Consider the following 144,179-nt stretch of genomic DNA (forward strand, 5'->3'; position numbering starts at 1 on the left):
ATTTCAAGGTCACCTTGATTTTTTTGAACGAAGTGACCTATTTTTTGTACCATAAATCAATAAGTCCTAAACCTAATAAGAAGATATTTACAAAATAATCGCTGTATGCACGTATTAAACATTATTAGTCAACATATTTTTACTCAGAATTTAATACTCTATCGATCTATGGTACAAAAAATAAGTCATTCCGTTCAAAAAAATCAAGGTGACCTTGAATCTTCGAAATGACTCCACCCACAAAAAGAACACGTACCTTATAAGATGTGCCCCTTGATGCTATTTAAGTTCCATGCCTCAAAATTTTTATAAAATGTGCTGTTAAGTTATTATTCGAGGTGATCAAGTTAGCGGAGACACCCTGTATATACTACTAATCAGTAATTGAAACCCCAACGCAAACATTCATTTAAATATACATGCATTAGTACTCACATTTTATAGATGCGAAATATTTATTTATCGTTGCAACAAGATTCCATAATTATACGCGATATAACCGTACGTTAATATATTCCACGATTCATGCATTATTAAAATCCTCAACGAATCTCTGATATCGCGACGATGCAATAACAATCAGTCGATTGCATGCACGGTAATCATAAAAAGGGTAATAAATATCGTCGCAGCGTTTCCAAAACCCATCGAGTAGATCGAAATATTCCCGCAAAATATCAGAATGGATACTTTAATCAAGGAATTTCAGTATATTAAAACCAATCACAATTAATAATCTGTGAATTTAAAAAATACCTATTTTATATTGATTATAATGAACCCTTGATTGGTGAAATAAATTCTCCTTATTAATTCTGAGTTTTATGGAATACCGTTTATAAATTTGAATTTAAATAAACACCTGCCAACCCAAATAATCATAGGCAACAACAATCGAAGAACGAAATCGACCATTGATGTCGAACAAGCTAACTGATAAATTATGAAGTAGTTAAATGTGAAATAGGTCGGGCAATCGGGTTACGAGATTTCTCCAGCGATGAATGCTGCACGAAGGTCAGACAACATCATCGAACATAATTAAGCTCGTAAGTAGACAGAGATTACCTCTTCGCTATGAAATCAGCTCGAAAAATAAGCGTTATTGCGAAATCGAGCGAGAGCGATGCTCCGCATACACATCCTACGGACAAGTACAAAAGCGAGAGAGCTTTTAGTAATTTGGAACTCGCTTATTTAACTGCAATTAACTCCATTCTCGAATGTAAAGAGGCTTTCTGAAAGGAATATACAATAAAATGAAACATTCAAGCCATTGTTCGAATTCACTCTCCTCCTAATTATTCACATCTAATAAGTATAATTATTAATTCTTTGATTTTCTCTTTATTATTCAATCTGCACTTGCATATTGTACTGATATTAAATTCAAATGTTTATAATTAGTAATTGTATGGGATTATCAACTCTTTAGGCAAAAGGCTCAAGCCTTCCCTGTATTTTACCCCGAAAACGACATTCGCAAAACTCTCTAACAGGAAACGTTATTCCAAGCTTCTTATGGAGCTCCTCGGAGCTAATACTCTTTGAATAATAGCAATCTTAAAACAATCTTAAACGAGTTTCCCAAAGGAATTTACTCTGTCGAAGGACCTCCCTTTAACGTAAGCATGATAACTTCCGTTCCCTCTCTCTTCTGTCGCTAATTATTCTCTGAATTTAATGGTCTTGAATTTCTTATGTTTTCAATGGTGCCCGAAACTTAGGTAACGAAGTAAGACCCGCCTTAACTCTACTTAATTGACGTCCGCGTGGAAGCGTAAGTTACTTTTCTTGCTCTTCGACCTCTCGTCGACGTATAAAAACAACTGTGAATTGCAGTGAACTGAAAAAAACTGATTTACGAAATCCCCGAAAATATATACCATAAAACATCTCGCTCGATGGTCCATTAATTTCTCTTTAAGCGTCGAACAGGTGGGGTATCAAGATCGGAAAAATTGATCGGCCTGTTACCGTGTTCCCTTTAATGAGCTCGAAGGATCGGAAAGTACCGTCCATTGTTGGAATGATCGATTCGAGGGCGGCAGAACTCAAAGACGAGCGGTTATCTTGCGGTTACGAGGGGTTATTCATAAAAACACTTATAAAGGATCCGACAGAACCAAGAACATTGTGCTTCAGGGAAAACAAAAGGCTTATTATTCATAAGTTCGCGAAACTTCGAACATAAACGTTCTTTTGTTGCTGTATTGAACTTTAATCGAATTTCATCGTTCGGCGTAAGTTTCGTCGGAAGGAAACTTTATAATTTGTATGAACAAGGTTTCACAATACTTCGATTAATTGTTGCTTAATATTGTACGATTTCTCCACCCTGTACAATAAATAACCCTTGCGTGGGCAGCCAAAATAATCACGGTTATTGAACAATCGAAACCCTCATATTCTAACAGATTAGATAAACATACATAATTTTACTCTCATACTTTCCCGAAACTCGTAGTTTTTCCTTCCCATAAATTTTTCAAATTCAAATCTATACATTCTAGAAAGTTATAAATATTTAAAAGTCTAATTTTCAAATGAAAAATATTTCTTAATATCATTGTCATTTAAAATTCGACTTGAATAGTTACAAAATCTCTTAAGTGTTCATTCATCGGTGCGTTTACCCTATTCTAAATACCAGGTGATTCATAAATAAACTGCGTATTTAATGAATTTATATCCTACAATGGTCTGTAAAATACAATAAAGAGCAGAACTTCCATCAAACCCAATGAGTGTTCTAGTTTACTCCAAACCCAATATGACCCTTAACAAATGAAAGAAATTCCTATATTTCCTCTTCTCTGTATCAATTCCTTCAAAAGCCTCATTCTGCATAAAAACCCGCAGTCCATTCATAAATATTTAAACGCGTCACACATTACGATACAAATCGCACACGAGCAGCCTCCAAATTCTTCGCGAAAGCAAACAGCAAAACAACTAAAATTTCATTACCATCGCCCAGCTTAGGGTTCCGCACAGAACCGTCTAAAGTTGACTTTCCAATTTACATTTCCAATAATTCGGTTCCCCGGCACAGTTATGCAGGTAGCTTGTGCAGCCGCAACGTATGTCACGTACACAACCGAACATGTGTTACGTGAACTGTTATATACTGTATAAAGGGTGTAGAGGACGTAGGAGGCAGGCGAAGAAGGGGAAACGGATTTGAGAAACGGCAGGAGAAACTGGAAACCCGCCAGCTTTCCATGTTCGATGATTTCGCATTAAACTTTCAATGTACGGCCGCGAATGTCGCCGGGGAAACGACAAACGAAGGTTCCGCCCGTGGCGTGGCGATAAACGGGCGTTTTATTAAAGTCTCTTCTTTCCGCGGGAACGCTTCGCGTTATAAGCGAAACAGTAGACCGGAAGTCGTGGTCCCTGTAAACGGGTTCGTGACCGCCGCGAGAATTCGCTATGAACAATCGCGACGACCAAAGGGGAAAAACGACGACGTGTGCACGGTGGGACCGGTATGCGCATCGATTCCCAATGAAACGTGAATATTTTACAAGCTAACACTCGAAAACTTGAATGTTAAACGTCCGTGGAAATTGTAAAGAAAAGTTCTTCACGGGACTGTATTTTCGGGACATTTACTTCGCCACGATATATAAGGTCGATGTACTGTACAAATGATTAACTTTCAGAAAACAACAAATTCACACTACAGTTATATTAATGGATTAGTGTATGAATATGTTAAGAAAGTCTTTGATAATGCTTAGCAATGTATACTGCAATATTTAAGACATACTTTCCGATTCATAGCTTCGTGGAACACTCAATAAAAACGTCCTAACAATGCTCTGTCTATTATCAACGATATCCCTCCACCTACACACATTGGCATTCAAAAGTCAGGGGTTACGAACTATTAAACGTAAAAATATTATACATCTATGCCTTGTAAAAAAAAATATTATGCTTGAAAATACAAGCCTGACAAATCGTACAATGGAGTTGTTACTAGAACTGGTGATCATATCAACAATTCATTACTCTGAAAATTAATAAGAAACATAACTACTTAAATAAATACTATTTTTGTATGATTTTCGATTCACTTGGTAAATATAAGAAATTCTAAGTGTACTCTTCAATATACCAACATAAATGTAATACTCAGTAAATATGAATATTTACCAGCCTGGGTTAAGCCCGTATTAGACTGAATTAATGAATTTTATGTTCATAGATTGATATATGTAAAATTGCATGCTAATTGGATATATTATATAAGTCATCAATATTGTTAATTATATACATATGAACACCGGTAATTCGTCATAAACTCTAATTAATGACGTTTACAACAATATTATACATATTGAACAAGTCAGTGTTACCACGTCTATAAATGAATTCACATAAACCTAATTAATACTACAATATGTACGGGATCACCAGCCTGGTAACACCACATGGACCTACTATTCATAGACTGTTCCACAACTCCTCTGCACGATAACAAGCATTTTACAAACAAGTCAATGACCCCAAACTTTCCAAAACATTGTACACAATTATCGAAACTATTAGAATAATAACATCATAATACTCACATTAGGACGTGGTCGGGGTAACGGTGTGTAGCACGCGTAATCCTCGTCAAACCTCGTGAAAAAACAGCACACACACGGAGCACTGATCGAGCACACCTGAACCAGTTTCACTTGGCCGACGAATCATACATAATCGCACGAAACATCCAGAACTACTCTAGAAGAACCCATCCAAGGTGGGTAGGCGAACAGAGTCACTCGGTCTCCATCGCGACGTTCCTTCTGATCCCCGACGAAATACTTTAATCCCTCCTATCCGCGAACAGGGAACACACAGTCCATCGTGCATAACACACAGTCCCCGCAGCGATCCATCCAACTTGATTAAAAATCATCGAGAAACACCCGCAAACCGTTCATCCCTGTTACGGTCCGGAGTCCACGGGTACGGTTCAATCATCCACGGATAGTATTCATCGTTTCCCGCGTTCCAGATCGAACGTCACACTCGAGAGAATCGTTCGGTGGGCTGGACCGTTGGCAACCCGATCCTCGATCGCGTCGTCCATCTCACGATTCGACGACGGGGCTCAGCTCGTGATGAATCGTCGAAAAAGAATCCCGTCCATGATCCTAGCTGGGTGTCCAGTCACGCCAAACGAACGCCCATTGAAATATGTTAATACTGATTGCCCCCCTTCTTCGAGACACGGATCAGCTGGAACAGATAACTATCCACGAATACAGAAACGACCCTGGATACGGTCACGGGGGATAGAACGTTGTCAGCCAGCGGGAAGGACGGCACTTATGGTAACCCAGTTTCGAGCGACGTCGTTTATCCCCAAGGTTCACAGATATCAGCAAGATTACGTCGATCGTACGTCGACCTTCGAATATAACGGGGTTAAATCGATCACTGGACGATCCCTGGGTCAATCTAGAACGGTGCCACTCGGATACGACCAGCTGACAGGTTTGAGGTTCGGACGAGGAAAACAGCCCTCGCCTTGCTCCATTTACACGTCGGTTTGTTCACGGTTGCATCCTTACCTAGTTACCGTCTCCACGCACTGTCCACTGTAGTCCACCGATCCGAATAATAACACGACACGCATCGCGAACCGATCCACCGCGGGTCCAGGATCGAAAACAGCGAACGTGCGAACAGAACGGTGCACGCATCGAGTAACCTCGCGCAGCCAAAATGGTGGACGACACTCCCGTGTTCCGTCACGACTCGATCGCCTAGTCCCCGTTTTCACCACCGCCACACCGCTTAAATCCCGTGACGTGCGACACAATCGGTGGACACGCACCTTTCGCCACCTTTCCCGTACAATAATAATCACAATCGTCGAACGATGAAACGATCGGATAACGGTCGAGCGGAGCGCACTGGAACCGCCTTCTGGTGCACAACACACAACACACCACCTCCGTACGTGTAAAGTGGACCACCCGCCTGGCGCATCCGTTCTAGCATCCGTTTCCGGGTCCCGCGATACGTCGTCGGCACAGACGATTTTACGTATCGGCCGTGAGTCAGTTCCGTTCACAGGGGGATAACACACACGGAGCCGGGTCACCTGATCGTTGGCGTGGGGAAAAAAGATCCAACGAAAGAAGACAGCGTCGACAGGCTACTTCGTTCAGGGCATTCCAGCGCAGGCAGGGTGGACCGAGACGAACGCCGCGCCATCTGACGAGCAAACCGCTGACCCGACGACTGGCATGGCCGCGCGACCAACCCTCTACGCGTCAATAACAATCGAATCGCGCAGCGAACGTGCCTCGTTCCACCGATCCTCGCATCCCGCCACACAAGGCATCTCACGCTTCTACATGATTCCGACCTGAAAATTCGTCTCGAACGCAAAGATATTTCCCGTCGATGGAAACGCGCTCGAGCTCGCGACACCTCGTTTGTATTTTCGATCAACCGCGCAACGAGCTACCCGAGGCGGCTGCGCGATTCGAACTGAGCGCAGCCTCGCATGGGAACCGTGCGGCCGTTGCCGGAAACACACGAGCTTGCACGAACGACACTTAGCCGTACGGCCAGACCCGATTCTAGCGACATCTGGACGGTCGAGGGGGAAGTTTGTAAGGGTTGCTTACGTTCGAGGGGTGAATGGTATCCTATGGTCAGACAGCGACCTGTCTAAGACGGTATCCTGGAAGATTATATTAAATTTTAATTTTTTCTTTAATTTAAACTTATTTTGCAAAAGTTTTATTCTAGACTTATTCGTCATGAAGAATCTTACTCCGCCAGATTGTTCCATGAATTTATTCTTATTCTGTATTTCATTGTATCGTAAGTATTTACAATAATTAATTCAAAATACTTCAGAAATCCTTCAAAGTGGACCTGAATTCTGTTGCCTCATCTTAATTAAGAATTGCAATTCAACAATACAACATTGAATTTCATGAAACGTATAATGTATATTATCATCTGTATTACATTTTAAATAATTTTCTACTAAGATGAATTTTCACTGACTATTTTCTTTTTATGATACCTGTGTCGAATAATGGAGTTTACTGGAAACAAACTAATTATAGACAAATTATTGAAATATGGAAAATATACCTTCATGTACGCTTTTTAATTTCATGTGATTCAAAAGTCATTAATTACCTTGAAGTATGAGATTATAAACAGTTAGTGCAAATAGTGAAAATAGTGAGAAATTGTTTTATTAAAAATGTTACGTTGTGTTCTGCCCAGATTCGTAGTGTTTAAAATTCCAGTCTCGTGCTAGTTCTTCTTCTTCTTCTACTTCCCCTGTGTCTACCGAGACCCGTTCTTCTTCCTGTACCTGAAACATTATTTTAAACTATCCTTCCCTTACCAATAAGTATGAAACTTTCTGTCTGTACAGATTATTCGTGACAATGAAGAAAAACAAAGAAACATTTAACCAGATCTACGGCGAACATAAAAAATAACATAAAATTCAATATTCCTTTTTGATTTACAGTAACGATAAAATAGAAATCAAATAATTTAAGATGATTCAGTCCTATTAATAAAAACTATGTGATTTGTAAATTTACTAATAGTACGTACTGGTTCTCGAACTAAAGATCGATAATAATCAAGTTCTCGATTCGCATCTGCCTGCCATTGAGCCTTTTCCTGACATTTTCTATAATTTAATAACCAAAATCCAAGATAATTAATTGGATCACAAGGTTTCCTTGTCACTATTTCCTTGATCGCCATTGTCAGGGGCAATTTAAAATAATTTCTCAACCATTCACTATCCAACGATAATTCAAGATCGTCCATCAAGCAATTTAAACATTTTACCTCCTCCTCTTCATCCCCTACTACTTTTTCTTCGTCATTCTTTTTTGAAACGTTATCCGCCTCTTATAAAACACAAAAGAATCGTTAAAAAAGTGCGGCTAGCCTTCATCATAGATCCTATTTCTTTTCTTTCATTATTATATTCTTAGACAATGTAGTATATATTGATTTAACATTTTTTTTACTTAATCTTTCCCTTTTTAATGCTTAACAATAAAACCAGTTACTTACTAAAATTATTTTGTGATATTTGATCGAGTTTATTGTTATCATTAGAATCTCCAGATTCTTCTGTCTTTTCATCATCCGGAGCATTACATTTACCTAAATTTGCAGCAGTGAGCAAGAAATCTATTTGACACCGCGGTGGCGACAGTTGTGACATTAATAACTCCTTCACGCTCTGTTTACTGGCGGCAACGTTTTATGATATAGTATTACAATTATTTATGATATGAAATAATAAAGTACACTTTGCAGTCTTTGTAAATGGAATTTTGTATAAAATGAATCTTAACGAATAAAGACACAGAAAGCACTTATAATACAACTCCAATCATTTGTGCACATGAATTCTAGACGTTAATGTAATCGACTCACCTACCGCCTCCATGAAGACGAATTCTATCCGCAAAGATACTCAAAGGATGTGGAACACGTATGTCATTCGGTGGTGGCCGTTCTTTTTTCATTTTTAACAATTTGTGTTCTGAAATAAATGAAATTATTTAAACTGATTAATCGTGAAAAATTTACTTGAATGGCAGATTTGACAAATATATATGGTGTATCATATAAAAACGTTTAAATTTCTGTACAAATGTTTAAATACAAGAGTAAAAACTACAGTTATCTTCAAGAGTTCCACGAAATGGAAACCTATACTGTCTACGAGTCAATGAAAATAATTATGTATAAGTCAACAAAAATACTTTTATTTGCCGGTAATCTTGAAAAAATTCCAAGAAAGCATTTTATTTTCAACCGCACAATTAATTTACAACGCTCTCCATCATCGTGTCAATCTCTCGTACACCTCTAATAAATATCTCAACGAAACAATTACACATGACTCTGTCGTTCACCATTTCTGGCGTGATTGCTGCGATAACGGTGAAAAACATATGATTCACGTACGATGTTTTCGCTGTCACGTGTGTTTTTTAATAATTTACGCCCGACTCTATACCTATTGCCAAGGATAAGAAAAGTACGCCCGTAAGAATCCCAAAGATAACGGGTATTTTTGTTCGTGCGATTGTCAACGACAAATCACGCGTGGCACGACGAACTAATCAAACCCATTCACATGGAGAGCATAAATACATCAGAGATCTTATCAGAATGCAAATTTTCCTATGCTGAACGGTATATTTCTGGTATAAGTCTCACGGCCCACATGAGTCAGTGAAGGCAACTACAGCCAGGTAGCTAGGAGGTGCATCACTTCGTGCACATCCTGTGTACCCTATAAAAATACGAGACAGGGATGGCCAGCGTGGATCCGGAAAAAGATGAACCCAAGAAGATCACGATCTGGCCACAGTGGCTCGCTGCGTTTTCACGTGAGTAAATATCACTTCAAATTTAAACATCGTCCAGTATTCTTCACTCGATTGCATTCCTGAGGCAAATTATTCAATGGAATCTTAAAGCTCCTTTTCCCTTTAGAAGCCTGAAAAAGAAGGTGATATTTAAGAATTTTTTTAAAGAATGCCAGGATGATATGATAAAAAAAATTTCCTGGCCTTTATATATTATACATTCAAGTGAATAGAAAAATTTTGTGTTTAAATATTTGTGCAGCGTGGAAAATTATAGGTGACACTAATCGTGGTGATCCAAAATTGCACTGTACAAACGGTGCTCACGATATATGTAGAGTAGTTCGAAATTAGAATTTTAAAAAAATTATTGACTTTTACTTCAATGTCTATCGTATGACTTACCATCAAGTCGAAAAAATAAAATGGACACAGTTGATATGAGTTTTAACAGAGACACACAAAAAAGGAGGAAATTTTACGTATATTATTGTGAATAATAAAGGAATTTATGATTCAACATTTTCAATAGTATGTCATCCTATAGCTGACTGATTTACAAAAAGAATGCCACAAGAATTTTTACAATCGACTTTTTACGTTATGATGGGCACCATTTATACAGTGCAATTTTGGATCACCAGAATTAACTGAATGTATAGCAAATAACAACCAGGAAATTTTTTACCATATCTCCCTTGCTCTCTTTTAAACAAATTTCTAAGTGCCACCTTCTGTTGGGCCGCTGAAGGGAAAAGACGTCTTAAGCATAACATTCTTAAATTCTTAAAAGTGAAGTTCTTAAAATCATTACGTTGGATTGTTCCTTATAAAAATGATCCATAAACTGTAAAACCGTTTTTTCTCTTGTAATATTAACTGAGAATAATGATCATTAACCATAAAAACTAGAACACCAATTTCTCTCTATACTCAATACCAGAGAATTTAGATTGATGAAGTTATAAGTTTACTCGTTTAATCTTACTTAATCACGTTATAGAGTTTACTGAACCAATAAGTAAAGTTTTATTACATAATTCACGGTTATCGGATTTGAGTATTCGAAGATTAGAACAGTTTATAGTATAATAACGCGTTCGCTGGTGCATCAAGATGCTTCATTCGCTCGGGGATGCTTGTAGACCTATCTCTATGAATGAGCTAATGAAATTACTCTCGCATCTGTTAACACAACTGTTTCATGGCCGTTTGTGACAGTCAGCTTAGCTGTTATCGGAAGTGGTCTCGCGAATGGCTGGGCATCGCCGTACTTGGCTCAACTGACATCAACGGAAGCGAACGTGCCTTTGAGACTGACAGATACCGAAGTGTCCTGGGTGGCGTCCCTTTTAAATCTTGGCCGGCTCGCCGGCGCTTTGCTCAGTGCACTGTGTCAAGGTAAGGTCGATTCTTCGCTGTCAAGAAGAAAATTCGTCTAGCCAGGCACCCCACTCCCCATTAACTCACCCTTCCTGGACACGTCCCGGTGAATCGCATGAACTTGAAAAACTACCCCGACGTGTCTGTCCAAATATAAAACCTATGTTCCAATCAAGAAGGAAATAACCCGATTGAAAATTTATTTTTGCACATTTACACACCTATCATTTAATCTCAAGATAGAACATGACTCTGACTCACCTAACATATAATAATAGATAAATATAATCCTCCCTCTGAAATACTTCCGACGCATACGCAGTTGATGTCGATCGATCCTTTCTTGCAGCACACGATCAGACGGCCAAGCAAGGCAAACAATGGTGAACAACATTGTTAGCCGTGAATTCGATAAGAACAAGGCAGCCACGACTCAGCACTCGGTAGCAAAACGTGATATGAAATTGTGGTACGTAGAATATAGAAACGGCGACTTCGATTATCCTAGAAAGCGATTGATTCCCATTAGACATTCCATCCGTAATTTAATTCAGTATTAGTCGTTGCGATTAGGGAACAGTACCACTGTCGAGAAGATCGAAATCTTCCCTTCCTAAACGTGAATGAATACCTACCAACCATTAGAATCGATTGAAAAAACTCAATGATCCAATAAGTGATCATCAGTACTGAGTTGTGGTGATCTTGTTCTCAGGGAAATGTAACATTAACATGTCAAACCATCATCTTCAGACTACATTGGAAGGAAGAGAGTGCTTCTGCTCAGTGGTCTACCATTGGCCACGAGCTGGATACTAAGTATTTGCGCCACATCGGTCGTATGGCTCTACGCCTCGAGGTTCAGCTCAGGAATCGGAACTGGAATGGTATGGAGTGGACTCTCTATGTACCTGGGCGAGATTGCTGATCCCAAAATTCGTGGATCGCTGGTAAATTTTTCCCAATTCAGTGTTACTATACTCTTATCAAAACTGTAGCTCGTCCGACATTGAAATTTGTTAAAAGATATCTTTACTCAGAGGTAAGACTATTAGATTCCTCCTTTGTATTAAGAGTCCTTCAAATCAACCTTTTGACGTTACGTTAGAGGTAAATAGATATATAAGATACATTGGCTATACTTGTTCCGTGACGTGATGTCGTAGAATTTCATTCACTTTTTCTTTTTATCGACGCGAATGTACTCCAATCAGATTCTTCGTTCGATAAAGTCATACCGGTGGTCACGTCTTCAGATATCCATGAACGTGAATGCATCTTCCGTTGGTATGTTCCTGGGCAATGCGATGGGCCCTTATCTGTCCATGGAGATGTTCGGGTACGTGAGCCTCGTCCCGAATTTCCTCTTCGTGATCCTCTTCAGTTTGATACCCGAATCGCCCTACCATTACCTTCTGCACGGGGATATCGACAAGGCTGAGGCGTCCCTGAAGTGGTTTAGGCGAGAAACCGACGTCAAAGCGGAGATGCGAGATCTCCAAGAATTCGTCGGCGGGACTGGAACGAACATTTTTCGAAACTTGAAGGAATTCCTTGTGCCAAGTACACATGATCTCTTTACTTAAATTCTCGACAAACGAATCTCTCTATACCACCTTCTTGGATCAGTTATTAGAAAAGGATATAATACGCCGACGATAGGCTGTTCACTGAAAATTGGAAAGTCAAATGTTTAAAACAACTACGATATTACTATTCTTTCTGTTCATTTCCAATCAGTACTTCCAACTCTAGTCGAACTGAAGGTTTTACTGTACCATGATGTATAATAAATAGACTACGGATGTTAATACCAGTTCCCATTTTCATAAACGGTTCCACGAAAACTAGTTCATGAACTTTAGTTGAATTAGTTCATTTCGTAAGATCTTAAATACATAAAACTCACAGTCTGCTAGAAAGACAGACAAAACTTTCCATTCAGCTCAAGAAAACGAAATTATACGTAATACACTCGACATTCAATTTATTGCTGTTTCCGATTTCAGACAACCTGAAGAAAGGTCTAATGGTTCTGGGTCTCTACGCTTTCACCTACTTCAGCGGATACAACGCTCTGTTCTCGTATGCAGAAATAATCATGACGAAAAGTGAGATTAGTGTACCACCTAGTCTTGTGGTGACGATACTTGGATTATCGAATATCGTGGCTGGTTCAATGGCCACGCTGTTGGTTGACAGACTTGGTAGAAAGGCCCTTCTGATCATGGCTGCCCTAGGATCATCGATATCGTTGGGATTGTTGGGTCTCCATTTCCACCTTCTCTCTCTGGGATACGATGGCGGCAGCTTGACGTGGTTGCCAATAATCGCCATGTTGATGTTCAACGTCTCCGTGTCTTCCGGTTTGCAACCGATACCAAGCACCATCTTGGGCGAAGTCTTCCCAGCGAAATTGAAAAACATGGCGTGCCTGTTCGTCAGTTCCAGCAACGCTATATTGTCGTTCGCTAGCGCGAAAACTTATCAGCCATTGTTGGACTTGATCGGTGACAAATTCGTGTACTGGACGTACGGCTTCTTCATGTTGTTCTTGACGCCGTACGCTTACTACCTGCTCCCCGAGACGACGGGTAAAAGCCTTTTGGAAATACAACGATCGATTAAAAAGTAGAAGAATGCACGATCGTTTTGATTATCCATCGTGAACGAGAAATAACTCATTGAACTCACCATCTTAATGACCATAAGAGAAAAAACTGACTTATATGCAGTATTAACGTCACTAAACGCGACTTGAAGCGATGTAACTTATTCCGATTGAAGATACGTTTGTTAATAAATATTTATTAATTACTGACGTTCGGTATAATTTTTGTGTCTCGACACGTCAAAGTTACTCTCTCTCAGCGAAACAGTCCAACGCCAAACTCATAGGAGCACGACAAAAATCAAAATGATGATTCTTTCAGCTTGTCCTTCCATGTAGACTTTCACGATGCCCAGTACAGTAAACCAGTTAAAGTTTCAGCATTGTTACATGGGAATCTCTAATCTATAAAACTATAAGCCTACAAATTATTACTGGTAGCTACTTACAGTACCATGTACTCTTCAGACTGGGAATCAAAAGAAATAGGAAAAGCGGTGAACCATGTGGAGTAACGACGTTAATATTGCAAACGTTCCCAAAGAGTAAGACGGATAAACCTGTTATTTCGTGTATATCCTGTGGTACTCTGTGCGATTGTTATAAAGAATTCTCTGCTAGGGGAGACTTTGTTGCGATACGTCTAGAAAAGAAGGTTTGACCATCAGACACGCATCGTTCGCGTGGAGGGAGAACATGAAAGAACTTTCTAAGTCGTCGATCGATCATTACATTCTACCGAATAAAATTTTCTGCGGGATGGCCGGGATGTGGCCTATCGACGAGAACAGTCCGACGTACAGCAAAGTGTTTGCATACTTTCGCCTGTTATTCGCGTTAACAGCAATTAGTAGTGTTTTCGTGCCGGAAGTTATGGCGATTGCTGCGAACTGGGGCGATTTAAAGGTCCTGGCAGGTAATCGATCAAACTGGTATTATCTCGTGCTAACTTTAAAGAATTTATTCTCCAATCTGAGCCTCATTAAACGCATCTTCAGTTCCATATGACTGATTACTACACTGCGAATGTTTATGCAGATTTACAATTTTGGGTACTGATAAATAAAAAACCAAATTGAACAGAATTCTTTTTCCTGTACTAGGGGTCTTAATATGTTTATAAGAATACTTACGGGTCTTAATATGTTTATAATTGCAAGTCAAGGAACGTTATAAATGCATAAACATCCGGAGTCTACTGATTACTATTAGGTCTACCGGGAAGTTCAATCCACTGTCTGACGTACAGGAATTTCTGAAACATAGTTTTAGAACTGTTAAAACCAGGTAGCAAGTGTCTATGAATTAGTCCATTTTTGTCTACCTAGCAGGCACTGCATGTATAAAATGTGTCGTGTTTTCGGTGAGGGTATTTATCAAAAAATACATGCTGGAATCAGAAATTTCGGAGATTGAAGTCTCGAAGATAAATCTCGCTCAGGAAGACCTTCGCAAGTGGACAGTGACAGGCACTGGAGAATACTCGAACGTGAGCCATTCCTAATTAGGTGGTGCACAATAATCAATTTCAGACCACATTCATCGTCTATGATTTTTATACGTTACTTGAAATTCGACAAAACTTTCCACTAGATCTAATAGTATATCAACTTGAATACATTTTACTACTTATAGTACTCTTTTTGACTTCGTATTAGGGGTAGGGTGTGTCTTAACCACGGTTGGACAGTTATTATTTAAAATGATCTACCTGTTGGCTAGAAGAAAAAAAGCATACAGGCTTTACTACGAGTTAAGAGATCTATGGATCACCTCTAATGATCCTGAAGAAAGACAATCCTGTGAAGAACTAGCTCATTGGGCAAGACTTTTAACACTAATATTTTACATCTCATGCATGTGCAACGTGGTCACGTTCAGCGTTGCAGCGGGGTTCGATTACTTTAAGATTAAGTATAATGTCAGTAACGCAGCTGAGGAAATTCGTCACTTGCCTTTCGATGTTTGGTAAAGATCGATACGATTTATAGAAAGTAAAATGATGGGTAGTAAATTCAAGTTATAAATACAATAACTAGATTTATACGATATCAGGTACGGAACGGACATCACGGGTTCTCCCGAATTCGAGATAGCCTTTGCTTGCCAATTCGTCGCATCTATGATCTGCGCCGCCGGTATTTCCGGCTTGGATGCCACGTTCATGACCATTATTTTGCACGTATGCGGTCAATTTAAATTAATTAAAATATGGATAACCAAAATCGGGACTGAAATAAGCTGCGATTCCATCAACGGTAATTCTTCACGAAAGCTCGAGGTGAATTTGTTAAGATGCATCCGCCATCATCAGCGTATGCTAAAGTAAATCATTTTTTCTTCTCGTGCTTCACGCCTTTTTGGTTTTTATGTTGTTTTATGTATAACGTAATATTACCTTCATCCAGTGTAGTAAACGAGGTGAATAATCTGCTAACTCCCGTGATTTTCGTACAACTTCTTACGAGCGGAGTGGAGATTTGTTTGAGCGGTTTCGCGGTCCTCGATAACACTACTGGTACCGATCTCCTGAAATTTATATCTTACTTAGTATCAATGGGGGTACAGCTCCTGTTATGGTGTTGGCCCGGTGAAATTCTCGTTGAAGAAAGCCAGCAAATAGGTCACGTGATTTACCTTAACGTACCCTGGTACGTTTTACCGCCAATTTATCGAAGGGAACTTTGCCTTATAATTGTTAGGGCACAGCAACAATGCAGTATCTCGGCATTAACTTTTCAAACGATCTCTATCCGTACATTAACTAGCGTAAGTATCTTTCACTTGAAACCTTCTTCGCTAGCAGTCATCGAAGAATAGAAATTCTAGAACCGCTAACTTTTTTCTAGGTATTCAACACAGCTGCCTCGTATTTGACTCTATTGCGACAAATGCAACAAAAGTAGGGCATAAATGATAAATGCGTTCGTAATACAGTCGTATTGGGGACAATTTTTATCGCGATAGTCGAAAATGCATCTCCGGAGGCTTAGTGTATTATTACATTTTTTTCATACCTGACTTCCTTTTTGAAAGCTACAACGAAACCAACGGGAAATCAATGGTTCGTAATAATATGTAATACTTAACATTTAAAACTATATACGTATACTAAGCAAAATCCCCTTATTAATGTTTTGTTTTGTGATAACATCCAACCTAATGGTGACGATTCTTGGATTCCTGACAGCCATGACAGAATCAACAGCTACTTTACCGATGAAAAATTCCATAAAGTGTCATCTAATCATCTCAGCGATACCATTGATCCCGCAGCGCCGAACTATTCCAAATATCTATTGGGTGAACGTTTTCTAGCAAACTTGTCTAACAGCATCGTTTCTACCTTTCACAAGTACAAAGACTCTTAGAAATTTAACGAGAAATAAATAACTGGTGTTCAAGCATTTAAAATTGTTCATAAATTTGCATCATTAGCACATATATGCGCGGAAATTTCCTGGTCATTATCACCAAAGCGCATATATGCGCGCAATTTTTTTAACTTTATTGAATTAAATAAAATTATAAATTCTTCGTTTACGTCATTTTGTTTATAATTTTTTATACGTTTTGAAACATTTTTATATAATAAAACAAATTTTTGACGATAAAGACCAATTTTCCACTTTTCTGTATAATGCAAATGGGTTAACTTATGGTATCATTCTTCAAGTCAATGTACAATGGTTGTACATGCATCTCTAATCTCAGCTCAGAAATTATAATTGGTACCTATTTACGATACTATGTATGTATTGTTCAAACCGCGAATCAAAGAGAGGACGAACAACTGCCGACAAAAAAGAAAGAATAAGATGAATAAACCTATTATTTAGCGACAACCGTATAATACTCTGTCATTGCTATGTATCAAGAATTCCCTGCGAGGGGAGACTTTGTTGCGATACATCTGGAAAACAAGGTTCGATCAACAGACACGCATCGTTTCGCGTAAAGGGAGGAACATAAAGGAACTTTCTAAGTCGTCAATCTAAGGTTGTAAATTTGAATTTCTATCGTTAGTATATAGCAAATCAAATATATTTTCTGAAGATTTAACTATGTTTCAAGTACTGAACAAAAAAGCTTTTTATTTTACCCTAATATGATGGATCTAACAAAAACAGAACACATAGAAATACTAAACGCTATCTATGATACTGCTCGTATTGGAAACAAGTTTTATCGACATAGTCAAAAATACATCTTTAATACCGTAGCATTCACGCACAATACCAAAAAAAGTGATCTCTATAGAATTCGTGAAACTTAATTTTTTTCATACCTGACATCGTCACGGAATTGTCAATAGGATGTTGCTCGTAAAGTATTGTCTAAAACGCCTCGACGATCGTGGAATACTGAAAAATCGTATGCATTAACCAATCTTATATGACTGAGATGCATTCCTACGTAAAAATACAATTGTTTATCTTACTTTTTAACAAAATACGAGAATGCAGAACGGAGTCCTCTGGAATGGTTGCAGCTTTCAAATACAGTGACCGACCGTTACGGAATTAACGATAAAGATTATCTGGTCATCTTGTTATTTGATTTGTAGTGGTAGCACTGTTTTTTGACAACTGTCTCTTGCGGAAAACTTCATTGTAGTTGAAATTTAAATCTATCATTCCCCGCGATCCGCTCTAACCTGATTCCACATTATTATAAATTTTATCCTTGTTTTCATTGTTTCTTTTCTAGAGAACGTTATTCGACAAACGTTTATCAACTTCGTAACATATCGATTTGTATCTTGTGCTTCATCGATGAAGAGAACGCGAGCTAGTTCGCAGGTAACGTCTACCAAAGAAGAAATCAGAGACGATTCCTCTAAAAATGAAACCCAAAAGAAGTCAGAGGTTCGTTAATCACACATAATTTTAATTTAATTCTTTGGATTTATTATTCTTAATGAATAATCTAATAACTCATGAAATTCCATTTTCTTTTTGTTACTTTAAATTGCATTACTATTTATGTTATGATGGCTGATGATCTTGGCAGATATTTGGCTTGAAATTAATTAATTATAATTTTATATAGCCAATTCGTTGGTATTACAACTAATCATAATCACTAGCTCCAATTAAGAAACATAGATTTTCTTAGCAGCAAGTTTCATTTTTGAATACATTTACTTTATTATTCAGTGATTCAGTATGTAATCAAATTAATGGTAAGAGGCTTTTTTAATCATTAATAAGACATATATATTTTTATTAGGACAATGAGTATGATTTAATGGTAGATACTAAAAACCTACAAAATCAGATATTAAATAATGTATCAGAAAGTGCAAGTAAATCTGTTGGTATTATGAAGTCGTCTAATGAAGTACTTTTAGAAGATGTTACAAGCTCTGAACCCAAACAGAAAAGTAAACTTAATTTGAGAAGCCTAAGAGACAGTAAGCTATTTTATAGTTGAAAAATGAAGTATTATGACTGACACATTTACACAATTAATTTATATAGGAAACAAAAAAAATAGCGAGGAATTGAAATCAAATCCAATTCTCCCAAAAAATAAGTCTAGAGCTGTAGTAGATCTTAAAATGATGACGGAAGAATTAAAACAGCTAGAAGATCCTCCATCAACTGATTGGGAAAAGGAAATAAGTTCTAACAGGCTACCGTTTTCATTTTTTGATTGTCCCTGTGAAGAATTAGCTCAAAGTTTATTAGGTAGCTTTATTATCCTATTGTACTTTACCATATATCTCTGGAACAGCATTGGTATACTGTTTTTATATTTAGGCAAAATACTAGTTCGTTGTCTAGAAAATGGAACTATTCTGAAAGGTAGGATTGTTGAAACAGAAGGTTATTTGGGTGTGATTGACAAAGCCTCACACACATATAAAAATAAAATTACTCCCCGAAATATACCAATGTATATGCTACCAGGTACTATCTACGTATACATGACATACGGCATGTACCATTGTCTCAATGTTTCTAGTCAAGGTGAGTGTGAAACAAATAAGAATTATAAAATGTGTAAACTGTATTGAGTGCCAAAAAAAAGTAACTGATCAAAATCATTTCCGTGACTACAATCGTCTTTAAGGAATATGGAGGAACAAATGCTTATTAGAGAGACAAAAAACAGAGCAGTTAAATATTTAAATGGAATGGTAGGATTTATTTGTCTACAGTTTTGATCAGCCAACTTTTTCGGCATCCGGTATAGTCACAGCAGTCTCAGTTCTAAATAGTTAATACATAAACTGTAACAAAGCACATCTAGTATCACAGTAAAAATATTTAGAGTCGGGAGCATGTGTGCAAATTAAAGCTGTGGAGCCTATACTTGGCCTCAACTACATGGAATTGCTTAGGAATATGCAATATGAAAAGAACGGAAAAGAAAAAAGAATTATGAAAGATATTGAACATATAAAACAATATGAGCTTTGTAACAGTCCATCCAAGATTTGTGCTGCTTTCGATATCGACGAAGATAGTTTCAATGAAAAAAAGATTTACAAGTGCAATGATTTATGGATAGAATTTGATCCTTACATAAAGTTTACTACTATTGTAGCAGCACAGCATAATAATGATACAGAACACAGTCCACAGAAACTGTGGCGGTACTATGTATTAGGAAGTTCTAGTGTTACTCAGAGAGATATTGAGTCTGAAGAGCATGCTTATAATATCTAACGATTTGTATTTTTCGTACATTACGTTCTTCCACTTAGAAATCTTCTCGTAAGATTTTAGGTAAGGGGTGTGCTGTTTTGATAAGAGCCATTGAACCCTTTGAAGGCATTGAATGCATGGCTAGTCAACGAACATCAAAGGGAACATCGAGTGCACCTAAAAAGTCTTTGAGAAATTTAAAAACACATGAATTATGCAATGGTCCATCAAAGCTGTGTATGGCTTTTCAACTTCATAAAAAACATAGTAAATACTCGATGTGTGCTTGGAGAGGTCTGTGGATTGAAAGTGATAACATGAATGAGGAAATCAAAATAGTAACATGCCCTAGAATAGGTATAGATGGCTACGGAGAAGAATGGTCAAACAAACCATTACGATATTACATACACGGTAACAAAGCCGTGAGTAAACGAAATAAGGGAGCTGAATTATCATTAGGCCTAAACTAAATTACTGATTGATGCAGAGTGTCAGAATTTATTAAAGTAAAATATTTCTTAATTTAAAACATAGTATATTTATACAACTATACGCGTGTGCAAAAATGATGAAATCTACATTTTACAAGATATTTAAGTTACTTCGATTTATTATTGTTGCATTCACAAATAATAATACGCCAAAAATAAATAGTTTCCACATTCAATACAGTATGGTACATGTTCTATTTGTTACAAATGTTACAAATAATTTTTATAAATAAGTATAGCGTACAAAATTAATGATTATTTGTTGAAATATTTTACAAATGCCGTCTTATTTATGCCCATTCCTTCATTACTCTCTCGTGATCTTCCTCCTCGATAAACGGCTTGTCTATAGACCTAATATATTATAACGGATAATAACACGGTTATTTATTTTACGCAAAAAAATGTAGTAAATAATATGATAACTCACTCTATCATAAGGTCTCCACAATATAAACATTCAGAGGCTATTAATTCATCGATATCAGCTTTGATTTGATCCTTTCTTGATAAAGACACAGAACCAACTGATGTTGTATCTTCTGGTCTATTTGAAAGTGCAGTGAGTTGCCGTTGAAGATCCGCTAATTTTGTCCTCTGATCCATCGAAAGCATAGGTGTCAATGCAGCCACAAGGCAATCTCTGTGAAATCTATGCCCGCACGGAAATACATAAAAAGGTCGTAACAACAACTGAACATCACAAGTGTTGCATGTGTCCTTTACATGTATAAATGTGCACCTAAAAATATGATAGTTGTATCACCGTATTAAATATTGTAGTATAGTTTAACCGTCTACCTTGTTCTAAACTCTTGTATATCCTTCGTAAGAATTTCAGCTGCTTTTGTTGATTCTTGCATTTCTTCCTTGAGATCTTGGATATGTTGATTATATTCCTGTTAATTACAATAAATATAATATTAATTGTGTATACGTTTAAGAAAATGAATATCATGTTTATAAAAAATTATTTCACCTGTAATGAATTGCAAATAGCGTCTCGGAAATGATCTATGGTAACAAAGTCTGAAAAGAATGGTAGTATATCTTCTATTTTGACTATGTCACAATGATGCAAAAATTCCATTGCTTGTTGTATATCATCTTTCTCTCGAACTACATGTTCGGCTGAAATTTAAACAAATTAGAGATCGAATCAACCTATACAGCTTTACATCTTATGCTTTTGTCAGTTACCGATTTTTAACCATAACTTCTTCCTCAATTCATCATCGTGATCAGTAGGCATAGCTGCTATTTGTTTAGCAAGATCAACATTGATCGTTAAGGCTAAATCTACTGCTGTTGTCCAGAGTCCAAGCAAAGCAGACAATTGCACACATGCCTTAGTTAAACCAACTTCTTGACACAAACGTAGAGCATAGTGAACATCATAATGTACCATGTTTATATCTTGTCCTACAAACGATTTAAAGATTTCGATAAAAGGTGACCTCTTTGGAATATTTCACTTTTCAAGTTACCTTGAGAGCTAATGTAACGCATTACTTCGTCTTTTTTATAACGAGCATATAATGATAATAAAAAATTGTGAATTGCCTGTTCCTGACAACCTTGTTTGTACACGCAATACTCTAGATATCTGATGACTTCTTTCGCCTATAATACCAAAAACTTGAGAAATATTTAAGCCTTGAAAAATGCAAATAATCAAAAATATATAAATTGTGCATATCTTACATGTTTTTCATCGCTATTACAAGAGACTAAAGCCGGAAGTAGCTTAGATGGTTTTAACGAGGAACCTTGCGATATCAAAGCAGTTACGGCAGGACGTGGTAATTCTTGTAAAAGAATACCAGCGAACTGATAAAAAAGATCTTTGTTATTTTGACTTTTTAAGACTTCAAGCGCTTCTAGATAATTATTTTTGTATAAATGTTGACGTATCACTTCATCATAATTGCAATGCATTATAGTTAAACGGATAAGATTTCCTTTGTCACCATGACTCGCCATTAAATCATATATAGTATTACGATTTCTTTTTATACATTCCTAAAATACAAATAATACGCATAGAAGAATAATTGAATAATAATTCTCTTAATAAATCAATATATGTATGTAGTATTTTTTTCTACCTCAACTTTTGGTATGGCAAGAAAACTATCAAATTGCTTCTGAAGTTCTAAGTATTTTGTGTCATAGCAATATGAAGTATTATTCCTCCGCAATACACCTATTTGATTTATATATAACTCAATTACCCATACAACGATCATGGTTATTTGTGTTTTATCTTGTGCTCTCAATCCTTCGAGTTTCTACACATAAAAACATTATGTTATTACAGATACATAAAATACACAACTTTAAGTTCTAAATGCAGCACCTTCTTAAGAAATGTTTTTAGAGCTTCAATTTGCCATTCTTGGAGAAACTTTAATGAAATTTCTTCAAATGACGAATGAGTATCTGCATAAATCAGAGCACTTTGTTCATATCTGTAAACCAGTATTTAAATCAGTTTGTGATCACATCCTAATTACAGGAATATAAAATTTAACATACTCCTTGTTTTTAAAAAGCATTTCTGCTTGTTTAACCAATACTTGATCTATGTGTGCTGGATTATTTTTACAATATTGTTTGGCAAGTTCAAATTCACCCGTGTCAACATAAACCTGAATAAGAATAAGAGGTGTAATTAATAATCTAAATAATAAAATTATTCATTAAGAGTATTTATTTACCTGCCAAACATTTCTATCTTCTTTATTAACTTTATATTTAAATACTGCTCGTTCACTATAAGCCCATATAGAGTGAGTTACATAATCTTTAGTAATATTAAGTAATTTTCCAACGACCTATGAAAATTAAAACATTTCAGCTATACAATTTTAATGGTAGAGTTATATCTATGCTGTTGTATTTCTTATTTACTGTACATACATCATTATAAATATCTTCAAATATCAATTCCTGATTCAAAATGGATATGCCTTTGACATGATCTGTATAAAGTAACAGTGCATGAAATTCTGTTAGAACAAAGGACAGAGGTGCAGTTGTTACTTGTGAGGTATTGTTTCCTATAAGGCTTGCTTCTGGACATGTTAACATTTGTTGAGTTATCAATGTATTTTTTGGATCTATTTTTGGATCAACCTGAAGAAAATTCAGGTCACTTCAATATTTTCACAATCTTTAACATTATATTTTAAATAATAATATCATTATTACCTGTGCATACAATATACCAGTTTCAGTTAACCAACCAAACGACTTGGGTAAAGCTCCAATTGTAGGGTAATAAAATTGCATTTTAGAATATGGCAATGAACTCAATACTTCAGTAAAACTTTCTGTAAACATATTACTTATATAATTGTTTGAAGTATTAATACAGATTTAAATTTATGTAACTACAATTTACCTTGGACATTTAGATACTTATTGAAAACTTGTTGCAATAAAGGTTTCTCTTCTGGATTTTGTACTGCTCCGATATATTGGTATATACGCATGAGGGTAGTAACAATAATCATATATTTGTCGGTGTTTGGTACTTTATGGAACTCTAAACCAGTAATGGGTGGTTTACTATCTCTCCCTATATCGAATACCTAAAGCATACAACAAACCGAAATTGATTGCTCTATATTCAATACCATTATCGTTATATTATACTTTCATCAAATGAAATGTAATATTGATAAGCCAACTAAATGAAAGGTGAATCACCGAAATGTATAACAAAAAAATACTGCAGGTACTGGAACAGGTTTACGCTCATGCAGAAAGTGTGTAATATCTAACTCACCAATCCTTCTACCTCCTTAGCACCATAAAGAGGTAAGTAGTTAGGAAGCTTTGGAAATAATGAATAATGATATAAGGAAGGTACTTCATTATCATGAACTGCCAATGTATAATGATAATGACATTATTAAAAGTTAATTTTATACATTTGTTTGTACCTGACGCCAATATTGCTCCAAACTCGTGTTAAATATTTTATCACCGTCTAAACCAATTTCCGTTTCGAAGATAAGACCTTTCGAAGTTCCTAAGAGAATCGAACCCGTAGTCGTTTCGGAAGAATTTAGAAAATTCCATCCGACGGCTGTGATTTCATGTCCTTTAAATTTACTTGCCTGAACAGGTAAATTTTGAAAACTTTATCTTTCTTTTGAAACAGTATATACTTATATAGAATAGTGCAATGCTTCATTATATTTAACATATTATGTTGATAATACTAATTCATTTCATTTCATACTTGTTTTAATTTTGTTGTTTTTCTATGTAAATAGAACAACTCAGGTGGATTGTCTTGATCCTTTGGAACCAAAACTATTAACAAATGGTTACCCAATGGATCAAGAAACATTCCCGAGATTTTCTTGCTCACTGCATACTTAGATATATCAATTTCTGGAATGGATATTACATATTGTAAGTATATTTGTTAGTCAATACTGTACTACTAAGATCTGTACCTTCCGGTGCGTCTGGATTCTTCATATCAATACGCAGGAGAATGTTATTAGCCATAGCAATAACAATTTTATTATTATTAACAACAAGGTGGACAATGTTGTCAGATGGCAGAAAATTAACTCTCTGTTTTATGAAAATCGGTCCATCATCTTGTAGCTTCATTTGTATAAATCCTGCTGTACTCTGAAAATTTATCAAAATGTTTATGCCTTAACAGTAACAAGACAAAAGTCACAATAACAATACAAGAACACAAATAGTTTTGCATATTCTTTATTAATATCTAATTATGATTAATTAAGAAATATAATCCTATAATATCAATACATAATTTAATAAAATTTAAAATATATTTCAACAAAGAAAGATACTAACACATAAAGAGGCTCCAAATTATAAATTAAGATGAAAGAAAGCTGAACGTGCATAAATAGACTTACAATATCAGGACGAATTGGTGGTACATATATTTGTTTTGATCGCTGAGATGCTTGTTCATACTGATCAAACATCGATGTCATTTTGATAATTTATTTCAAACTGTTCACCCTTCTATAACAAGTAACATTCAAATATACTTTACAATTGCTTTCTAAAATTACCATATCAGTACATTTATACTCACATTAGAAATTTTAAATACGAAAATTTTAATTGCTTTTATAGCCTTTGGTTCAAATTAAATACATAGTACATATGTCACTAATCACTGTCTTAAATTACAATTAGTCACACACAAAAAATAATGTTACTCCGAAAGGTTAACCTTAATGTTTGCATGATAATGTACTTTCAGATCCTTCCTAAATCAAATGTATCTGTTCAGTCAATGGATTCACTTATAAAACCTTATATATTAACAATACACCCTGATAAATACAATTAACTGACAGCGATAACGTCTTATACTCAATTGTATTGGTAGCAGTGATTAAGCTCACATGTGTTTAAGACAAATAATAATAACTATTGAAATCGAATTAATCATCTAGAATCTAGCACCATACATTATTATTATATAACTAACATTAATACAATAGGGTTTGATATTAACTAAGTAGTAATACAAAACAGTGCTCATGTAAGTTTCATTTTGGTCAATTTGATATTATCCGTATTATCTAGTTGATATAGATATTATCTATTAACGGGTTATCTGTATTATCTCGCTCAGAAACGTGGTATAAAAATCAGTGTTTGCGTCGAAGCATACTTGGGTAGGTCCAGGTGATAAGTAGAAAGTAAATATTGTTTAAATGTCTAACACTAATGCGATGGAAAATGAAAATGATCCAGTGGTCAAAGAGGTTTGTAGACCAATTGTCATTTTCTTTCGGACTTTCCAATATTGTTTCATAAAACGTGGTAATTTTAGGTTATGCATTTAAACTGTTTTAACAATTTTTGCCATATTTAATATGCTTTTGTAGTATCATAATGAATAGGAGTATTTCCTTATTTTCATAACACATGAATTAATTTTCACTTCATAACTGCATGCCGCTTACAATAAAAATTAACAAGCATTTTAAGCCTTCGTCGTAAATAAACCTGGTGAAAAAATGTATTTATAATTGCATGTATAGACTTTTCTAATCAATAGCTATACCATGGAAAAAAAGAAAGAAAAACATGTGAAAATTTTATTTATACGGGAGGATGGAAAGAAATGAAAGTCTTGGATTTGTTTTAGATCCCAGTGTTCCTTTCGAAAACACTTGCAGAGAAATTGTTTATTTTTCAATATCCTGTCCGACCTGCTAAAGAAGGCTATGACAATGCAACCGTTCTGAAATCCTCCATAAAACCACAAAATCAAGAGGTTCTTATGGAAGTAGCAATAGACACACACAGTGTAAATTATGACCAAAGCAAAGGTGAACAAATTGCAATCAATGCAGATGGTGATGCAAGAAGTGAACAAGATGATGACGACAGAGCTTTTGACAGGTATTAAACAAAATACAATTGGAATGATTTATAATTCTTCTATTTATATTGTATATTATGTTTATGTTGTAGTCATTTTATGGACAAAACAGTTTTACAATCTTCTCGGGTATTACCAAACTGTTCTAATTATGCAGTAGGTGTTTTTCAAGACGGAGAATTGCATTTAACACCTGTGACAGGAGTTGTTCAAATGCGTCCACAGTTCAATTACCTTGATAAAAGTGATAAACGTGTCAGAGAGGAAGCCAAAAATATGGGGGAAGGTAGCATCTATTTATAGTGTGTAATATCAATGAAAATCAGATTAAGTACTAAAAATTTTCATATGTAGAATTAGATGAAGAAGAAGAAGGCCCAAAACAAGTCAATGTAACTTTTGCCAGACAGAAACCAGAGTTTATGAAAAAGATGCAGGAGCAATCTTTTCAGCACCATACCCAGAAAAGTTTAGAGGAGAGATGGATTCATACAAACTATATTCCAACAAACAGCACTCAAGCAGAGGTTGGTATTATCTTCTGGTTGTTTCATCACTGAACTATGTGTAAATCCAGCCATTTCTTGTCACATGAATATATTTCTTTTCAGCTTACACGTTTGGAAATGTATTGCTCTGCAACTGATGAAACTGTAAATACGCTGAATTTATCAATGTCGCAATATTTAGAATTATTAGCACCAAGAATGAAAGAAGAACAATATGTAAAAACAGATATTTCTAATACTACAACATCCCTTAATTATATTAGAACCTTACCTCTTCTGGATCAAATTAGAACTCTTCTGAAAGATGGTTAGCAATTTTGAAACACACATGTATTAATTTTAAAATAATCTATACTAATTGAATTAAATTTTTTACAGCCAAAGTTATATCATTTGTACAGTTACGATCAATTTTATCACCAGATCAAGAAACAGCAGCTATTTTAAAGTATTTACAACAAGTAGCTGTTTTAGTACAGGGAAATTGGGTTGTAAGTAGCGAACTTGTATATCCAAAGGAAAGTATATCTTCATATAATGGCATTCCCGCAGAACTTATGTGTAGAGCTAGGGATTACATTGTAAGTATTGATAATTTAATGAGTAATTCGTTCAAATCAGTAAGATTACTAAAAGTGTATAATTTCAGTTATTATCTTTTACGGAACATGAATACTTAGATAGAAAGACAATTTCATCGGTAGTTAAATTACCCCCCGAAGAAATTAAAGAAATATTTACAAACTTAGCAATACACGAACCTAAAAAGGGTTGGCGTTTAATAATTCCGCCTGTTAAGGATTTTATTGAAAGGTAATTCAGTAATACTTTATTGTAAAAATAATATAGGAAAGCATATTGTAAAATGTGTTCTACATTGTTAAAATTTTCAATAGATATCCTGAAATAGCACAAAGGCAGGAAATGTTTTGGGAAGCAAAACGAAAACATCTCCGCGAAGCAATGGAAGTCCAGAATCAAGTTCCGCAACGTCAAAGGCGGAAGTCAAACAGAGAATCTGTGGGATCTGAAAATGAGGAGAAAAACGTCGGACGTGGTAGAAAAACATTAAGGGATTCTTCGATGTCCGACAATGATAGCGCAACGGAACCAGTGAAACATAAAAAAACTATTCGATCTCGAAAAGTGTCTGAGACCACGTGACCAAAGTTGATGCGTGACTGAAATTTATAATATTTTAACATATTGTTAATCTGTTTCGAGCTGTGGAATCATCACTCCGCTAGATCATATTATCACAATGTGTCTGCTCTGATATACTGCCGAAATCGTCTAATATAGATACTTTCTTAAATTACTTAAGTGAAATATTTTCTAGTCTCAAATAAGATGTCGAGCAAAGGTCACTGTCGAGATTTTTGTTATCCTAACTACTCGTAAGTAAAATCCTAATCGTTTTGCTTGGTTTTTTTTTAACATCGTCTATCGTGAGAAATATATTTATTAGAGAAATTCAGTTGCATAATATTATTTATTAAAGTATGTACAGACTGAAAGTTTTGGACCCATTACACGATCATTAGGAACTATTTATTAGCTTGCATGGCACTGTCGATAGTGAATAGACAAGATGTACCTATAATGAAACTGTATAAAGCACTCACTTATTATTTCCAGCGATTACTTTCGGCACATCGTGGATCGATGATGCACCGAAAGCGTGGACTGAAAAACGACTGATGTTTTTTATTATAGTAAAATGTATTTTTACGAATTAAGGGAGAATTATGTGAAATCGTGATGAACTGTAGGTAGAAATACATGTATAAACAATCGAACGAATATTGTATTTATTATTGTGATGTTTAAAATGTACATATTTATAGTACCAAGAAGTACTTCTATGGATTTCCTATATCCTTTTGCTTCTTCATTTACATTTCTTGTTTCTATAGTTACTACATAAAACATTTTAAGGTATTCTTTATTTAATTATTTATTATTTACAATTAAATTGAAAAAAAAATAGAACTAGTTTTGATTATTTTTAAAATTTCAAGTCTGCATGTCACGTTATGTTTTACTTTCTTAAGTAAATCTATAACTTTCGTAATATTTATCATGTTTAGACTAAGATGCTGTTCGTAATAGTCTTACATAAATCGATTTTTTATTAGCCTAATCAAAGCTGACTTACGTGAATCTTGTTATAAAAATATGATCATTTTTAATATTTACTCAATGATACGAATATACATATACCTATTAACAACTACAGTTCCATATAAGTATGTACATGTCTTTAAATGATTCTAAATATAAATATACTAATATAATTAGATATTAATTAATAATTTAATAATATGTGTTTTTTGATTACATTTCGGGAGTTGTCTTTAGTTATATGGAATGTAATACCTGTTCAAAAGCAGGAAGTACAAATGAAGAAACAGTATCTGTACGTGTGCATATTAATACATACTGGTTTTCGGAGCAACTTGTGTAGAACTATTTCATTTGATCTTTAGGTATGTATGCATTATGCAACAATCTATCGCCTTTTGTAAACACGTTCGAGTATTTACAAGTGAAAACGCAGTTTGTAGCGAAAAAGTTCAGCGAGAGATTAATGTTAATTACAATACAAGTTTACGTTTAGAATCAGGCTAATTCGACATTATTCAGAAGAAAGTATGCACGTACAGCCAGATTCATTCGATGAAAAAAAATAATATCCTATTGTCTGCATATCCCAATTAATTAATTATACGAAAAACAAACAAGAAACTAAAGACACCATGTAACACAAGCTATTTCAACGAACTTTCGATTTCCATCGTTGAATGTTCCGATAAAAACAACACTTTAAAAATAATTGAGACTTTTCCAGTCAAACTAATACATAGATTAATTTCATGTGTGTACTTTACATTCCAGCATGTTGCCCGAGAAAGTAATAGCTACGATTGTCCTTGAAGCCATTAGAAGGATTATTACACGTCTCGCAGCATGTCGTTGTACATATTAGACCCACGGGACAGGAGAGGAGAATGTCTTTATTCATGCAAAACCAATTCGATGTTGCATAATTTTTTGCAAAAGGAAAAACGATTAACTCTCTTGGAGAAAGGTGGTGACTTTCTTCGATGAAAAAATCGCTGAACTAATTGTGAAAAAGAAAAACCACCCACAGAATGACACAACAAATACTAAAAAACTACCAAATAAAAAAAAAACGTTATAATTCACCAACTTTATAACTTCTGATTCGTTTATCTTCCTGTTTTTCGAGTAACAGAAGTGTACAATTTATATATAAATAATTCAAATTAGAAATAATTTGGATTTGAAGCAGTTTAATTTTATCAATGGAAAGAGAGCAGCAAAGGTCTTCGTTCGGGTGAAGGTCGTTCAACTTGAAATAATAAATCTAACGAATACGTAAGATGCCTAAAAAAAGAACCTGATATAACAAGGTAGGATGAAGTAATCGACTTTATTAATTGGACGAGGAACTCATCTTTCATTTAATTGCACCTTTCATCTCCTGTTTCTTCTTGTTTTCATTTCCAACAGTTCATTTGCATACCACAGGGGCGTAGCGGAGGGCGAGCACACTTTCTCCCGTTGGATTTGACCGATCTGACCGTCGGTGAAAGTATTTCTTATATGCGTCTACACGCCCGGAACACCCGAATATCTGTCATTTTATCGGAACCATTGCTCTGAACCGATAACATTGACTATTTCAACGATCGAAGACCAGAGAATCCCAAGAATTGGTATTTCCCAATTTTAATGACTAAAAACTATCATATCCTTACATACCTACATACAACAATACAAATTCGTGTTCACATCAACGTATAAAACGTAATAATTAAAATTTTAATCCTTAAACACTTAACAAATCATTAACACAACTTACAGCTCCTGAAATATAAAATTGTCTATCGTTAATTTTGAAAAAATTGAATCTTCCAATTTTTTATTTGAAAGAAACAAACCAGAGAATCGAGGGGAGTATTTATTAAGAAGGTAAGGAATTAAAATGTACAATTGTCTTTATGTTTTATGCTGCGTTGCTTTACACGTATTTCATGCTTCTAAATTCATTTGCAGTTGCATGAAACCGGTTCGCCGCCAGAAAGAATTTAATTCTCTTCAACGAGCTCGGTTTTCCGTGGAACGTACGCGCCACGGGGGTTTAAAGTACACGATGGTATCTAGTAAAGCGTAAAGATTCCGTCCATGAAGGTTCGATCCCTTAAACAAAGGACCGAACGAGACGCGTGGGTGGAACTTGTTCTGGGCGAAGGACGATTTCGAAAAATTTGCGACACGGATCGGTCGTGCGATGGTGCAAGATAGAATTCTTAGAGATATCCGATCCGCAATGGACCTATCGAACAAAAAATTCAGTCGAGAAAGGCTATTTTTCAATAATTTTATGCTTCAATCCGCATCATTGCAATATCGACTAACATTTCGTTTCGAGAAAATTAAAGATTTGACCTCCACGTTACGGAACATGGATTCTTAATAGAATAAAAGGTCGCAGATAACGCATGCATTATCTGAACAAGTACTTATATAACACGATAAGAAATGGTACGAACGCGGAGAAATTACACATGTAATGGTAAATCTTAATAAGAAATTAAGAGAATAATTCTCGCTTCTTGTTACATTATTTACTGCACTATATATTTCTCTGATTCCATTAATGTCGATCTAACAATAGCCTTTTGTATTAACAGACTGCCAACGAACAAATTATAGATTATATACTAACTTACCTAAAAATTGCTATTTGAATAAGTTTTTTTGTCCGAAGCCCAAACCTCGGCAACAAAATATGCGCTTGACAGTGTGTTGTGTGGATAACGTGTGGACAATAATCGTGTAGAACAAGCTAGACGATAATCGAGAGGAGTCTGTATGTAGACAATCCGACCCGCCGTATTTTTTAAACCGGCGTAAAAATGGCAGTGTGTAGTTTCAACGTATGTATGTATCTTTCACTTCAGCAGGGAAGTTGTTTCGTAAATCATTCTGTCTGTAATTTGTCTGGGAAATATGGTAATGTTCATTTATCACAAAAGATTCTAATGCAGGGTTCCAAGGAAGAATGAAACTGGAAGAAAGCGTGTGCAGGATATTCGATCTTGTCGATCGCATCAATCGAAAGGGATCTCGGTTTCCGTAAGGTGAAAACAATGACCTTCGAACAGGCGTCTCCGCGAGAAAGAAAGTCCGAGCGATCTGTTTCCATACGATTTCAATAAATTACACGGTAAGCAGTGCGTTGAATTCGCCGAGGGGAAGCGACGAGTCAAGAAATCGACGGAAAAGATATCGAAAGTTTCAACGTCTAGTGTGAATTTCAACTTTTATTCTGTCTTCGTCTCGTCTTGATTCGCCCCGAGATTCGATCGATCGCTTGTATAATTGTATTTTGTAAAATTTATTTCGTCGGATCTAGTTACTTGTGTACCATAATTTTAATCACTTAAATGACTTGGAAATTACTCGTTTAATTCCTTATAATGGTAAATAGCAAAAAATTTAACAGGTCTTTTTTTACAGATGTAATTACGTTATTCATCCAGCGTGAAAGGTGATTAAATTAAGCGTACATACACCAACCTACTTTCGATGTTCCAATGGCACAGTAAGACGCGATTTCAGTGAAAAGCAATTAAAACATTTATGTGCTATTCGGGGAGGCGTGAAGATGAACGGAAATAAGGTCAAGTTTGACACACATGGAAAACAACATTAACTCGCTGTCTGAATGCAATCTCTTACTGATATGTGATATACCAATAAGTAATTCACTACGCATAATTCCAACATGGTAGCAATACATTTTACATTCAGGACATTTTTTCATTCTTCTGTTTAATCAAAATGGCAGAGGATGATGGAAACAATTATTTCGAAATGAATGCAGAGTTTCACAAAAAATAGTGGTCTACTTAAATGATACACCTAATAGTAAACGTTATTTCAGGTTTCATTAAATTCCCAATGGCGAAGAGTTCACTGAAAACGAATCTTGTATCTTCTCTGAAGAAAATAATGTTCAAAGTAGAATATAAAGTAACGTTGGGACATATAGCAACGTTTAACGAAGGATCAAGGAAGAATACAAGGAATCGAAACTCTACGTAAGCGTTTTTCGGTAAGGTGTCGACGAAATCGAAGAGGTGTCCGGCTTCGCGATCGAAATCCGAAATAAAAGGTTCATCGAATGCACATCCGAATTAAAGTCACGTTCGTTGAATGGAAATAAAGTCTTAACGGCGACGTAAAAATTTGACGTCGAAATACGACGACCTACTACCGAAAGGAAATTTTCGTGTGGTAGAAAGCCGCTCCAACCCGATTTCGTTCGGATCCTATTTGTATGAAAGATACTTTAGCGGAAATGATCGGGCGTGAGCTCCCGTGTGTATATGGAAATAAAAAGTATCGAAAGGCCGTGGCTATCGATGATGTAAGAATCGCATTCGAGCGTGCAACGAATTTGTTATTTTTTTCCTTACGAAGCTCCGTTAATGGTTTCATTTAGTCACCTACGGATGGGTTTATAGGAAATTATATTTTATTGAAATCAATGTACATAAATGGGAAACTGTATGATGCATAAATTTCGCAATGTAGATTGTATTACTAATTTTTTATTTCTACATGTTTCAGGGTTAAAGTAAAAGTGAAATTGATTTTCAAAGATTTCAGGTTAACAGATGCTAATTTATTCTCTATATTCAGGAAATAATCGTCTATGCTTTTGATATGCATACTCTACCCTGATGCGGCTGTGATAATTTACCATTTCACTTTCCTCGATCACAAGTTAGTATCATGTTCTATTCCGTATCGATTCGATTTTACAGCGCAATATTCCTTTGCGCATATTCGAATTTCCGCTGTTCCGACTGGTTTAAATTTTATATTCTTCCCAATCGATAAGTGAATTAATAACATTTTTATCCCAGGCAATTAATAACAATACTATTGCAAGGTATGGTGTTGTTCACAAAGAATTTCACTTGATTTTCTATCTCGGTTACGAAAGTTTCTAAAAATTTTAGAAGCATAATTAGACTCTTCAAAACATTCTAAATACTTTCAAACACTTATAGCTAGACTGCAGATGTTTGTGCATTTATAGGGTGCCTGATTTGCAAAGGTAACAAAATAAAGATTCCAGTAAAATTTAATATTATTCTTGCATTATTAATAATATATGAAAACCCATAGTGTAGAAAAGAAATTTCTCTACAATTTTGTTTATTCTACATTAGTGTCTAAAATTGTAAATTTGCATCAAAATCCGTAGTCTACTTATGATTTTACAAAGCGTGGCAACGAAAACACTCGAGGGGGGATGAAAATAAACATAAGGAAACAACGAAAAATAATGAAGCAATTACGCTTCTAAAAACAAATGAAAGTAAAATGGCCTCACCGTTTACACCGTTCGAGTCTATTTAACGTTCGTCAAAATCTTTGCCAAGAAAGTGCAAACTCCTTAGAGCGACCACCAGCTACGACACGCGGCGTTTCACCCTGCATTCCATAATACCTTCAGAGAATCATCCATTATTAAATTTTTGGTACCCGTGCAGGTAAATAGTTGTTATAACAACAATCTTCATTGCATGTGACACTTATTGTTCGAAAATGTAGATAAAGTCTCTAACAACAATTCGCAGTATCTTTACAATTATTACGTTTAATAAACGCACACAGTAAATTTTATTACAGTATCTAATAATCCACCTTAAAATATAAATGTTGCATTTCAGCCCCTCATTCTGATTAATTCACATTGTTCGTTATAAGCATCCAAGTGGTCGGAAACTTTTCGTCGACAGTGTATGTACCTACGTCCTTCACCCTGTTTGTGTTTTTTCCTTCGGAAATAAAACACAGTGAAACTTATTTCACCTCTGTACTACGTGAAAGAACACCACATACAATCAGCTCCATTCACAAAAATATTACACAACTCCTTGCCTCCTCTGTAGCCATCATTTATTATCGGGACCACCATACTCGCATCTCGCTTCATCTCGAAGTTAAATTACAAGCATCCCATCGAACACGTTCTACCACACCTTGCACACATAATTGTACCGGTCGAAGCTACGTGGTCGATGAACGACAGTCACGATTACAATTTTTTGCCTGTCACATTTAGGACACCGATGGAACCACGTGTCCATTGTTCGACGGCTCCGTGGGCCAGAGTTTTCGGCGAGCAGCTTGTATGTACCCGCGTTACGTATCCACCAATGGTCTCCCACTGCCCCCATAGCGTATCCAGATATTACCTGGAGGAGGTAACTTTCAGCGAGGGACGCTATATAAGAGAATGAAGGAACCGGCCGGCCAAGATAAAGCTCGCGCGTTGTCAATCGGTTCGTCGTGCTGTTGCTCCTCTACCTTGGTCCGTTTGACAGGTAAGTGGGGAGGGGGTGAGAAGTACGTTTTTCGAGAAAAAAGAAAAAAAAGAATCTGAACGTGAGATGAGTGATCGACGACGAGTACAGTGACAGTGCTGCGTCCCGGAGCCGCGAGATTCATTATTCTTTATTTCTTGATCTTTTCTCCTGTGTTATCCGTCGAGTGTTCCTTGATCGTGCGAATGGTAAGGTGACGGTTTCGAGGAAATTTCAGTGCGATTAAACGAGTAGAAAAATAAAACGATTCGAGTAGTACCTGTATCTACTCGAGGCGCGGAATAGATCGACGGGCAAAAATTCGCGGGATTAACGTCGTTATGCATGGTGGAGCAGGGATTGCGGCACGTGCCATAGAAGCGGGAAAAGAAACCGGTTGTGCGAGGGCGATCAGGAACTGTGTCGAGGAATTTGTTGAATTTTTAGTTGCACCACCTAGATCGATTAGTGGTATTTAAGACGATGGCCCGAATAGGAAATTCATATGAAATCTATGGATTCAGTCATTTAAAATCGGGTAGTTTTTGAAGATTGCAAAAATTATTTTGTCATGTAGGGATCTGCATGTCTGCAGCGGACGAAAATTTAATTGAATCAAGGTTAACAGATTAACTCACTGATCCTTTATTTCGAAAAGGAATAAGAACACTACGGTGTTACTCTTTAGATAGAAAATAGAAGACCATGAAAGTGCAATATTCATGTAATAGTAAACCGGAAGGTCGTCCAAGGCGAAAGGCAAGAACTATATACAATAAATAAAATAAATAAAATAGAAGACCATAATTTAGAAGATGTGATATACTCAAACAGGAACAAATTTAAAGTATATTAAAAGTTTGAAATAGTCGGAAGATGGAGTCGATTGTATATACAGACTCGTCTCGATTATCGTCCCGAACTCGGGTCCGCGCCGTGACAATAATCTTGTAGGGAGAAATGCTTCAGACCCTCGTAAATTTGTTTCTTGGGCGCTAAAGCAGCGGAGCAACGAAGTATGCGCTTGACAGATTCCACGCCCCCTCCCCCTCAGTGATGGGGATGACGCTTGGACAATAATCGCGTAGAACAAGCTAGACGATAATCGAGACGAGTCTGTAATAAGTTGGAATTAAATTGCAAAAAAATGAATAGAATAGCGAGTTAACCCATCTGGTTAACAGATCGATCCATTATTCTTAACTGTAGTTACAATCGTGATAAAAATAAGCATCTTAAATTCAAGCAACAAATAGAACAAAAATTGAAGTATGCAATTTGCTCGAGGACAGGGATATTACATAACCTAGATACTTGATCCTGAAGGACGAAAGTCTGCGGATATATCGGATACTTAAAATTCTGGACCACCTAGTTTGTCACGGCTCGATACACGAGAGTAAAAGGTTAATACGTCGGATATTATACCGCAGGCTTTGGTCTACCCTGGGGAAAAATGTCTCGGCGATAAAACGTTACTCCAGATTTCCTTATGAGCACGGGGGAACCGGCCGACCAGTTACGTGTGCCCTCCACTGATTATATTATACGGCCGTGTTTCCCCTCGTTTGTAGTTACCGGGCAACTATCTCTTTTTTCATTATGCAATTGCTTTCTTTGGGCGCCGCCTCGAGAAACCCCTCTGGATCAGCTGCCAGCGACCGCCATCTGTAATTTTATCGAAAGAAAGGACACGCCTCGACATGGAAACACAAAACTTCCGTTGTGAAACTTATTCCGATCGCTCAAACTTAGCCCTCATCGTCGCGTTTGTTTTCCACCGCTCTCTATTTTAGATAAAAATAAATACCGTAAATCCTTGATGAGTGATTGAAAACTCCTCGGCACTGAACATTAAATATTTCATAATCTAATCGCCATATGTGGCTGAAACAGGTACCATTCGTTTCAGAATTCCAAGCTCTATCCCTGTGCTAAACCTCATTAAAAAGCAATTATCAGTAAGTATTACCAAAAGCATTAATCAGCATTACACTTGGGGACCTCTCTTTGTCAGTGTCGAGAAGCCTTCGAACACTCATCGAGGATATCCTGTACACATACGCTCATTGTCGGTATTTCTAGTCTAAAAGTAGAACAAAAATTTTGGAATGCCAATAGCTCAGTGACTTATTTTTTAACAGATCGATCCTCTTCGCCCTCATCATTTTATTCATGAAAATACCAAACTTCGAGGTATAAATTAAAAATCAAGATTCTGGAAATGAACATTTTGTCGTAAAAAAAACTAGCTAACTATTCTCCTGGCGATGTCTGTAACGTATAAAGAACATCTCCGTGGTTTTCTCGATCATTGGAACACGAGAAACTCGTGTAACACAGAAACGGAACGCGAAGAGGTGACCCCCCCTCGATCGAGTTTCCGATGGATCCTCGTGACGAACACCCTCCTTGTCCTTTCAACGGACGAGCCTTGAACGATATTGTTTCGCGATCTGCATGCGCTTACACCATAATTCAATTCGCAACACCCGATACAGATACGTTCCCATTTTTCTCGCTTGGTGCCATTTTTACACGCAAGGGACCCCTCTCACTTTCACTCGGGCTACCGATCGAGTCCCCGTCGCCCCGCTTCGTAACGATCCGGGGCCGGTTACCGGCCGGTTTACGCCTAAGTAAAGGCAGGCTCCTCATTAAGAGCGACAACCACATTTTTCCGTGTCTTGCCCCGGTGCCAATGGTTAACCACTTTGTTCTTTAAATGGACAGGTTAATCGAGAAAATCGCGACTAAAACGGCGCGATGGCTCCCCAGTGATCCCAGAAACGGGTACTGTTGCGTAAACTGCCTCGTTAAGCGTGGAAAAACCTGGATTACCTTCGACCTTTGCCACCTGTTTCAGGAAATCTTTAGATCTTTAAATCTGTAGATCTCATTTTTAACCCTGTAATGGTGGGATATTGTTATGTATATCTGCGTGCGTAATTAAAATCAATCGATGACGAGTATACTCGTCGAAAACATAAAGTGAATGCACCTACTGCGAATCAACTTCTAACAAAATGGCAAATATTACAAATTAGAACAATAATTTTATTCTTCCGAAATTCATTAATGTAACAAGTGTTGTTAATAGAAACTTAATTCAATTTTTACTCAAATTTCCATTTGTATAGCTAAAGGTATTTTATTTTTTCACATGACGAGTATACTCGTCATTACCCAAAAAAATGCCGATTTTCACACGACGTCTTGAAAACGCCCATTTTACGGCTATTTTCGATCTAAGGCGCCTTTAAGCCGACTTCAAGGCGACACTGGACGTCAAGTGCTATCTGGACGAGTATACTCGTCAACCAGCGTTAAAGGGTTAAATCTCTGCGCTGGTTCACTTTCGTGTCGAGATAGAAAATGACGGGGACATCGATCCGTAGGCGAGTAAAAAAGGGTTTCGATCCGGATTACGTTGCGCATCGAGAAGTTATTTCGTTTTTACGTTGCTAGATCCCAAACGGTGCCCGTTTTTTTTTCCACCGTCTGTCGCTTTTGTCACGCTCAACAGAAGCGTTTCTTTCGATCAACGAGAGATCTAACGACACCCGGGAGGTCCACTCTCGCGGCTCGCGAGCCTTTCAAATTTATCGAAAGCTACGGATCTCCCCGCGATACATCATCACCGTCACGAACGAGATGTCTTCAGTGGATCGTGAAACCGCTGTCCGTGTTTTACGCACTTAGAAAGTGTGGTGCTTTCCACGGCAATCGTCGATAGAAGTGTGAACCCCCGTTGTCTTTCTTTCGAGGCAAACAATGAGTCGCCGCCAGAGACCAAATATTGAGATGCTGTATAAATTCTGCGCTGGCGATGTTTCATTGGACGAAACTGTCCTTGCGAACATCACGTAGAAAGTATAAAGACAAACTGCTTTTATAAAATGCAGTTTCTATTTTAATGTATGTCCCCCTAAGGATCGCAAATGGAGGCCTGTTTTTGTAATTGGTTCGATTTTAGTGTCCTTGACATAGTTAATATAATATGTTCACAAAGCTACTTCATTATATATATATGGAATGTTTATAACTAGACTGCGGAAGTTTATGCAAATAATTTAGGTATACAAATTAATTCGTGGCTCCACAATTAATTATTGGCTCAAAACTGCCATTATCTTTCGAGAAGGGATTCTTCCACTGCTCGATAAATGGCGTAAATGTGTAAAAAGTGGCGGGGAATATTTTAGTAATAATATAGTAAATAAACAACAAATCTATGAAGAGAAGGCAACGAATTAATTTGTATACCTAATAGATTTTTATGAAATAATTTATGGACACTGAAGTCGAATAGATCCATATTTATCTTATTAGGGATTCTATCAGGTTACAAATAATATGAAAACTTCATTGGAATTTAACAAACTTTTTAAGCCACCGAGTTGTAAATAATCGTATATGCGATGAATGTATAAAATCCGCGATTCAAAAGAAAACAACAGGCTTTAAATAGCACCAACTTATATAATTAATAATCTAATTTCCCCCATTGCAATTATCCAATGACATTATTCCCTGCGTTAACAATTCAGTCAATTTTACATAAATACGCGAAAACAAAATTGCTTTTCCACTAACCCAATAGATCGCTGACGTTAATGTATGCATACCGTAAGTGATCAACTAAGCAATTACAATCATTTTTGACACAATAAAACCCAATAATTTTCTCCACTTTTTCTGCAACCCAGGGCAAAGTGCTTATCCCCTAAGGAGATCAATTTTCGAATAGACGATCGTTACTTTCCCCAGATTACATTCAAACAAGTTATTCGGTCTGTAAAAACGGGATTTCACTTAATTTTATTGCCTCGTAAATTAGCAACTTCTTTTTCCCTCAATTAGTTTATCCGCGTGTAGATAGATCGTTGCAAATTGATTCCATTTTTCAGTCGGGAGTCGACTGTACCAACTGGATTATCCGCGACGTTAAAAATTCGAGAAGAGATCGTGCACATTCACAGGTTTCGGAATACGATTACGACATTTCACCGCATTTCTCCGTGGCCCTGTTTCCCTCGAATATTCTGGGTCATCGGCATTACACGCCGTGTAGGTACTCTCCGGCACACTTGCACGGAGAACAGCTGCGACTGCGATTCGCTAATCACCGCGAGGTATATCACTTTTTCCAAGACGTGACTCGCGCGTCCTTCCCTTTCCAACCGATTCTCTTTTCTACGGGCGTTTTTATTTTCAACGGTGAAACCGCGACGTCGCTTTTAATCGTTCAACTACCATAATGGATCTCGTAAATCTTGCAGACAGGTCGAGGATAATTTGCAATCATTAGGATGAAATTATGAGCACGTGCGCTTGGATTGTACATTTGTAATCCCTGGTGTGTTTAGAAGGATAATACGGCACAGATGGGACAAGGAAACGTATATTTCGAATTTTATTTAAAATCTTATTATGTACCGTGACTTTGGGGAACTTTGACTTACAATTAGTCAGTGTGAGTTTGTCCCAAGTCAGAAAATGGACATTTTCGATTTCGCAGCTCTGCAAATTTGTTAAATTGATTTTTCTGTGAAAAGTTAATATTTTTATATTTCACGTAAAAATACTAACAAAAGAGTTGAAAAATCGAAAATCCAGATCATTTTCTGATATTGGAACAAAGTTACCCCTAATTGAGTCAAAGTTACCCCAACTTACAGTATCTGTATTTCATATTGTTCACTTTAATTAGTGGGTGACAAAATAACAGCGCTCTAAGAAAGATGAATCAATATTTTCCTAAACCCTTGAAAAGTGACGCTTAAAAAAATGATATGGTTCGAACTATTAACTACTTTAGCATAAGCTCCCGACTTTGAAATACACTCTTACACATACGTAGCATTACTTCCTAATCTGTAAAAGTAATATTTCCATTACATGAAGAAACGTACATAAAAGCATAAGATGAAAGCGTCAGCTGCCAAGGCTCTCTAAGTAAGAAATAACCGTGTATGTTCCGTTTACGGGCTAATAAAGCCAATTAATCGATATCAAGACGATCGCCAGGTTTCACTTATCGCAAGGTGAATCCCCGTTTAGCATTGATCCCCAACGATATATCATTACTTTCCACTTCGATTCCATCGCCATTATGGATGATACCAATAGTCAAGGTCACTTTCCCTCAAGCGTACGTCCACCTGTAATCCGTTGTTTCACCTCTCATGCTCGAGAAAGTGCATCGAGCGTGTAGTTCTAGATAATAAAAATTTATTCACGGACCAGTCACTGGAACTCACACAGAATTTTCCTTTTTCCAGGATGTTGTGGCTGTGTCTAGCTGCGTTGGCTGCCACCGCGGCGGCGCAGAACTCCTACGATTTGGATGGAAGAGTACCATATCCTGGCAAACCCTCCAGCCTGGGACCACTTTATGCTACCGCTGCTCAAGGATTCCGTGATAACAGTTACGAGGATAATATCGTGACGCCCACACCTACGCCAGCGTACAGGAACCCTGGTAGCCAGCAATCTGTAAGTGACGAGATCGAAATTATCTACTGAGGCCCTTTTTGACTTTGTGCATTTCGTAGACGCGTTTCATGGTTTTTTATTCAAATTTAACTTATTCGAATTTACATAATAACAAAAAATAACAGGCACGCATATATTTGCGTAGCCCTTTGGCAGGTATTTTTATGTAAAATACCTTTTCACATAAGAATCACCTGTGTTCAACAATTTTCAGAGCTGCAAAATCGAAAATGATCATTTTCTGACATTGGGGGGACGAAGGTATTCTGACTGAGTAAAAGTTGCTCCAATTTACGATACCTTTTTTTTTCCTTTCGCTTCGAACATTCTCGCTTTCCGATCCTGCTCCGATTTCGAATATTGTTCAGTCCGATGAAAGAAGTCGGATCACATAATATTACGTTACACGTTATGTAAAGGCTTACGTAAAAATAACCGGTTGCCCCAAAGAGCACCGTCTCTCACGTGAGTTTATTCCCTGGGCGCAGCTGCGTAACAAGTGCGTGAACTTTCATGAATGGTTCCACGTACGAAAGAGATCGATTTCGCGATTAATGAGCCATAAATGTATATTTTGTTCGCAGTTGTATCGTAAACCATCGTTGGACCAAGGACAGATCAGGGTGAACGGACCGCCAAGGGGTGGTCTTCGTGGTCAACCACAAAATCCACAGGTAATCATCTGTCTGTAATTGAAAATCACGTAATAACCAATAATAAATCGTAAGAGATCGAATTATTCGATTTGTCTCGCGGTAAGTGAAAGCAGTCGAAGAAACATCCATTGTTCGCGGTTTTGTACAAATATACGTGTTGCGTAATGGCCGAGAATATTACGATCGAACGAAAGAAATCGTATCGCGAACGACGAGTAACCGTTTCGCTTCGTTTTCTCGCGAACGACGGTTTTCGAATAATTACGATCCCCGACACGACCATAGAAATTAAGTAATCATCGTTTTGCGGTCGAACCAATTTTCGCTGGCGAAGTTATTAGAAATGTATCATTTAACTCTGGATGTACTTTACGGTTGAAGGCCGACGCTGAGGAATTGGAAGAAAAGGAGGAGCCCGATCGCCTGACCCTTCTGCTGCCGCAGAGTAAATTCGATTGCGTGAACAAACAGACCGGATATTACGCCGACGAGGATCTGAACTGCGAGGTATTCCATTACTGTCAGGACAACGCCAAGCATTCCTGGATCTGTCCCGAGGGATTCACGTTCCATCAGGTAAACGATCGATCGAAAATTCTCAACACGCTCGACGTCCTTTGAGTTAACACCGTTGAATGCCTCATCGAACTAGTCGAGTCAGTAACTAGAAGCAAAGGAAGGTGATGACTAAACTGCGGATGTTTATGCAAATTTACAATTTTACTTATCAGTAGTACAGCTACTGCGTCCAAAAACAAATGAATCAGTAAAAATCATGTCGTACTCGCACTTATCAGTTAGGGTCTTCAGTGAATCAGGAGGTTGGTCATCCAACATCAATATCCTGTCCTCAACTTCTCCCCAGTAGGCCTCGATTTGACTCCCCATACGTCATTACTGATTAATCCTTCGAGATAAATTAATTTCGTTTAAGGAACTGACTAGACAAATAAATAAGTAGTAAATTACCTGGCTAAAGCACCTGATCTGATCTACGGTCGCACCAGCGCTAACCTTTTTCTTAAACGGTCCCCCGGTCTGGTGAAAGCGCCCGCGAAAATAAACTTCACGTTACACCGGTACAATTAGCCAACCTCAAATGCCATTGATAAGTAAATTTCACCTCTCGCGTATATACATACCTACGTTCACGGTTTCACCCGGCCACTTCCGGTCTGCCGTGTAGCCGAACGGGGCAGCCGAGGCCAATCATAAATCGCCCGATCGGTTTCCTGATAGCGGGCTATCGTTATACGTTTCCGGGATAATCAGTCCACGCCCGTTTTCTCGGATGAAAAGATGAAAATAACGGGACCACGGAACTCCTTTCTCCTCGAGGACCCTGGGACCTCGAACTTCGAACGTTTGTCACGAAACATGAGTATTTGGAAAATCTGTTTTATCGTCTGGTTCAGATTTAGCTCTTTAGATTGATAAAGCGTCTGCGTAGATTTGTGAATTTCATTTGAGTTACGATAAAGTTCGTGTATACAGGATTCCTGTATTCAGAGGCTTACTATCGTTTCTTGTTACAGGTTCACCTGATCTGCATGCCACCGAGCGGCGACATTAATTGCAAGAAGAGCTCGCAGTATCACTTTGTCAACGAGTATCTGTACAAACCATTGAACTTGGCGGAAGCCGAGACAAAACCGAATGTAACATTGAGATACAGTGAAAGATACTTCCCCGCTGATATTCATGCTGACGATCACGAGGTTGGTGACTATCAGATCACACCAACCGCCCCGCCAATCCGTCGTCCATCGCCACCGGTGAGACTCTATTGATAAATGCATTTTTTTTTAATCTTTCCATTCGTCCATCATTTGTCTCACCCAAATTTACATTTAAATTATACCTATACTAACGTATTACTTATACCTAAACTTTAATTACCACCTACTTTTAGCCACCATTTGTATTTTATTCATTTCACTCCTGCCTGACACCTTGTCTCTGGTTTCCTTAACCATTGTATTACTCTGTTCCTTCCACTATCTCTTCTAATCGTATGTTTTTATTATCCATCGCCCTGCAATCTTCTACTCAATGCTTTAAATTCCTTAACCCTTCCTTGCATAGTGTACATGTCCATTGATCTTCCTCCCTCCAATACTTATTGGATTCCTCCACACTACCACACATCGCTGAGGTAATTATTTTCTGGCTACTTACAAGATACGAGTATGGTTTTACCTTTGCAACTATCGAAATTCGTACAACGATCCTCCTGACGATGAAAAAATATATAAAATGATTATAAAAATAATTCTACGCAGGTCTATGCCAACCCACAAACCGCACTGAACAGTATTCCAGCCGCGGCTCGTCCACAGCCAACGGGTCTTCCACAGTTTCGTTTACCGTTGAACCAGGTGTTCCGTAGCCCGGAGGAAGTGAACATTCCTCTTCAAAACAGACGCCCGCAGCCGCAGCATCAACCCGTGAGAAGGTATCCTCAGGTTCGACCTGACGAGGAGGAGTACGAGTAATAATACCTGATTGGCAGCATCAATTGAAATAATTATCATTCATCGTCCATACTCATCGTTGCATATATATCAAATCGTTAACTATATTTGCTGGAATCCCATCGTAATTCTCGCGTCGAAATTGAAAAACAAAAACGAATGAGGAAATTACTTGCTGTATTTATTTGAACATAGCTGTGTAGGTATAGAAATTAATCGTAGAATATAAATTATTCCATGTTCTCATTCATCATTAATCCGTGAAACGCCGTTGAATCCCTTGGATCGAAATGAGATCGAACATTTCCCAATTAGTGATCAGCACCACGAAGAAGTATTTATATTTGTCCGAGTTTATGTAAAATTTTGCCCGATAATTATATACCAATGTATCCGGCGCAAATGATCCGCGATAATTGTAATGATGTTTGTAAGCGAGTAATGCTAACATGTAATGCGTAATCGATATTAGCGTAACAGTGATGACCAATAAATTGTTATTGCGTTATTTTTAACAGCGCGTTAGGCTTTCATGGATATTACGAAATAATCGAAGATTATGGTATTGATTCGTACAAGCAATTACAATCAAGCCTGCGAACTTATATGAACTTGTTTGTCAATAATTAAAATTTGAACAGGTGGCGCGCGTAAGCGGAGAAACAGTCAAATCACCATTTAAACGTTTATACGCGTATTGCAAATACAGAGGTTAGAACTTAAACGTAATTAAACAATGTAGTTCTAAATTCTCATCGAGAAATAATATCGAATCTAGATACATGTACTTATCTATTAATAAAAAAAGGAATGGATATTATGCTTTATACAACGTAGTAAGTGCAGTTGCAAAGAACATCGCAATGTGAATCACATTGGGTTCTTATTTCTATTTTATCCTTCCTAAGTATCCACCCGTGCGTAAATTAAAAACAAAAACAGTAGAGAGAAATATATAACAAGTCGCAATTTTGTTTAGTATTCGTTCTTCATTTAATCGAACAAATGCAAATCTAGAATGTTCACAGTTCCTATTTACGACGTTTCGGTGTGTAAGGCGCCGCCATATTGTTTGCTACACTACCGCTTTCAGAAGTAAAAAACTTCTGGGGTTAGAACGTAGTGTCGTCAGTTCGTCGGTCTCTCAATGTTCGTTTGGATTTGTTCCGTGTTTGAATCGATTTACGTGGTTTCGTCGCTTATTGCCCGTTCTGTGTGAACAACGAGAACTGAATAATAGATTTTCCACGGTGTATGCCTAATAGTCGTTACTGGCACTGTTGTATACCCTTGATAAACGACATTCGGTCAGGAAAAATTTCGGAACATGGCTGCTGCCGCTGCTGCTGCTCTACTCGACGAGCTTATGGGAAGAAACCGAAACGTTCTTCCCAATGAAAAACCTAAAGAACTGAATTGGGAAGATCCGGAGGTACGTCACCGATAAACATTAATTGTTCGACGGCGTGATCGTTAACCCTGAACGGACAGCCTGGAACCTTCGTTCGCGTCGAGAACTAATGCTCGTGGTGTCCACTTAAGTTTATCATATTTTCTGTTGACGAACACCATCTTAAAATGTTTATTTTCTATTTCAGTTTTGCAAATTGTATTTAGTGAAATTTTGCCCCCACGATCTGTTTGTTAATACAAGAGCTGACTTGGGTGCGTGTTCCCGGGTACACGACGATGAGGCCAGAGAATTGTTTGAGAAAGCACCATACTCGTACAGAAAGCAACAATACGAGGACGAATTTATTAGATTTTGTCAGAGCATGCTGAACGAGGTTGAGAGAAAAATCATAAAGGGAAAGCAACGGTTGGCTCTTATTGGAAGAACAGAAGCGGTGAGAACAATTTTGAAATAATTTCTTGGACTTAGAAGATTTTAATGGTTTTCTTGTAATATTTTGCAACTGCAAATGTAACGAAAAGATTAAGAAAGTTTGATGTTCATTTAGCCTACTTTGACACCAGCGCAAACTCAAAGAAATGAAGAACAGATTGCTCTGTTAACTGAGAAAATTAATAAACTGGTAGAAGAGGCAGAACAAAGTGGTATACAAGGCAATGTGGAACAAGCACAAGGCCTAATGAGATTATGTGACCAATTAAAGGAGGAACGAGAAACACTCCGTAAATCTAATGACAATAGTCACTATAATCAAGTAAGTATTATAATTCATGGTGCAATCGATCATTACAAGAATATATAAAAACGAAGGTAATTTCGTTGTAGACTGCTGAATTGGCTGCTGCGCAAGAAAAACAAATGGAGGTATGCGATGTATGTGGTGCATTTCTTATTGTTGGTGATGCTCAGCAACGAATTGATGATCATTTAATGGGTAAACAACACGTTGGATATGCCAGGTTAAAAAGTGCCCTTCAGGAAATTATGGTAATTTGATATTTATAATATCAAAGTTGTATACAGTTAATTAAGCAATTTCAAATATTAATATTAAAAATATATCTTTTGCAGAGTAAACGCGAGAAAGCAAGAGATGAAAAAGAACAAAGAAGAGAGGAAGATAGAAAACAAAGAGCACGTGCTAATGAAGATCTTGATAGACGAAGACGAGACGGAGACAGAGACAGGGAGTTTGTTAAATACAAGCATAAAATGCAATAATTATTTATTGGTAACTGCATTTAGAAATTCTGGACATAGAAGTAGAAGCAGATCAAGAGATAAACACGATAGACATCGAGATGATGATAATCACCGACGTCATCGAGATAAAGGTAAATATCAAATACAATGATAGTTAATAAGTTCGTATCACTAAAAACTACATTAACCTCTCAGGAAACCGTGATCATCGAAGTTCGAGTCATCACAATCGTCGCCGCCATCGATCTAGAAGTCGAAGTCACAAGTAACTACTCTTGTTTGGTTAGTGAGTGAGAAGTAAGCCAGGTATGCACTAAACAATATACCATATTCGTCTCAATTACTGTACAGGTTCTTTACCAGGTGAGTTTCATTAGATGCACATAATTTATACATGATAATTATCTGTAATTTTGAAGAATGGCATAGTCACAGCGAGCCAGTCTCTGGTCCTGCCAATTAATCGGAGAAACACTCTTACTAAATTTCATATGGACCTGATTGTACAGCGTTTAATTTTCAAAGTGACGAGCTTGCTCTATGTAACATTGCACTGAAAAAAAGGTGCATCGAGGTAATGTCGAGCAAGGAGTAGTAAAAGTCGTTCCCATACGAAAGGTATTTTTATCATGTAGTATTATAGATATTGTCTACAGAGCAAGATAGGAGAAGGTATACCTATGCTTGCTTTGATCGGTCTAATGTCTTCATAGGGTAAATCAATTATATAATTTCAACGACTGAATAGCTTTTTTTATCGAAAAGAAATTAGTGGTTTAGTGGAGGAAACAGTGCCTACTTCCGTAGACCTGCCACAGCAGTGCCCTGTGTGACTGTGACTATACAATCCTAGCTTCTACTACGCATTTCTGAGGTATTTATATCGGAATGATAATACCAAACATGTCCTTTTATTAGGAAGTTTAGACATTTTGATAAACTGTGATCTTTATTTTGGAGCGATACTCGAGCGCTTAAAATTACGATAACAAACTCCTGCTCTTACTTTCCTTATTCCCTAAATTGCAATTTATTGAAGCATATTCAGTTTAAAAGACGAGCAATCTATCTACTAATTAGTGAGGGAAGTTACGTTATGTAGGTCCAATCGAACAATTTTAATAATTCAATTTGGAACAATGAATCCACGTGTATAGTCCAGATGATATAATACCGCATTCAAAATAACAGCCGTCCGGCTATGATTGATGAAACAACGAATAAATTGGGCTTATAAGTTGGCATATAGTCGCAAATCAGTAACTGTGTATTCTTCGGAACTTTATTCATAAAAGTTCATGAAATATTTTATCATGTATCATGCAGAACATTGTTCTTCCCTTTGCATGCATTTTTCTCCGTTATTTTTCGTTCTGAGAGACAGGACATGGACGAAGTTCAGTGTAATTTTCTAATTAGAAAATCATAATCTTTTAGCGTCATTGTACATCGATTTGATGGTTGAGATGACAGGTCACATAGAATCATGTATTATGTATGATGCTCCGAGGAGATCCCTTTTAAATCGCATCTTATATCATTCGTTTTCGCCGTGTCCTTCATTTCGGCTTGATAGAAGATTCATACTTTATGCCCGTACTACATTTGTGCGATTCGTGTTTGCTCATAATAAATCGTTCACACATTAAACAATCTGCTTTTTGGAACAACTAGATATACAAAACAGAATACAAAAATAATAGCTTTCAACAAAAACTCGTCTTATATTGTTACATTGGGATGAAAGAAATCTTACTCCTGAAAGACAATCATTGGTGCTTGTAATACTTCAATTGGAAGAATATTTTTTCATTATTTCGTTACATTTATTCCATTATACATACTATTCCCAATATAAAACATAATTTTGTCATAAAAACTACTTTAAAAAATTTCTACATCACTTTCAACTTGTCATTTCTTACAACAATTTCTACATTAATCATTAAGTGTCAAATTATTATTGATAAGAATATTACTGAAGTTAAATTATTTGAATCTTTTACTGACTGTGACAGTTATTCTTTCTGTTTCCAATGTTACAATCGAAGATGATCGTTTATAATTTATTGTCTGCTTTTCCACACATGTAGCCGACAGAAGTATGATATTTTTTTTTTTTTTTTAATTATTTCGTATATTAAGGCAAAGTTAACAAATAATATACAGATACACATTATCTAGGTGTTTGGTAATAATCAAAATTAATATAAGAAAAAGAGTACTGGAAACACAATTTCTAAAAGATGTGTTGTCTATTTTCAGACGAAAGAAGACATACCATGGGGATGTAACCAATACAACAGGCTCACTTGCACACTGCTTAATGTAATATTAAGGTAAAGATTTTGCATAATCTACAAATTCAAACCGAATCGTGATTTTTATACAATTGCGCCTGAGTTACTTTCCATCACATCGCGCTGTTTTTAAATTAATTACGGAAAATAAATTCCATGAAGTTCGTTTCTTAATTACCGTTGTAAACGACGTGTTACACACATCGGAAGTATGTTTAAAGCAGATTTATTAGCAGTTTATTCATATTTGATGCAAATGTTACTTTTAGGCTATCTGTATATACATATTAAAACAAAGACATCAAGGTAAATTGTCTATAATTTGCATTGTAATACTCGTGAGATTGTTAATTGAAATTAATAAAACAGTACTGCAATGAAAGCATTAGGTTATTTTTTTTTTTAAATACGTACAAATACTTCTAAAATAATTAAAACCCAATGATTATAAATGAATCGGTAAGATTGTATGACATTGTACAATATTCAAGAAACTGTATAATTTATTAAATAAGTATGTACATCAGTAATACATTATCAAGCGATAGGATATACTCTATCCAAATACTGTACATAGTAATATTTGCTATAATACAATTGTCTGCTATAATCAAATCTTTATACAAACTAAAATACTGTACATCAAGTGTAAATATTTGGTTGAATAACCTTTTAATTTGATGTGTATGGTGTTTACTTCTATCCAATTCCATGTAGACAAATACCAAGCAATCGGTCTATCATTGAATAGAATCAATTTTACTTAAGCCCCATACTTTTTGTAACCTACAAATAATACATTGTTTAATTAGTGTGATCTGTTTTAGAATTGTCTTAACAATAAAAACGAAACATTCGAGAAACATTGTTCTACCTCTTCGTATACAGTCCAAGCCATGGCAGTCACTAATGTCCTTCTTAACATTCGTGGAACGATACCTTTGAAATATCCTAACGCACCGTATTTTTTATAAACCCTAAATATTGCACTGCGAACGTCTTTGAACTCGTCTGGATATAATTGCATTTTTGTTTTAATCACATCGGCAGGTTGTGTCACAATGGAAGCAAATATTCCTGCTAGTATTCCACAACTGAAATGAATTGGGGCCGATGATTTGGCGCACGGTAAATCTGGAAATAAATATTATTTGCTGTAAACCTTATGTAGAAATTTACTTAGCATTTTAATACAAATTACCTGCTTCCACGACGATACTTTTAAATCGGGTATAAAACATAAGATAAAGACCACTAAACGGAGCGTCTCTTAATAACGTTGGTATTAATCCGCTCGAAAGACCTCTCACACCCTCTTGCTTGTAAATTAATTTCAATGCTTCCCTTATACTATTATATCTATAAACCTCGCTCTATAACATGAAATAATTGATAAATATTTCATTTTCATGCAATCTTTATTTAATAAATTATGGTGTTCGTTCAGTTCATTATCAAAAATAGAAAGAAGGTAATGATGTAATTATGCTTACTTCAAAACGTGTTTTCACTACTGTTATTGGAATTAATAAACCTCCGGACATAGACCTTGCTGTAATGCCTAATAACATGGCTTCTGTAGGTGTGAGTGGATCTTTTAAATGGAATGTGTGTTTCAACCAATGTAACGATGAAAAATATAATCCAACACCAGGAATAACTCTGGTTATGGACTAGAAAAAAAAAATAATTTTCAATAAGTTCTATTCTCCAATGTGCTTGAATGTAGTAACTACTAAATTCTTACCGGTGTTATACCCCTCCAAAGTCCAAACACATTTTCTTTTTTGATTATTTGGATTACAGTTCCGATTGTTCCACTTTTTGGAGTACTAATTGAAAAGAATGTTGTAACATCAATTTAGTATAAAATGATTGAAAACTTGAAAATCCATTATTTTTTACTTACTCAAGATGAAGGTTCACTCTACTTTGAAGTCTTGTTTTAATAAGATCTAATGGTTGAAACAAAATAGTTGAAAATGTTCCAGACACTGATCCAGCGAGAAAAGACTTCAAAATAGGGTACTGAAAGAGTAGAAAACATTTGCTTATTGGATTCTACTTCGTCTATACAGTATTTCAATAGATAAATTTTCTAGGTAATGATTACATTGTAATAAAATATGTAGATATGAATATATCAGTGACTGTCATTGCAATGATACATCTCATTGCATACTATCTTGCACGAGTTTGCTCACGTGAGTTATAAATTTCCTTCAAGAGGTCAATATAGTTATTATCTCGAGAATAAAGTTCCATGGGTTATCATTAATTATGAGAACAATTTTCGTCTTTTTAAGAGCATGATATACTAATTGCATGTGCTAGTTCTGAAGTGTTATCAATAACATGTAATGCATCATAAGCCATACCTATGTTATATGGAAAAATTTTGTTATATTTAATTATATAATTATTCATTATAGCATTGTATCATGACAACTATAACTAAAAACTTAACTATGCTTAAATATAAAAGTTGCTCAATTTTCAAATTCAGACATGGTCAAATTGTAAATGCTTTTAATTTTTTAATAATGTCATGTATATAATAATCGTAGAATAGATAATTTTTTATTTTCTTTTTCAGCTTGTACATGTAAGTGTGGAGCATCATATTCGCAAACTCATAATGCCAAAAACACACAAGACACTAAATAGTGAATACAGTTCAACATTTATCATCTCCCACCCTGCATACCTCTTATAATTAGAGGGTTTTTTTATGGAAATATTTAAATTATTTTGATTTTTAATGTTCTATCATGAAAAATAAATTGTATTTAATGCAATTAACATTCCAATTCTAGTACATCTGTATCACCCAAACAATTAAGGAAAGCAAAATACTACACATGATTTTATTACAATATAATAATTTCTGATACAATTATTATTAAATAAAATATAGTATTTATATCATTTATCTTAAAAAAACTTATTGCAAAAATATATATACATTATTATATACATAAGATCCAAGTAAATTATATATATACAATTCAAGAAATTTATACTTGAAAATACATATAAAGGCTGAGGTACTTACAGTTCCCACAGCCTCCATGACAGTACAAAATGTACTGGAAGCTTGGAAAATAAATATATTTGCAAGTGCAATAAACTAAACTATTTCTTAGTAAATCACGAGACTTAACTAAACTTTCCTTAATGCTTCCTTTGGTGTCACTAAGATACTGAATACATTGAAAACGTGACAGCTACTTACATCTTCTCTTATCTGCGTTTCACCACTTTCGGGGTCAACAGAATAACCCTGCATATCAAAACATGCTCGAGTAAAAAGTTCAAGACTATCAAACTGAAACGTGAATTAAACGTGACTTAATATCAAACGTGACTTACTCCATTACATGTTCTATCTAACGATAGTGGAATCTAAAAGGATATTTTTCTGCACTAATATACAACTATTTAAATAGTTTATTGTGTAATAAAATGATTAAAATACAAATGACTGTGTACAAATATAGCTAAAAATGTCTTACAATAATAAAATACCTACTTATGATTAATTTAAAAAATTAATACCAATATATATAAATATAATAGATATGTCGTGGTAGGTTAGAAAGAAAAATCTAAAATTGAAAAAATTATAGGTACTTCGTTTCTCACGTAATCACTTTTATTTTTTACAACTATAACGTCTATTTATTGTTCTTAAACAATAAATATGAATATATCATTGCACAAACACACGTTCATACGTATCAATAACACAAAAATATCATCAACACTATTGAATGACGCAGAAGTGTCAATAATCATACGACTGATAAAGTTTTCCGTTATCAAATACTAAAGAGTCATTGTGTTTCAGATTAATTTGCCTTTGATGTTTGTCGATGATATGCGTATAATCGCATGTATTCAATGACGTATTGTTTACCCCAAATCTGCAGTTGTACTTCACAACTAAAAAACTAAGAAATCGGTCACAGCAAAACTCAGAAAATCACAGTAGATCCATTTTCTTTATGACCATGTAAAAATACATGGTTGAATACACAGATGGTATCCATATTGTGTTATCAAGGGAATAGATAATGCCTGAAATAGAAGTACTTAAAGTGCTATTCAAAATAGTGAACTTTAAAATAGATACAAATATCATGTTATTTCAAGCAATTTATATATCTGATATATAAAACTATATATTTGCTAGCAGATAATTGGATGCTACAGTTCCAGAATTGAACTATACAAATTCGAATATACTCTCAAGGAAAATCTACAACGGAAACGAGTGCTTCTTTTTAAATCTGTTATATTAAGTTTAATTAGGTCTATCAATAAGCAGAGACTGCAATACGTAATGTATTATTTGTTTCAATAAACCGATAATACAATTTTATAATTAGAAGACCGTACTCTTATTTTTTTGCTTTTTAAATATGGCAGTTCAATTTACTTAAAAAGAAACAAAATTCGATAAAAAGAAATAGTAGATTCCTTGATGTTGCATTTAGCTTTATATTTATTTTAGTGTTTTCATTATCTATAATAATATGTATTTACATTACGCACTGTCAGATATCATGTTTACCTGTTTTTCATGTTTACCCTCATGTTTTTGAAAACACATGTGGTTTTATTAAAACTATAAAATAAAACTTTTTATGAACATTTTTAAAAAAGAGACATTAGAACTGCAATACATAATACTTTCAAAATATGTAACGTGCATCTTGAAATGGTTTGAATTTCCGGTTTCGGCGCTGCATTCGTTCACGCCTAGTTTCCGCAGGAGGGATTTGGCTGAATCGGCCATTTCTTTTCCATTCGGAACGGTGTGCAGTCGCATACTCGTCCGGTTGAGTAAGTAAAATATTTAATTTAATTGCTCTATAATATTGAACTTATATCAATTAAAGTATTAAAAATTGCAATTAACTCGAAGAAGATTTAAATTAGAACAATACTTTTCTGTTTTTCATTGTAATTTTACTAGTATAAATGAAACACTTCGTCTACACCACGTGTTAAGAAAAGGTTACTTTTTATTCAATTTCAATAAACTCACTATATTATAATAATTTCAATTAGCGGAAGTATGTTGAATAATAAATGAGCTTAATAAAATGAAATATTTTTGTCACATCGCTATTGCCGAATTGGGTATTGCAATATGTTCAATAATTTTGTCTCGCCTATCCTAGTTTTATTAGACGGTTATATCTTCTGTAGGTAACGGCTGTACAAAATGGTAAACGGACGAATTCCGTCAGTCTTCTCGAAGACTTATGTTACACCCAGAAGACCTTATGAAAAGGCTCGTTTAGACCAAGAATTACGAATTATCGGTGAATATGGTCTTCGTAACAAACGTGAAGTATGGAGAGTTAAGTACACTTTGGCAAATATCAGAAAAGCCGCTCGTGAGCTACTTACTCTGGAAGAGAAGGACCCCAAACGTCTATTCGAAGGTATTTCTTGAGTAACTTATAACAACCTTATAATCTACAATAACACGTCAGCTTAATTGAACTCATATTCAGTTCAAATTTTTTATAACTTTTTCGGTACGATCGTCAACTTTAGATTAAATAGATGATGAGTAGCATATCTGACACCTCTTGTCCTAAAATTTTGAGGACATATTGTTTACACTGAGTAATGATAGAAAATTAGTATTTATATTTTGTACTTCTTCTTTTCTTTTACTGAAGTTTCCAATTATTAGGTAATGCCCTGTTGCGTCGTTTGGTGAGAATTGGTGTATTGGACGAGAGCCGCATGAAGCTTGATTATGTGCTTGGTTTGAAGATTGAAGATTTCTTAGAGAGGCGTCTTCAAACCCAAGTATTCAAATTGGGTCTTGCTAAGTCTATTCATCATGCACGTGTACTCATTCGTCAACGTCACATTCGGTAGGTTTTGTTAGATGCAGAGGTTTTGTATGCCTTAATAAATGGGCAAGAAATATCTGATTCCATGCAGATTGTTTCTAATCTTTAAGGCAATATTAAAATCCTGGATAATCACCAGATTAGAATTAATTGATACTATTTTGGTTTCATGACCAGGAGACATGTTTCAAAATTAACATTTATTCTTAGTATCACTGTGTCCTGATTATTCGTACACTTTGAAAATAATAGTCTTTTGACTACTGCAGGTATCCAAACAATTTTCCCGTTTGAAAGACCAAAATGTTTACGAAACTGCGACTTTAAATATGGATGGACAATTATGGTGTTAATGTTGAGAGCTGTTTTTGTTTCAGGCAGGCCACTTAAGTGTTAGGAAACTGGCACTTAACGTCTGTCATTGTACTAAAGGATTCATATATCTTAATAATAATTGGTATATTCTTTGAGCATTAAAACAACTTCACAGTGATGTACTAGCAACTGAAAAGTATTTCCGTTAATAAGTATAGGAATGGAATTAGAAATAATATATCTTGTTACAGAGTGCGAAAACAGGTGGTGAACATTCCATCCTTCATCGTCCGTTTAGATTCACAAAAGCACATTGATTTCTCACTGAAATCTCCATTTGGTGGTGGCAGACCTGGCCGCGTAAAGAGGAAGAACCTACGTAAGGGAAGTGGTGGAGCTGCTCCAGAGGAAGAAGAAGATTAAACAAACATATAATACTTTAATAAGTATGTTTTAAATAAAAAAAAAAAAAAGAATTGTAATTCTAACTTTATCCCACTTTCACCTGCAAAACACATCTGTACATACAGTTATTCAAGCGATAATAATATTACTATTTAAACAATTCGTATTCCTTGACCACAGCAGCAGCTTAACTTTTAATCAATTCTAAGCTTACTCCGGTGCTACTTCTGTCCTTCGGTCTCGACTTTAGCCGTACCATAAAACTGCCGCATAGTCTATTATACAATATGTCTTATGTTTTTATGCTGCAATAAACTAGCTTCTACTCATAGACATGCTATGAGTTCGCTCCCCAGTTAGTGTAGAGTAGAAATTGTATGAACTGCTATTTCGGAATCAAGTCACAAATGATTTGATCACTGATTTCTCATAATCAATTCTGATTAGTGGAGAACATAACAATCCTTGCATGCATCATATAACTTGTATTTCATATCAACGACATCAAAACAAAAATGCGACTCGCAACGTATAAAGTGAAGGAATAATGAGGAACAATGAAAAATAATGAATAGATTAATGATTATAAATTGTAATCCATATGTATAAAATGTTGTATAATTATAACAAATCATTCTTTTATAATTTCTTCCTTTCTACTCACTTTTAAAACCGCAATAGTAATCTAGAATTCATTTACAAATCATATTGAGTATGTTTTTTTTAAGGATCAAGAATTTGTCATTAGTTAGCAATAATAGTAATGCCGCAAATTCGTATGTTGGTGTTACCTACAGGAATTTTATAATTAATCATGTACAAACTTGCACAAATGAAATTATTGATAATGATTAATGCAATAAGTGTTAACGATAACATCGAGTGGTATCGTTTATGATCGTTTATTACAAACCAAATTGAACCATAAACGTAACTTTGACCACTTCCACCTATCATAGGTTGTGCATCAAATGCAAGTGGATAACTCGTTGCCACTTTCGCTTCGTGCGCTCAGAGGTTTCCAACATGGCGAAGAAAACGTTGGCGGATAAAACGCCTCAAAACGAAGATTCCGTGAAAAATAATGAAGATATATTGAACGACGATGAAGAGCCAAATTTTAGTGATTCCGAAGGATTTGTCGACGATATCACCGACGAAGGTAAATCAAATTTTTCGTGTATGACACTGGATACAAGTTGCGGTACAATGACTGAAGGCATGGCTACGTATACTCTCGCAAATGTGGCACGCGACATAACCTTTACACTCACGAGTTCTTTATTAGTATTTTAGAAGAATTCATTGAAATTTGACATATATGCCATACAGAAACTACTCGTGATAGATTATCGACAATAAAAAATAAGTATTCGTATTTTGTATGATTATAGAACTTCTAGGCGACATATTAAAGCAAAAACCCTCAGAGACAGATGGAGTGGAATCGGTGATTGTTATTGACGGAGTTCCTCAGGTTGAACCAGAAAGATTGGAAAAACTTCAGTCTGTAATTAGCAGAGTCTTAGGAAAATTTGGCACAGTAGTAAACCAACATTATCCCAAACATGAGAATGGATATACAAAAGGGTGTGTTTTCTCTCTGAAGCCTGATTTCATAATATTTTTCTGTGGATTATGTTGTCATTAGATTAGACGGTTTTATATAGAAATATATCAAGAAACATAAGTAATTGATTTTATTTAAAGTACATTGAAGATATATAGTTCTATTTCAACTTGTAACTAAAAGAATAAAAATACGTGACAAGATTAGTTCCATTCGAACAGTTATAGTAGGATAAACAAGGATAATGTTTATCTGTATACAAATGGAAGATTAATCTTGGCAACAATATAATTCATTGAAAATCATTTTATGTTTCTGTAACTAGATAAGATATTGTACGTTTTATTTTTTTATAGGTATATATTTCTAGAATATAATAATCCTCTGAATGCCTTAACAGCTGCTCAAACTGTAAATAATTACAAAATTGACAAACAACACACATTTAAAGTAAATTTGTTTACTGACTTCAAGAAATTTAAAGAGATCTCAGAGGAATGGGAACCACCAAAACCACAACCATTCAAAGCTGCCACAGATTTACATTATTATCTCTTAGAACCAGACGCTTATGATCAGTTTTGTGTTCTTTGCGGAAATGGCCCCTCTGTCACTGTTCAGGTTTGGCAGAATTCTGCCCCTGAATCGACATTACTCGAAGAACGTTCCGTAAGTAGGTAATGCGAATTTTTTTATTTACATCATATTTAATCATTACTTACTTCCAACAGCGTTGGACAGAGACTTATGTTAAATGGTCTCCTCTGGGAACATATTTGGCAACATTTCACAAACCAGGTGTTGCATTATGGGGTGGCCCTCAGTTTTTGCAACAAGCAAAATTCGGTCAGAAAGGTGTCGAATGCATTGATTTCTCGCCTGGCGAACGTTACCTAGTAACTTATACTCCTCGAACTGATCTCGGCTCTGATCAGAAGCGACTTGTAATCTGGGATATTCTAACCGTTCAAGAAAAACGTTCGTTTCACGCGGACGGTTCTTCTGTGTGGCCGATTTTCCGTTGGTCGCATGATGATAAATATCTTGCTCGTATGGGAGAAGATATTTTAAGTGTTTATGAAACACCGGTATGGTTCTTTTTTTTTCAAATGCTGTACACAACATAATACAGTTATTAAAAATTTTCTAAACGTAAACTCGTTATAAATGTTCAGTCGTTTGGATTACTGGATAAGAAGAGTATAAAGATCCCTGGAATCAGAGATTTTAGTTGGTCTCCAACAGACAACATTCTTGCCTACTGGGTACCAGAAGATAAAGATGTTCCGGCTCGAGTTACTCTTCTTGAAATTCCAAAGTAATAAATTTAACAGATCTACTGTGCATTCGATTTATTACACAAATATTAATTATTACGTTATTTCAGTCGTAATGAAATACGTAACAAAAATTTGTTTAACGTAGCCGACTGCAAGATTTATTGGCAAAAGTCAGGAGATTATCTTTGCGTGAAAGTAGATCGTTTTGCCAAACGTAAGGAAAAGACGGAACAGAAGTACACGGTATTTATTCGACAAATGTTTAAAAAGTATGTAATAAAAAGTATGTACATTGTGTGTGTAATCGTTTCTGTATTCTTATTAACAGGGTATGTCGTACAACTTTGAAATCTTCCACATGCGAGAAAAACAAATTCCGGTAGACAGTGTAGAAATAAAGGAACCAATTCACGCGTTTGCCTGGGAACCTATTGGAAGCAAATTTGCTATTATTCATGGAGAGATTCCAAGCGTTAATGTCAGTTTCTATGAAGTGCGGTTTGGTCATCAACCTGCTCTTTTAAGTAAGTCTCGATAAATATATAATGTAATAAACTATACAATATAAGTAATATTTCTTTTTTCTAACAGAGAAATTTGAGAAAAAAGCTTGCAACCACTTGTTCTGGTCACCGTCCGGACAATTTATTGTCCTCGCGGGATTGACAACCATGGCAGGAGCTTTGGAGTTTATTGACACTAACGATTTTACTATTATGAACTCAACTGACCATTATCAGACTTCAGACGTGGAATGGGACCCTACCGGACGGTGAGAATACACATATTTTTATATTCGTTTTTCCACGATATTGCTTCAGACTTCTATTAAATGATAGTAAGAATGGGCGTAATATTTAAATAAATTACATAATAAAAATTACTTAAACATCTACTCTGTTACAGGTACGTTGTAACAGCCGTTTCTAGCTGGAAGACTGGGGTTGATAATGGATATTGGATATGGACGTTTCAAGGACGCATCTTAAAGAGAGTGAATCTTAACCAGTTTAATCAGTTATTATGGCGACCGAGACCGCCGACGTTGTTGACGCTCGAACAAATTAAAGAAATCAAAAAGAACTTGAAGAAATATTCTGCTCAATTCGAGAGCAAAGATCGTATGCGATTAACACGTGCCTCGAAGGTACTTCTATTAATTTAAAATGGTATACATTCAAAATGAATGCAATGCAGATGCTAATAAATAAAATCGTTTTGTAGGAATTAATTGAGAAACGATGCGCAGCCATGAAGTCATTTGAAGAATATCGTTCGAAACGTATCGAAGAGTATAATAACCAGAAGAAGCGACGTTTAGAATTACGTAAAAGTATGTATATAAGTAATTTTTTTTTGTTTTAAGTTTGAACTATTTAGAACTGTAATATTGAAACGGTTTCTTTTTTTTTCAGATATTGATACAGATGAATTAGATTCTGATTCGAAGAACGTAGAGGAGGAAGTAATCGAATTTTTCGTCAAGGAAGAGACATTCGTTATCGACGACAAATAAAACTTTGTGGAAGAAATTTTCCTGTCTGCCATTTTTGGAAATCTCTAGTGCAAAACCGATTCAATCATTTGTGTAAAGTGTCATCGAAACAATAATCTTCCGGAGTCACAATAACTGTGACTCTCAATAGTGGACAATGACTATTCTAAGTGGTTATGAACAGTTTCTTTTATATTACTTTTGCACCCTAATTGGAATCGTTTCCGTCGCAAAGACATTTGGTATAAAACGTCGCAATCATAGTACCATAAAGTTTTATCACGTTCCATACAGGATAGTATGTCAATCAGAAAATAATTATTACCAGTATAACCACAGAATAACGTACTTTTTATTTATCGAACCCATATTTGTTTGATACATTCAATCGATTTTATTTATAATTGAAAGGGAGACTAGATTTTCTTATTTATATTTTCTTACTAATTTTAAACATACTGTACATTACATAAATAACGAAACTATGTACATTAAAACACGATCAATTTGTTCTTATTTACATGTTTATTTTGTAGAATGAACACATTACTGTGTCCATCGAAAAGAATTTGTATAAATTAATTTCATTTTTGTACAAGTTATATATGACCTAAATTATGTACGGTAGACATTCCACGGGTTCAAAGTATTACTTTAGAAATAATATCGAAATAGAACGACCGCGACACATACCCAAGTCGGCGGAACTCTATCGTGCTCGGTAAACGTTTTTTTTGTTACTGGCTTCGCACATGAAAACAACCGTTCGTGTTCTTTTTGCAATTCAGTCTGCAGCTTTTCATTTTTTGTCACCACAGCAATCTGAGTCTCTAAATCTTTGCTGACTGATCTGTAACCTGAAATTAGTATTTGTTTATAATTATTTTGTAACTTTACGTTTATGAAACTCGAAGATTTACCGAAATTCGGAGATCCAATAAGCGTAAGGCTAGGTTTCTCTTGACCCGGTAAAGAATACCATAATCCTTTCGCATGGTATGTCCATCCTGGTCTAATAAATTCCCACAAAGTCACCCTTTTTTGTTGTCTCATATTATTGCAACGTTTGATAAATGATTCCTCTATTTTTGTATAGGCTGCTGGAATTCCTCCAGCAACTCCTTTTGCAGCTAAACACGATATTTATTTTAAATTTGTCAATTGATCAAGAAAATTTTATTCTGTCTGTATAATTTCAACTTACAGAAAAAGCCATTAGCAGTTGGATGTGCTGTTAAAAGATGACATGTTCCTTGGCAGTTTTTAAGTAACGCATCACTGTATTCAGAAGTTAAATTAAAATAACCTGTTGCTAGTCTAAGCGTTGTACCTGGTGGTGTCGTTTGTAAGAGTTTTAATGTTATTTGACTATCATGATAAATGTTTAACTGACCCATTTGTATCAAAGGGAAGATCCACGTATCTGCGTTTGAATCTTTTCCTATCGAGACAACTCTAATTAAAATTTTTCTTTCAAATCATTTATACATATATAACTAAAATAAATATGTATTTATATACCTAGTTTTTCAACGTTGGAACATTTTTCTAATTCCCTTTGGAAAAGAGATTTCACACTATCTGCAGCGTTTTCAATGAATTTTAATGATTTATCTTTAAGGGGATGAACATTTGTGGTGGAATTTAATACTGTGGTTCCATCTGGTTGAAGCAGAAAACTGAATTCTCCTACTTTTTCAACTAACTCATTATAAAAATCACAAAGTTCTTTGCAATCCTCAATTACAAAATAACGATCTTGTCTATTTGTGAAATAATCGTTGCTAAGATTAGCACTAGAAAGAATTAATATTGTTTGTCAATTTGTATATATTTAAATACTCTTATGTAAAATGAAAAATTTGAATACTCACCCACTAATTATTAAATCATTGTCTACCAAATATAATTTCATATGTTGTAAACCTACTAATTCATTGAAGCGATCTGGCATTATCATCTTTAACAAGCCTCGTAGCTTAGGGGTGTGGTACAGAAATATCTGACAGCAATGACCATATTTACTGTTAAGCAATGGCTCTAACATTTTACACGAATTTAATTTACCTCTAGAACCTCTCATGAAATCTAACAGAAGTTTAACTTCAACATTACCATTACTTAGAGTTAAAGCCTGACCTATAGCTTGTACCTATACATTAAAGGAATTAATTTTTTTTCATTACGATCTTTGTTACTATGACGCATTATCATCTATTAAGAATTCTTACTAAATCTGATTCTAGTCTCCCAGTACCTAAGTACAATGATGCAAATGTTATTCTTCTTGTTGCATTTTTACATTTTTCTAGAAGAGTTGAATAAAATATGCTCGGCTCGTGAATTATCTTAATCTGAAACAAACAATCATTGAAATATCTGTAATTTCAATATATTATATTGATGTTTCTACCTTAGACCCATTTACAGGGAAACAAGGAGCAGCCTTATACAACCAAGACAATGTATGTAATTCTGGCTGTACCATGTCAACTGCAAAAACTTTCTCCTCATCTAACATAGCAATCTGTGTGATGTTTCTTATTACAGATGACCCTATGTAAGTGCACTTCAATTCTGTTTGGCTAGTCATCAACAGCTTCCTTGAATGAAACCTACGATATTATTTTAAGATCAAATAATAGTATTTATGCTTCGATCATACAACTAAGATTACATCAGTTTCATTCATGAAATGTCAAATATTATTTATTTAAAACAAACTTATCAATGGCCTTACTAATCAGATCGCAAATAAAATTTTCGTGTTAACAAATGATTACTATCAAATACATCATTTAGCGTGTCGAATGTCATTCAAATACTCTTTGACATTTCATAAAATCAATTAGTAGGAAAACGTGTTGTACAGTTTCTTTTACGTCAAACGTACGTATTAAGGTTAATGCACATTTATTTAATTTTAATTATAAAATTTAATACGACATGCGTAATGTTCAATTCCTCCGTATTCTACTCACTGTTTTAAACCTTTCCAGATCAGACCGTGCATGGGTAATTTCTCAAATAACAAAGCATCAAGAAATAAACGTTTTAAATCACAAAACCGAACTCTTCCCTCTATTTAGAATACGCAATTCAACGCGCGCAATCTTCTGGACTTTTCATGCAACATACAAAATCGTATATTTCTTCTTTCTATTGTACATTAAAATAATCTTTTGAAAGGCCGTTTTATTAAATATGAGGAATTCAATGACATTTATTTTATAAAATTTGTATTTTTAGAGATTTCAATGTTAGCATTTTTCATTATAATAGCATCATATATTTTTACTTCATGCACTTTATTACGGATTTCAAGGTATGATCGGAAAGGTACATGAAGTGTATTTTTGATAAACAATTTATCAAATATTCTTATAAATAGAAATGTACATGATACACGATGCCAAAACTGATTGGAGTTCGGAGTATACTTGTATACTCATGCATGATCGATCCTTTATCAATTTAAAATTTTAAAGATTTTAGCTGGCCATCTAGTACAGACTTATATTTATATGTACATTACATACATACATATTTAAACTTCCATACGGTATATAAGAACATCACATTATTCAGAATAAATATCTTATACAATAGTAAATTTATAATGTACCTGAATATTAATTACCGCTAAAATAATTTATGTATGTTATTTGTTATTTAGTGCGTGTCTATACTAGAAGGACCCATGAAAGATAGAAAACGATCACATACGATTTTTACAATACATTATTCGGTAATGCACGTAATTTTTCAATAAATTACAAATGTGTTATGATTTATGATTAGATACGTCGTATTATTGCAATTGCAACCCAAAATAATTATTCTTATAAATAACTTAAAATATTAATTTAGTATACTTCGCAGTACTCTAATTTATAACATACTAGAAATACTAAACTATTATTATTTTCACTGTCGCTAACAGCTCGTTTATATAATTTCTCGGAAGCAATAATGAAAGAAAATGACTTAATACTTATGAAGTAAGTAAATACATGATCCAAATAGTATCGCGTTTGGTCTCATTTTAATAAAAAAATTTCATCACTATTTAAATAAGATTTTGATAAAATAATCCAAAATAGTTTGAATAATTCCATTAATGTTTTCTTACTAATGAAGGCTGTTAATTCTTTCAGAGTTTAAGCCTACAATTAATCGAGATTTCAATACAGTTCAAAAATAACTCGACTCCGTCTTTCACGGGTCTGTCTTTCGAGAATTAATCTTTTTTTGGCTTCCAACTTAGTTTTGCGCTCGCAAAAGGGAAGCCCCTTGCGTGTTGTATACAGTACTATCTTCTTGCTGCAGTATTGGAAAGGTATGCCCCTGCTTTGTCGTTTAAGAGCTGCCAGCGACCCCTGCTGAGCAATCTATCTGTGTAAGAGGGACCAAACAAGAACCAACAAAGCAGGCAGTATGCCTTTCCAGTACTGCAGTGAGAGGATGGCACTGTATATACATTACTCACTTGACTGGTTCTACGGAAGAACCCCCCAGTAGTAGGATTAAACCCTAAATCTTAAACATTTAAGATTTAGGGTACAAATCTTTCCGAACAGTAAGGGTGTATTTTGGGATCTCGTTTGTGTTATCTAAGAAAAATTGTCTTAAACCTTCGATCATTAGCTGTATATAACGTGGTGCTTTTTCACCATAGAACATTAAACGTTCAAATATATATTTTAATTCTTCCTTGTCATTATCTTGGTATCTTGGTTCAATTATTTCCTTCTGTTCTTCAAAGTCGTTTACATCCATATTGTCGTCATTACTTTCTTTATCTTCGTCACCTTCTTCATCCTTATTGTCATCATTTTCTTTATCTTCGTCACCTTCTTCATCCTTATTGTCATCACTATTTTCTTTATCTTCGTCACCTTCTTCAACCTTATTGTCATCATTATTTTCTTTATCTTCATCACCTTCTTCATCCATATTGTCATCAGTATATTCTTTATTTTCGTCATCTTCTTCCTGAACCTCTTCTTTCTGGATGAAATAGTTACTTTCTGCTTCCTCGCATGCTGACAAAAATTCTGTAATGTGTTCTTCCGTGGATATATTTCCAGTAATGCTGCTGATCATGTCTTGCAGATCACGTTCAAGTGGATCTCTTTCTTCAATTTCTTCAGAATTTCGTAGTTTAATAATTTCACTCCAAGCATTTCTTACATTTTCAGATGTTATTTCGTTCCATGAATTATGCAATAAATTTATACAATCATTAAGAGAATAGTCTTCATAAAATCCTCTGATCCCTCCCTCGTGTTTTAAAATACTCTGTAACATTTTGTGGCGGAAAAGTATCTTAGTTTTCTCTATTATCCCTTGGTGTACAGGTTGTATAAGTGAGGCTGTGTTGGGTGGAAGATATATAATTTTGAAATGATTGTCGTCTTGATATTTTAATGGAATTCTATGTTCTTCACAATCCTCTAACAATAAAATAACTTTCCCACTAATTTGCATATTTTGTTGGTAATCCCGTACAATTGGCTTGAAGTAATTTTCATACCAGTCTATGAGTAATGATTTATCCATGCAAACATCTTCCTGTGATTTCAAAATGACAGGCAGCTTGTCTTTACAATGTTTTAAAGCCTTTGGATTTCGAAATTTATAAATGACTAAGGGTGCAATTTTATTTGTCCCTGATGCATTCACACATAATCCCATTGCAAATCGCTCGTTGTCAATTTTGTAGTCACTGATGTAATCGTCTTTGAGTTCTGCAAGTATTTTTGTGGGGACAGCTTTCCATAGAAGACTGCTTTCTCCCATGTTATAAATGTTATCCACATTTATATTCTCTTTTTCTATAAGTTTATTAAATGCATCCACAAATCTCTTAGCCGCATCCACATCAACAACAGATTGTTCAGTGTGCACTAAACGTATCTGATGGCGTGTTTTAAATTTTGTAAGCCAAGCTTTGGTTGCTTTAAATTCTGAAGATGATGCGATACTCTCTTTTAATTCAACAGCTTTCTTTAAAAGTATATTATCTGTTATAGAATCACCAGCTGTCTTTTTTTCTGTAAACCATGTAAATAAACGGTTTTCTAACTCTTCATGCGATCGTTTTCTTAATCTTGGTCGTTTTTTCTCTAACGTATTCTTATTCGAAAATTCGTGAATATTTGCCATTCTTCTTTGCATTCGAAGAATTGTCATGAGGTTCACATGGTACTTTTCGGCAATCGTAGAAATAGGTTGTAATGCCTCTATGTCTCGTATAATGTCCAACTCTTGTTGCATAGACAAAGTAGGTTTCTTTTTACCCGACATATTAGACACTTTTAAAAGAACTACGTACCATTAAACGACATAATTAAATATAAAATTGTATAATTAATAAAAACTAATTCACTACTTTATTAAATGCATTCACAGTTATACTAAAGTATACATATGCACTTTAAATGTAGACTTCTGTAGATACATGCGATACATGTAAGAGGAAACACGTTCAGTGGTTCTCTCTCCAAATGTTCGGATAAGAATGGATACGAACGATCGCGTGCAAAATGCCATTTTCAAACGAATTTGACACTGTTTGGCACCTCACTTTGGTAAGAAGCGTCGGTATTGGTCACTCGCTGTACGTCATAGGATCGACGTCGTGGTTTCTATCAGTTTCTATAATGACGGATTCAGGGTGGGGACAGTCCCTCAATTTTGAAGGTTCAAACGGCTACGGATTCTTTTCCTGTTATTCTTACCAATTACAGTAGAAGTTCGATAATTCTCGAGAAATATCCAGGAATCGGTCAATTAACGGGCTCCAATCACATGCGTGCTCTTCCCGCCGATCGCCTGTTCATTTGTTCGATGTAGCTCTATATAGGGTGGGTTGGATGTATGCACTTTTTGAGCATCTTACTCCGTTCATTTTAGAGACATCAAACAAGTTTAATCATAGAAGTTATTGAGTATTGGAACATTTGATTAAAACAGTATTACATACTATATACTCTGCACTTTCTGTTATGAAAAATATCCGAATTAAACGCGACACCGTATACATTCCGTTCCTTCCATGCTGGGCGACAAAGTGGGGTGAGCGCACGTGTGTGAGATATACGTGGAAACAAGGGACGTTCTACTGCATTATTGTTACTGTCAAGAACTCGGGTCCACGTCGGGAGCTGTAATATAGTCCAGGGCAAATGTTTCAGATCCTCATAAATTTCTTTTTGATTCTAAACATCTGTTTGCTCTGCTCGGCTGCGCAAGCCCGCCTGCAACGCTTTCGCCGGCTAATGATTATATTGTAGACGCTGCGGACTTGCTCTCGGTCTTGATGTGTCCCGTTTTTGTTGCAAAGTTCAAAGAAAGTCTCGAAATTTCGTGGCGACATTTACATGGGTCACTCTGTGTAATATGATATATATATGTGTATCTTTTGGTCGTTATAAATATGGTGTAATAAAACAGGAAAAGTACAGAAAAACAATTGATAGTATGAAACACACAAAGTACTGGATTAAAAATGTTGGTAAAATTTTCATTGAATATCTACTATTTTAAAAAATATAAGTAGTATAGAGCTCAATGGTAATCGTCGTACATATGTATGTATATACATATGTATTGGAAAGTGATCAACCAGATCTGTGGCGTTATCTACAATAAAACACTCAAGCCACTAGCCAATTGGGTACTAAATTTTGTCGCTAGATGGTACTACCATATCCTTTAAGTGCTAGTGTTATTAAAAAATTAAATATTAATTAAGAATCGTAATAAATAGCAATTTTTTGGATAATTTCGATACAGGACACTGAAACAAATAATGTAGCAACAACAGAGCGTATTTGTGTTTACCACTACAGCTTATAATTTTGTCGTATTTTTTGTAACGCTATGAAGTTTGTTAAACAGCAATTAACCGTGCGGCAATTATTGTTTTGTTGATAAGTGTCTTATACTATAAGACAAGGCATTGTAACTTAGAACATTTAATTCGTACGACTTATTTCAAATGAATTTGCAAAGAAATGCGCAAATTGTTACGAAGCGCCTCATGACGGAAGCAGTTGGAGTTAGTGGTCGATAGAAAATAAAAAGTGTCAGAGATTGATCATAGAAGATTCATACCGAAAAAGGCGTAAAAATGGATTTCAACGTGAAGAAATTTGTAAAAGATGCTGGTGCTGTTCTTAGTAGAGTTGTACAGGTGAGAAACATTTGGCGTGATAATTCATCAAATTTTCGTTGACAAATACGGATTCCGTTTTAGGCCAGTTGTAATTGAACGCTGTCATTTCTGACATTTTGTACTCATTCTCGACGAGGAAAAAATATAAAAAGCACCAACCGTGTCTAGACAGTTCTTCTTTCAGTTTGCTTTTACAAAATAGCGTACCCTACAACCTGTCGTACTCGCTACACCCAACATATGAACTTTTCTTTTTTACTTTCTGTGCATAATTCAAACTTAATTATCGAATGCTGAGGTTAACGAATATATTCAATTTCTGTGATTATCTCTCTTCTATAATGTGCCATTTATCATTTGACTTCTTTCTGGTGCTATCACTTGACATTAAGCATTGTCTTTTTGTAGATAGACTTCCTCAGACACTAGAGAGCTAAATCATTAATCATTTGATGACTCAGAACTCAGAACATATCAAATAAGTTGGAATGTCTAAGGCTAATGTTCCTTTTTATTTGCAAGTCGATGCTTTAACATTGTAAAATGTCCCAAAGATGTTATATGAAATGCCCTAAAATAAAATTATTTACAGAAATAAATTTATGACTGAATGTTCTCACCTAATGAAACATGCAAGTCTTAGGTATAGCCTATAGTAGTTGACATTCTTTTACAGATAACTGAGGAAACATTAGGAACATCAGAAAAAACAGAATTGGATGCACATTTAGAGCACCTTGCAGAAAGGGTACATGCAACTAAAACATGGACTGAAAAAATTACAAAAAATATGGAGTCAGTACTTACTCCAAACCCAGGTATTATAATGTTTTTTTACATACATTTTAAAACAATGTAATCAGATTGAAATGTCTTTATGTATGTCTGTTGTATATCCTATTATAGGCAATAGAATCGAAGATTTCTTCTATGAGAAGATTGACAAGAAGAAACCTAACAGGTTGAGTAATCTGGAGTATGTGGGTATGGACATGATAGAGGCTGGAAATGACTTTGGCCCAGGAATTGCTTATGGTATATATGTGCTTTCTGACCTACTTGAAAGTTAAAATACTAAGTTGATACATATGAAATATTGTTTTTGAGGGTTTGTTGGGATTTTGGTTTCCTTTTTCAACAACTATCCCATATCATTTAAATAAAAAATTAAAAACAATGACTATATTACAGTTTTTTTAAAATGTTTTCATTTTAGGTAGTGCACTGATAAAAGTTGGCCAGTGTGAACAGAAATTAGGACAAATTGAAAGAGATTTCATTGGTACTGCAGCTAATTGTTACATACAGCCCCTAAGGAAGTTTTTAGAAGGAGAAATGAAAACTGTTAGCAAAGAAATGGCAATATTGGAAACTAAGCGGTATATACTTTGTTTTCCATTTAAATGTAAGTGTTCAGTTTCAATGAAACAGAAAATAAATTGACTACTTTTGATCTAGATTGGATCTAGATGCATGTAAGCGTAGGGTGAGAAAAGCAAGAAGCATGCTGGGCCAGCAAAGTGTAAGTTCTATTATTTATTGTTACTCGATCGTGTGCTATATATGTTTACTATGTGTTCTGTCCCGTACATTGCTGCATCTGATAGGAGCCTGGCATATCACCTGAAGTGTTACTTGATCAGGTATTGACAAAGCTGATACTTTTTTCAGCTCAGAAATGTAGCTAATTATATTCTGTTCCTTAAATTTTATATAGTATCTACATCAAATTCTTCAACGATACAATCCATACACTGAATGAAATAATTCATTAATTTTGTTTCATTCACTGTATTATATTTCAGTATTCTTATGTATCTCATATTTAACATGTTTGTTGTTTGTCTTTATCGTAAGGTTTCCTCCTGGTCAATTTATCATTTATTTACAAACGTGCATGCAAATCCAGATTGTTTGATACACATTTAAATATTTTATGGATGCATGAACATTTACAGCTTACATAATCATTTATATTTACCGTTTGTCACTTTCATATCGTAAAGGATATTTGAACGGTGATTTCTCGTTAAAAAGAAGGAATAAAACTTTATATTGCTTTACTTAGGCAGAGAGGGAGTTAAGGGTAGCACAGTCGGACTTTGATCATCAAGCAGAAATAGTAAAACTACTGCTGGAAGGAGTTTCAAGTTCTCAGGCTGGACACCTGCGTTGCTTACATGAATTTGTGGAAGCACAAGCACGTCATTATGCTCAGTGCCATGCGACGATGCAAGACTTGCAGCGCGAATTAGCTGGGTAAGATAACATATCTGATTTCTTACAATTAATTCACTTTAAAATTCTTTTAATTATCCTGCACTATCCTTGTACAGCTATCCCACTCTGTGGTGATCCGAGTGAGTAATGTTTAACGATTATTGGTTGCTATGTCATGTATTGACATATAAATGTATTTAGAAGAAGCTTATAGAACCATTACTCATTCGCAAAGATCATCATGATCTGTAGATAGTTACAAGTATTACTTTCTAGACCTCTGCTTATTTCCGCAAAGTGGTGTATGTAGCATATATGTTGTTTCTTTTGTTTCTTAACAATTATCTTGTTCTGTTTTAAATATCAAAATTATAAGCTCCGTGGTAAAATGGTACTTTTTATTATCTTTCTTTCTGCCATTGTACGGGGCTTGTTATTCTTATTTATACTGCTGATGTACACCTTCTATCTCTATCTTTGCTTGCACGATTGGGATTGCAGGGCGCGTCAGCCGAGTCCTTTGCTGCGAGTCAACAGCGAAGACGTGATCGAGCTAACCCCCTCACCCACACAATCCCCAAATTCATCTGTACATCCACCACTTGCTGGCTCTACCTATGTTACTGCTACCTTTGATACCGAAATGTCAAAAATTTAGTTGTAGAATGTAATAATCACAAATCAATGGCAATAATTAGTATCTATGAAAGAAGTAACAAAAAAAAAAAGCATAGGGCACAGAAACTTTTCTCTCTGTTGTATACATACTCGTTAACTATGACAACGATTCTATAGACACGTTGAACAGTATTTAGTCTACTATATCGCTATCAAACTTGTAATTATCAGAAAGCAGTCAATAAATTATATTTACGAAATGTTTAATAACTGTCATTTTGTAAGAGGAAAAACTTCTAGTCTCAATACAGTTTGTAACATAACGTAATTAAAAACTACAGCTTCAATACATCTATCTTAATGTTTAACTCAATATCTAAAAGTTTTTGTAGTTAATCGATGTTTAATTCCAAGGCATGTTATGTTTTTTTTCTCTATATTAATAAACTCTTGTAGATTATGATGGTTTATGTTCCCACAAAAATAATGTACAATTGTTTATCATTTTTCTAGAACTATGTCCTAACATACTCTCTAATTTACTCCATAATTGTCTTGTTAATGTTATTCACGTTCCTCTACTTGTGAACCGCTTACGCCTTCCTATCTATATTAACACAATATTCAATTTCAGTTTCATCCAGCATGCGTATCATATACATTTATATACATTCGTGATAAAAGTGAGATCTCGTGTTTACTCCTTAAAATTTCTCTTTTAAACTATAATCCATAAAGTGTCTCGATTAAGTGATACTATTTTTCAAAATTTATAAACATTGAGGCGTATTTAGAAGTCCGGACAAAATATGAAAAGTTATCAACAAGTTCACAGAATGTTTTTTCGAACGAGAGTCAACTAAATATTGTGAGCATATTGTCCAAACTCATCCAAATTGTAATTTATCCTACCCAGCTTATCTGGGGGCCCTTATCACCCCACTACCCCACCAACTTCCAATGTATCAGCGGAAAATGGCCAAGAACGTGCAAGAGTACTATTTGATTACGAAGCAAGGGATTCTAGCGAATTAAGCGTCGATCAGGATGAGGTAACAAAATTTGTGATCTAGATACAAAGAAGCATGCTCGCATCATAGCCGAACAATTGGCATGACTCGTTACGGAAAGTAAGTTTCCTTTATAAACATCTTTCATTGTAAGATCAGAGTATTTTTGCTGAACAAATTTATTTTGAAGATTCGTGCATATGAAATAGTTATGTCCAATTAAGTTATTTCATTTACACAATTTATTTCGGAACAAATTAAACAATAGGCTTAATAGAAAAGTATGAATACATTGGTAAGCGATTAAAAGTTTACATTTCAATTTATTTCATTTTTTTAGTGTCAGTTTAAACATGTAAATGTATTTTAGAAGAATATATATTTCATATGTAGCAATCTAATCATTTGGTTAATTTGATTTTACACGATATGGATGCTGTTTAACTTGAATCTGTAATAGGGAATTCCATTGGTAGATGGAATAATTGGTGCATTTCTTAGTAGTATGCAAGCACATGTAATTAAGAAATTTATGCATTTAATGGCTGTTTAAATTCAGTGCAATGATACCAATCCATATGGATGAAGTGCAAATTACATAGAGAAAATCAATGCTCATCGTACAAGAATTTTTCGTAATATACTATCGTACACTTAAAAAAATAAGTTTTAAATTATAATGGAATTACGAATATTTTTTTAGAGGATGTAAGATAGGAACACATTCGTAAAAAGGTAGTAGTGTAAATAAATTTTTATAGATATACGTGTCACGACATTATTGCAAGTTATTGTAAAATAAAGAAAGATATAAACGCATTGGGATTATATATAATACTCATGTAGAAATAGGTCAAGTCTCTTGCGTCTCAGAATCTGCATTTTTATAAGTTTTGCATTGTACCCCTCCGACAAAAACGTGCATGAAATACGTATTTTAGATTTAAGTTTTGTGATTGTATATTGGCTTTTCTATTTTTGTGAAATTTATTCTTGGTGTTTATTACACAAGTATGTTCTGGTTCGTTTGTATATTTGTTTGGTATTAAGAATTATTGTTATGCATACCCATATAGTAAGTTACACATAAACGAACGCATATGTACATTTACTCAAACTCTGCATGTATCAAATAAATATTATCATTTCGTTTCGTTAAATGTATTCTATTTGTTTACAACCTTTAATATCTTTCAGCTTTTCAGCTCGAGCTTTCATGAATATGTAGCATTCAACACTGTCTTCTTTAATTTCACAAGGTTTAACTCTATCTTTTAGGTAATCACTGTCTTTCAAATACTCGGCGATGACGACTACGTTATGGGTGTAAGAGGAAATCAACGAGGAAAAGTGCCAAAAGCATTTTTGGAAATGTTAATTGTTTGTCAATAAGAATTCAATTAATATTAATGCACACTTTATTGCATCTAATGTTTCATTCTATAGTGAATATGAAATGAAACTGCCTTGTGCACTGTCAATATATTGAACAAATGTTTCATAATGTGCAATAACTTTCTAGAGTTTTACTTGTTCTTTCACTGTAAGTTTATAAACTGACACTGCTATAGAATGTAGTTCCCTCGAATAATAACTTAATGGTACACTTTATGAAATTAGAGACGTGGAAGTTTGTGCTTTTTTTGTAGTTAGGGGCATTTTGGAGATTTTAAGGGCATCTTTATTTTTTTTAATGGAATAACCTATTTTTTGTACCATAGATCGATAGAGTATCAAATTCTAAGTAAAAATGTGTTGACCTTCATACGTCCTAAACCTAATAGTTAACAAGATGTTTACAAAATAATCACTGTATTGAAGTTGAGGGGTATCAGTCGAGTACCTATAGCTTCCAGATAGTAAGTACATACGTATTAAAAATTATTTTGTAAATATCTCGTTAACTATTAGGTTTAGGACCTATGAAGGTCAACACATTTTTACTTAGAATTTGATACTCTATTGATCTATTATACAAAAAATAGGTCATTCCATTCAAAAAAATAAAGGTGCCCTTGAAATCCCCGAAATGCCTCTATCTACAAAAAAAGCATGTACCTTATAAGATCTGCCCCTTGATGCCATTTAAGTTCCACGCCTCAAAATTTTGATAAAGTGTACCGTTAAGTCATTATTCGAGGTGATCAAGTTAGTTGAGACACCCTGCATATAAATAATGCAAACTACTGTTTAAAAGAAAAGCTATCAATACACGATATGCATATCAATTAATGAATGGTCAATTGTGCAAGTGTAACAATAAAAATACATTTATCAAATATTTCTCTCACGTACAAGATAAACGTTGTTAAAAAAATTGTATCTATATTCATTGTATGTTGAAATTTTCCGTGATATAAATAAAGTTAATAACTCGTTTTAAATAAAATCATTCATTAAAAAAATAAATTGTCAGAATATTTTGTTTTATAAGTTTATTGGTAAGTTATGAAATATAAAATTACTTCTTTTTCGATACACCCACAGTACGTCCACGACGACCTGTGGTCTTTGTGTGCTGACCACGCACACGGAGACCCCAATAATGACGCAAACCTCTGTGAGCACGAATCTTCTTCATACGTTCCAAATCTTCACGGAGTTTGGAATCTAGGTAGGCGCTGGTAAGCTGCAATACAAGATTTTGTTTTCAAATGTCCCAAAAAACATTTCAATGTAATATTACTATTATACAGCATTGAAAGAAATCAAATGTTGCATGCTATTATTCTAATTATCAGGATGTCAGTTAACTGATAAATCTTAACAAACAACCTGACATGCAGTTTCTTTGGCACAATTACCATCTAATCAATACAAGAATTCATACGATTAGTCGTGAAATTGTGCAGTATATTTTCAAACAATTAACAAATTTTCTATGTATATTTTTCATTTATATAGTTACTACCATACCTGTGAATATTTGCCATCAACAATATCCTTTTGTCTGTTCAAGAACCAATCAGGAATTTTGTATTGCCTAGGGTTGGCCATAATGGTAACAATTTTCTCCACCTAAAATAAACATTTATATGAGACATATGTACAAAATCTTACACAAAATTTAAATTGATGTTCTGACAATGCACTACATAGAACATTAAAATCAGTTGTAGAATGAAATGAAATGAAAGGATTCTACTACTGGCATGATTAATACTATATTTATAAACGTATTCATAAATTAATTTTTACTTCTTCTTCTGAGCATTCTCCAGCACGTTTATCCAAGTCGATATCAGCTTTTTTCAAAACAATGTTAGCATAACGACGACCAACACCCTTAATCGCTGTCATAGCGAACATGACTTTTCTGTTACCGTCAATATTCGTGCCCATGACACGAAGAATGTGTTGGAACTTCTCTGGAATTACGAGCGACTGGAACAAGCAATTAAAATATCAATTAATAATGCATAATATAATAAAAAGACAGGTTGCTTAAGATTAACACATGAGTTAACCTATAATTTAGATTAACGTTACACAATTTTGCAGAATTCTCCTTCACATAATAACAAATAAAAGTTAAATCTTTACGAAAGCAAGACATCTTATAATTAAACCATATATGTTATTCTATTTTGTAAATATAAGAATTAAATATGTAACTGTATCAAACGTTAAACTAGCGATACTTAAAATATACCATTTTCTACATAAAAATTGAAAAATATTCTCAAGATTAATTATACAAATAGTTGCACTACGGCTTCCAAGTTAAATCTAGTGTATTTTATGAAAGATTCAAATGGAAAATAATGATTTTAACAGCCACTGTATAAAACTCACCATCTTGCCAATCTGTCAGGCACTAAAAGAGACACAACCGGAACCGGAATCATTGCTTCAAGAGGGCATCACAGTTACTTTTTGAAAACAAGAAATCTAACCGTTTCAAAGACATGATTTATTGAACTTCTTTACTAATTTGTATTTTAGTTCGTAATAAAGTAAATGTGTAATAATTAATTAATGAAATATTTCTTGATGAGTAAATTACACATGCTTTTATACCACAGACGAGGTACATAAAACGTTAAATTTGGGAGACATTCGATTCAACTCGAGCTCAGTTGGCCAAACGTTTAGAGTTTAGAGTATTATCAAGACTAGTTCTCTTGATTTCCAAAAAGCTTTTACCAGTTACTTTTATTTAATTGATAATATCAGCAACTGGTAATATGAGCCAGATATTTTATAAACTTTGGCGCCACTGTTATTGACAGGAGTATTTATCATAGATGGCGTTCAGGAAAGTATCGCAGATTTAAAAACATCGAGAAACGGGCAGTAAGAATTCCATGAGGCATTGTACCTACACGAGTGCTTTTCTTTCTAAAACAAATTGAAGTAGCAAATTTTCGAGGATGGACCGGGGTATGTATGTAGTTGAAATCCTTTATTAACCATCTAGTAAATTGGAACGCGAGCTTTAAAAGATTGATCAACCAGTTGCATAAAACATATGGCCTTGGAATTGTTTCCAACCCAGCGACTTCTGCAAAAGTAAACATTAACCTTGTGCCTCCGTTTTTCCGTTTTACGAAGGTCTATTCTACTCATCTCTAATCTTGAATACATCTAATCAAAATGTCATAATGAAATGTATTACGGTGGTGAATATTTTATGTTGCTGAAATAGAAATTGTTGTGGGAAGGGGCCTTATTTCCAATCATCAACTGATCACGATCCCCCGAAGATACCTGAATCAACCGATCCTGACCCATCGAAGGTAGCCGAAGGGTCATTCGTCTCGGAGGATCTGGAGTGATAAGACGAAGCAGGAGTTTGCTCGTATGTAAATTTAATTGAAATACATTATTTTTCCATTGTTAATACAACAGTTTAACAGTGACAACAAAGGCTTATATGTTTTCAAATACAAATAGTATACTTCTCTTCTGCATTATCACACATAAGTGAGTAATATTTATCAAAAAAGCCATTGAAACACAAATTTTTATTTTACGTATCCTTAGAATAAACAAAGATTTTCTATCGCATATGTAGCCTTAAAATATTCTAAGTTTCATGTAAGATAGAACATTCAACAAAAATACTTGATCTTACATTCATTTTTATAACTAGAGAAATTAATTTTAAGTTCGCAGTCATTAGCTCAATATTACCTTCAGTTTACAATACTGTACCAAAGATAATACCAATTGGTCAACCACGAGGAGGTTAGTGCGATGGAGTGACACAAAAATGGTATCAGTTGAGAAGGGGGTTCAAGGAATAGTTAACAGATGGCGTTGTTGGTAGTATAATAGTGGCGTGTGTAACCACTTTGAAACAAATCCATTTTAACATTTCAAATAAGTGCTCTCAAATTCGAGGTCACGATCTCTTTCAAATTAACCTGCTCTTTTACATTAATTTACATGTAATGAATATTCACCAGTATTTAATGTTTTCAATGGTTCATGAGAACCGAGTAAATAATTTAAAAACCGAATATCATTTTCATGAATATATGATAGTTGTTATGAAATCAATTTACAACTTACGAAATTAATTATCACTTGATATTTTTTTCCCTATTTCCAGTTACATATACAGCGATAAATTATCCTTCCTTCTATTACATATTCAAACATCAAATTCATAATATATCAGTCAGTGCCAAATTAATTAAAATAATAAAATAGAATTTTATATCGTTTCTTATACAATTACAAAATATTCAAGATATTCGTCGTTTCGGGCGGCAATTTCAACATGTGGGGGTCGATAGAAACAATAAAAACCGAAACACTGAAACGCGCCCAGTCGTGTGCACGGTAGAGGAGGGCCGTTTTCCATGTGATACGGTTTCCTGCTTGGTTTTCCGAGATTTTCCTCCTTTCATCCCTCGGTTCCAGGAGGGTGGAACAAAAACGAGCGTCCAGAGGGTAATCGGGAGGAGGAATTCCGAGGTATGATACCCCTCTGATTCGTTTTACGACGGTCGTTCCCTCGAATTAGGATGGAATAAGAAAAGAATTCGTGAATCCGCTGATTTCGACCAATCCTCCGTTATCCTGTTCGCGGAACGGCGTGTATTCGATGCGGATATACATGATACGAATATGGAAAAATTTGTCTGCACTGTTCGCCATGTACAGTGTGTTCATTTTAACGTATGCAAACAATTCCTTTATTATACAATGTATTTCGTTTTCTCTTAACAACGGTAAAAATATATACAAGGATATTAGTATTCATATATTTATAGTAACTGAATGGCAGAAATGAAAATACCTGAATTATTAATATTGCTAACTTTATATGCTTTCGTGGTTATAAAGAAAGTTAAATATATTCTGTAATATATTGCTTGGGAAACTCGCTTAAACTTCCGTGGACAAATTTTCATTTGCCAGGCGAAATTTTATTTTCACTCCACTGTCCCCCGAATTTTTATTTTGAAAAAAAAATTAAAATATAATATCAAGACTCTACTATTTTTCCGATACTATCTGATTTATACATGTAAAGTATTATAATTAACTTTCATCCGGATAGAAGAACCTTTGAGGCTCTTTTATTATTTCATAATGAACAATATAATATATCATAAAAAATAAAAAATTTAATGTTACTATTCTACTAAATAAATAAACTGAATTAAAAGGCGCAATGTATTTTATAATTACTAATTTCAGTTATTCTGTACTGAGGGCCTCTGAGGCTCTTCTCAATTCTGCCCTGACGAAGGTTAAACAATCACGAAAGAAATTCAATAATCAAAGTAGATAAAGAAGGACAATAATATTATAATCTCCAAGTAGCACAGCAGTCGATATATATCATATTTAATCTACTAACCGTGGATATCTATGAACTGTTCGAATATCGGCAATTTCATCCGCTACAAACTCTAATACACGAACGTATTAAAACTTTTCATTCGCTGGAATAAACGATTTCTCGCTGGCCTGCGTTACAATGGGAACCGATAGATTTCAAGAATCAATAAAAGCAACGATCTGAAATCCCTATCGAATAAAGTCGTTTCGGACCCGTTCTGCGGTTCCGGGAGGGGTAGTCCAGGTGGCTTCGAAGGGCAATTAAACGTATAAACGGTGGAAATTAGCCGCAAGAATTGGCTTCGAGACTCGGCCGAAAGCATGCCCCTGAATGGATTCGCGGGCATCAGGGCCATTTAACACGATGACACCCCATTTACCACCCCCGCAAAGCGAGACCGCCTGGATACCCCCGGGCAAAGCCCTAAAGCCCATATGTCAGCACGTGCCATTGGTGACCGTAGGTGCTCTGTATCGTTAAATGCTCGTGCTGTTTAGAACAGAGGACACGGTCAGCTTTCCGTTTATTCGTCCCGAGCATCACGACGTCACGTATCACGACACCACTGGGAAAATGAACACTTTCGGACCGATGATGATGACGACGCCACACGATGGTGGAAGAACCCAACAAATCGGAAATAATTCTAGAAATGAACGGTTAACGGGATTTTCGACTTTTAACGATTATTGTATGCTAGTTATAGATTATGTGATGGTGTTCTAGAAATTTAGTTAATACGTAATTAAGGTAATGAGATAAAGAAAGGTCCAATTTTTCTGATTTTTTTATTTATATTTTATTTGTTGCTCCAAAATATTGTTTTTATTATTTAAAGCAGTGAAAAGATAAGAAATAATTGTTTTGCTGCAAGAACCCTTGAAACTTCGGTTGTAGCATTTTATCTTGTTTCGATGATATTTTACAACTTCACTGTTCTCTGATTTGCTTCGTCGGTCTTCCAGCGATCAGAAGGTTCCTAGATCGAATACGGCGATTTCCTTGGCCGTCGTTCGCAATTATAGCGAGCATAACCGACGTTGTAGTTTTACGAGCAGAAGCTATCCTGGGGAACTTGCGTTGCTTCCGGTGCCCGGAAAAATAGAAGCTAAAACGGACAAAACCCTGTCAAATGTGTTGCGATGCGGTTTTATGACGGTGAATGAGAGAAGAAGTCGTTTCGTTCCACGAGTGAACAGAGGCCTCAGTATAGATCATCTTTCCTCTGTACCTGCATCTTTGTCGCCAAGGTCGTTTTCCTTTTTCGAAATACGACTTTCGAATCCGGCTACTGAACGCCCAAAATTACCTGACGTTCTACTCTTCCCTTCCAGGTAACAGTTGTGCATAAATCATCGCTGACTTATCGCCGATTATTGTTTATCATAACTCCCTTCTGGAACCGTCTTCGTTACCGTTAAACATCATCTCTTCATTTTCTTTTAAATAATTCGAAAGCTCCTATCTTTCTTAGAAATAAGATAAGGAACATATTAGTGGAATTCTCGACCGTAATTATAAATTATAATACACATTCACGAAAATATCATGACCTTTTAACCTTCGACAAGTGACCAGGTGCTTTAAAATCACATGGTTGACCACATGGGGTTTGTTAGACTCAATATGCCAAGTTTCTACAATCTATATTAGGTACTTTTGAATTGAATGACATAAACTCAGGTATACGAAAGCACAAAATTCGAGATGATTTAAATAATACAGTGTATTCAATTTATAAAGCTCCCCCCGCGTGCCCAGTCAAAGGATAAACCGAGAGACAATCAATTTTCATATATTCCAAGATAGGTTCAAATTCTTGCAATCTGTTCGTCACTATTAACCATTTCTCATTTTCCTCGATGAAGGTTCATTTATTTTGTCACTTCTAAATCAGGACATTTGGTCAAGCTCGAGTTTACCCCGTTACAAGTCAGGGATGGGCAAATTCATTATCTAGATAAAAAATATCGAATAACGAATAAGAGATAGAAAAATTACTTCGTTATTTGTTTTTATTGATTAAACGTGGTAATACCAATTTTTATAATAAAATGATACTTCTTGAATGTGTAGACACTTTGCAAACAATTATTTGATCTCATTAACTGTTTAACCAGTAGCCTTATAACATCGAGTCAGACTCGTGGGTCAAATGTCGATATTTTCTGTTCAAATTCTTTCCGTCTAATTTTCGGGAACTGACTTTTTAGCTGGCAAATAAAAAAACAAAATCGGTCAGTTCCATCGTGGGGGCAGCTGCCAATACGGCAGCGGTCCCCGCGTCGAACTTTCTACTCCTCATGGCAGTATGATCGGCAATAATGCACAGTACGATCGTGTTCGAACGGTGACCGTGACGAAAGCCGATTTCCAAGCACGGGCACCATTTTCCGGCAGCCTCCTCGGCTTCGCAAGAGCCACCCGCAATCTTTGTCGGCAAACAGGGGCCTCGTAAATTACAAGCCCTGAACGTCTCAATGTTGGCGGGACCCCTCGGACTAGGGCATTGTCTACGAGGTACCGACGTGTTAGACACGCACCCCTGAATCTCAGTTAGCTGGGATACAGCTCTTTCGAGCGTTCCGCTGCGACGCGACGCGACCCGTGAACTGTGCGTATTCCCAATATCGGATTAAGGTAAATGTCCTAATTTCTACTCACTCGAGCGTATACTCGTAAAGAAAGGTGTGAACAATTTTTTTGTGGTAAAAGTTTAGCAAAGTAATTGATCGATACCTTAATAATAAATCGATTAACCCTCTGTAGGTAATGTGGATTTGGGTTAGGTTTCTAATTTTAACAGAATTTTCCAACAAATTTTTATTTCTATTGAAAAAAGTTTATTACATTTCACTTAACGAACGATTGTACAATGTCACAGAGAGACTTCGAGAAGTATTCCGGAATTTTCTGAAATTTCTTATTAGCTTAAAACGGTGAGAACATGTGAAACATAAATTCAATTATGAGGTTATCTTGTTAAAATTTTACTGAGTAGTAATTGGGACATGAAGCTAATTCCCTTCACCCTAAACTTACTCACTCGTTTCCCACTTAAAAAAAATGAAAAATGGTAAAAAGTTTCAGAATTAGGACTCAAAAGAATATTTGTTATCTTCTAAGTTGAATTTTTTGATATTATAATGAATTTGTATGAGACGTAGATTTGATTAACTAAATTTTTTTGAAAAATCTAGTTAGAACAGTTAAGAACTCATACGACAATATACGAAACTCTCGACGATGGTGCTGAAAACTGAACACTTTCCACTCTCCAAAAATCTCAATGATTGGCTGTTTCCCCTGCTTCGAACTATTCATATCATTCCTTTATCCATCCACCGAAGGGCTATGGATACGTATCGACGCACACATATTTCGCGTGTGTATATGTATACAATGCCTTGTGAACACACAGGAGCCACGTAAGGCTGTGGCGTCGGGACGCAGGTGGCGGCGTTCAAAGCCAATTATGCGAACGCGCCCCCGACGTCGACGTCGTTCTCGCAAATCCCTATCCTCGCGTTTAAACCTCTCCTACACCCCCCACCCCCTTCCTATCCGTGCACGCGAGAGAGGGGCGGCGACGAGCGAGATAGAAGTTTCACTTGTCTGCGCTATAACGGATTAACGGCCGCGATTTATTCGCAAGTAATTGCTTCCGCCCTTTAATTAACTCGCATTTATTTCACGTAATGGCGACCGCTTGCCATCCGTACACCGGAGTTTTCAACGGAGAAGCCGCGCGAAAGGAGCCACACCACCACCCACTCTTGTGCAATCCGTTCTCTGTTAGCCTTTATAAACAGTAAATCCTGGATGAGTGTTCGAAGGCTCCTCGGCAATGAACATTAAATATTTCATATACTAACGGTCATATGTAGCTAGAACAAATATCATTGGCTTTAGAATTCCAAGATCTATTCTAATTCTAATTTATATAATTCCTGGTATTTCAATTTCTTCCGCGCACTCCTGAAACACCAATTATTTCTGAGAGTAAGAATCCAAAATATTCATTTAGACATTTCATTCGTAACGACCTAATCGTTTCGCTTTTAGTTCTACTGAGTCTTAGACAGTCGTTTGTATAATACAAACGCATAAAATTTTGTTCATTATGGGTTCAGTTCGAGGACGAATCAGAGACGACTAATCTAATCAGAACACTGTTCCTCATCTACGAGGCGAAACCTGGTCGAATTTAAGAGGTCTTTATCCAACGGGGGTATCGTGAACGATTCCGTTGAGTTCTGTGAACGCATCGACGGGAAACTACATTACAGAAGTGGCACTATCAATGAACGAGAATCGCGGGATTCGATAGTCGTGGCAGTATCGCAATGGGTAGGGTGAGCGAAAGAAAAGCCGATTGTTCGGCGAACTGGGACCGCCGGGATGTCGAGAAAGAAAGAGAGAGAGACAGACGGTCGCCATTTCGAGAACGATAAAATATCGTAGGGGTTGACTCTCTTATCTTTTCCTATTATCGATAGTTGGCCGTGGACCAATATGGCCACAACCGCCGGTTACCATGGTTACCTCGGGATCCTACTAGTTCCAGGAACGGTGCTCCCATCATCCGTGCTATTATCATGCTTTGCCATAAATAAGGAGAGGCTACTCCTTCATCTCGCTGTAAAACGTGTCCATGTCCCCTTTCCTTCTCGCGGACGAATTTCTACGCGGAATTACGTACCACCGTGATCGCCAGGCGCTTTAGACGTAGCCTGATTGTACAGTAAATCCTCGATCATTGTCCTAAGGCTCGTCGGCACTGAACAGTAAATATTTCATAAACTAATGGTCATATGAGACTGAAACAAATATCGTTGGCTTCGGAATTCCAAGCTGTATCACTGTGATAAATTTTATTAAAAAGTCAGCGTTATACCTGGAGGCCATTCCTTGTCATTGCTGAGGAATTTTCGAATACTCATTGTGGATTTATTGTATAGGATTAATTCAGGAGAGACGCCACGTGGGGGAGACACCACACTTGTAATATTTTCCAATTGAAAAAAAATAATTTATAAGATACCTACTATTTTATATTAATTTATAAAAACTGTGAGAAAAGTTTCGTCAGAATTTTCTGTATGTAAGACATTAATGCTTATTACAAGTTTTTTTGTTTAATATGGTTTCTTATTAATTAGTAAACACAGTGTTTTTGATATTAGATATTTTTAGTTTATTTTTTAAACATGTGGCATCTGCTACAAGATGAGGAGAGACGTCACATGTAGTGAAAGATGTTCTGGCTGGCGTATAATGATATAATTTTAAATTATAAATATAATATTGCATACAGTGTTGAGAAAATGATTTTACTACGAAACAGACAATTGACTGGATCAAATGCTGCTCATGTCAAAAATAGTTCCATGAGTCTTGCACAATGTGTACCCTACAAGGCAACAACTGTACGAGAGAAAGTTAAAGAGAAAAAGTATAAGATTTCGGAGAGACGTCACTTAGTCGATCTGTCATTCTTAAAAATTATTTTTGATATTACACAAGAAGAGGTTAGAATTGTTTGTATTTTTTCGTAGTAAAATGGAAAAAGAATTATATTAATTAGTACAAAACCAAAGAAGTTATTGGCTCCCAACCAAAAAGGGTGGCGTCTCTCCTGAATTTACTCTACATATTCGTGTAATCTTACAGAAACGAAGTTTCTTGAATTTCACGGATGCAATTTGTCTGTGGATGCAAAAGCTTTTATGCAGGATTCAGTGTTCAGAAGATGTAGTTAATTTTCAAGGAGGTCAACGAGTTTGGTATAATTAATGTTGACAAATTGAATGTTTAGTACAGAGAAAATCCTACTTCTCGATCGGTCACATTGTTCGTTATTTTAAAAATCTCCTGGAACGACATAGGATTTGAAATAGAAGAGACCATATCCATATATTTATAGGCACCCTTGCCAAGTATCAAGATTTATGCATTTAATAAACCCAGTTGTAAAACCAATGAAAAATTGAATGATTCTTCTAAGATGATACATCCAATCGAGAAACTTGAGAAATCCTCGTATGTTGATTAAAAATTCTGAGCGAAATGTGATAGACACAAAGCCGGCGGAGGAGCGATGCTTACGCGCCTGGCAGACGATTCGGCCATCGCTGTAGTAAGATCGATTGCGGGGGATTTCTTCCGGGGGTGCTCTTTCAGAAAATGGAAAGGCCGGAGGGCGATGATATCGCTGACGAGAGCCGCCGTATTGGCTGCCACCCAATCCAATTGGGTTGGCGTACACCCTCTGAACGAGTGATAACAGTGCGTGGCCGCCATCTTGGCTATTATGCGCCCGCCGAGCGTACGAACCTTCGTTTCATCCCCTGCTACGGGGTTCACCCAGAGAGAGATAAGAAGGCCACAGTGCTGTAATCGATCCTCCCGGTGCCTGATCCTTCGTCCTATAAAATTTACCGAAGCGTCTCCACGAATTCCAATAAATTCCAATAATTGGAGTAAGTCCTCTTTTGCCAAATATTTCATAAACAAATCTTATTACTTCCACGTAACTAGTTGTTTTTCATTCTGACGTAAGAAGATATCAAAATGAAGAAGCATATATTTAAATAGCTAGTCGATAAAAACAAAATATTCTACAAATATTTATCATATAAGAATTAAGAAATCCTGTTAACTAAATTTCTAACATTACCCAAATTACCCTTTCTTCGGATCTGTATATTTGGTTTTCTCAAACAAAGAACAAGTTTCTTATCCTTTATAGTAATTTCTTTCGTGTTATCAATGTAGAAGATCCCCAGCATTCGTAGCTAATTTTTGTTTTTTCCTCAGGACATTTCCCTGAAAGCTTCTAATCGACGTTGCTTGTCGCGAGGATAACGTCTCTGCTCCACGTGTCGGGCCCAAAGCACCGAAGCTCGGGGTCCACGACAATGGTTTCAGGTGCCCTTGACACAATATTTTGACGTGCCCGTCCTTACGGGATAACAAGGTATCCTCGCCCAAGGGGGTGGGCCCCAGACGGCCTAATCCCCGGACACGAGAAAATCTTCGACGGCGTGACACCTCGTCCTGGTGAAAGCCCTCCTGGGAATTCAGTCTTCGACCTCCTTTCGATTTTGCAGATTATATTCCACGTCTCCCGGGGCGTTTGTTGTGACTCTTCCTCACAGTGTTTTGTCAACGAATGTCCACCCACTTTCGGCCGATCCGTGCCGACAGTTCGCATCGCTTTCCCTTTTCTCGCTCTATGTTGCTTCACTTTGAGGAGTAATTACTACGTAAACTTTGGATGTTTATGCAATTATACCTAGATGTGCGACTATCGATAAATTATCTTATTGATACTTAACGATATATCCATAATATCGTTAAGGTATCGTTAACGCGAATAGAAGCGACTGGGGTAGAATGCAAAGCATTATTAGTAACAAAGTCGTTTAAAAGTTATCTATTTTTATTGGAACTTGTTGCGGATAATATATTTATTAGTGTATTTTGCCTGTAATCTTGTTCTTCTGTTTAAAAGAATTTATATCCTATTATTGTCACCATAATTATTGTTGTAATTTTACCATCAGTATTTTATCATTCTTCTGTTTTGAATGTATTCTTGTAACAGAAGGGTCTACAATTCGAGAACAAGATCAGTGAGAATTGCAACGAATTATGGAATTTGTCTCGACTTTCCGATTTTCAGGAGCAAATCGACTGCGAGTTAACTATGTATACGCTGATAATCGCAGTGTTTTATTCATGAACGATATTCTCTTCGAACCAGTACCGGTTTCCTTCTTCGATATTTCCGCATCTTGCTCTCGTTATTCTCCTTTGGCTGTCACTAAAGGAACAATAATGCAATAGAAGTTCTATTACAAGAATAATTATTGATCCCTTAGTACAACGTTACAGTAAATATGTAAATAATAATGGGCCTACAAAACTATCGATCGTTAAACAAATCATTGGAATAATTTCCCAAGAAATTTCCATACCGGTGCAATTTAATGTTACATCCATGTACACATTTAAAAACATTCTGTATAGTGTCATTCCTGTGTCCAAAATATTCTATACAACACTGTCCTTGACCCGTTGTTCCATGAAGACGTTGGATCACCAAGAGTCTGCAGATCTCATACTCGATACACCAAAGGGTCTCGTTTCTTTGCATCACGAGCGAACGTTTACTTTCTACAAACTCCTGAACGGCAGTCGTTCAAGGGGGGGGGGGAAACGAGGTGTTTGCGTAGGGTTCGTCCTTGGAGTCGATCGGAGTCGCTGCACGACCCTCTTTCGCCCCGTTGGGAAAAGTTGAAACAGGAAAACTGGGTTGGTGTGTCGAGAGAAGCCAGGGCCGTCGACGGCATAAATCTTCTTTTCGACTCCTGATTTCGGGGACTCGGTCAATATTTCCAAAATATTTAGCAGGCGTCCCGCGGCGCAGGCACGCGCCACTTTTCGATCCAGCATCCCAGCCACCCTTCTTTCTCTTTTTCCCCCGGGCGTCAAAGAAAACACTTCGAGCGTCGTCGTTCTTCTTCTCGTGCGCGCGAGCGATGACCTTGACCGAAAGCTGGGAAGAAGAAAGTTTTATTGGGGCATAAATACGTCGTTCGGGGCTTCCAAGGAACATTTACGACCCTTTCACGTGGCCCTTTGTCCCTGCGCTGCTTGCCACTTACCGGGCTTCCGAATTTTTATTGGCCGATCGAGCTTCCGGGGCTGTTATCAAACGCGACTTTCGACTGTCGTCCACTAGGATTCGTGTGTTTCTAACCTTAGTTCTGAAATTAAGGGGGGAATTACACGTGGAATGCTGAAAATAAGCTGATTTTCGTGGAATTATTACATAAATCATTGTGGAACTTTCAATACTTTACTTTTTCCTTTTCGTTTATATATTTAAGGGGGAGCTTGGTGTAAAGGAAATAGAAATGAAGGAATGTTTTCGGAATTCTTCTGAAGAAAGTATTAAACCAATTTCTTTGAAACTGTCAGGGTACTTTATTGTACAATTAAACTGAATACAACAATTTTTTTGCACAAGTCTTACACAAAAATTAAATAGATTTATTTTGAATAATCATTATTATTACGAGACCTCGAAGTGATGGGACGATTCCATAACAGTTCCATGCAATCCGTTCTGCAAGAATGTGTTCAACTGCAAGTATAGTTTTTCCTGTCTAAAGATAGAGAATATTATTTATTTTTTCTGTTGAATAGCAATAAGATTGAATAATCTAATATTATACTTCTCTGTAAAGGTTTGGTACAAAGACGTTAGGGAGGCGTAATAACGAGGAAAAAGAGCCCAATGAACTTTTCGATTGAAGTCTTCAGAATACGGATAAAATTCGATCCTCGATAGATTGATCCGAGGGAGGATGGAAGTATGCACCTTCAGAACGGATGACTTCTGAAGCATACGCAACTTTCGAGGATATCGGCTCGTAAATCTTGTAGCTGCACTTTCGATTTTAGTGCTGGCTCATTGGGTCACTATCGCTCTGGCACTTTCGTCTCTTTCACCGGGGTAGTCAAAAACTTGGGAGACAGGTAGTGGACGAATCGGAACTTTCCAGTAGTAGAATTGAAAAACGGAACGCAGATAAATTGTCCACCGAACGATATTTTCGTTAATCTGTTCTTAATGCAAAATCACATTGAAAATTAGTAAAATTACACATCGAATTGAATACTACGCTGTTGGTTACTCCTTCTTTGGATTTTCCGTTGAACTTGCCTCGAAGGGGCAGAGCAGAGCCTTATTGAAAACGTTGGCAGTAGGTCATTCGGGTACTAAATCATACGACTTCGCCTTACCTTCGAGAATCTCGGTACAACGATTGGTTTACCGAGCTGTATTTTGCGTTTATTAACTCGGCTACCATGCGTCCTTCAAACGTCTTTTGTTCGATCCCATGCCCTGACACAGAATTATGGTATCTTAACGGTAGAGATTATTTCAAGCGAATATTCAATGATCGAAACAATATAAACGCGTACGGGGATGGGATAATTGCAGTATTCAGTTGGAAATATTGGATATATGATTAAGTAATAAAAAAAATAATTTTTTGAACATTTCTTCGTACTATGTATGGACAGTTGAAAACGATATAAAATTTGTCTAAACTTTTTTTTAGATAACTTTTGTAGTTTACGAGTTACAAGCGAATAAGTAAAATGGACGCTACGGATAGAGAGGGTGGTTTCTCCCTTGAAGTCTAAAAGTAGTACCAACCATGTACGGAAAACAAGAGCCACCTTGTTAATTCATTTGTTTGTTTACCCAACCTAAAAACTACATATATATACCCATTGACATATAATATTAATTTTGGGTTATATAGAACCGTGTAAACCAGCAGGGTTAATCAATGAAAAATTCCGAAATTTTTTGTATCTTTTATTCGTCATTCAAAACTCTTTATCCACACAATGAATCTGCCCATTTCCGTCCAATAGTTCAATAAACAAAACAAATTTCTACTATCGTATCGATAGATTATTCATGATTACGTATTAAATTCAGCACCCCTTGTCAAATTACGAGCCCATAATTCTTGCGTAATATTGCACCTCGGATCGACGTCCTCTTCAGGGTCGTCTCCCCGTATCGGTTCGCGTTAACTTCCCGACAATTCCGTTCAAGGCTACCGAAAGAGTAGGAAGAGAAGAGTCCGGGCGGATAGGCAGGCCAAAGGAGCCAGGGATGAGACCGTGGGCCGCCGAGGGGGTTGGTTTTGCGTGAGAGCTACCGTGCGTCCAACATTTCGATGATTTACGGAAGCCTCGGGGGCACAAAGCAACAAGGTAGCCTCATAAAATAATAAACCTTCTATTAGGGCTGTGCCTCGTTCGTTTCCGCCGTCCACGACGGAGGAAGAGAAGAGCCGTTTCGCTGTTACGGTTATATGCACCGTGCGCTCTTGCACGGATGCGACCGACGACGACGCGGGGCGATGACAGCTTCTTCATGGGTTTCCTGTTATTTATAACGGGTGGAACTAATTTTGGTCGATCTGTCGGGGGATACTCGCGGGGGCTACCGAAAACCTCGCCGGTGTAATGAGCACTCTGCGGAACCCGACCAACCAGCCCCGTAATATACAATATTATATTTCATATTGGCTCGGTGATTCGAAGGGATTCAGGGTTAATGGGGCTGTCGATTCGTACGTCCGAGGACGTCTGGATCGGGTCAAGATATGGAACAGGGTTGATTAGACCGAGTATTAACCAGTTGCCTTTTAACATCGAGTCACACGCGTGATGACGATTTCAAAATTGCATTTAATAAATATTACTGTAATTCGTTTTCTTAAAAACAAAGGGGTTGAATAAGGAACCAAAGAGAGGTTTAACTTGCTTATTGCCTTTGGCCACTGTACAGGACGTTGTCTTTATTAATGGGTTAATAATATCAGAAACATGTTTTACCAATCGTAGATGTGTAGATTCGTTAAAGGATTATGTTTAGTCAGCAAGTCAAGAAAAGGCGATATTTGGGAATTTTCTGTGGAAAAACTAATGGACATTTTTCTACAACTAATATTTTATTCAAAAATGCATATATTGTGCAACTTATTAAAATTTTTTTATACCGAAATATTAAACAATGAATGTGTAACAGCCACTCTCACGGAAACTGTTTTTTAAAGGCGTTTTGCGGTGAGAACGATTTCTCGGAGCTGGATCATCTGAAATTAAAAATTGAAAAGATTCTGTTAATATATGATTTTATTTAGTAGGTATCGTTATGATTTATTTAGACATTATAGAAACAGGAATATCATGAAATAATCAAACACACTATATCATTTACTGAATAGTTATTTATTACAATATTTAACAAAATTTTATCGTATTATCAACATAAATGTTTCATTGTTGTTAGTATTTGGAGATACAACCATTAAGAAAAAAAAAACTTTAAAAATTTCGGAGTCAGGAGCTGATAAGAATATTTGTTGTTTTGTAAGTTGATTTCTCTTTATATTATAGTGAATTTAAATTCTTTGGACGAATGAAACGCACGTAGATTGATGAACTAAATTTTTTTGACAAATGAAGTTAGAACTTATTTCACTTTAAATGCCATTTTTCATTGAAAATGAAGTATCGTGTCTATATGAGTGTAAATTTAAGCCCTAATGCGACGAATATCGACTAAATCCATTTATATTGGAACGATCGATAGTAAGTATCGATCGTGTGCGATCGAAAATGGCGAGGTAATAAATTAATTTCGATAAGGGACAGTTTAGTCTGTTCGATTCTAAACGACTACTACGGGAAAAGGGGAGAGCGACCGCAATTAGTGTCTATCGCGAGATATAAGAGCCGAACACGCGTCGTTCTGGCGACATATAAAGAGGTAAAGTTACATAAAGCCGCAGATCTCATCAGGACGCGGGTCGATCGTAAAACGTGGCAAAGGGCTTCCTTGCGTTTCCTCGTGGAACCTAATAAAGGTTAGAGGTTAGAGAAAGAGAGATAGAGAGAAAGAGTGAGACAGAGAGCAATGTCCTGCGCGCTATAGGTGAGTTAATTCCATCAAGGGAGACCTGATTCATTATCCAATATCGGATCTCGTAAATCCCGGCTAGGCCAAATAAATTATCGCCCTGAAACCGTCGCGCTGACCTCCCTCACTTTCGAGGATTTCCGACAGACATCTGTGGGATACGTTCGACATCCACGATTCCGTCTGATTCACATCTTTGAATCCCCGCGTGTGTTGGTCCGGCGAACGAAATTTTCTTTGGCACAATTTTATTCGTATAATATGTAGTGACAATCAATTTGACCTTTAAACAATTAATGAGATTAAATAATTGTTTGTCAAGTGTCGATTCGTTCAAGAAGTAATATTGTTTTACTATAAAAATTGGAATTTCCACGTTTAATCAGTTGAAAATAGCGAAGTACTTTCTTTCATCTTTGATTCGTTATTCGAAACTTTTTATCTAGATAATGAATTTGCCTATGTCTGATCGGATTTTATATTGAAAATGTTTAGAAATTCAATCTTACTTCGTCTAATTTAATGGCGCCGGTCATCGGTGACCACCGTTGCAATCAACGCGTTAATGAAATAAATATTTTTATATAAATATTATAAAGTAGTACAATAAATTTATCAAAGAAAAATATTCTTTGAGTGATCCATCGAAATCATACAATTAAATGAAATATTTACATTATCCTTAATTCAGACGGTCAATCGATCCTCCGTCATATAAGAAATATTTTTATCATTGATCCACGAACGATTCCGATGGTTTTCGCGATAAGGGGACCGGAAATTGACGGAATTCCAAGATACGACAATTTGGGTCTACCGCATTGGCCAGCGCGGTAGACCTCCGTTCGTCCTTGCGTGTTTGCGGATTCGAACTACCGCCGCCGTCCGGAAATTAAGAGAAAATGTGGCTCCTCTACGCGAGGCTGCAGAAGTTGCGGGCTATGGGGACAATCGGGGGTCGTAAATTTTTTCGAGGTAAATCCTGCCTGCACGTTGGGTTTATGCGTTTATGCATTTATGCTCTCGCCATTTACCGGGTCGTACCTTTTTGATTTTGTACCGCCTAATCGGTCTTCAGGGACGTACTCAGTCGTCGAACGTTTCCAAAACGACTTCTTATTCTTCCCTCATGCTCTAAGAGATCAACGAAACTCACGTTTAAAGAGGCCAGCGATTGGAACAAATAAAAGTTTCATTTTCGTTATAGAATTCGAAAAAATGACAGGCGAATGAACCGATGAAAGTATTTTATAATTACTATGAGGCTTGTAATGTACTTCAATGTACAGAATACAATGAAGCAGATGCCATTATTAGAATCAATTACAATACTTACTCTATGTAACAACAACCCTACCCCCAAATGATTGTAATAGAAGAAATATATTTCTCTTTTATTTGTATTGTCTTAGAACGATTAAAAACATTTCATTTTGCATAGGTACTTATACCTAACAATTACATTTTACACATTGTTATATTTACGTTCGTATTTATTGAGTTCAGTCGTAAATAATTAATAAGTAAGTTAATTTCTTACTGGAAACTATGCACTTTTCCCTTTGATCTGTGTTACAATTATTGTTGGTAAAAAGAATTCGTTAACATATAAATGAATAATAGTTGAAATAAACAAAACCAAATCAATTTAAAAAAAAAATGGAGTTATCCAATTTGCGGGCCTGTCATTATTCCAAATAATACAAATTCTTAAGTGTTTGAGTGTTAATTGTAAGTGTTCGTTCATTCGTGCGTTCACCCTGTTTTCCTTGATTCTCGAGAAGAAACGAACGGTCTTAATTATATCGGTCGTACTCAACAGGAGGACTCGAGATTTCCTTTCCCGATCCGCAAAGTTTCCGTAGACACCGTTGCGCCCCTGTCGTATTTCTGACCATACGACAATGGACACCCCCGAGGGGTGGGTTTTGGTACAAGTTACCGTGTTTTGCAGTCCGGCCGATGAAAGGTCCCTACACAGACGGGGCCCGTAGGGTGACGAAAAGACTTCGGGGGCAGTAAATCTTCGAATGGTTTTATTTTGGTTTATTATCTGCCGCGCCTCTTCTATTTCGCACCGTGTCTACGTCGCACCCGTAGCATCCCAGGACTAGTGACACCGTAATACAACCCGTGACTCGTAAGAGGTAAACGAAAACACCGGGGTAAGATCACAAGTCACTCTTTCGACTCGATTTCCACTCCCTCCTTCACCACCCTTTTATCCGTGCACACAAAACTGTTCCGTGTACCCCGTTTCCCGGCTCCGAGAACAGTCGTTTCCGAAGTTTCGGTACAACTTCATTGCTTTATGACGTCCCCTTCTGTTCTTACCGGCGGCGTTTGGTGTCCTCGTTCGATTTCGTTCTGGGACCTCGAGACTGTAATCCGTGTTCCTCTGAACGGGAAGTGACACATTAGTCGCGATCAATACTTTTTTAAAACGTTTTTCACCGTCTGAGAAAAGAGGTTGATAGGTTAGATCACTTTAATGTATTTTCTTTTAAATATTTTAATCTTTAAAGTTATTATTTAAAATTTTAATATTTTAAACTTTAAAGTTAAGGGCCATTTTCTTGTAAAAATAATGAAGCTCAAAGTGTCGCCATTTTGTGATTTTTTAACGAAACGAAAACAATCTTATGTCGGATGATAAATAATTTAGATTTAGTTAATATTCCATTTGTTCAAATTTTGTTTCAGAAATCTGCTTATCAGAAACCGCGTACAGTAAATGCACGGTGAGTGCTCGAAGGGCCTCGGTACTGACAGGGAGAGATCCCCAATGGTGGTGATGCTGACTTTTTAATGAGGTTTACACGGTGATAGAGCTTGGAATTCTGGAGCCAATTAAATTTGTTTCAGTCGCATATGGCCATTAGTTTATGAAATATTTAATGTTCAATGCTGAGAAGCCTTCGAACACTCATCAATGATTTTCTGTATACTCTGTCCCAGCCGTATAACTCTTGACCGCCATATTTGTTTTTGAAGAAAAATTGAAAACAAATATGTATGTACTATTCGTATATATACTTATTGAAGAATTCTGATTGAAAAAGGTGTTTTTGTCAGTTAAAAATAAATTCCCAAAAATTCGATCTTCTTTAACACATAAAAGTGGTGTTTTAACCCCTTCGTGTATTCTATCACCATCTTTACGAAGGACATAGAGGGTGTCAGGAGCGTTGTATCTTGCAGGAATGGTAACAAATAGAGAGAATGGAACCTGCGTCATTCGACGAATCAATTCGATGCGCGACCATCCCCGATTTTAATCGGCGGCTCGATCTCTCGCAGGATAATATTTCCCTCATAAACGGCAAGCATGCCGAATCCTGATGCGGTGGATGCCAATAAATAACGGTACCATATTAGCTTCGAATTGATTCCCGATCGGAACCGTGACCGATCTTTTCGAGTTCCTTGCTCCCGATTCGGCTGCCGTGCTCCGATACCGCGCCCGTCCTATTGTCGATCGATTATCGACGCCGGAGATGTATACTGTGGGAATTAATTCGAGGGACTAATCGGTACCATTTTCCTCTACTGTGGGAACCTTGGGTTTAGTTAATCTCTGGCCTGAGAAAGTTGCTGATTTTTAATTATTAATCATATTGAAGATGCTTGTTAGGTTTGGTAAGCCAACAGTAATGAATTATAATAAAATTTTCATTGTTTATTAAAAAGTGATATTGGATATGTTTCAACTTGACATCATTGTTCAGTATCCCATTTTTTTTACACGCGAGTAAATGCACTAACGTAATAAGAATAATTGAATTTTTGTACAATCAAACTGTTATTGTTATATGAAGGTGTACATGCATTTATAATTTTATATACTGTGCAAAAAATTGAGAACTTTGAAACATTTAGGGTATTAGCATTTCACCAAGTGTGTATATATGTATTGAGCTTACAGTAATTTTTTAAACGATTCTGCATTTATAACGTAATTAATATGTGAAATAATTACGTATCAAAAGAACTGTTGAAATATTTCTATATAGCCACGCAGAGATAAATTCAAATTATCGTTGTCATTCTAACCATTCCGAACAACACTTGCATGAAAATTATTTTTACCTGCTCCTTCTGTCTTTTTTATTTTTGAAAAAATTCCTTCTAAAATCACCAATCCCATTTTCTATATTAAAACTTTGTGCTCTTGGTTGCTGTTTACATGTCTACTTACGAAGTCGTCAAAGAAGTTGCTTTTTGCGTCGACGATGATGAAATCCAATCATTTCCGAGGCTAAACACATCCGCAAAAACGGTCGCTGTTTTCGCAGGAAATGACGTTTTTACACGAAAAAGGCAAAAGGGTGAAAAAGATTTGGAAAAACGCGTTCGAAAAATTCGTGAGGACGGGTTTTTCAGCCTCGAGGGTGCGAACAACCGAAAATAAGCTTGGAAATCTTCGCGAGACCCGCAGCGGTACTTTTTTTTTCTGGGTCAAAAAACTGTGCATCGCGGCGGCTCTGTTAGGAAATAAAAAAAAAAACGGTACAAAAACCAGGGCAAAAACTGGGCCTTACTATGGCAGAAACGAAGGGTTGAAGCTTCTGAAAGTGTTCGCGGCTATGTGGAAAAAAAAAAGATTCACGGCAGAAAGGGTTAACTTCTTCGAAACGAGCGCTAACTGGACGCTTCATGGGTCCCATAAAGGTGCCCTCCACCCTTCTCCCTTCCGTGTTTTTTCCCCTGCTGACGGAGAAAAACCGACGCTGGAGCCAAATCGTTGGATTTGTATCATTTATGGCTGTTACCGGCTGTATAACGTGCCGAATGGCTCCTGTTGCCTAACAGACTTCTATGGGGGTCTGTTCGACCCCCCAGTCAAACAGTCAAAACAATCTTCGAGTTTTTCCTACCTACACTGTTGGAATTTTTTATTTGATTAAGGGGATAATAGTGTTTGCTTGGTCGGTATTGGTTTAGGAAAACTTTAACAGTTTGTATAATCTCATTATTTCTGATTAATATTAAATGACAATATTAACCCTTGTGTAGGAAACCGGGTACTCAGGTACCCATTTCTAATTTATGTTACTTGTTGAAAGGATAAGGATCGAATAAAATAGTGAATATTTTTATGTAAAAGATTCAAATTGTTAATCAAGAGAACAATTTCATATAAGCTTTCTGCATTGAATGGACAAGGATAGAATAAAATATTGAATATATTTATGTAAAAGATCGAATTTGAAATTGTTAATTAAGAGAACAGTTCGACGAAGTTTGTGCTAAAAGTTCCTGGAAGAGTGCTTCGCAGGCAAAGGTGCGCGTCTCGTCATGGTTCAATCAGGAGCCATGGGGGAGGCAAACATCCCCCTCTTTGTCATAGACGCCGCAGGGCGTCCCGTGGGGTGCTACGCCTCCACGCTTTCACGGCTAACAGGGAGCTCCTTTCAGCAGTTTTGACTTTTCAATTAGCCACAGGTTCGCCTTCACCCAAATATTGTGCCTAATGTTCCTTCGTCACGCACCTCCCCAACGATCCCAAAGAGGGCTCCGAGTCGAACGAGTTTCAACGCTTCGAATCGATGACGCTCTTTTGCGCAGATCTATCGCGAAACGTCGACCTCAGAAGCCTTAATCTTTCAGGCTTCCATTACGACATGGAACTGCCACCCCTAGACAAAAGTAATAACAGGAGTTTGTTTATTTTTCGAAGATTCTATTCCTTGAACACTTTTGCGAGTACTTATACGTGAACTTAAATTGTTCCTAAATTAATTATTAGATTGCGGTTTTTTATGCGAATACAGATTCTTATTGTCCAATTTACTGGAACTGGAATGAACTAAAGGTTTGATTACATTATTTACTATTCTACCAGGTTCCAAAGAAAACAAAAACCTCTTTAACCTTATCCTTCGACTTAACTAAAATTCATTTTCAACTAAATCAAAGTCTCACAAGCGCTCGAATATTCGAACCGTTTGAATTTTTCAAGTAACTCCCACTTTTTTCGAGCAGTTCGTTGATTTCAAGTAGCTTGAAGAACTCGAACGCTCGACTCGACCGACCGATCATTATTTCATTCGAATTTCGAGTACTCGCCACCCCTAATTTTTATCCACGTGATAAACTGCCGTGTCTCCGTATCGAACCAACACGAATGTATATATTCGTTCCTTCGATTCCAGGGCCGAGATAAATTGAAATCTTCGCGGGACGTTCTTTCCTCGGCCAGGCCTCGTGTTTAGCAAACAAGGCCCCCAGGCTGGCTGCGTTTCCGGACACTTTTTTTTCTTTCCTTTTCTGGGCATGTCTTCTGGGGCGGGAGGGCGCGTGAAATCGCGGATTCGATTCGCAAGGGATACATTCGGTCGGGGGTTCCCGGTGTTTCGGTGTGTATAGTCTCGTGGCGGACATGTTGGACCACCGCAGTTCGCTGCAGCAGCCGCTCGCCCCCGACGGGCGGTCTATGGAGACGTGACCAAAAGCTGTCAACATTTCTTTACGGCGAACGAGACAAACTCGATCACGGTTTAAGCACGGCCTCAGAAATTCCGGTTTTGCCTTATTCTTCGTGGGGGACACAGAAAAAAAAAAAGAAAACGAAGAAGAGATCCTGCCGTGAAGCGTTTTCTGCGGTCGTAACAAAACCCATCGAAGCCACTTACGACTGGCCCACGATAACGAAAAAGCTTTCCGGTGGCTGGATCGGCTCTTGGAGATCTCTTTCCTCTAGAATTTCCGGGGTACGCTTTCGTTCCCCTTTTCCCTCCGTTGTGAATTACAGTTTGCTGAGAACGATTGGGAAACGAGGCGTTTTTTTTTTAGAGACAGCGAGTATCTGTTTTCTTAATTTGTTCGTTAAGTGATTGGTGATTTCACATTAGTGATGGGACCGATACGACACATACATAGTGTGTAGAGCTGATATAATACATACATATATACTCAAACAATTTGATATTAAGGGAGGGGGGGCCTGGTGTAAACATGTATGAATTTTTGGGAATTTCTAAATATTTAACAATATTTCCCAATAATACGATGTATTATGCGGAAAGGAAATCCTCCATTTCAAATGTACCCCATATTTCATGGGGAAGCTGTATCTATCGTACACACGTATATTCCCTCATAAATAACGCGTTATTATCGGTATCTCGAGCAGGAAGCTATCGTATGCTTATTATCCTGACGCAAGGATGCTGCTCGCAATTTATTCCCCTCCCCCACCGCCCCTCGGAACAATACTGCAAATAGATTGTTACGAACGAGTCGTCTAAACGGCACCTAATGGACCGTCAGATAAGATAATGCAATTCCACGATCTGTCTGTGATTTCGCGAAAAGATGGCCGCCACCTAAACCGAGGAGGGTGACGACCAGCTCGATCGAGGGATCCCTCGACATAATTTCGAGGGGTGGGACCGTGCAACGAGGGATCATCCCTTCGTCGAAGGTATAAATTGGATATTAATATTTGATGAACCCTGGCTGGATCGTTGCTTGAATAGCAGAGAAAGAAAATGATCGATCTTCTGATAGCGACTGATCTTTATTCACGGTCTCCCGAAAATTCCTACCTCAGAATTCTTTGGTTAAACAATCGAATAGGGAAACGTTACGTTTTAAGGAGGAAGTGTAAATAATTTTAATTGAAATTCTTTTTTAATCGACTTCGAAAAGGAGGAGGTTATTCTGACATTCGAATCGGTAAAAATACTTTACAGTGGTGAAGAACGTCGGTGAATAGTGTTACGTCAGGATATGGTGTTGATAAATACTAACTCGGTAACAAAATAATGCATCACTCGCAATTAGTGGTACCTACAAAATATTAACATGTCAATATTTTCTACAAAAGCAATGGGACTCTTGGAAATTTGTGTTTCATCCTTTTTATAAAGGTCGAATATAGTGAATGATTTAAAATATTTAAGAACATCGTCAGGGTTCCCGGCTCCAGATAATTAAATTAGGTACAGAAACCGAAAACGTATAATTACTTTTTGAATAAATATCCGAGATACTAGAAGTTACAGTTGTTGTATCTTCATTAGACCCGATCAAAAAACCGAACCAGTCGAAGTATTATATTGCAGCTCGGAGCGCGGTGAAGAAAAAAAAATGGGGTGAGAAAATCCGACGCGCTAATAGTCACCCCCGTGACTATTTGACCGTTCGGAAAAGGCTAAACGCTTTACAACGATAGGTTTTCGGGCAGATAATATAACGCTTAAATATTTTATAATTCTCTGACGGGGGAACCTTTCGGTGCTTCGACTCTCCGGCTGATTCGTCTTTTTCCGAAATTTTTTCGATGATTTTTTTACGGGCCACCAACAAAACGCCTCGTTTTATATTTATGACGGCAGATCAGCGAGGCGATTTTTTTGTCTTTCTTTCTCCACCTACCCCTCCACGGTTTACCCGGGAGGGGCTCGAGATTTTATGATTTTACGAGTGGCAGGTATCTCGTCTACACTTCATTGCAGCTGCCAATGCAATATTCGATTCCATCGTCCTGTAATTATAGTAGCTCGACATTTCTGTTCATTAATGAAGTCTTTTACCCTTTTATAGGGGAAGTGGAATCAAGGATTGATCCAGAATTAGTCGTAAACGTCAGTCACGTTGCTCAATATACATTCTAGATAGAGAGAGAAATTCTATTCAACAATAATATCAACCCTTCGAGTGGAGTATTCGACTTAGAAAGCTGACCAAATAATTTCAATATTTAAACTTAATTAGTAACAAATGGGGGGCCAGATAAAATTCTACAACTTTGCCATTTACTTGTACTATAGGCGTACAAAATATAAGGAAAAGAAATTAGTGCATATAACATCTCACCCCATGGGTGTGGTATCTCCCTTACAAGATTTGTTAGAGGTCATTTCGTCGACTTGTCATTCTAAAATTTTTTTGTTGATTTTGCACAAGAGAAGTTTAGAATTTTACGTATATTTTCTTAGTATATGAGTGTGTTATTATAATAAAAATAAGATCGTAGTAATCAGTACAAAAAAGGGTGGTGTCTGTCCTAAATTTACCCTATTCGATCATTCCATTATAGGATTATCCAATCCAGTCGATTTTTTTCTAAAGTTTGCTTACTCCTCTATTTATTCTGTCCACTCGATCTACTGTGGAATTGGTGTGTGATTAACTGCAATGAAATATTCCTCGGAGTCTCCGTAAGTGACCGAGGAACACTGTTTGCCTACTCGAGGACATATTTACGCAGCCCGGTGGCTCCCCGCAATCCATACGATTCGTCGATGTCGGACGAAAGGGTAGCGGATGGGGGTGGCAGTAGATTCATAGTTAAACCTCAATGGGTTGTTAAGCCGGTGGCGTTTATACGGAATTATCTCGTTTCCCCAACGAAATCGCTCGAAGAGTTAATTGCCCTCGGCACCCCCGGATTCGTAGTTCCAGGCTATTTATATCTGCTGCACGCATATACCATGTGCTTTTCGTGGATATCCCGTGGAAGTCCCACCCCCTCACGATTCACTGATTTTTTTCTAAGAGGGGAGCTGAACAATCTTAATTCTGATTGTAATTTTCAGTGACTATCACATTCGATAACATAGCAATAAATACCATCCCCTCGTCATAATCCACTTCTCGATTAGATTCATTCTTAAAGTCTGCAAATCGTTTCGAATATTTACTCTAAACGGTGGCCATTTTTAATTTTGTAGCATATACGATTTTTTTTATAGGGACTTATGAATTGTGTTTCATGAAAATCACTCTTTTTGTATATATTGTGAATTTCTTTCTCTTTTTGAATAGGTATTCATCCTAGCTTTGAATTCGTTATGTGCACTCTACTCAGAAATAATATACCGATTACTATATAGACTGCAGAAGTTTATACAAATTCGGAATTTCCGATATTAATATTTAAGAATTCAAATGGAGCAGAATTTTGAATTCTGTACTACACGGAGCTTTAGTATGTTATTAATAATATTTAAATAGTATTCAAAATTTATTAAAACCTTTACCTTGTTGCATTTTCCAATTTAAGGGATGTTGCAAATGCATAAACAGCAACAGTCTACCGGTTACTTATTTTGCATCATGATGTGCATTTACAAAAATTCTTCACTGCTTATGTAGAATGATTTAAATAACGTTCCTATTAAATTCAACCGATTCATTCGGTCTCGATAAAAGGTACATTCCCCGATAAAGGGATTCATCAACGCGTCCGTGTTAGTGAGATGTGTGAAAATGGAGGAAAGGGCCCGGAGCCATTACTAACGTCGACAGGAGGGGTGAAATAAATACGGTGATTGATTCGAAACTCCTGCAATAAAGCTCAGATTGATGGATATCGTGTCTTGGAAGAACTATTAAGGATTTATTTAAGGCGCGAGCAACGAAAATGGACCATGGTTATCATTTAGAACGTCTTCTCCATTAAATGATGAATAAGTTTCCCACCGCTCACAACTAATAAAGCGGAATAACTAACTTTGGTGATCATTCAATTTCAGTGGATTTGTAACTTATCGTTATTTATCCAATCAGGATGTGATTATTAAACAATTTCTTTTCTAAATATTATCGCAACGATACTCAACTTTTAAATTTATGTGGAACATCTCTAATGTATAAGTTAGAAACTGAAAATACTGTATATGGCAAATGTTAAGGAATAAAACATTATCTACCAGTTGATATTTAATAAGTTTAGTGGAATCCAATGATCATATTTATGAAAAATAGCAAGAACTCTAATAGAATAACGTATCAATTTCTTCTTTAACCCTGGTCTAAGGGTAACTTAATAGGCCTCTCATCTATAAGCATTGAAATCGAAAAGCATATTAATAGGCTACCGGTAAATAAACTGTTAAGATTAAAGTCAGGAAGGAATACTCAAGTGAAACAAAATAGTCCATATGTTTATAGTTCATATATAATATTTATTCCTCGTCTCTTTCTCTATATACTCGCATCTCTTTACGTAGACACATAGGTACCTTAAGCATAAATATCGACAGTCTAATCGTAACACGTTCACGGCCGGGCTCCACCATCCGCGAAAGAATCGTCTCTGATAAACATCTTCCAGGGAATCAATCTAATGGATTCCCCTCCCCTGCACTCTACGAACTCGTAGAACAATGACTATAATAAATTACTTAGAGACGTAATACTGTACACATCGTCTATCAGCTAACGATCTAAATCGCACACGGTAAGCAAATCGATATTCTCTTTACAGAATCCTCTCGTTCTCCCCTATACACAAGTGTCGCACAGCGATTTCATTAAACAGGTACAAGTTCTCTACAATCGATCGACGTTTTATTTACAATCAGTCCTCGATCATCCCGATTGGCACAGTTCGATCCGACCTCGTGTAACACAACGAGCTCGATTACAATTATAGCATACTCTGTACACTTTCTCTCTATAAAATTCCCCAAGAAGCTAAAATCCCCCTTCAAAAAAATGAAGAAACACACTCTACCTTTGGAATCGTACACCCGATGGGTGGTCTCTCTCGACATCTTCTCGCCTATCCTTATACATCTATATATACAAATTTAACGCTTAATCACCGACAAGAAATCAACGAATTCACACCGATATGTACATATCCATCCACCCAACTTCTTCGCTATAAACACCTCCATTAGAATCGATGAAAGAATCCAGCCTTCGTTCGACTCCTCCACATTCAAACGATCCCACAGTTTGCTTACGCCCTCTCGCTGATATCGTTCTTGTACGGTTGGAACAGCTTCGGCGGGTCCATCTTCGTCGATTGTACCACGCTGGGGGTTGATACCAGCCCTGCGTAGGTGGTCTTGCTCTCGTACATCCCGATCGTCGAGATGGTGGTCGGTAGACCGGCGATACTGATACCGGACGGTAGCTTGATCTGCGTGGGCGACGAGTGTGTGACAGGCGGCGATGGTGTGCTTTTCCCGTGGATCTGTTGCCCGTTGGTCGTGTGATGATGGTGGTGTGGGTGATGCGGTGGTTGAGTGCCGACGCAGTCGCAGTCGCTCGACGCGTCAGAGTGCACGGGACTCAGTTCGGGCAGCATGGTCGGCCTGTAGGTGGTGGTCGCCGCGGTTGTGGGTGGGTTGTTCACCTGGAAGGCGGTGTTGCCTACCGTAGGAACGCCCAGACCGGTCAAGTGCAGGGGCGGCAACGATGGGTGAGGCTGCAGTAGATGCGGATGAGCCGGATAAGCGGCAGCGGTGCGCGGATGTGGTCGGTGAAGGGACGACGCGCTGCTGGTCGGCACTGCTCCCGGATAAGGTGAGTATCTGGCCGCGTAGTAAGCCGCCGCGGCGGCAGCTGGATAACTAGGGCCCAAATGGGTCGGCGGCAGACCAGGGGCACCATGATACGGCGGCGGCGGCAACGTGGCAGTCGCCGCGGCCAACAAAGTAGCCGCTAGGGTCGGGTCCGTGTACATCGCGTACGGCCACGCCATCGCCATACGTTGACGCTTGTCCTTCATGCGACGGTTTTGGAACCAGACCTGCAATCAGAGAAATATGGAGTTGTTAGACGAGTTTTCATTTAATCTTGATTTTGGTTCGTAAAAGGCTTCCGTTAAAGGGGAAAGGAATCATCATCGATGTAGAAATTCTCGATGAGTGTTCGGAGATACATTTATAGGTAGAGGTTATAAGGCGTAACGCTGAGTTTTTGAAGGCAATATTTGTTTCAGCCGCATATGGGCATTAGGTTATGAAATGTTTTATGTTCCGTGGAGAGGACCCTTTGAACACCCATGGAAGATTTACTGTATAGGACTTGACAAATCAGGGTTGATAGGAATTTATTTTTTTCTTCTTTAAATTCATAAGGAAGTTTTCTATACATTTGTTTGATTGCGCTCTGACTTAGACCGCGAATTTACTGTTATATTATTCTATATTTTGGTTCGTTAAAGGTTCTCGTGGAAAGGGAAATGAATGACCATTGATGAAAGATGTACGGGGCACGACAAATCAAGTTCGATGGGATTTTTTTTCTCTTTAATTCTTTAAGGAAGTTTTTTATGAGTTTGTCTACCTTTTAATTGCTCTCGGACTTGGACCGCGAGAAAAGAAACATGTCTGTGGGAGACCGGAAGGATTCTCGATACTCAGAGAGACCCCGAAAAAAAAGGCAACGTTCCGAAGAGCGAACCGTGTATGTCGGTGGTCGTTTAACACCTCGATCACTTTTTTTTTCTCTCCACCGGCCGGGTTTTATAGCTATTGTACAACAGCCCGAAGTCGTGCGAGATGAGAAATTAAGGGATCCATTAAAGTCAAAGGTGGCCACCGGGGAAAAACCGCTAATTAAAGTGATTAACACCTACAGACCGGATCGACCGGTCGTGGTCTCAAAAGACTGTATTAAGAAGTCACGGAAAAAGGATCAAGGGGATCGAGGCGAAGACCGAGAGAAACAGCCTGGTGTGTGTTTGCATTTCGTGATTGACTGTTTGCACGGTTCTGAAGAGAGAAAAAAAGAGGAAAGGAAAGGAATTGCCGACGAACTCTGGCGAGTCTCCACCCCCCACCTCTCTAACCCTCGTCTCGAGCTATAATCGTCGATCAAGTATGGCGGGTTCGCGCGTAAAAAAAACGATCTCCACGGTCCCCACGATCATACTAGCGTTGAAACGTCTCTTGATTAAGTATTTGCAATCTCTAAACGAGTAAACGATTTTTGCAATTTTTCTCCAATCTCGAAACCTTCACGATAATTACGCAAGCAAAAGTCAAATAACTCCTCAAGGCTTTTCCGTCTGTGCCACCGTGAGCGTCGATTACCGTCATTAATTAAACAGACCGAGGTGTTAATAGAACACTTTTCTACGCGGCTGTCCGAGAGGATGAGATCACCGTGTTTACTGAACTTTACCGTGGCGTGCTGTTTACATATTCCCGTCAAATATTCCGTCGTAATGGCTGGGTGATGGATGAAACGGATTTTCTAATTGGCCGCTAGGTGAACAAAACTCTCTGGATATACACACCTTGATCGTCGATTCGGGCAGGTGTAGCTGGGCGGCCAATTCGCATCTCCTCGGCCTGCTCACGTAATTCTCCCTGTGAAACTCCTTCTCCAAACGGGACAATTGCTCCCGCGTGAAAGCTGTGCGGTAACGTCTGATGTTCGGGTCCATCGAGGACAACGGTTGTTGTTGCTGCTGATGCGACGGCGAAGTTTCTGCAAATTAAAGAAGGAACCATTGATAAATCTCCCAACGTCCGACAGTTCAAATTTCTCGATAATAGAAAGAGAGAAGCGCGTCTTATGGAAATGATTCTCGACCACCGAAACGTCCGTCTGTCCCGTTGTGCGCGTGTCATTTTTGTGTGGACACCGCAATTTGTCACGACAAAACTGTATTCTCGAGAACAGACGGCCCAGGTTCTTGTTTTCCTAACGCGGTTACAGATTCTGGGTCCCACCACCCACCCAGAAACAGCGGGCGATCGCATTTGGAGTCGTGTAAACGAGAAGAAAAGCCGCATAGAGAGGTCTGAAAAGGATCCCCTCAGTGGGTCGCTGGACCTCACCTGGACTCCCGTCGGATGTTTGGGATTCTTTTCGAGATAATTTTCTTCGGTCTACCCAGCGGAAACTTCGAATGTACGTACTTATCTAACCGATAGAAAGGAACATTTCTACCCTTTTGATGCAATCCTGAGAAATTCTGATCGTAAAACAATGACCACTTTGCGATGTTACAATGGCAAGGACTCCCAGGGTCGCGGTAAGAATAAAACTAAGGTGCTCGGGGAGGCGATATTTTTAACAATATACACGTTTCCGAGGGAACCGTTAATTTCTTTTCGAACGGAGGACAAAAGTTATGGCGATGCGAAAGTTCGCGACACCGAATGGCCAATTTCGAAATCCCTCAGCAATAAACAGATCTTCGGGAACGAGGTTTTCAGGAATCAGGGAGCAACCATAAAATAATTACCGCAATAAACCGCGAGGGACAATTTTCCACGAAGGGTTCGCCCGATTCCGTTTAGAGTCTCACTTATATTCACGAACGTTCAATGGGCCCGCTACTCCGTTCGGGGTCCTTTCCCTCACCCCATTCCAGCCCACAGAAAGCTACCCCTTAACGCACTGACGGAACAACGAACAATCAATTGGATTAACGTTTTGAGCAATTAACCCTCCCGAGCAATTACAGGACGGTAATTGCGGGCGCGTTCAGGAGGTGGGCTGAAAGAATGCGCGAACGTGTGCTGCGATGTTTCCGTAGGCGGAGCAGGAAATTCTTTAGAATTTACTTTCTCGAGACAACTCTTTATCCGCGGTAGATATCGCTTAGGGTCCCTATTATCCTACGAGTTCAAACTAATTGTTCGATTCCCAGTCAAAAGGAATAGAAACATTCTTATTCCAAAGGTTTTTTCTTTAACTTAAACTACTTAACTATTGATCAACCACGTTTGTATTTAGTATTCAATAGAGGCGTACGCGACGAAGTAACCCCCCGAAAATTCTCAATGTTCATCGAGAAAATTGTTCAAGTGAAATTTACCTTTTTCCGGGGTTTTTGGCATATTCCCGGGCGGAGGGCTGTGCGGTGGGCTGAGTTGATATTGAGGTGGCACCAGGTCCACCACTATCGTCTCTTCATCCCTCTGATCCCTCTGCTGATCCTCGAAGTTCCTCTGATAGCCTTGCATTTTTGTCGCACTGATATCGTCGTTTCGAACGTTCGTATATCGGGAAACAAACGGTCACTTCTCGTTACGGATTCCCTACGTGAATAACCACCACTTTTTACGTGTCACTGATTTTTACGTTAGTCAGACTCTCCTCGATTGTTCCACTACCGAAAGTCTGTATTTACGCCCGTAACTGCATACGGAAACACGGAAGGGAAAAACGTCGCTTTCACTGTGCTAATACCAACGTTAAACTCGGAACGAAAGATTGTGCCTCCCACAGAACGTGTTCTCTGCGAGAAGTGTTTACGTGCAACTGAAAGGACGAACCAGTCTACCGGCAATTTATACGACTTTGCCAATCCGTCGGGCGACCATCGTTCCGTCACGCTCACGGATTGGACGGCGACCATTGCACGGGCCTCTGATTGGCTGACGGAGATCCCCTGGCACTGCCTATTTTCTCCCTCGTCGTTCCCCCCACCCCACTCCTCCATCTCGCTCAACACGCGTCCCCTTCCCCTCCTCATCTCCGACGTATCGCGGAGATGCATTTTTACGAGATGCACCCGACAGCATCAACTTATGCATCGGTGCCGGGAGGAAATTATCTGTCGTTATTTCCTAGTGCAAATTCACAGGAATTGCCGTAGGTACTAGCAGCGAATAACCCAGCTAGGCTGATGAACTCCAAATTTCGCAGGGGTGGGTTTTCTTTTCTAGTATTTCTCTTCCACGATGCAGAGTACAGGACGCGAGAAATTTGCGAGGTAATTAAATATTTGTGAATGGATTTCGAGAGGTTCGGACGAATGGGCGAATTGCATCGAGGAGCTAGAGTTGGGCATAATTTTATTCGAACAATATATAGTTAAAAGTTGGAGTATGTAAGGGCGTCGACCCGAGTTTCAAACAGTTAATGACATCTTTGCTAGGAGCTTTGTGTATATAATCAATGTTGGTACGGCATGAATTTCTTTTAAGATCGTTCGGAAATTTAGTAAGCTGTAAATTTTGAATTTTTAATACCGTAGTGATTAATACTCAATATTAATACTTGGTGATTAGTGTTCAGTATTAATATATACTCAGTAATTAATAGGATAAATGCAGCAATGAATAAACACATAACAGATTTTTTAACTATTAAAATCGAAATTTAATTGATAATAATAATAAATATTTGGCATATTAAAATTAGACTTTGTTTTGATTGATAACAATTGTTTGAATATAAAACAAGGAATTGAAGAAAATCAATATTTACATAATGATGTGATTATTTTAATAACTTAACTTACTCCTTTTTATATATAAGGTTTATTCACTGGTACGGGTTCATTTACTAGTGCATCCACCCCATTTAGTATTAAATAATACTGACACTGATATTAAACGAATCGGATATTCAGTTTCATAAAAAAAATACTAAGCAATTGATTCTACGAGAATGATGTTTCGACTCTACGAGAATAATAATATATGTTTATCACATGGAGTAGTGTGCAAAATGACTGAATTGTAACTATTACTTTAAGTTTTACCATAATCAATAGTTTCTTATAACTCGTTAATATTAAAATTAAGGAAGCATTGTGTTTTGTTAGAAGAACCCATGTTTATTCTCAACAAATAAAAGAAAATGATCGTTAAAGAAGATAATGATTCAACTGTTCTAAGAAATGCAGTGTATTAGATATTTATATTTGCACACGAGACAGGCGGAGGAAACATTCTCAGGTAGGCCGGAAAGCGTGGCGTTGTAGATAAATCATTAGAATTAGCTGGTGGAGCTTTGAGGTCGTCGAAGAGTTTGTGCGAACAATCGGGAAAATCCTCTTAACGTCGGCTTACTTGCGATTATACTTGTCGCTCGGTGTAAACACGATAATCTTCCACATCAACCGCCACGTTTAAGTTTGATTGGTTAACAAAAGAATAAATGGAGGCCAGCCCGTTTTATATAAAACGAATACGTAATACATCATAATAATATAATTTTTATGCCAACAAAAACAACAATGATGCAGAAGTGAATGTGTTGAAATCACTCGTTCTTTAAAAGTAAGACAAATTTTGGGTTTTATTATAAATAATAACTAGACTGCGAATGTTTATGCAAATTAACAGTTTTAAATACTAATATAGATAAATAAGAATCATGCAGAATTTTATTCCCTGCGCTAGAAGCTTGAATACGTTAATAATAACAAATAAATATTTTAGTGTGTTTTGCAGATTAAAGAAACACTATAAATGCATAAACATCCGCCATATAATAATAACATTATAATGACGAATATTATATACAACTGATAAAGGTAAAAAAGTTGTCAAATGGCAACGAATAATAAATGGCATTAGAGGGTTTCAAAATATTAAAATGTTCTTGTGAAGCATTAATATGTCGTTTAAAATATACAAAAATACAACAAAATATTTCTTTGGTGATTTTCAACTAACCTAAAAATGAAGGGTTTAAATATGTACATGTTTCAGACTCTGTAAAAAAAAAAGGTACGAAAGTTTTCGACGAAATGTGAGAATTGTAGCGTTATTATGAAGTTTCTGTAGGAATTCTTCTTAGGAGGCAAAACAAATTATTCCTCCTCTGAAGTAGATGTGTTTATTGCTGGTCGGTACGGGTGCACGGTAAACCGAAAAAGCATCTAAACGGCTATGACTATTGTAACGGGGACGACCGAAGACGGAAAATTTGTCTGCAAAAGACTGGCCCGCGCGAAATAACGTCATAAAAAGCAAGGAACCCTCCACCACCATTACGGCGTTTTCTTAAAGGGCGACGCTGCTCCTCGTAAAAACTTTGCTCCATTTTAAACGACCCTACGATTGTAAAAATTGCATCGTTGCGCGGTCCTTCTTCAAGTCCGTGTCCTCTTCATCCCCACTCCTCGACTGTCTCCTCGTCACAGCATGCAAATAGGACGGAGAGGTTTCAGCAGTGACTGTATACTGTTGGTAACCTGAAATTTTCATGGTGGTAACGGTGAGTTCTGTTTCCAATGTTAAAAAGTACGCATTTTTCTACACGATTTCTCGTACCACAATTAAATTGTGTAACAAAATATTTGTGGCTTCATCAAGAAAACAAAATTACTAGACCAAATATAATGAAACAACAGGGAATGTTCAACGTCGCTAATAATCTTGCAGTTGATGCGACGCAAAACTTGTTAAAAAAAACATTTACCATCTTTTTCGCTTTTTCTTACTAGTAGAACAGAACTACATCAATTGTTTTCATTACTGTATAGTAGGTATACTAATTATCGTGAAAGACTGTAGAAGACGCGTTCTTAACCATTTTCAACTACTCACTATTTCCCTTTATGCGCGGGCATTGTTCGCTGATTATACGGACGATTGCCTTATTTAATAGAAATTAATAAGGAATTACCGCTAAGCAATTCATTTTTTCTCCACTCCCCCGTCCTTCTTTTTCCCATGAATTCCATATTTCTCGTGGGCTTCGTGGTACATTGTTCCGGACAGGTAACAGATATTAAGTACAGGTATACCGGCCATTGTCACGGGAAATTAGATTAAACTCTATTATCTGTTCTCCTTATTCCGGCTGGGATACCGTCTAGCTCGCTCACATTGGCGACAATTCTACGCCAGTGTTATATACACGCGGCCTAATAAATCATCGACGAAAATTTCGGCGAATTCAGGTATATAGAGTGGCAATTTTCTGCGAAGCAAGCGCGCGGCGTTGCACGGAAATTGGATCAGAGATTGCTAATAATTTTTGCACGACGCGGTCCGTTCGACGTTTACGACGACACGGAATCTCGCTTTTAAAGTTAATCTTTGATGGATCCCCGCCCACCCCGCACCGAAATACGCTTTGATTCGGCTTTGATCCGCAACGGAGTATGCTCCACGTGATACCGGCTAGACCAATCAAATAGAATATTTTGTAAAATATTATTCGGAATACTAAAATTCGATTTTCGATTTTATCCTGAAACGTCAAAAAAAACGTTTCATTTTTGTTGAATTAATCCGTAAAGCCGAATAACTTTATAATTTTAAATTTACTTACAAGACGTGTACATACTTACGTTATTCTCATCATTGTATCGTATTTTTATAATATTTTTATAGTGTAAATCTACTAAAAATATTTTTAGAACTTATATTATTTACATAGAATCAGTACTCCACCAGTTTCTAAACTGAGAAAACCGAGTAGGTATAAAGTTTACGAAATTTAATGTTATAGAAGCAACAAAGTAGTGAAATAATCAAACACATTATAATATCATCTACCGAATAGCTATTTATTAAAATATTTAACAAATTTTATCGTACTATCAACATAAATTTTTAATTGTTGTTAGTATTTGGAGGTATAACCATTAAAACACGAAACTTTCCAAGTTTCGGAGTTAATACCTAAAAGAATATTTGTTGTTTTTTAGGTAGAATTTTCATTATATCATGGTGAACTTGTATTCTTTGAACCAAAGAGACGTACGCAAATTGATTACTTGAATTTAAAAAAAAATGGAGTTAAAATAGTTAAGAACTCAAGCGACGATATATAGTACAATTTTTGTTGTGTTGTTTCAATTTGACAAAATATAAAAAAAAGTCCCAAAAATTTCTAATAACCATTCTAATTCCATAATACCTAATCATTCATTTATAACAATCATTTTTCTATTCATTTGAAAATCATGTTAATCGTTACAATTAATGGCCCCTTCGTTCGGTTGCTCTAATTGAAAAGGGAAGTCCGGCTATGAGCAAAGGTGAGTTCCATCGGTCGTTGGATAGGATACCTGGTGCTGCAACGTGGTATAAAACTTTTATTTCGTGTAATTTCGACCTCAAACCGAAACTGGAGCAACGGTACCATCCGGGACCATAATTCATCCGACGGGCAAAACTTATCGGGTCTTTATTAGGACCGACCGGATCCACCGAAAACGGTATCGATCGTTTTGCCGTAGTTCTCTTCCTTTTTTCCGGGGTCGAGCGCTCCACCCCCCCAAAAATGGTGCATTATTTTTCGCGCGTCTTTTACGGCGGTGCAGTAACGACGTGCCCGTTGAAATACAGCTAGCTGTTAAATCTGGAGCACTTTTTTTTTCCTCATCCGTGTTCCAGGTCCCCCGACATCGGGCAAAAGAAACGCGGGGCGGAGGAGGGATGGGGGTGGGCACCCTCGTTGGTCGAATTTAAAATGCTCCGGACGCCCGTTATACGACCGGGCCCGGGTGAATAGAAAACGGTGCCTCAAAGAAATCGCAAAGATGGAATGACGAGGCGTTATTGTGTGTGTATACCGTCTGTTTCTAGGGAACCGTTGCGTCACTTCACCCCGGAAAACAATCGGCCATGTTTTCTGTAGGTAATCTTTTAGTTCGCTCCAGCTTCATATATATATTATATATATTAGATCTGTTCGAATCAATTCAAGGTGTTTACATGAAAATAAACCCTCTTGATTATTTGATGTAAAGCATCTGTTTAACCCTTTCGATATGTGAATACTTACATATTTTCTACTTAGTTCTATAAATTTTTTTATATTATTAGTATTAATAGTATTCAGTATTCATAGCATTGGGTATTAATAGTATTTTGTAGGTATTAATAGTATTGAGTATTAAGACTATTGTGTATTAATAGTATTGAGTATTACATATGTATTACTATTTAATATTAATAGTATTTATAGTATTAATATTAGTAACAGTTCAACTATGAGAACAGGGGCTTGAGTCATAGTCACGTATTATAAATTAATATTTAATTTCCTTATTGTTTACTTATAATAGCTATACATATAATCGGACATTACACTTCGACTTGTTGTTGAGTCAATCCTTCATTTTAATCCTTTCCTGTACTATACGAATCTAGAAGCAATTTAAATATAGTTGTTAAATATCTGTATAAACAACAGGATAATTAGTACCGAGGGATCAATAAAGTACTAAAATTAAATTGAACCACAGGGGTTTAACGAAACAGAAGGACGAACATACAATTCGAACCGTCCGTCCGCCCAGTTAACAGAATTCGCAAACACGAAAAATTTAATAGAATGTTTTTATAAAAAATAATATTCTTAAGTAGCTTGACGCAATTAAGCGGAATTATCTTAAGCTTAGTTGTAAAGTGTTACGAGTATTGATCGGGGAAAGGCAGGAAAGGGTTGCTCGCCGGGCACAAAAACACAGCGACGGATTAAAAGAAACAAGTCGTCGTACGGTTTTAAAAAGGCACTAAAACGCTTAATCTGGTGAATCACTTACCTGCAGCGCAAATTAGATATTCTTTCGAAGGACGACGGGGGTAAAAGGTGTGCCGAAGGGGTTAATTCGAGGATATTTGAAAGCTGAACACGCTCGGTGAACGCAGCGCACAAACAGATTTCCACCGGTATAAAAATTGATGATATCGTAAAAGCTCAACCCTTTTTCCAGAATCCTTGCACCGTACTTCTTTTCTTTCTTTCTTTTTTTTCGAATCTATAATCGGCTTAAGAACCGTCGAACGTATACTCGCCGAAGGTTTCTTTATTGCGGCGAAAAAGCCGCGTGTAAACTTTCAACCTCGTAGCGACATTTGCCTTCGTCGTTTCCGTAATTGAGACTATTTTTATTTTTTTTTTTTCACTATGTACACATAAAACGTGCTTTTGTACATTTATCTGTTATTTCATTAGGTTTTACGTATTTAATAAACTAGCGTTAATTGAAAAATGTATGTTTCTCTATTATTTTACACTCAATTTCTTTTTTATATAAAAGTAATGTTTAAATTTTTTTAGGTATTATTATCACAGATTATTGTTTATCTGGTTACGAAACGTGTGAAAGGAAAATATCGTTACTACGTTTCACCACGCGAAAACATATTGGATCGAGAGTTTCGTATTTTACATTGTATTAATTGCCAGCCGTGAATACAATTTATCATCGATATCGAACGGAAATGACATTTATAGAAGACGAGATTCATCCGTGAATCGGCGCGACTCATAAAGCGCTTTAAAATGCACGACCGGCCGTTCCACAAATTTCACGAACCGATCGTTTTGCAACTCGATGAGAAGCCCGCGCTCAAATGAAAAGCTCGGAAAATGTGCCATTAGTTTTTCCGGCCAAAATTGTACGAATCCTTTTTTTCACCTACAATTCTTTGTGTTATTTATCCTTAACGGAAAATTACATCCCATCTGAAACTCCGAAATACCGTTTTCTCTGCATCATTTATAGTAATTTATACTAATTACTTCAAAACGTATCGAAAATTTTTTAACGCTGCATAAAATATATACAGGGTGCTCGCCATAATGTGTACCATCGTTTTTTTCGTAAACAGTAAACATTAGAAAAAAACCGAAGAGTAGGAAGTTGTAGTATATTTTACTAGTAATATGATAGTGTATCTAAAGTTTTTGATTTTTTAATATTTTTCTAGAAACAAAGGTAACCTTAATTTTTTTTAACGGAATGTTACATATTTTTTTACATCACATGAAAGCGGGCATTAGGGTGAGTTCAACCATGTAGTATACTATGGTTTTCGGGGTCATTCAAGGGCCGAAATAAAAGAAAGAAATTTAACATTTCGTAATATTGCATTTACTATGTAGTATGTGTAGTAATAAGACTACATCTCGTGTTTAATGTAACTTCCATTAGCAAGAATGCATTTCTGAGAATTTATTTCTACCCTTGCATGACCCTGAAAACCATAGTATACTACATAGTTGAACTCACCTTAATGCCCGCTTTCATATGGTGTAAAAAAATACTTTAAAAAAAACTTTAGCTACGCTATCATATTACTAGTAAAATATACTACAACTTCCTCCTCTTCGGTTTTTTTCTAATGTTTACCGTTTACGAAAAAAACGATGGTACATATTATCGCGAACACCTTGTATATAAAATTAATTGTATTGTAGCAATGGAATGTATCGACATTACGAACGTATGATTATGACGTAAGGAACGATATACAGTTCACTCAGATCCTCTGAATGTGGAGGCGACTGTAGGACAGCAAGTGCCTGGGAGATAATTGGCGCGAACAGCAGGAGCAGATGCGGTCGCAATCATGCCGCTGATTAAACGGTTTGATTAAGCGCCTAATTTACCTGCGTGTACAGTGTAACGTTGCTTTATGCGAAATCTATAAAGCCCCGATCACCCTCACGTACGCGTCGAAATTACGTTCACGTGAACTGTCGACGGCGCGATCACCTCGTTCACTGTTATGTATTTCGTGCACTAACGAAAATAGGCACCTCGTTCGATCCTCCATTCGGTTCACCGCTCGTAAGCAACAATTGACACTATCATATTCTGTGTGTTATATCAGGTGTGCCAATAAGTAATTCATTATGATTTCAATACACTGATAGTTTAAGTTCAGAATATCTTTCTGGTCGTCTGTTCAGTGAAAATGGCCGAGGATGTTGGAGACAAATCTCGAATATTTTTAGGATAGCATAGGGATTTGAATTGTTTGCGGAACAGATACAGAATTTCATGGGAAACAGTGGACCACACCTAATATTTCTTACCCTGGGAAGCACGTTGTTTCTTGAGCAATTTGATAATGATAGAAAGACTTCAGTTTATTTGTTATAAGTAGACTGCGGATTTTATGCATTTATAGGGGTCCTTAAATACAGTAAAATACAAAATTTTCATCAAATCCAATCAGTTTTGTAGTTTATTCCGAACCTAATATGATATTTAAGAAAAGAAAGAAAATCCTACATTTATTCTTCTCTGTATAGATTGCTTTAGAAAATACCATTTTGCGTAAAAATCCGCAATCTAGTTATAAGCAAATATATTGTAAATAAGAGACTGTTTTTGGGGGGTTTCACCTGCCATCGTTAAGGAGTCTCGTACCGCGCGGTCAAGCACGGTTATACTGTTGCTAATAACAAGTCGATGGCTTCAATAAAATTGGGCAGGGCACCTTTGAAGGACCTTAGACCCCTTTGTCTGTTAAATCGGATTAGCCAGTGTCCGGTTTACAAACACCGTGAAGCGTCTATTGAACGAGAGCCCCTACATGCTTTCCCTATTTGCTCGTCTCTTTCAATGACTAACAGGATTAACGCCGTAATAATCATTGGCCACGATCGAGTTTCGACCTTTCCGGCAATCGTGCATATAAACTGGCAGAATGCCTCGATTTTTCCGATGCATTGTCCTCCATGGAGATCGCGAGAACGGAGTGACACTTTATTGCCACCCTTTTGCGGCCGGGGGCGTCGTAGCATAAATTCTCATTTCCAATGAAATCGATTCATTCACGAGAAGGGTTTTTTCCTCTCATTTCATCACTGATTCATTGGTCTTTTTTAATGACGATTCACAGCGCTGGAAATTTGGGATTCCTAAGAAACCATCATCATTGTACAATAATAGATACCTATACAGTGACTCAGGTATTCGTTCGTATACTTTTCAAATTACAATTGAATGTACAAATTTTTCTGCAATTTCTAAGTATGTGTACTTATGATTTTTATTTTTGTAACTCTGAAGTGAAATTCGTAGTTTGGTATGTAATTTCTTGAACAAATTTGGGTGTCACTGTGACACTATAGATAATAAGTAAATATTTTTAACGTATTATCTATTTCAATAATAAATTATGAATAATTTATTTTGGCTTATTCGAGAAGTATTTTCTACTGGGCGTCGCAAGCCCGTCATATTGTTCTTACTCTAACTCTAACAGATACAATGGATCACAATTTTTTTCATGAGAGATTGTTACGTTCATTTAATTATTAGGAACTGTCATTTCGATGGTACGCGGACATAAGAAATACATACTCGGGCCAAAGGTGTAAACAATCAGGGGGGGGGGGGGGCAATTGTCCAGTGAAAAAACCATATATATTTCGTCGACCACCATCCTCTCTGCCCCCTGTGCCCCTGAAATGCGCGTAAAACTGTTAATTCGAACGTTTACCGGGAAAAGGCTGACCTGCGTCGACGGTGTACCGCCCATCGGACAGTTACGGAACCCCATTAGCATGCTCATAAAGCCGCGTTTTGTTGGCCCAATAAACCCTTTCTGCCGCGTGGTACACTAATTTCCGGATATTCGCCGATAATTGGCTTAATTCAACCCCCGTGGACCGCGTGTGCCCGGCCAATAATCTGGAACAACCGAGCGCACCCGTACCTGGTTTCCCGCGCGATATTCGTACATCAACCACCCCCCTGTTACTCCTCCACAAACACGAAAACCGTGTGATTTCGCCCATTTTTCCCCCACCTGAAATCCCCGCGGATCGTTTCGTTCACCACCCCCTTCCTCCCCAAACGAACACATTTTTCCGACGTACACAGTGTATAATGCTGCTGGAGATTTAATTAAACGTGTCGATTGAAGCGTTTTAATGCCGTGCATAATTTCGTCGCAAACGGATAATCAATGAGGGGCTGTTTTGGGATCAGGGACTTCTACCGAAACGTAAAATACCGGTATTATACCGGTATTTTCGGATGTACCTTCGGTCTATATACCCCGAAGATTGCATTCTATTATAAATTGTTACATACAATTATACAATTTCGTTATACATCATTACGTAATGTACATTTCTAAATCGGTCTGCAAGTATCATTACAGAAACAAACACCTTTTCATTGTATTTTTAAGAAAAAAGTCAGGAAGCTCGAAAACAGGTATACGTTCATCCCCTTTTACCAGGGCGCCAGGTGTTAACTATTAGAACCAATAAAAATTACGCAACGTTCGGTAATCTTTTGACGGCCGACACTGAACCCCGCCGAGGATTAATCTTTAATCCGTCTCAAGAAGGCGTGAAGGTTTGTTGACATCGCCCGAGACGAGGGTTGAAGTATCAGAACCGATTAAAGAGAGAGTGACAACATAATCATCTTCCTTTTGTGACATTCATAAATCTATTAAATTTTCAAGTTCCACCTCTGAATCACTATCATCTTCACATAATTCCATTGCATCATACTATTTAATACCTAGTTTCCTCTACATCTTGTATAGCTGTAAGAATTCAAAATATCGAAAATTCACTCTCACGAAGTTTCAAAAAAGTTTCTCTTTTCGTTCTTCCAGTGTTGAACGCCCGATGAAAGTGAAACAGATACTTTATTGCTCGAACATTCTCAGGAGTATTACGATAATAATCGACCTTCGTATTACAACGATTGCTTATAATTATTATACACGCCCGAAAAATTGCCTCACAGACACGACTGTTGCGGATATGATTTACGGTCGGGCCAACTCGTTTGCCAATAATAATCTGATTTTTATGGTGTCCGCGTTTCCTCTCGTAACCATCACCCACCCCCTCCCCCTCGTCTTCTATCCCGATGCTTGACTCGTAATTCCGGGATTGCACCTTTTACGAGAGATCCAACGCTCGTCCGGAGGCCGACAATGACAGTCCTGGTATCCTTAAGGATCTCGGAAAAGGACATTAGGAATTGCCCAAATTTTGGAAGTGTCTCTTTGTACCGCTGGCCAGGGTACTTAACGATGCGACGGCTGCTTTAATGGCTTTATGCGTATATTGCACGCCGGCAAATAACTGTAAAACTCTGCCTCCCACCCCCGCCCCTCTCGCCATTTCGAGCCCGCAGTCCTTGGACCGTTTCTCTCTTCCTCTCGTCTGCATCAAAAATTAGCGAGACGTGATTTATCCACCTTTGTTCCCGTCGATCGGACGAATCCTTTCGGTGGTCATTCAAGGATTTCGAGCGATGGAAACGATAATGATAGAATAAAAATTGGAAATTGGAGGAATCGGAAGTTGGAGAATTGAATGTTGGAAGAATTGGAGGTTGGAAAAATTGGAAGTTGGAAGAAATTAGAAGAAGTAGAAATTTATCCTCTACTTTAAAGCCAACATCGCGAAAACCACAAATTTTGATACCTACACATGAATCCTTACCCCAACTAAATTTTTAGAATTCTATCTATGCGATGTTACTCCTGTCGATATAATAAAATTATAGGTTCAAATAATTAAGAAAGATTGGTATCACATCGAAATCCACTCAAGCAGCTTCCAATAAAAAGTAAGACAGAGGTTACTAACATCTCACAGAACACACAGCTGACGTAATGCATTTAAAAAACATGATTGCGATATAGCAGTCAAACCATTCTTCCTCAAGATATGCGTTTGTAAATTCACTTCGTTGGTTAATCTACAGAAAAAAAGACTCGCAATGGGAACGTTGGGAGAAAGTGAGGAACTTATTCCCAAAGATATTCTTTCTTCTGTTAATGTAACTGATACTTTCGTACTGCTCGAATAAAAAAGCGTCATTCTAACATTTGGGCGGCCACTTACATCTATCCGGGGTTATCGTGTCGATAAGAGAGGGGAAAAGATCGAAGGAAATACTCGCATATGGATATACTTGAAAAGTGTCGCGGCTTCTTCGTATTCTCTTTTCGTACACCCTGTCACCGGCTTTTGTGCCTGTCTCTCACGGTTCACGGCTACTACATACTCGAAACTCTCGAGTCGATCTCCGGGAGAAACGAAAAAAGCGACGGGGAAAGGGCAAAATGAAACGAAACGAACGATTTCACGCGTTCCAAGTGGCGTCAGCGTTCTCGGGCATATGTGCTCATTACAGCATCTTCTCAAATTATTAACACACCAAAGTTGATGCTTAATACCTTCTCTTGATAGATTGCACAGGAAGGAAGTTAATAAAAAAAAACAAATATTAATTATAATAGTTACGATCCTATTCTACGAATCTATTCGGTGGAAAAAGACACTCCAGAATTATTTTCGACGCTGTAATTCCCAATACAGGAATAAGTATTCTTGTATATCACATATAATTAATACCTTTTTTGAAATCTATCTCTTTTATAATTTTTATTGTCCAGCGTTATTACCCTAGTAACACAGAATATTGGGTAATATGTTTTTCAAATATTAAAAAACTCTTACGTAAATCACAGTTCCCATTTTAATAATAAAATTTGTGTATACTTAATTCTCTATAAGTTACGTTATGAAGTAAAATAAATAAAATGGATGTATTAATGACACTGACAGTAATTGGGACATTGACCCTTACGTACACGTGTATCTACTCTCTGAAATTGCCAAGGCAATCTCTGTCAAAATGTTAACGACTCCTTATTTTCATTGACTGATATACTCCAATCGTCGGAACAGCGTAATAAAGATACGCAACGGAGCGAAAATAGACGACGTGCGAAACTTTCGATTAATATCGTTCAGAGCCGTTTTAAATTCATTATATTCGTGAAAGTGTCATCGAAAACACTATTAAGACGTGTTGGGTCGCTCTTCTGATGAACATATGACGCACCACCGGGTACCCCGAGGAAACGCCACGGAAGGTAGCGGCGAGATGAAAGGAACGCGCTCGTTCACCGTTTTTTAGCCGCACGCTTACACGATGCTCGTCGGTGACTTGTTCTCTGACACGCACACGCGGGAATCTGTACGTGTGTGGGTCACGTCCACGCGAAGGTTGAACGTATTTAGTGCATCGTCGCTAATTGGGGAACGCCACAAGAGGCTGAAACTGGAGAACACCCGGTAGCGTGTAATATACATTCGGTTTTTCGCTTTATTGGACTCGAGGATCCGGATGTCCGCCTCTAGAGGTGCCACGACACCACGATCAAGTCCTATTATCTGTATATTTTCGTCGTAGAAGGCAGAGATGGGGAAAATTTTTATCTAAATGAAAATTTCAAATAACGAATAAAAGATAAAGATAATAATTTAACGTTTTTAATTGATTAATCGTGAAAATTCTAGTTTTTATAATGAAATAATATCTCTGGAATGAGTAGACAGTTGGTAAATAATCATTTCATCTCGTTAATTGTTTAGGATGACGATCATAGATATTGCTACTTTTCACTATGGATTATTCTAATAAAAGTGTGCCCATCTTCGGTAGAAGGTTCTTGTATCATTTTAATCATAATTTTCTATTAATTTTAATTTCTACAGAACACCAATCATACGCATATTTTATATCTAAGGAATAGAATAAATTAAGGTTGCGGAGCTGTGTAAATTGTTACGTTCATTCTTATTGGTTCCTTATTTTATGCAAATCTTTCATGTCTATTTTAGGAAAAGTGACATTAAACAGAAATTTCTTCATACTATTAGGGATTCTATTAGGTCCTAAATGAAATGGAGATTTTATCAACCTTCGTTAAATAAATGGCCACACCAATTGATCGAACCAGTCCGAAAACTTTTTTAAACCTCTCGACTAATTCCACTTAACTATTCAAATTGACCAGATGATTTTTTCCAGTACTTTGTACATTAATTTAAAAGCAGTATTTGTTATTTATTCCCGTCATTCTTTGTCATTCTGACTAAACAGAATATCAAAAAGGTACTTCTGAATGAAATTTTACATTTTGATTTTAGGTATTCGAGACCTACGAAAAAAAAAAACTATGCAATCTGTTGATTTAAGGAGAACGAGAACAAATTCGTCGAGATGATACAGGAAGACAGAAAACGACGGAATTAGAACGAAATTAGGCGAGCCACTTAGACCATCGGTAGTCAATTGGGAAACACTTAAGAATCGGGAGTACTTCTCTTTTAAGGACCGAATATCCTGCTTCCCTACTTCCTGCTATTCCTTCTTCTTCTACTTTTTTTTTTTTACTCTCGAGCGTCAACATCGAGGAAAAAAGAATTTTTGTCCCGGGGCCGCGATATGCGGTAGTCGCGTCGCTGTCGTCCGATGAGGAATCTTCGTCTCGGTTATCGGTGGCAGGCAGATGCAAACGAAGTGCATCCGCGGCGTGCATCACGAGGGAAACCGACTTCCCGAATTTACACGGGACTTCACTTACGAACGCTCCCACGGAGCCACGGTCGCGTTCGATTTTTCTAAACAGGAGAATCCAGGTCGTGTCGCTTCTGACAATCGAGAAAGGCCTAACAACCCTTCCCCAGGAATTGGAAAATTGAGTTGACACTAATGGGTTGGGGAAACGGCTGCAGTCGGAGCTGAAGGATATTTCTTCGAAATTAATCATTCTATAAATAAAACGTAAGATTCCGTTCGACAAACATTTTGGGGACAGTTAAGTAACTATTTACATAGCTTGCCATATCAGCAATCGAGGGTTAAATTGTTATTTGTACAATCACCGCAAGTCCATATAATTGATTAACAAATACAAAAATGGCATCAGTAGAAATACTTTACTAATACTACATTTCAATCACCAAGAATTGACTAGTATTATTATTAAAGTATTTTCTGTACAATTATTTCAAACTATTATTAACATGTCTTTTTTATCGTGCCATCGTAATCTCCGTAAAAAAATCTATAACCACCTAATTTTTTACGACAATGTCATTCGTTGTAGTTAAATAAGAAATGATTAATTTCTCAGTATCAACTACAGTTCCCATAAGGCTCGTGTTAAAAAGAAATTTTTATAACGTTTCTTTTTCCATAATTTTATCGTTGACCTTACGATTTTTTGGTAGCAATCGAATGTTGATGCTTTCAAGAATGTTCTGTTAAATTTTCAACTAATTTTATAATTACTAAAAATTTACAATCCACCTTAACAGACGTCTGTAAATTATTCTGTGGCAGGGACACCGAATACAGTATCCCGTGCATCGTGTTCTCCAACTATAACTTCACGCTAACGCCGTATCTCCTCATGGCGGCCATCATAACCGGCCACGGAGAGGCAGCAAGGGTGGTCGTGGGTGGTAGCAGTGAAAAGGGAGGGGAGAATTTATTCCCGGGCATAATACCGAGTTTATAACCGAGTTAGCGAAATCGGCTTCGCTCTCCGTTTATTCCGCAGCCTGAAATAACGACGAGGAGGGGCGAGGCGGGTCGGGAGGACGGCGGCCTGATTAAATTAGGGGATGATTGCGCGAAATTAGAGACATTAAATTCTATAACCGGCGCAGGGTCGCTGGCGAGCAAGTTCACCGTGTCGTTCCGAAACTTTCCTGTCTGGAAAATCTTCGAATTCCATCGAGGCCCTCGGCGAATTAAAATTGAACTGAAAAAACTTGGTGTATCTTGTCGTACTCGGCGTTAAATACCGTGGCGACTCTTGGATGATGTAGTTGCAAACGAGAATGGGTACTTGGATTAATCATTTTTTTATAGACATATTTTGTGTCTTTTTGTAACACGACTTGTGTACCCAATGTAATTATAAATGTAAATAATCATTCTGTTTAGGGAAGCCGAGACATTTATTTCGTAAGCAATTGAATAACTATTACTGTAAAAGCACAACACACTTTCAAAATTGAAAGTTTGCAATTTCTTTTTAAATTGATTTTTTCAAAAACTGGACGTGCTGGGAAAAACGGTTTGCAGATTCGTATTCAACTCATAAAGATTTATCACAAACGCCTATTAACTGTTACGAGGTAGGAAAAAAGTTAGAATTTTATTTAATCATAGTTTCGATCTTTAGGAAAAAAGCTACAGAAACATCATTACTGCCATTCAGAATAAATGGAAAGAGTAGGAATTCCATTTTTCTGTAATCGGTCGCTATTGCTAGAGTGCAAGTGGAAACTAAAGGAATTAATTTTTCTGTAATCGGTCGCCATTGCCTTGCTTGTTCGGAGGTATTTTTTACTGTGAAGGAGGTCTGCGTGCAGATATCGCGAGATTTCGCACAGGGGACTGGACGATTATGGAAATAAATCGTATCGATGTAAAAAGTTGACCGCGCTTGTCGGGAGAGACTACATCTGGCTGAAGGGGATAATGCGATCCCCGAGTTGTCGACGGATGGGACGAGTGAAGAGGTCACGATTGGCTGCTAAAATTATGAAAGGGTTTACGACACCGACATAGAGAAAGAGAAAGAAACTGACAGAGTGTTCACTGTCGAACAGACCTACGGTGTAGGCTCGTTAATGGCACTTCATCGCTCATTGCGCGTTCGTCGTTCGTTTTAAGCGGCTGGGAAGCATGGCTGACGTTGTGGGATCGTTCTGGGAACATTGCAAGTACAAATTGAATGAAGAAAAATTCTATTTAATACCGATCATTGCAAGGTGAGTTTGGATACCCTTCTGAATTTCGAAAATGGAAACAGAATTGACATAATTAATTAGATCATATGGATAAAAAACGTAAGAACAATTGGGCCAAGTTATGCAGAAACCTGTCAATCCTCAAAATGATAAAAAATTGGTTAAACACGGTACGGATCCCATAATTTTGGGTTCTTTATTTTGCAAAAAATTATCGACTCATAGAACAACTCTTACATTATAGAATTATTGTAAACTACCAAGTAATAGACTGATGGAAAAAGGGTGAAACCGGAAATAGGCGGGCGTACTTTCGAGAAATCGCGTCAGTCGCTCGAATATTCGATTTTAATTACGCCGCGCGAGGAAAACACGCGTTGATGAATAAAGAATCGAGGTGGCGGTGGAGACGTGGTGGTGGAAGGATAGTGTCTACTGCGCGCGAGCGCCTTAGATTAAGTTACTCTGAGCCACGGTGGATATAGGTAACAGATCGTTAAGGGCGGAAGATCGAGGAGGTCTAGTGGTGGAATTACATTTTTTAATTATGGCCGGAGCAAGTTCATAATTGGTGCTCACTACGCGGGGGATGAAACTTATTAGTCGGCAAGGCTTTACCGTCCTGGGGGATGTAACATGGCCGGCTTGTGGAAGGATATCGCCTCGCTGCTTCCAGGGACGCATCGGGATACGCGAAGGGGCGCTAATATCTACGAAATTAATTCACTTTTTTCACGTGAATGTTCGTTAAAAATAATTTATGTTATGGGTATCTATAAGTATAAACCCACTTGAAATATTTGTGAGAAATTAGAGTTTTGTAAATTTCTATTGTAATTGTCTTAATAGTTTCGTTAAGTACAATGTAAAGTAAAACTTACTCACCTTTCTGAATATTTTTACTGCATTATGTTTTGCATATTCACATTTACTATATAAAAGCCGCCGTCTAATAATCAGTAACAATACATAAAAACAATGTATGCATTAACTAAATATAATTCATCACTACTTGCAAAGCTGTTAAACCATAACTAGAAATGGTGCTTCGAACATTGAAAAATTTTCGCACTATGAAATTCTGGAATTAAAAACGTTCAAACTATCGAATCAACGGGATCATAAACTTCCAAACCGTTTAAGTAACCACGTTCGTTTTTTTAGCGCTAATAAAGGAGCCAAGATACATTTTGAAAAATGATGGCGGCCGGCGGAGAGACAGATCAGGCGAGAAGAAGGGTAGCAGCGGCCCTGACACTAATCTCGAGTTAGGTGGCAACATTTTCTCGTAGACAGGGAATATACGGGGCTCGTAGTTGTTGCACGGTTATCCAGACCCGTACACACGCACACAGTTCTGTACTATCCTGTACGTGTGTAAGTAAGGTACAAACACATATCGGACTGGATACAAGATTCACGTTACAGTCTCTAAAGCGAATTTTCGTTTCAACCGTTTCCCCACATCCAGCCGAAAAACAACATTTTATAGACAGCTGATAGAGATTGATTTACAAAGATAAATACCAATAGAAAATCATCTTTTATATTGGTGATAATTTTTTTGAAGAAACCTCTGAAGGTAGTTAAATATTGGTAACTTATCTTTTGGGGGTTGAACTTGGAATTACTAAGTGGTTTAATAATAAAGTCCTTAAGAAACGGAAGGAATCCAACCTTTACATCTGTCTTTATAAATCACTTAGAAAAATGTTGTTTTATAGTTATACTAAGTATCATAGATTAAATTATTATTATCATATATTAAAATATACATTTTCTTTACCACAAGTCGTAATTTTATTCGACTGTTAATGGGTCATTAATGCCGTCACACTTCTTCTATAACATGTAACTTGCTACATAAAGATGCATCTACACTATATAGCATAACACGTTATATAGCAAAGTGCATAAACCTTGTTAGAAGAACAGAAAGAAAAACGTTATATAACATTTTTTTTTCTGTTCTTCTAACAAGTTTTATAACTTTCCTATATAACGTGTTATGCTATATAGTGTAGACGCAACTTAACATTTCACAAATATTTTCTTCTTCCTCGTTTTCTCTTTTCATCTTCTTCCTCTTTTCCTCTGTTTCTTTCTCAATCTTCCAGTCGTTTCTATCTCGACGACCGCCAGAGGGTAAGATGGGGTTGAGTTTCGTTACAACAGCCCGGGCTTCATGTGTGTGTGTGTTAGTGGGAAGGCGGGAGAGGGGCGGATACATGGTACAAGTAAATAGACAGGTACTGCACGGAGCACGTATACACGAGGGTATCGTTGAAGGGTCGATGGCGTGGCGAGGGATCCACGGGGGTTGAAGGGACGGCAAGGTGGTGGATAGCAATAAGGTGCTGGGCACCGCGCTGTTACGACCCCTGATCTAGTGATGTCGTGTATGAGGGAGCGTGCTTTCCGTGCGCTTTCCCAGCGAAAATTATAGGAAACATGTTTCACCCCGTCCTGTCATTATTTCCTGAAATTTCATCTGCGGATGTTTATGAAAATACATATCGATTTTATCGTTATGAGTATATATACATTTGTAGATCATTTTAGAGAGATAGGGAACGAGCAAAAATACGATTCTTTCATGTATATATCAGTCTTATAATTTTGAAATAACGATTTAAGAGTCTGGGCGTTAAAGGGTTAATAAACTTTAATACTATTTGCGTCTTACTGTTAACGCAGTGAAGCCTCTAGTACAGAATTTGAAATTCCATTTTAATTTCTAAATATTCACATCTAGAATTGCGAATTTCCATAAACCTTCACAGTCTACATTAAATCCTTGACGAGTGTTCGAAATGCTCCTCGGCACCGAAGATTAAATATTTAATAAACTAAGGGCCAGATGTGGCTGAAACAAATATCATTGGCTTCAGAATTTCAAGCTCTATCACAGTACTAAACTGGGGACCTCCCTTTATCAGTGTCGAGGCGGCTTCGAGCATTCATCGTGGATTTCCTGTACTTATGATCGATCTAAATGTCACCAGCTTACAAGAAAACCTTAACTATTCAGCTAACAGAAAAAGACACCGTATGTAATCGGTGGAGTGGTTTTTCAAACGTCGAAATAAAATTCCGAAAGTATTACTAGAGCGTCCTCGTAATTTTCGCGAACTAGGGTGGGTCTGGTAGTTCTCCCGGAATGATTCCTCGGGTTGTGTGTGTATGTGTGGAAGTCTTGAAAGGAGCCTCAGGTAAAAAGAACAGCCGCCGGGGGCCATGATGGCTCTGACCTTTCTCGCTTATCTGCGGGGCGAGAGAGATACCCGGGTCAATACTTCTCGGGAGGGTTTTGCACGAGGAAAGAGGGGATTCGCTTCGCCACCCCCCTCGTTTCTCTGCTCGCCGACGATTGGCGGTGGCAGGAGGCTGGGTGGTGGTCCTGCGAGGGTGGAAACACCAGATGGATATTCGATTGCGCGAAACAACTTCGCCGGACGACGGGAATATCCTTATGTTTGCGTTGGAAGGGGGTGGAGGGTGAATAATATCGTTCTTGTGGCAGGGGGGGGGGAGTGAATGTTCAACGTTATTTACGTCTGTTCTTTGAGGAATGACGTCGCCTGTAGTAACTCGATATGAACAAGATTTTATAAACTAGCTGGCGTGCAGTTTAAATTTTTAGTGGAGGTACTAGGGTGGTGAAATGGAGAATGGTTCTTCTGGTACTGATGTTTGGCTCCATCTTGTTTAGAGATTTTCTGAATGTTTTCAGGAATGGATCAACTCGTACAGTATTTTGGGCTTTATCGTCTGTCTCGTACTTGTGAAAATAAGATTTATGTAATTGTTTTCGTGCAGTATAATTTATAATATTTTTCTAATAGTTGTCATCCTCTAAGGAGAGATTATTTTACTTCTAACATATCGAAAGGTAATACTTCTATAAGATTTACAAAGAATTTAATAGATTGTTTTCCCTTAAAAAATACATTTCTTTACTAACGTCAAACACTTTAATCAGAATTCACTGAACCTACTGAACTTGATGTGATTCTTATCTCTAACAATAAGAGAAAATAAAACACCAAGGTAATAATTCTTATTCTAGACTTACATCGAATTTAGCGGGTCAATTTCGTTCAGTGAAGAAAATACTTTTCATAACAGTAGAATCTATCTATGTATTAAAAGTCCTCCCCTAAAGAATGAAAATATTATCTCGACTTAAGAGAGCACTAAAGTTCAAAGATTCCCACCAGAATCGACGAAAACTACGTTACTCCCTAAAAACTAATCACCCACATAAAAATCATCTTCCTAACCAAGGTAAATCGTATTTAATTAAACCGTTTAAATTCTCTCTAAAATGTAAAACTAAACTCTCAAACCCCTAAACTTCTCAATCAAAAACCACATTGCCTTCACGTATACATCGTTTCTCTCGCGAAAAAAAAATCGAAGTATGAAAAGACGATTCAAGTTCAGCGAGGAGCTATCCGTTACAGAATATTAAATGTGATTCGAATGATTATGATTTATCTTTAGCTTAAGGTTAAGCTCCCGGCGGAACGGAGGGCCAGAGTAGAGGACTCACCACACCTCATTTCGCTCCTCGACGACGATTGGCCCTGGCAGATCGTTAGGGGGACGTGAGGTACGAAAGAAGGTGAACGTAGGGATGAAAGCGGTAGAAAACGTTGTGGGGTTGCTTGGTGGAACGCCTGCGAGGGGAAATAGAAGAAGAAGGAGACCAAAGAGAGTGGGAGAGAGAGAGGAATGAGGACGAGGACTCGCCCTTGAGCTGGCTACGGGGATGGAGGTGCCTCGTGAAACGCCATCATCAAGCATTCATAAGGTGTAGCGGCCCTGTTTATCAGAGGAGAATACTTTGCAGCCAGACTCCTTGGGAATAACTGGCGTGGTACGAACTAGCTCCAGAAAAGGATTTCTGGCGAAGGATTCTACAAACTTCCTCTAATTTCATAAAGTCTTTTATAAATATTTCCAAAAAGGTAACTATTCTTCGATCTCGATGATTTTTTAATATATTGTCGAGGTCATCGCTCTGAGTAGTGTTGTGAATTAATAAGAAAAGGGGTAATTATACAGATGAGGGTCCATCTCATCGATTTCAATGATTTTTGAATATGTTGGGCTTTAGTTTCTGAGAAAAAAACGAATTTACGAGGGTCTGAAGCATTTCTCCTCATAAGATTATTGTCCCAGTACGGACCCGAGTTGGAGACGATAATCGAGAGACAACATATTAAAAAATCATCGAGATCTGAGGTTGATACGTTTTTGGAAATATTTACCAAGTCTTCTTTCTCCGAATCATTTTATTTTTGTCAGATCAAATTAACGCATAGGTTCATTCTTTGTCACCGTTTTGATCGATGTTCTTCCGATTTTTCGGTAAGAATGTCTCTTTTTTCCCTCGTGCAAAAAAATCTCGCCAGAAGTGGCACTCAGCTGTTCCAATCGATGAAATTGATGGTTCTGCGAGATGACTCTTTTATTCTCTCTTGAAGCAACTAATGATGTGGGCTGAGCGTTGCTTCGCCGCGCAGACACGGGTGGAATCATCGTCCATCAAAATCGGTTCGGCAGGGTGACACCCTTCAGTTTTTCCCGTTCGGGGAAGATAATCCTGGATCGATTTAGGTAGTGACTGATATTCCCATGTTAACGCTTAGACTAATTTTCGTTGTGCAGTTTTGTTTCTACTGTTATCTGTTCTTTAGAACTCGTCATCTCTTTCGTTTGTTACTACTTTTCTCAATTTTTTTACTTCTTATATTTCATTCTAACAGCAAGCTTCCAGGCCGAAAAATCGTTCGTTCGAGAACGTTGGAACGTTGTTCGTGAGATCATTAATTCCGACCCAGGATGGGACGATGATTTCGATCGAATTCAATCTGGTTTCACTTTCACCGTGCCGGTGCCCTCGTCACCTATGTGTGTTACGGCGATTTAGTATCCCCGCGACGCATAAAACTGCGCAGCGTCACATATGCGAATGTAACCTCACCCTTACGCGAAGGGATGTTGTCGCCACCCGTGGCTGTGTCCGTTTTGTCATTGGAATTTGATGATCCTCGTCGGGGGGGGGTTCGCTACATAAATATTTGCCCCGTGTAATCCCTTCCTGGATCCACTTGCCTCCACGACGACGGTGTAATCCCCCTCTGTTCCGACTTCTACACGCCACACCCTTTCGTTTTTATCGCGTGCATCGTCGACGATGCTTTACGATCCGCGTTTCAATACACGTATTCTTATGACAGATAATCGAATCTGTTTATTGTACTTATTATCGTTACTTTTCTACGGGCACTGACTCGATTTTATTGTAATAATATCAGTGTCACTGGATAAACAATCGACCATACGGTTTAAAGTTTAATACGCGACTTTTCTGAGTATTCCAAGGCTCTCGATAATTTATTCTTAATTTTTCATTGTTCTTAGGATACCCGGTCAAAATTAGATACCTGGGTGAAATTGGGACCTATTATTACCTTTTAAAACGGTTTTAAAATTTCCCATGTCGTTGCGGTCACATATAAGAGTCATTTCCTTCAGTTCATCAACAAACGTCGACTGCGATACACGTGTGCTTATTAGAGTTATGATATTTTCGGAGTTTCCGAGTACTTTGATCTAATTTTTGTTCATTTTAAAATTTCGCAACTACTGACAGTGTTAAGTGTGTGCTTTCTGGTGTAAATTACGCTATTGACCGTATATTAAAGTGTAAATAAACTGTGATAAAGTGATTGAGGGACTGAACAATTTGATGAATTTCGTTTAAAATTAGTCACCAGAGACCAAATTTACTATTTATTTAGGTAAAGAGTTTCGAATAACGCATAAAAGATAAAAAAAAGTGGTTCTTCATTTTTAATAAAATAATACTTCTTAAACGAGTCGACATTTCGAAAACAATTATTTAATCTCATTAACTGTTTAAAACTCAGTATCATGCCCCTAAATACTGCAGCTTTTCACTATCTATTATTCGAATAAAATTGTGCCTAACACTGCTACACACCCAGAAAATTATTCGAAATTATTTACTCGAATGATTAGCCTATAAAATATCACAGTGAATCATAATAACCACCCGTCTAATGTCTCTAGAGTAGTACATTACAGTTTACCCTTTTACGTTCGCTGAAAAAAGAGAAAAAAATTAGTACCAGTCGTAACTTTTCTAAGGCGTGAGCACGAATCGTCACGCGTAATAAAGTACGAACTACAGACGAGAACTTTACGCTCGATTAATTTCATTGGCGAAAGTTAACCCGTTGGTAGAAAGGGCTTCGGTTCGTGTCCTCTAACCTACTGTGTGACAGCAGGTAAGGATTACCCTTTCGACAAGTGCAGGGGATCCCCCCGAATATAATAAACAGGATCGTTACCATATGCAAAGGATAGTACATGATATCGCGATGATAATCGGGATGACACTCTATCTCGATCAATTTGTCAAGAAAATATATTTTGTCATCAACCTGTGACGTTGAAATAATTTCTGAAATACGTGTTGGATCGTTGCAAAAGTCTCAACACGATTGATTTTGTATAATATACAGTATTGTCAACTATTTTATTCCATAATGATGCTTACTTTATTGTTATTGTTCACTTTTATTTCAATTTGTTACACAAAAGAATAATGAAACGTGGTCTTTACAAAAAAGGATAACGAAGTGGCTTCTACATATTTAGGATAAATTCAGGAGGGACGCCACCCTTTTTGGTTGAGGGCCAATAACTTTTTTGGTTTTGTACTAATTATACTATGAAAAAATAGAAACTATTACAAACTTTTTTCATGCAAAATCAAAAAAAATTTTCACAATGACAGGTTGACAAAGTGACGTCACTACCAAATCACCAATATCGTTACACGTATTACAGGCATTAATATCTCACATACACAAAATTCTGAAGAAATTTTTCGACAGTCTCTTCTTTAATGCTTCTTGGATACAAGTGCAGCGACAGCCAAGCAGACACTAATTTGTTCTTTTAGGCACACTAGTGGGGTTATAAAGACGCAACGTATGTAATTGTCCTTTTCTAATAGGAAGATTACAACTGTGGTGTCCCTTCTGAATTTACTTTATATTTAAGAGATTATCAATTGCTGGTTTTGGAAGAAACAAACGATAAATGAAATCTGTATTTAGCATGAATCACAAAAAGAAAGGATTGATTATGTATCGAGTATGGTCAATCGGATTTGAGTAACAAAATTTCAGAGTATCTACTTTGCGAGTACCGAATACGTTTCGGAATTAACAGCAGAAAATTTACGGTTCTATTCTACTCGTTGAATCGGGAACAAATTTATTCTGTTGTATCGATTTCAACCCTTTCGGTGCACCCCGTATATTAGTACTGTCTATTAGTGTATTAACGTATGCTTTGCGCAATAGTGGCATATCACATGCTGGGGACACCAGAAGACACAGCATATGCCAGTGAATTCGACAAATCCTGCGTTAATCCCATTTAAAGCGGCCGTCATGTATAATGCAGTGACTTCGTCTGTCGCAACACGAAGTCATCCAGGGCGATGATTAATCGCCCCTCGTGCCTCCCTGTAGTCCCCTATTGTTGTGATCCACGCAGAAAAGAATATTTCTATGGCGTAAGTTCGATGACGACAAGTGTTAGCCTTTTAAAAATTTAGTAATTCCAGATCGTACCCAACTTTTAACTAAATTTCCAAGTTCCCATATTACAGTTAAATTGCTCTCCATTTTCTAGGAGTTCGTGGTTATAGAAAGGGCAAAAATAATATATATGTAGAAGTTCTAGATGAACGATACCGTTTTTGGCCCGAAGCTGAGCCTGTGTTAGCTGCTGTTTACTGTGTTTTGATTGACTCTTAGTGAGAATAACACTGTTGTTCGTGTCACATTCATCCAGAAATCACTGTATATGCTGCACCTCGAACTTTGAAACACTCTCCGTTTTTTACGTAAGTGCAGAATTTTTTGCATAAATACTTCAAAGAACCGCAAAACTTATTTGCAAGTGATTATAAAAACTCACGACGAAAAAATCGAGCTTATCGGTGTCTTACTTAAATAATTATTTCCGCGTGAACGGAAATCTTATACGGACAATGTTGTTATTTGTTCTAATAATTGTAAACATTGCTGCAGTATTGCAGCACTTCCTTGTAGAAATACTATGTCCCATCTTACATACTACCATTACTTTATACCAGAGTTTCCCAAATTGTGTTCCGCGGAACATCAGTTTGAATAGGTGTTTCGCGACAATTTGGAAAGGTTTTATCATCAAAGTCATTAAGTGCTTTATTTATTCATATTTTTATGTTTATATTACATTATAGTTTTATATTTAAAAATAATTACTAAATAAATAATATGTTGTAATAACATGTTTTTGTAATTTTTACTAGTAGGAATTACCCAACCTAAAAAATAAGCTAAGTATTCCATTGCAGAAAAAGTTTGGGAAACCCTACTCTATACCAATCCAGGTCCCAAAGGGTATTACAAATAGTAGTGAGTCTCGATAATTTTACAACTTCAACCAATTTTGGATACCACATATCCACGCTCATATATTATTTTCATAAATAAAAGTGTAAAAGATTGATTTGTGGATCAGGTTTTATAAGGATTGCTATTTTAGAATCCTATCGAATCAGGAAGTCATAGGAACGACGAGGAGAGGGGGTGGGGGGCTTTCGATTTTTGCGAGGTGCCCAAGGATCGCGGGAATTAATTTAGTCGCGAGGCCGGCCAGCCGGCCGGACGATCCTCCACGTCAAAGTGTCGTCGTTATCAACGTCCTGTTCACCTCTCAGCTGACACGCCGTAAATCGTGGATCGACGGCCGGCCTCGGGGAACGAAAAAAAAAAAAAATCGCTTCCGCGCGACAGAGACCGGGACCCGTACTCTCTTGCAATCTCCAGGAAAATGAACGCCATAAATAAGCACGGTCGGCCAATAATTCCGTCGCGATCGAGCAACAAGAGTTTTTCATCGGTGCACCCCGGAACGGGGTTGCGGACGCGGTTGGAAAGTAGCAATGGGCCCGAATACCCTCTGATACGCTGTTTCGTTTTTCCAACATGGCGGCGCACAGTGAAACGAATCGTGTAAAAACTGCCGGATGGATGAAAATTTGAAATTTGTATCTTGGCTATTTTAACTATCTTAGTAGACTGCGGGTGCTCTTACTTGCAAAACATTGTAAACATTAAATTTTAGTAAAGCCCAGTCCTATTTACATGTTATTATTAACCTGTTAACTGGGGAATACAAATTAACATGTCATTTGTGTTTGAATGTACATACGTTTCAACAATTCTTTATTTTTTCTATTCGTTTACCCACAGAATCCCTCATTCAATCACGTCGAAGTACTTCTATTAATTCAAAAACAGAATATTCATCACAAAGCAAAGTACATACATCAGACTATCGTTAACCCTTATAGTACCGTCCAAAAGTATCTTGAAAAATATGCGATTTTTGAGGTATCTATTAAAATTAACATATTTTTCTTCAAAATGAAGATATTTTCACTTTTTTTTATATTCCTATTCAGTAAACGTATGTTCCATTATACAGGGTGGCCCATTTAAATCGATCCCCTTGAATATCTCTGAAATTATTTGTGATACATTGAATTTATGACTCCCTCGATATTATTCAACTTTTATTTAAAACACTTTCCGGTATCACAAATAATTTCAAAGATATTCGAGAGAATCGATTTGAATGGGACACCCTGTATAAACATATTTTACAAAACTAAACTGTCATTACATATGTTTAAATTATATTAAAAATGGAAAGCCGATATATCGGCTCAGGGTATTTTTCCAAAAACCCACAAAGCCGTCGACTCTAAGATACTAAAAGGGTTAATCCGTCTTTGTTTATCAGTACTGAAATTTGAAGAGTTGCCTAGTCAACATACTCAACATACCGAAACTTCTAATAGAGGAAACGATTCCGTTAAATTGTGATTTTTGTATATTATTCTCCAGATCTGTAAAATTGTATAAACGTTCACAGTCCAAGGAATATAACGCTTCTCCCTCGTTATGGTAGTAAAAGGGGGATGCGCGCGAGGGTGTTGGTCCCATCGCTAGCTGCAAGGGCGAGAGCTCGATCGTGGCGTAGGTGGAGGAGACGATGCCCGATGGCTGGGACGGGAGAAGTGGTTGGGGGACGCGTTTTGTAATCAAATCTAAAATTCCCAGCGCGGAGGAACCCGATGAAAGAGTAACCAACGGACACAATCGAATCGGGCTACGAGCCTGTCACCTGACTTCAAATAAGCGACCACTGTCCTGCGATTTTCGCGCGGCGTTACCTCCGCACTACCTTTAGCCCTCTCCCGACCCCCATCGGCCCTGCTCGACCTCAGATTTCCCCCGAGGCTGTGGAAAGAAAAAAAAGAGAAAGAAAAAAGAAGAGAGAAACCACCCCGTTCCACGTCGAAAGAGTTGGAATGACGTTCGCCACGCTAGTGTCCAAGACTTTTTAGCGGGTCTTCTTTATTTCTTGATGACGCTTGGGAAGCTATATTCTACTCAATGGAATATTCATTTCGATTAAAGGACACTTGTTGTCTCAAAGGATTGCAGGCCTGATCGGAAAAGATGTAACTTACGTCGCGTGCTTAGAGGAGATGTGTAGAATCGTTTAGGATTTTGGGTTTTAGGCGTCTTTTTTTTTTTTCTTTTTTATGCTAGGTTCTGATGGGACTGCCTGCATCGGGACTTCTTTGCATTTCGTTCAGTTACTTGTTCTTACTGTACATAGTTACTGTACTTTGTGGGTAAGATGTTTGACGGTCAAAGTGTTAGGTGCTTAAAGGAAATGATCGATGGAATTTTGTTTCCGTCTATTTCCTTCGTTTAAATATTTGTTTCTATGTTGTGTTTAGTTCTACGATTAGTTTTAAGCTGAAGAATGAAGACGTACAAAGAGGGATTTTTAGTATTAGTGATATAATCTATCTAGTACTGTCATCTCTCGGCGATCGACTGAAGTAATACTGAAACTTCTTGGCCAGTCTGGCCAGTCATCAATAGATGGCACGATGGGGAAGTTCTATCACCGATTACGTATAGGATAGACCTATCATCTTATGGGACTTCGTGTCCCATGTTCTAAAATACCGATAGTGTAAAAAGTCAGGGATTTTCTGCTACCCTCTATGTTATGAGAACGGTGAATTTGTGAACTACGTTAAATCCATTCGAGCTCAACTAGTTCTTCAGATCTTCTCACTGTATATAAAGCAGACTTGGATACTTTTGATTTGAAATGGAAACTACAAATAAAAAGAGCCAATAATTATTCCAAATAAAATAACAGATAAGTTTATTTGAAAATAAGGATGTATGCAAATAAATTCCAAAATCTTATTTCAGAAGTAAATTATTTCTAAATGATTTATTTGCCAAATATTTGGTTATTTAAAATAATAATGCAAAATAAAAAATAATAGATTTTCATATATAATGAATATATGTGTCATTGTAAATTAAAAAATATATTGTTTGTTTAAATTTATGGGACAATACGTAGATATACGTCTTCGTAATAGCATATTAAAAGTAATTAGTTTTTTGTACACGAACACAAATTCCGACAAATTCTACCCCGAACCTGCACAAGCTCAGTGAAATCGGTATGGAACACTTCGTAGGTTTATTTTTATTTTATTACTAATAATCCTATGATGTATGTATATTGCATGTATTTGTAGCATCCTGATAACGGGTATTAACGAACCATTCCACGTCGAAACACACAGAATTGCGATCTGAATGACCGATTTTTTTCGAATTTGCAGCATTTGTTGATAACCACAAGAAACCAAATGGTGTAAAATTTTAGTTTCTAATCTTGAACAGTTTCCGAGAATTTCCTTTGTGGAAATGCCTTACCGTATTCTGGGAATCGGGTGACGTCGAGGCGTGCGAGTGAGAGCGGTAGAGCGAGCCGTGGTATCGGTGCTCTCCGTCGGTGTTGACGCGTGCCGAGGAATTTCGGCGGTCTATGGGAGGAGGTGTGCGAGCGAGAGAGTACGGTAGAGCGTGCCTCGGTATCGGTGCTCTCCGTCGGTCCAACGCGCTAGTGACGTTGCGTACCTGGCCGTACCATCTGGTGTTTGGGTCGTTCATGGAGGAAGGTCGTTCAAGCCGGCAAAAACAATTCAACACGAACAAACCTGCGTACGCCCGATACATACGGCGTTAGCTTCCTCACTTTCTCGTGAGCCGTCGCGAAGGGTGGTCGCGCGTCTCGTACTCGTCCTTTCTCTTGTTATTAATCCATTGTTTGTTGCAGGCATTCGACAACCATCAATTTATTTACTGTGCATATTATTAATTTATTTACTGTGCATATTCTTGTGTCCCCTCTCTTGTTACTAATCCCTTGTATGTTACAGATGTTCGAGAACCATTGGCTTCGATATTTATTTTCTTGTGTACTGTGATTCATTTACTCTGATTTATTTACTCTGATTTCTATACTGTGATTTATTTACTGTGCATATTATTAATCTATTTACTGTGCATATTGTTGTGTCCCCTCTCTTGTTACTAATCCCTTGTATGTTACAGATGTTCGAGAACCATTGGCTTCGATATTTATCTTCTTATGTACTGTGATTTATTTACTGTGATTTATTTACTGTGCATATTATGTATTCTATGTGTATTGTATAATGAAAAATATTTTTCCAAACAGTTATTCCATCGAAAGAAGACATCGATCAACGTCTACATCTTCAAAGCGTGCGTCTACCACTGCGTTAAGTTACTGTAAGTTAAACTTAAATCATAATTCGATATTCATTGTTATATTCATATTCATCATCACATCGTTTATTATTAATTTTAGTCTATCTATTAATAGACTTAAATTGTGATCAGCCATTGTGCATACCAAGTTATTATTAATTCATTTTGCTCGTTGATTTCTCTACACAGACTTGGGGTATGGGCAGTGGGTCTGTACCTATTATGGTACGGGCAGTGGGCCTGTGCACTAAGACTGTTTGCCGATCCCTCTGGTTTCTATTGAGAAGCCAGATATCGGACGTGTTTAGTCTTTGCCTGGTAAGTAGGATTTGGAGTAAAGGCTCGTGCGCGCCTGGGTACAACGTACCCGCCTACGGAGTAGTCGGGAGTCTGCTCCGTAAAAGGACTCTGTTTTACAGGGGATCTCGCTTGCACTACCATACTTGGTCATGACCTGTGCTCGGGTCTGGTACGTAGGTGACCAGCCCAAAGGGCCTGGAAAGTGAGAGATGGATTCGGGTTTGCGAGGTTGCGCCCGTCTTTCCTATTTTCTTAAACCAGGTTCTGGCGACAACACTTTCATCGCGATACTTGTTCATACTGTAGTTTAACGTGGTTCATCGTAGAATTAATTTTTGGCTTGGTATATTAGGTGCGTAAACGAAATGATCGATGGAACTTTTTCCATTCCGTCTATCTCTTTCGTTTGAGTATTAGCGACTACATTGCGTTAAATTTGTTATTTCGTATTACTAGCATTAATTCGTATTAATTAGAATATTAAGATAATATTAGTTCTAAGCTGAAGAACGAAGACAACCGACGAGGGAACTTAGTTTTTTATAGGTTTAGGCTCAAGAAAGAAGTCATCCGCCGAGGGATTTTAGTACCGATAGTATTAGATAGTTAAGATTTAAGTTATTTATAAGGTTTATTGTGAAAGGTGGGAAGATGTAGAACTTGTGATTCCATCTACCTGCCTTGGGCCTCCACTCGCAGCAACCTCCTCGTGGTGAGGCCTGGGCAATCGGTATTGTCATCGGTAAAATACTGTAAACTGAAGACAATATCGAGCCAATGGCTGCGAACTTCGAATATATCTCATGAAACTACGTTCTATATTACATCGAACTAGGATTATTTTAGAAATCCATATGAGATTCAAAGTATAGAAATGTCTAGTACTTTGAATGTTTTAGAAAATTACTCGAGATAAAGATGTATGGAACTACTGAAAATTACTTTAGATTCCTTTTCCTTATTCTGTAAATTCTTTGATTGGAATATGAATGCTGCTGGAACTGTGAACATTTTCGCAGGACAATGATATAAATGGAACTTTAACACTTTTTTAAGTGTTACAGTGATATTTCGTTCGCCTCCGTATTAGCGCACAGCGCCGAATGCGGATAGCATGATGTTGTAGTCGCAAGGGAGCAATTGAATCGAATAGACGTATTGTACCGTAGCGCATCGTATTTTATTTCAAACTTTTATATCATAATTTATATGTATATATGTATATTCGAATATACATAGGTCAGGTAAAAGAATTGCCTTAAATATAACTGCATAAATATTGTACAATCCTATACTAATTATAGTTGTCTCGTTCAACAGGTTACTATAGAAACTAACTACTGTACGTGGTGAGACCTATGCAATCATAATTGACAGTCATTATCACCTATGAGTTGACGAGTTATATAACAAATAGTATGAGATAATTGGCTGCGAGTTTGTTCATTACTCAATTCGCATGAAATTATTTCATAATAGGTTAAATATTTTCAACAATGTCATATTCATAATAATTACATACCTGCAGGGTACATATGTTGTTAAATATTTCGCCAGTTTAATAATGCAAATTGTTAATAATTATAACTAATAGAAATCGAGACACAGAGTAGTACTTGTAATGAAGCTTTGTAACTGAATGATTTGTATTTGATCATAAATTATAAAACAACAACCCCGTCTTAGTATTTATGAGAAATATGAAATATTAATTATTTTATTTAAATGATTCTAATTACGTTCTGTGTGTAAGTTCAGGACAGAACTGCCCTAGAAGTGTGGCGCGAGATTATGGAATTTGTATTTTCATAAACGAAGTTAGAAACTAGTACTTGTGAGAACGGGCATCATTTTTCTTCGTCACGCATTAAATTCGAAGATTAAAGAATATAGAATAATACTCTCTAACGGTTAGAAACCAGTAATTGCAAGAACATTGTTAAAATCGCATTTGTTTGCAACGGTTGACACTATATCTCGTCATGCGTACCCCGGTTAGTGCACTTTGAATAGCTCTTCCAACGTTATATGGACAGATTGCGTCTTGATCAAGCATTCAGTTTGAAGCATAAAGAACGTAGATTAATCCTTTATCATTGAAAATAACAATAAACGATCAGAACACTGTTAAAATCGCATTTAAGTGCGGAATACCACTATTTTCGGGACCGGTGGCGCCATCCGTGGCGAACCGCTGAAACTGCTGGTCAATTATATGGCTAGCAGTTTCAGCGATTCGCCACGGGTGGCGCCACCAGTCAAAAATAGTGGTATTTAACAATTAAAAGCGATTTTAACAGCGTTCTGGTCGTTTATTGTTATTATCAATAACAGTGGATTAATCTACGTACTTTCAGCTACGAATTGAATGCTTCAGCTAAACGAAAGCTGTCCGTATAACGGTGTACGAGCTGTCCAAAGTGAACTAACCGGGGTACACATGACGAGATAAAGTGTCAATCGTTGCAAATGAATTGCGATTTTAACAGTGTTCTGGTCGTTTATTGTTATTGCCACTGACAGGAGATTACTCTACGTTCTTTCATCTACAAATCAAGTGCTTTGTCAAGACGAATGCTGCCAGCATAACGTTGGAAGAGATGTCGAAAGAAAACTAAACGGGGTACACACGACGAGATACATTGTCAACCGTTGCAGACAATTGAGATTTTATCAATGTTTTGTAATTACTGGTACCCAGCCGTTATAGGGTACTAATCCACATTCTTTAAACTTCGAATGTAATGCATGACGAAGAAAAGTGTTGCCTGTTTAGTGGTACATGTAATTGCAACAGTTTTCGATCGGATTTACACTGCTAAACGATCATCAGTTTTCCTCGTCATGGATTACATTCGAAGTTTAAAGAACGCAGATTAGTACTCTCTGGCAGGTGGGAACCAGTAATTACAAGAACATTGTTAAAATCTCAATTGTTTGCAACGGTTAATACTCAATCTCGCATGGCAATTCGCTCAAACTGCTAGCCAAATTATATCGACAGGTGAGTGAAAATTTCTAGGGATGGAAAAAAGCAAATATCTCAGCAATTAAGAGCTTAAAATGCACGTCATTAGTTTCAAACTGTTCCTCAGAACTTAATGCATGGACCCAATACTGCAGAACCCGAGAATAAATAAAATTAGTTATGCCTTTATTACCGCAGTCCCTTCTGGAGCGGCAACCTGGTTTCCAACACGTTTCTATAGCATTTACACAGCTAAACGGGCATGATTCTTCCTCGTTTTGCATTAGATACAACGTTTAAGGAACGTAGATTACTATTCTCGAGAGGCTGGAAGCCAGTAATTACAAGAATATTATTAAAATCGCATTTGTTTGCAACGGTTGACACTGTATCTCGTCATGCGTGCCACGGTTAGGTCACTTTGAATAGCTCTTTCAACGTTCTATGGTCAGGTTACGTCTTGATCAAGCATTCAGATTGAAGCTGAAAGAACGTAGATTAATCCCCTGTCATTAACAATAACAATAAACAACCAGAACACTGTTAAAATCGCATTTAATTGTGGAATACCACTTTTTTTCGACCGGTGGCGCCGCCCGTGGCAATTCGCTCAAACTGCTAGCCAAATTATATCGACAGGTGAGTGAAAATTTCTAGGGATGGAAAAAAGCAAATATCTCAGCAATTAAGAGCTTAAAATGCACGTCATTAGTTTCAAACTGTTCCTCAGAACTTAATGCATGGACCCAATACTGCAGAACCCGAGAATAAATAAAATTAGTTATGCCTTTATTACAGCAGTCCCTTCTGGAGCGGCAACCCGGTTTCCAACTTGTTTCTATTACATTTACACCGTTAAACGGGCATGATTCTTCTTCGTTTTACATTAGATACAACGTTGAAAGAACGTAGATTACTATTCTCTAACTGCTGGAAGCCAGTAATTACAAGAACATTATTAAAATCGCATTTGTTTGCAACGGTTGACACTGTATCTCTTCTTGCGTGCCACGGTTAGGTCACTTTGAATAGCTCTTCCAACGTTATATGGACAAGTTACGTCTTGATCAAGCATTCAGTTTGAAGCTTAAGGAACGTAGATTAATCCCCTGTCATTGAAAATAACAATAAACAACCAGAACACTGTTAAAATCGCATTTAAGTGCGGAATACCACTATTTTTTTGACCGGTGGCGCCATCCGTGGCGAACCGCTCAAACTGCTAGCCAAATAAACGACTAGCAGTTTCAGCGATTCGCCACGGATGGCGCCACTGGTCACAAAAATAGTGGTATTCCGCAATTAAATGCGATTTTAACAGTGTTCTGGTTGTTTATTGATATTTTCAATGACAGGGGATTAATCTACGTTCTTTCAGCTACAGATCGAGTGCTTTGTCAAGGCGGAAGCTGTCAGCATAGCGTTGGAAGAGCTATTCAAAGTGGTACGCATGACGAGATACATTGTCAACCGTTGCAAACAAATGCGATTTTAACAATGTTCTTGTGGTTACTGGTCTCCAGCCGTTAGACAATAGTAATCTACGTTCTTTGAGCGATGTATTGAATGCAAAACGAAGAAGAATCATGCCCGTTTAGCGGTGTAAATGCGATTCAAATTTATTCGCAATTAGGGTTGCCGCCCATAAGGGGCTACGGTAATAGAGACATAAGTAATTTTACTAATTCTTG

At 37.0% G+C, this 144,179-nt stretch overlaps 13 protein-coding genes across 15 annotated transcripts; 9 read left to right on the forward strand and 4 right to left on the reverse strand.

Annotated features, from left to right (window-relative positions):
• The first annotated feature begins 9,334 nt into the window (after positions 1 to 9,334).
• On the forward strand, positions 9,335 to 13,521 carry LOC107194085 (facilitated trehalose transporter Tret1-like). The gene is made up of 5 exons (XM_015583649.1): positions 9,335 to 9,410; positions 10,611 to 10,790; positions 11,526 to 11,722; positions 12,029 to 12,335; positions 12,782 to 13,521. Exons 1-5 carry the CDS (start codon positions 9,335 to 9,337, stop codon positions 13,405 to 13,407), a joined length of 1,386 nt encoding a protein of 461 aa, XP_015439135.1. The 3' UTR covers positions 13,408 to 13,521.
• Positions 13,522 to 14,079: 558 nt separating this feature from the next.
• Positions 14,080 to 16,289, forward strand: LOC107193904 (odorant receptor 47a-like). Its single transcript, XM_015583440.1, has 5 exons — positions 14,080 to 14,299; positions 15,042 to 15,351; positions 15,439 to 15,708; positions 15,792 to 16,152; positions 16,233 to 16,289. Exons 1-5 carry the CDS (start codon positions 14,080 to 14,082, stop codon positions 16,287 to 16,289), a joined length of 1,218 nt encoding a protein of 405 aa, XP_015438926.1.
• A 1,869-nt stretch (positions 16,290 to 18,158) lies between these two features.
• Positions 18,159 to 20,512, forward strand: LOC107193905 (DNA-3-methyladenine glycosylase-like). Its single transcript, XM_015583443.1, has 5 exons — positions 18,159 to 18,251; positions 18,616 to 18,799; positions 18,867 to 19,076; positions 19,149 to 19,358; positions 20,121 to 20,512. Exons 1-5 carry the CDS (start codon positions 18,159 to 18,161, stop codon positions 20,510 to 20,512), a joined length of 1,089 nt encoding a protein of 362 aa, XP_015438929.1.
• Positions 20,513 to 20,814: 302 nt separating this feature from the next.
• On the reverse strand, positions 20,815 to 25,547 carry LOC107194071 (vacuolar protein sorting-associated protein 18 homolog). The gene is made up of 19 exons (XM_015583636.1): positions 25,447 to 25,547; positions 25,006 to 25,189; positions 24,786 to 24,940; positions 24,484 to 24,660; positions 24,327 to 24,374; positions 23,940 to 24,129; positions 23,747 to 23,868; positions 23,456 to 23,671; positions 23,254 to 23,370; positions 23,072 to 23,184; positions 22,893 to 23,004; positions 22,642 to 22,824; positions 22,238 to 22,555; positions 22,021 to 22,156; positions 21,734 to 21,955; positions 21,513 to 21,664; positions 21,335 to 21,432; positions 20,964 to 21,275; positions 20,815 to 20,887 (listed from the first exon to the last, which is right to left on the reverse strand). The coding sequence occupies exons 1-19, from the start codon at positions 25,525 to 25,527 to the stop codon at positions 20,824 to 20,826; spliced, it is 3,000 nt and encodes a 999-aa protein (XP_015439122.1). The 5' UTR covers positions 25,528 to 25,547; the 3' UTR covers positions 20,815 to 20,823.
• Positions 25,548 to 26,195: 648 nt separating this feature from the next.
• On the forward strand, positions 26,196 to 28,619 carry LOC107194068 (DNA-directed RNA polymerase III subunit RPC5). Its single transcript, XM_015583633.1, has 8 exons — positions 26,196 to 26,313; positions 26,700 to 26,956; positions 27,029 to 27,222; positions 27,291 to 27,463; positions 27,548 to 27,752; positions 27,824 to 28,026; positions 28,095 to 28,258; positions 28,342 to 28,619. The coding sequence occupies exons 1-8, from the start codon at positions 26,263 to 26,265 to the stop codon at positions 28,607 to 28,609; spliced, it is 1,515 nt and encodes a 504-aa protein (XP_015439119.1). The 5' UTR covers positions 26,196 to 26,262; the 3' UTR covers positions 28,610 to 28,619.
• Positions 28,620 to 42,144: 13,525 nt separating this feature from the next.
• LOC107194124 lies at positions 42,145 to 45,508 on the forward strand. The gene is made up of 5 exons (XM_015583691.1): positions 42,145 to 42,357; positions 42,942 to 43,031; positions 43,395 to 43,589; positions 44,549 to 44,788; positions 45,296 to 45,508. Exons 1-5 carry the CDS (start codon positions 42,145 to 42,147, stop codon positions 45,506 to 45,508), a joined length of 951 nt encoding a protein of 316 aa, XP_015439177.1.
• Positions 45,509 to 46,611: 1,103 nt separating this feature from the next.
• LOC107194013 (luc7-like protein 3) lies at positions 46,612 to 50,749 on the forward strand. The gene is given in 8 exon segments (XM_015583569.1): positions 46,612 to 46,919; positions 47,086 to 47,334; positions 47,449 to 47,655; positions 47,727 to 47,888; positions 47,973 to 48,115; positions 48,117 to 48,235; positions 48,300 to 48,410; positions 50,370 to 50,749. Coding segments are annotated over 7 exon segments (1,059 nt in total). The 5' UTR covers positions 46,612 to 46,814; the 3' UTR covers positions 48,374 to 48,410; positions 50,370 to 50,749.
• A 199-nt stretch (positions 50,750 to 50,948) lies between these two features.
• Positions 50,949 to 53,693, reverse strand: LOC107194014 (solute carrier family 25 member 38-like). The gene is made up of 7 exons (XM_015583570.1): positions 53,640 to 53,693; positions 52,314 to 52,432; positions 52,152 to 52,236; positions 51,898 to 52,077; positions 51,606 to 51,777; positions 51,279 to 51,538; positions 50,949 to 51,190 (listed from the first exon to the last, which is right to left on the reverse strand). The coding sequence occupies exons 1-7, from the start codon at positions 53,691 to 53,693 to the stop codon at positions 51,164 to 51,166; spliced, it is 897 nt and encodes a 298-aa protein (XP_015439056.1). The 3' UTR covers positions 50,949 to 51,163.
• A 1,521-nt stretch (positions 53,694 to 55,214) lies between these two features.
• LOC107193991 (40S ribosomal protein S9) lies at positions 55,215 to 57,022 on the forward strand. 2 transcript variants are annotated; one of them, XM_015583541.1, is made up of 4 exons: positions 55,215 to 55,252; positions 55,622 to 55,860; positions 56,118 to 56,304; positions 56,850 to 57,022. In XM_015583541.1, exons 2-4 carry the CDS (start codon positions 55,638 to 55,640, stop codon positions 57,019 to 57,021), a joined length of 582 nt encoding a protein of 193 aa, XP_015439027.1. In that variant the 5' UTR covers positions 55,215 to 55,252; positions 55,622 to 55,637; the 3' UTR covers position 57,022. The 2 variants fall into 2 exon arrangements, with proteins under 2 accessions (XP_015439027.1, XP_015439028.1); XM_015583542.1 differs by lacking the exon at positions 55,215 to 55,252 and adding an exon at positions 55,323 to 55,426.
• Positions 57,023 to 58,011: 989 nt separating this feature from the next.
• LOC107194025 (eukaryotic translation initiation factor 3 subunit B) lies at positions 58,012 to 61,767 on the forward strand. Its single transcript, XM_015583581.1, has 11 exons — positions 58,012 to 58,165; positions 58,398 to 58,593; positions 58,930 to 59,242; positions 59,305 to 59,661; positions 59,749 to 59,891; positions 59,961 to 60,096; positions 60,182 to 60,377; positions 60,445 to 60,625; positions 60,760 to 61,000; positions 61,078 to 61,186; positions 61,269 to 61,767. The coding sequence occupies exons 1-11, from the start codon at positions 58,030 to 58,032 to the stop codon at positions 61,367 to 61,369; spliced, it is 2,109 nt and encodes a 702-aa protein (XP_015439067.1). The 5' UTR covers positions 58,012 to 58,029; the 3' UTR covers positions 61,370 to 61,767.
• Positions 61,768 to 69,434: 7,667 nt separating this feature from the next.
• Positions 69,435 to 74,723, forward strand: LOC107194037 (endophilin-B1). 2 transcript variants are annotated; one of them, XM_015583598.1, is made up of 8 exons: positions 69,435 to 69,548; positions 70,207 to 70,348; positions 70,437 to 70,565; positions 70,747 to 70,909; positions 70,989 to 71,052; positions 71,138 to 71,173; positions 71,599 to 71,789; positions 74,657 to 74,723. In XM_015583598.1, the coding sequence occupies exons 1-8, from the start codon at positions 69,486 to 69,488 to the stop codon at positions 74,658 to 74,660; spliced, it is 792 nt and encodes a 263-aa protein (XP_015439084.1). In that variant the 5' UTR covers positions 69,435 to 69,485; the 3' UTR covers positions 74,661 to 74,723. The 2 variants fall into 2 exon arrangements, with proteins under 2 accessions (XP_015439084.1, XP_015439083.1); XM_015583597.1 differs by lacking the exon at positions 74,657 to 74,723 and adding an exon at positions 72,252 to 72,408.
• A 1,070-nt stretch (positions 74,724 to 75,793) lies between these two features.
• Positions 75,794 to 77,212, reverse strand: LOC107194023 (40S ribosomal protein S18). The gene is made up of 4 exons (XM_015583580.1): positions 77,174 to 77,212; positions 76,577 to 76,762; positions 76,295 to 76,396; positions 75,794 to 76,007 (listed from the first exon to the last, which is right to left on the reverse strand). Exons 1-4 carry the CDS (start codon positions 77,174 to 77,176, stop codon positions 75,840 to 75,842), a joined length of 459 nt encoding a protein of 152 aa, XP_015439066.1. The 5' UTR covers positions 77,177 to 77,212; the 3' UTR covers positions 75,794 to 75,839.
• A 27,186-nt stretch (positions 77,213 to 104,398) lies between these two features.
• On the reverse strand, positions 104,399 to 108,368 carry LOC107194111 (segmentation protein even-skipped). Its single transcript, XM_015583678.1, has 3 exons — positions 108,221 to 108,368; positions 106,688 to 106,881; positions 104,399 to 105,193 (listed from the first exon to the last, which is right to left on the reverse strand). The coding sequence occupies exons 1-3, from the start codon at positions 108,366 to 108,368 to the stop codon at positions 104,399 to 104,401; spliced, it is 1,137 nt and encodes a 378-aa protein (XP_015439164.1).
• Positions 108,369 to 144,179: the final 35,811 nt, after the last annotated feature.

The sequence above is a fragment of the Dufourea novaeangliae genome, unplaced genomic scaffold (assembly GCF_001272555.1).
Source record: "Dufourea novaeangliae isolate 0120121106 unplaced genomic scaffold, ASM127255v1 scaffold21, whole genome shotgun sequence".
Taxonomy (NCBI): domain Eukaryota; kingdom Metazoa; phylum Arthropoda; class Insecta; order Hymenoptera; family Halictidae; genus Dufourea; species Dufourea novaeangliae.

Excerpts from the sequence above, each read along its gene's own strand:
- LOC107194085 (XM_015583649.1), top strand. The coding sequence starts at position 9,335 with ATGGCCAGCGTGGATCCGGAAAAAGATGAACCCAAGAAGATCACGATC. Across the intron at positions 10,791-11,525 it reads GCTCAGTGCACTGTGTCAAG|ACTACATTGGAAGGAAGAGA; the intron begins GTAAGGTCGATT and ends CATCATCTTCAG. Across the intron at positions 12,336-12,781 it reads GAAGGAATTCCTTGTGCCAA|ACAACCTGAAGAAAGGTCTA; the intron begins GTACACATGATC and ends TTCCGATTTCAG.
- LOC107193904 (XM_015583440.1), top strand. The coding sequence starts at position 14,080 with ATGAAAGAACTTTCTAAGTCGTCGATCGATCATTACATTCTACCGAAT. Across the intron at positions 14,300-15,041 it reads CGATTTAAAGGTCCTGGCAG|GGGTAGGGTGTGTCTTAACC; the intron begins GTAATCGATCAA and ends ACTTCGTATTAG. Across the intron at positions 16,153-16,232 it reads CTATCCGTACATTAACTAGC|GTATTCAACACAGCTGCCTC; the intron begins GTAAGTATCTTT and ends ACTTTTTTCTAG.
- LOC107193905 (XM_015583443.1), top strand. The coding sequence starts at position 18,159 with ATGAAGAGAACGCGAGCTAGTTCGCAGGTAACGTCTACCAAAGAAGAA. Across the intron at positions 18,252-18,615 it reads AAACCCAAAAGAAGTCAGAG|GACAATGAGTATGATTTAAT; the intron begins GTTCGTTAATCA and ends TATTTTTATTAG. Across the intron at positions 19,359-20,120 it reads TCTCAATGTTTCTAGTCAAG|GTAAGGGGTGTGCTGTTTTG; the intron begins GTGAGTGTGAAA and ends GTAAGATTTTAG.
- LOC107194071 (XM_015583636.1), bottom strand. The coding sequence starts at position 25,527 with ATGACATCGATGTTTGATCAGTATGAACAAGCATCTCAGCGATCAAAA. Across the intron at positions 24,941-25,005 it reads GAATCCAGACGCACCGGAAG|AAATTGATATATCTAAGTAT; the intron begins GTACAGATCTTA and ends TATCCATTCCAG. Across the intron at positions 24,130-24,326 it reads CTAAGGAGGTAGAAGGATTG|GTATTCGATATAGGGAGAGA; the intron begins GTGAGTTAGATA and ends TGTATGCTTTAG.
- LOC107194068 (XM_015583633.1), top strand. The coding sequence starts at position 26,263 with ATGTCTAACACTAATGCGATGGAAAATGAAAATGATCCAGTGGTCAAA. Across the intron at positions 26,314-26,699 it reads ATGATCCAGTGGTCAAAGAG|ATCCCAGTGTTCCTTTCGAA; the intron begins GTTTGTAGACCA and ends GATTTGTTTTAG. Across the intron at positions 27,753-27,823 it reads TAGAACTCTTCTGAAAGATG|CCAAAGTTATATCATTTGTA; the intron begins GTTAGCAATTTT and ends AATTTTTTACAG.
- LOC107194124 (XM_015583691.1), top strand. The coding sequence starts at position 42,145 with ATGTTGTGGCTGTGTCTAGCTGCGTTGGCTGCCACCGCGGCGGCGCAG. Across the intron at positions 43,032-43,394 it reads GTCAACCACAAAATCCACAG|GCCGACGCTGAGGAATTGGA; the intron begins GTAATCATCTGT and ends TTACGGTTGAAG. Across the intron at positions 43,590-44,548 it reads AGGGATTCACGTTCCATCAG|GTTCACCTGATCTGCATGCC; the intron begins GTAAACGATCGA and ends TTCTTGTTACAG.
- LOC107194014 (XM_015583570.1), bottom strand. The coding sequence starts at position 53,693 with ATGCAGGGTTATTCTGTTGACCCCGAAAGTGGTGAAACGCAGATAAGA. Across the intron at positions 52,433-53,639 it reads AAACGCAGATAAGAGAAGAT|TACCCTATTTTGAAGTCTTT; the intron begins GTAAGTAGCTGT and ends CTACTCTTTCAG. Across the intron at positions 51,539-51,605 it reads AAGTATCGTCGTGGAAGCAG|ATTTACCGTGCGCCAAATCA; the intron begins GTAATTTGTATT and ends ATTTATTTCCAG.
- LOC107193991 (XM_015583541.1), top strand. The coding sequence starts at position 55,638 with ATGGTAAACGGACGAATTCCGTCAGTCTTCTCGAAGACTTATGTTACA. Across the intron at positions 55,861-56,117 it reads CCCCAAACGTCTATTCGAAG|GTAATGCCCTGTTGCGTCGT; the intron begins GTATTTCTTGAG and ends TCCAATTATTAG. Across the intron at positions 56,305-56,849 it reads ATTCGTCAACGTCACATTCG|AGTGCGAAAACAGGTGGTGA; the intron begins GTAGGTTTTGTT and ends ATCTTGTTACAG.
- LOC107194025 (XM_015583581.1), top strand. The coding sequence starts at position 58,030 with ATGGCGAAGAAAACGTTGGCGGATAAAACGCCTCAAAACGAAGATTCC. Across the intron at positions 61,001-61,077 it reads GATTAACACGTGCCTCGAAG|GAATTAATTGAGAAACGATG; the intron begins GTACTTCTATTA and ends ATCGTTTTGTAG. Across the intron at positions 61,187-61,268 it reads ACGTTTAGAATTACGTAAAA|ATATTGATACAGATGAATTA; the intron begins GTATGTATATAA and ends TTTTTTTTTCAG.
- LOC107194037 (XM_015583597.1), top strand. The coding sequence starts at position 69,486 with ATGGATTTCAACGTGAAGAAATTTGTAAAAGATGCTGGTGCTGTTCTT. Across the intron at positions 70,910-70,988 it reads GCAATATTGGAAACTAAGCG|ATTGGATCTAGATGCATGTA; the intron begins GTATATACTTTG and ends CTTTTGATCTAG. Across the intron at positions 71,053-71,137 it reads GCATGCTGGGCCAGCAAAGT|GAGCCTGGCATATCACCTGA; the intron begins GTAAGTTCTATT and ends TGCATCTGATAG.
- LOC107194023 (XM_015583580.1), bottom strand. Across the intron at positions 76,397-76,576 it reads GAGAATGCTCAGAAGAAGAA|GTGGAGAAAATTGTTACCAT; the intron begins GTAAAAATTAAT and ends TGTTTATTTTAG. Across the intron at positions 76,008-76,294 it reads TTGATGGCAAATATTCACAG|CTTACCAGCGCCTACCTAGA; the intron begins GTATGGTAGTAA and ends CTTGTATTGCAG.
- LOC107194111 (XM_015583678.1), bottom strand. The coding sequence starts at position 108,368 with ATGCAAGGCTATCAGAGGAACTTCGAGGATCAGCAGAGGGATCAGAGG. Across the intron at positions 106,882-108,220 it reads GCCAAAAACCCCGGAAAAAG|AAACTTCGCCGTCGCATCAG; the intron begins GTAAATTTCACT and ends TTTAATTTGCAG. Across the intron at positions 105,194-106,687 it reads TGCCCGAATCGACGATCAAG|GTCTGGTTCCAAAACCGTCG; the intron begins GTGTGTATATCC and ends CTCTGATTGCAG.